This window comes from Rana temporaria, chromosome 5 (assembly GCF_905171775.1).
Source record: "Rana temporaria chromosome 5, aRanTem1.1, whole genome shotgun sequence".
Taxonomy (NCBI): domain Eukaryota; kingdom Metazoa; phylum Chordata; class Amphibia; order Anura; family Ranidae; genus Rana; species Rana temporaria.
The window spans coordinates 336,989,322-337,133,500 of NC_053493.1; the positions used below are offsets into that span (position 1 = coordinate 336,989,322).

General features: G+C 44.2%; 2 protein-coding genes across 2 annotated transcripts; one reads left to right on the plus strand and one right to left on the minus strand.

Moving 5' to 3' along the window:
- Positions 1 to 18,504: 18,504 nt before the first annotated feature.
- Positions 18,505 to 56,504, minus strand: LACTB2 (lactamase beta 2). Its single transcript, XM_040354393.1, has 7 exons — positions 56,305 to 56,504; positions 53,244 to 53,407; positions 47,272 to 47,398; positions 29,731 to 29,909; positions 28,078 to 28,226; positions 25,500 to 25,581; positions 18,505 to 18,758 (listed from the first exon to the last, which is right to left on the minus strand). Exons 1-7 carry the CDS (start codon positions 56,439 to 56,441, stop codon positions 18,715 to 18,717), a joined length of 882 nt encoding a protein of 293 aa, XP_040210327.1. The 5' UTR covers positions 56,442 to 56,504; the 3' UTR covers positions 18,505 to 18,714.
- Positions 56,505 to 64,024: 7,520 nt separating this feature from the next.
- Positions 64,025 to 85,749, plus strand: XKR9 (XK related 9). The gene is made up of 4 exons (XM_040354394.1): positions 64,025 to 64,167; positions 72,835 to 73,376; positions 80,667 to 80,869; positions 85,062 to 85,749. Exons 2-4 carry the CDS (start codon positions 73,105 to 73,107, stop codon positions 85,697 to 85,699), a joined length of 1,113 nt encoding a protein of 370 aa, XP_040210328.1. The 5' UTR covers positions 64,025 to 64,167; positions 72,835 to 73,104; the 3' UTR covers positions 85,700 to 85,749.
- Positions 85,750 to 144,179: the final 58,430 nt, after the last annotated feature.

The following is a 144,179-nucleotide window of genomic DNA, read 5'->3' on the forward strand; positions in this document are numbered from 1 at the left end:
GGCTTTTCCCGTCGTAAAGTTGAGAGTCCTATTTAGTTGGTGTAAAAATAGACAGGCCATGTTAAAGTATGGCCGTCGTTCCCGCGTCGTATTTAAATTTTTTATTTTTTTGCGTAAGACGTCCGGGAATAGCAAAGGACGTAACGCACGTCGCCGTTAAAAAAATTACATCGGTGCGACGTCATTTTGCGCAAAGCACGGCGGGAAAATTCAAAACGGAGCATGCGCAGTACGTTCGGCGCGGGAGCGCGCCTAATTTAAATGATACACGCCCCATTTGAATTAGGCGGGCTTGCGCCGGACGGCTTTACGTTACACCGCCGCAAGTTTACACGCAAGTGCTTTGTGAATCAGGCACTTGCGCTGAAAACTTGCGGCGGTGTAACGTAAAGGCGATACGTTACGCCACAATTGTATGTGAATCTAGCCCATAGTGGTCAATATACATGTCTGCTTCTGGTGGAGGATAAGACTCAAAAAAGTATGCAGCTTTTACCAAATTACCAAATTGATTATTTGTAGTTTTGTGAATTTAATTATTCAGTACGGAATTCTTCAGTAGTGTTTTAAAAAAATAAAAATAAAAGTTTAATCTGTTCTACCTTTTTTTGGGTATCCTATATTACAAGCTGAACTTGTTTTTTTATTGTATAATGGTCAATAGAAATGGTATTTACTGGAGTCTTCTAACAAACACCCTTCTATATCATAAGATGATCCTGTAATGCCTGTTTTGGCATTTAGGGATCTGGTACTTAAGGGCTTTTTTTGAGTTTACTTTAGGAGTTACAAAAATAGGATCTTTAGTCAGGAAGTGTCTCTAATTTTATAATTTTCCAGTTCTTAATGCAGCCTTTTTCAAACAGGGTGACTTCTGGGATCTTCACGCAAAATGCAAAAAAAAATTGCCTCAAATTGCGCAAAATTGTCAGCAAGCTAGCAGGGGGATCTTGCCTGCATTGTATTTTTTTTTGTTACACAAAGCCACTGGTTTTAATTTGCGCAGCATTACAACCTTGGGCACCGTGCGAGCCAGCTGCTGGGATTCTAATAAATTATGATGTCATAAATTGATAAGGAAGACATTGAGCACCTGAGGATGTCCTTGTTTTGTTTGCCTTTCTCCATCTGTACTGGGGTCACCGTAGCTGAATGAGGGAGGGAAACTGAAGGTGAGGAGAAACACTGGAATACTAGTCAGTACCAGTGTGCAAAGGTATATTAAATAAATCATCTCAAATGTTGGGTGCCCTACGCGTGTCAATGCCACTGCATTATGTAAAACTATAGCCTAGATTCACAAAGATTGCCGCAACTTTGCGGCGGCGTAGCTTAAGGCATTTAAGCTACGCCGCCGTAAGTTAGCGAGGCAAGTACATGATTCACAATGTACTTGCCTGCTATGTTACGGCGGCGTAGCCTAAAGCGGGTAGGCATAAGGGCGCCGAATTCAAATGTGTGTAAGGGGGGCGTGTTTTATGTTAATAAGGCTTGACCTTACGTTTTTGATGTTTTTTCTTACTGCGCATGCGCCGGGCGCCTACATTTCCCAGTGTGCATTGCGGCTAAGTACGCCGCACAGGCCTATTGATTTTGACGTGGACGTAAACAACGTAAATCCCGATTCACGGACGACTTACGCAAACGACGTAAAAATTCCGAATTTCGACACGGGAATGGCGGCCATACTTAACATTACTATTCCAACTAGTGCCTAGCTCTAACTTTAGGCGAACCTATCTCTAACGTAAACGGCGTAAAAGTACTGCGTCGGCCGGGTGTACGTTCATGAATCGGCGTATCTACTCATTTACATATTCTATGCCGACCGCAATGGAAGCGCCACCTAGCGGCCATCCGAAATATTGGCGCAAGCCGTCGTATCTTAGATATGTTTAAGCATATCTCTGTTTGAGCATACACTTAAACATAAGTCGGCGTAGATTCTGAGTTAGGTCGGCTTATCTACTGATAAGCCGGCCTAACTCTTACTGAATCTACCTATATGACTTTACATTTTTGAATGGGGTGCCTCGAGATTGTGCATCATTTTAAAAGGTGCCTTGACTGAAAAAAGGTTGAGAAACACTGCCTTAAAGCGGATGTGCCATGAAAAAAAATAATTAAAAGCCAGTAGCTACAAATACTGCAGCTGCTGACTTTTAATATTAGGACACTTACCTGTCCTGGAGTCCAGCTCCGTCCGCATCAGAGGACGAGCGAACGCTCGTCACTCTGCTGCCCCCCTGCCATCCTCAGTGAGGGAACCAGGAAGTGAAGCACTCCGGCTTCACTACCCGGTTCCCTGCGGCGCATGCGCGAGTTGCGTTGCGCCTGCTGATTGGCTCCCGCTGTGCTCTGGGAGCCAAGTGTTCCCAAAGCACAACGGGGGAAGGACGGGAGGTGACGGGAGTCTGCCCGAGACTGTGTGGCCGGAAGTGGGTGCAAATACCTGTCTCTAGACAGGTATCTGCACCCCCCTCCCCCCTGAAAGGTGTCAAATGTGACACCGGAGGGGGGAGGGTTCCGATCAGCGGGAGTTCCACTTTAGGGTGGAGCTCCGCTTTAATGGTCTGTACACACGATCAGAGAATCGTACTAAAATGTGGCTTTAGAAGCGATCGTATGATAGTCAGATTGTTAGTACACAACTTTTGAGAGACTTTTTAATGGCAGTTCAAATTATGCGATGGGACAAGCACAAAAAAAAGTATGATTATTATCGCACTAATCTGTATTTCAATACTGTATCTCATTCTTAATTGTTGTCATCTGACATACTGTAACTGTTGTAATCTAATACTTCAAAATAAAAACATTATACCGAAAAAAAATAAAGATCAGAGGGGAGACATATCAATAATCTATTATCTCTAATGAGTTCTCATGTTATTCAGTAGGATTCTGAGGTTGGAGTGATGAGTTCAGTAACATTTTCTATCTGCAGAGGTGTGAAACTCATTGTTACACTATACTTCCCCTCCTTTACATTACATTACAGCAGTGTTTCTCAATTCCAGTCCTCAGGCCCCCCCAACAGGTCAGGTTTTCAGGATTTCCATTATTTTGCACAGGTGATTTGATCAGTTTCACTGCCTTAGTAATCACCACAGCCTTTTCATCTGAGGGAAATCCTGAAAACCTGACCTGTTGGGGGGGGGCCTGAGGACTGGAATTGAGAAACACTGCATTACAGTGTCCCCTGTACATCAGTCTTCAGCCTACTTCACATCCTAGCCCTCTTTACACCTAAGTACCATCTTTATGTCAGTTCCCAATTCATATCACAATCCCCCTTAACATCACAGTTCCCCCTTTACATCCCAGTCCCACTCCCCTTTACATCACAGTTCCCCCTTTACATCCCAGTCCCACTCCCCTTTACATCACAGTTCCCCCTTTACATCCCAGTCCCACTCCCCTTTACATCACAGTTCCCCCTTTACATCCCAGTCCCACTCCCCTTTACATCACAGTTCCCCCTTTACATCCCAGTCCCACTCCCCTTTACATCACAGTTCCCCCTTTACATCCCAGTCCCACTCCCCTTTACATCACAGTTCCCCCTTTACATCCCAGCCCCACTCCCCTTTACATCACAGTTCCCCCTTTACATCCCAGTCCCACTCCCCTTTACATCACAGTTCCCCCTTTACATCACAGTTCCCCCTTTACATCCCAGTCCCACTCCCCTTTACATCACAGTCCCCCCTTTACATCCCAGTCCCACTCCCCTTTACATCACAGTCCCCCCTTTACATCCAAGTCCCACTCCCCTTTACATCACAGTTCCCCCCTTAAAGCAGTCCCAGTGACCTCAGTTCCCCTTCACATTACAGCCTCCTTTTACATTCCAGTGCCCATATACATTGCCGTTCCCTTTACATTGCAGTGATGTAAATGATGCTGCACTGCTAATCCAACTAAAACCTCCCAATACAGTGACAATAGATGAGCAATAAAAAAAAAAAACACCATACAGAGGCAATAACCCCCACTACTGACAAATGATTGTGTGTATAAACCAACATGCTATAAATATAGAGATAGTGATCAATCTCATGAATAACTCACCAAAAGGCCACAAAAACAAAAATAGAATGGATAAACGCCAGGTGCTAACCCCACTAAAAATAGTATGAAAAAAAGTGACACCCAATGGAACGTGGATTACAATAAATTGCCAAAAATCTAAAGATAAAGTGTAAACACCCTCCAGGGATGCAAACACATTGTCACGTGATAAACGTGACGAATCAAATGCCACAAACACTGTGCTGAATAACACGCTTTAAACAGGATCCATTTTTTTTTTTAGGTTAAAGCGGAGTTCCACCCAAAAGTGGAACTTCCGCTTAATCCACTCCTCGCCCCCTTACATGCCACATTTGGCATGTAATTTTTTGGGGGGGGGGGGGAGTGGGGGCTTCAGGAGGAGTGGGACTTCCTGTCCCACTTCCTCCGAGGGGCTGCTAAGGCGAATAGTCAGATCGCCTTTTGGCAGCCCCTCCCTGTAGGCGATCGCCTGGGACACGTGACAGGTCCCAGGCGATCGCCTGTCCAACAGGATGGCGCAGCGCCGCTCGCGCATGCGCAGTGACGCTCGCGCATACGCAGTGGGTGCCCGGCCGTGAAGCCAAAAGCTGTCACGGCTGGGTGCCCACACTTGGAATGAAGACGCCGGCCGGAGAGGGGGGGAGAGGAGCGGAGACCCCCGGCCGGCGCGTCACTGGAACGTGGAGCAGGTAAGTGTCTGTTTGTTAAAAGCCAGCAGCTACACTTTTTGTAGCTGCTGACTTTTAATAAACATAAAAAATGGCTGGAACACCCCTTTAACAAAAGTTTTAGGTATATTCAAGTGATTGACTTATCTTTGGTACATTCACTTATTTTGGATGGTGCACATTTATTTTGTGTCTGTATATATTATATTTATATGTACCACTTATTTTATGATATTTGAGATTTACTATTAGTGTTTGTTTACACTTTACATGATTCAACACAGTTATCATGTGACAGAGTGTTTGCATCCCTGAAGGGTGTTTATACTTTATGTCGATCATCTATTCTCACTTTATTGGTTTTAGCTGGATTAACATTGCAGCAGAATTGTTTCAAAATCATTAAATGGTTTGAAAAGGATTTTTTTTTTTAAAATAACAAACATGTCATACTTACCTCCACTGTGTAGTTCGTTTTGCACAGAGTTGCCCGATCCACGTCTTCTGGGGTCCCTCGGCGGCTGTCTCGGTCCTCCCCGCAATTAGTCACCACAGTCATGCGAGAGCTTGCATGGTGGTCACTAATTGCGGGCGCGCTCCCGTGATACAGTGAGCGGCTCGCTGTATCACTTGGCCCCGCCCCTCGACGCGCCGCGTCACTGGATGTGATTGACAGCAGCGCCAGCCAATGGCTGCGCTGCTCTCAATCCATCCGCGCTAGCCAATCAGCGGCCAGGCTGAGCGGCGAAGAGAATATCTGGACCGCACGGGACTTTCGAGGGGTCAGGTAAGTATAACGGGGCTCGGGGGGGGGGGGGGGGGGGGGCGGCAACATCAGATGTTTTTTCACCTTAATGCATAGATTGCATTAAGGTGAAAAAACATTTTCCTTTACAACTCCTTTAAAGATAAACAGCAGAAGGTCCTGTGTAATACCAGCCTTATAATGACAGCTCCTGCATCCTCTGCTAAGGATAACTGCTCCCCGCTAAGATCACCACTGTGTTATTTACTTTATGTCATTTACTGTGAGTCACTATTTGTACCAAGCCTTACTATGTTGCACCTTCTTTATAGAAAATAGAATAAAAATATTGAAATAAATAAATAGGATCTAATCCCAGACTGCATTTCCCATGCTTCCTATAAAACCATTGTTGCCTGGACAGTAAAGTTCACTCTAGCAGGCTGACCAAGAAAGAAACTGAAGAGCTCGGGAGGAGATCTTGTACTAAAAATCCGATGTTAGTATAGCAGGATCCCCACTGAGATAGTGTGTTCTGACAGGGGGACCCCCACTGCCAGCATGCACCGGCGAGCTCTTCCAGCCATTGACTGAGAGCGTTGATCAGCTGCCGATCTGCAAACCTTTTTCAGTCATGCCCCTTCCCTTTGTCAAACCGGCTGCCATACACATGTGCCAAACATCGGCCGGTTTCTATTGAAATACCTCCCAATACTTAGCTCTTAACCACTTCCATACCAGGCACTTACGCACCTTCCCGCCCAAGCCAATTTTCAGCTTTCAGCACTGTCGCACTTTGAATGGCAATTGCGCGGTCGTGCGACGTGGCTCCCAAACAAAATTGGCGTCCTTTTTTCCCCACAAATAGAGCTTTCTTTTGGTGGTATTTGATCACCTCTGCGATTTTTTTTTTGCGCAACAACTAAAAAAAGACTGAACATTTTAAAAAAATTACGTTTTTATTTTTTTCTGTTAATTTTTTTGTAAATAAGTTTTCTCTTTCAATTACGGGCACTGATATGGCGGCACTGATGGGCACCGATGAGATGGCCCTGATGGACATCGATGAGGTAGTACTGATGGGCACAGATGAGGTGGCACTGATTGGCGGCGCTGGTATGCGGCACTGATGGGCACACCTAGGCGGCACTGATGGGCACACCTAGGCGGCACTGATGGGCACACACGGGCCCCGTACAGCCTACCTGGCAGGGCCCCCCTCAATAATATATATATATAAAAATTCACAATAAATATACTAAAATCATTCTTTGCGGACACACAGATAACAGAAAAGCTGTGTGAATTAGCCCTTTTTTTTTAAATAGTTTTCAACATTTTTGAACAAAAACATTTTATATATATTTTTTAAATAAATGTATTTTATTTTACAATTTTTACAAATAATTTTTATACAATTTTAATATTTTTTTTTTTACAATGGATTAAAACAATACAGGGTTATTTATTTATTAATTTTTTAACAGGACAAGGAAGCCAGCAGTTGTGTCCGTGTCTCTCCCTGCAACAGCTAAAAGTCGGCGGGAGGGTTTTCAGCTGCTGCCGAGAGCCGCGCAGGGCATCCTGTAATTGCCCCTCCTTCCCTCTGGTGTTTGGGCCCCCCTGTGTGCCCAGGCCCCCTACAGGAGGACTGGTGGTCCCCCCCTATCAGCGGCCCTGACAACGGCTAACAGGGGTAAAGCTGTCCGCATAGAAACATTCTCTGCACCGCCATCAGCGTCATCCCTTCAATGCTTTAAGCCTCCCTTTTTAGATCGCACTGCAGGGTAGTCTTCCCGTCACTATTGCAGACTGACAGCGGTAAGAGCCGGGGGTTCGGAGGATGGTCTATGTGGATAGCTTTACCCCGGATGCCTGCATACTTAGATGTGCCTCTTTTAATCATCAACCATATGAGTTGCTAAATGTTGTACCTTCATTAAATGTATCCATATTACTACAATTAGAGGCGCCTCTTTTATACTCTGTAGCTCCTGCTGGATTTTGCTTCTAATCCCCTTGTGGAGGCTTCAATTTGTGGACGGACATTTTATGGTTACACAACCTGGTCCCATTGCTATAATCTTTTTATATGGAGTCTAAACTGAAGGACTTATGAATAAATGGTTGTGGAACAAATCATCTGAGTTTCCATTATTTCTTATGGGGAAATTTGCTTTGAAATACAAGTGCTTTGGATTACAAACATGTTTCCGGGACGAATTATGCTCGCAATCCAAGGTTTTACTGTATATTGCTTTTTAAACCAGACAGCTATTGGTTTTCAGAAATTTATCAAGTTTTGTAAAAGTTGCTCCACAAAAGGAAACTGCAACATGTACTGATAGGACTCGTCTCAGATGTATCTGCTACTGTGACAGTGATCCTACAGCACGGGTTGTGTCATGTGGATTTGTTACATCACAGCTGGTGACACTGATAAAGATAAAACCCTGTCACAATGTAACTGACAATTCAGCAGGGGCTGGGTGAGATTTAATCCATCTATGGGCAGGTCATTGATTGTTTTGGGTACAATCAGCCTGTCTGATTTTTTTACATATGATTATTGCCAATAGCAGTAATCATTGTGTTCTGCTGGCTGGGAAGGCTCTCTGCCAGCAGAATACAATAGTGCTGCGGGAGGGATTCCCCCATCAACATAATCAGTGATTTTCTTTCCTTCCGCCCACAGAATCATCTCTTTCATGCCTAAAACAAATGATAAGAAAATGTGAACAAAAGGAGATATAAGAGATTACCTTACAACATAGTGTTATCATATGTATCACAATGCTGATGGTACCACCAATAACACAGTAAATACACTGGGCCGGATTCAAGAAGCAATTGCGCCTGTGCAACCATAGGTTACACAGCGCAATTGCTTACTTGCCCCGGCGTAACGAGTGCTCCTGATTCAGGAACCTCGTTACGCCGACTGCAGCCTAAGATCTGCGCGGCTATTAGCAGGGGCAGCCCATGTTACGTATACGTATGCGTAAGTGAATCGTGAATGGCGCTGGACGCCATTCACGTTCACTTTGAAGCAAATGACGTCCTTGCGACGTCATTTGCCGCAATGCACGTCGGGAAAGTTTTCCCGATGGAGCATGCGCTCTACGATCGGCGCGGAAACGCGCCTAATTGAAATGATTCCCGCCCCCTACGGGATCATTTAAATTGCGTGCTGTAGCGCCGGGCATTTTGCCGGCACGCCCGCGCAATTCACGGAGCTTCTGCTCCGTGAATCAAGGGCAGCGGAGCAAATTTGCGGTGGCGCAGGGCAAAAACGTTGCCCTGCGCCTCCGTAAATAATGCGCAAATCTCTTTGAATCCGGCCCACTATCAGTGATCTCCCTGCTGAGCTACTGTGTTCTGACAGAGGGATACACCCCCCCCCCCCCGCCAGAACACACCGGTCAGCTCTTCCAGCCATTGGCTGAGAGCGTTGATCCGATACCAAACCGGCAGACCATTTTTGCCCATGACTCTTCAACAGAAGCCAGACGTTCGGACAGCTTCTGTCGGCCTGGCTACCATAAACATGGGCCGAATTTCGACACTACCCGAAATTGCTTTTGGCAGCCCATACATTAGTAAAAAATAAATTTAGTTTAACCAGAAGGGATGAAATAAAATGTTGATTTGTTGCTCTTGGAAGCCAATTCAAGCTGTCAGGTTAGGAAAGCTTTTTTGTTACAGCACCTCTAGTTTTCACAGCCTTTGCTTTGCTAGAATTATGCCCCATACATACGAGCGGAAATTCCGTCGGAAAAACCTTGGATGGTTTCCGCTCAATCTTGGCTTGCATACACACGGTCACACAAAAGTTCTCTGAACTTTCGACTGTCAAGAACGCGGTGACGTACAACACTACGACGAGGCGGGAAAATGAAGTTCAGTGCTTCCGAGCATGCGTCGTGATTTTGCGCGTCGGAATTGCTACAGACCATAGGAATCTTTTTCCGTCAATCTTTTGCTGGCGGAAATTCCGACAGCAAAAGTCAGATGGAGCATACACACGGTCGGAATTTCCGACCAAAAGCTCACATCAGACTTTTGCTGGCGGAATTTGCATTACAGTACTTCCACTGGCCAAAATTCAAGCCATGGGTGGGACCTGATGACTCTGCTTGGCTTTACAATCTTTGGTCTAAAAATTGAAGGAACCAGATGGAAAATTCTTGGCCAAACAGTAACTGTAGCCAATCAGATAGAGCCATTGTTATAATATTCTGACAGTTGTGGGAGCAGTGGCCATCCGAATACAACAGCTGGCAGGGATGACTCCTCCTTGTCTTGATAGGGAAATTGTGGGCTTAACAAAAGAAATCTGAACGTTTGTGGTTAGCCGTACACTGGCCATAGATGGTCTGAATCTTGGCTAGTTCAGCAGAGACCACCTGAGATTTGAACCATGTATGGGCAGGCTGAATTTACCCAAGTTGATTTTACATGCGATTATTGCAAGCGCCTGCTGAAGAAGAAAATGGCTCAGCAGGAGAGATTCTATGTTGATGGGGGAATCAAGCAAATTTCTTTCCTGCAACCAGGAAGGCGTAAAGGTTGCATTACACTGGCTACAGACAAAAGGTCTATAGAAGCAAGGGTCCATCTTTATCTTTTATACATCTGTGCCATGTTTACTTCTGCATGTTGTATTAAGATAAGACTCACCACTTTGTTCCACATGACACAGTTTGAAAGTTTGAAGGTGGATGCGTCGCCTTCAAGGAAAGGAGGATTTTTTTTTTTTTAATAAAATCTTAAAAAATATGTTTATTCCTTATAAGGTTGTGTGACCCCCTCCACTTCATCCCCAAATGTAAATGAGTAAAGTATGGAAAAATCACTAACATGAATAGGTAAAAATATATCTTATCACTTATCACCTGGAGCCAATGCGCATGGTCAGCTGCCACAATGTCCGCCGGCGACCCCCTATCATTCCATAGAGAGCCAGAATGGGGGATCTGTCAATGTAAACAGACAGATCCCCGTTCTGTCAGGGAAGTAGAGAGAGATCTGCTGTTCCTAGTGATCTGTGATCAGGAACAGCGATCGATCTCTATTCCCTGTCAGTCCACTCCCCCCACAGTTAGAAATACCTCATTAGGTAACACTTAACTCCTTGATCGCTCCCTAGTGTTAACCCCTTCCCTGCCAGTGACATTTATACAGTAATCAGTGGCTGGTTATACAAGACCCCTCCGCTCGCTCTATACAGCAAGGGGCAGTGGTTATACACGCCCCCTCCGCTCGATTGCCAGTGCTTTTCTCAAAGGGGCGGATGTCATATTGAGCAGTGTTTTTTGGGTCCATGGCTTTATCATTAAACTACACGTCTGTGGGCGTTTTTACACAGCTCAAGGGCGGGTTACCACTGCCCCTTGATGTATAGGGCGAGCGGAGGGGGTGTGTATAATCAGCTCCAAGCATCGGGTCGGGAGTGAGCGCAGTGTTCATTGCGCATGCTCCGTTTACAACGGACAAACAGCTGTTCAGACTCATAGATTTCCGTGGCCTCCGACTGCGCAAGCGCGTCGAGGCCGGACCCTATCCGATAGAGGAACCATATCGTCAGAACACCGGATTGAAATCATACGAGTTCAGCTAAACTTGCACGATTTCTAACCCGCAGCAATGTGAACCTAGGCTAAGTGTAATTTCTGTCTGCTGTTACACACGCCCCTCTAGTGTCTTAAAGGATAAGTTCACCTTTCATTCAGGGTGTAACATGTAACAAATGGATCGGCCCCTGTACCTCCACTCCCCCCTTTCCCTATCTGACAGCTAGCAGGGATTTTCTCCCCCTGCTAGCTGTCACAATTTAAAAAAACGTGACGGAGCGGTGCTCCGCCCGGCGGTGTCACTTATTCACAGTATCCTGTAAATGGAAAACTACAAGGTCCGGCATCCTTAGCAGCTGTCGGCTTGTAGTTTTCAGTGAACTACCACAGCTCTGTGGAGCGCCATGGTAGTTCCTGTCAGATTGTATCTGCTTGCCCGTATGGGATGTACGTACACACAGATACACTGACAGATCTGCAGGAGACCTGCATGGCACCAGCAATCTGCTGATCACTAGTGCAATGGTTTAGACTTTAGAGGCTCCAGAAACAAAAAATAATAAATATACATTTTTTTTTTTACCAGTAAAAATGATTCCTGCAAATCATCCACAGTTGCGGGTAGTGGCGGTACATACACTCTGTCCTTCACTTACCCCTAAAGGAAAAAAGTCACAAACAGTTATGTCTGTGGTGTCAGGGGCCACATTCCAGAACACTTGGTTATTATGTGCAGCGTGGCCAATCCATCTGTTTGGCAGGTGCTTGTTGAGAAATTTGCGAACAGATGAACCGCAAGTGGCATAGGGCATAATACACATGACCAAGTAATGCCGTTAACAGTTTGTCCCTCAAAGAAAACGACTTGAAATTACAGTATTTTTGTGCTCATCTATATAGGAAAGTATATTATATTTATTTTGTTTACCTTTTTTTTCCCTTTCTTTAGTTGCTTCCTGGTTTCTGGCCTAGGTCAACATGTCACCATATACAGTGCATGCGGAAAGCGTTCACAGCGCTTCATGTTTTCCACATTTTATGTTACAGCTTTATTCCAAAATGGAAAAAATGTATTATCTTCCTCAAAATTCTACAACAAATTCTATGACAATGTGAGAGAAAAAATGTGAAATAAATTAAAAACGAAAAAAATCACATGTACATACAAGTATTCACAGCCTTTGCTCAATACTTGTTGAAGCACCCTTCGCACCAATTACAGCCTCAAGTCTTTTTGCGTACGAAGCTACAAGCTTGGCACACCTATTTTTGGGCAGTTTCTTCCATTCTTCTTTGCAGGACCTCTCAAGCTCCATCAGGTTTGATGGGGAACATCGGTGCAGTCATCGGGTTCAAGTGTGGGTTCTGGCTGAGCCACTCAAGGACATTCACAGAGTTGTCTCGTAGCCACTCCTTTTTTATCTTGGCTGTGTGCTTAGAGTCATTGGGAAGAGGAACCTTCGCCACAGTCTGAGGGCCTGAGCACTATGGAGCAGGTTTTCATCAAGGATATCGCTGTACATTGCTGCATTCATTGTTCCCTAGATCCTTACTAGTTTCCCAGTTCCTGTCGTTGAAGAATTTCCCCACAGCATGATGCTGCCACCACCATGCTTCACTGTAGGGATGGTATTAGCCAGGTGATGAGTGGTGCCTAGTTTCCTCCATACATGACGCTTGCCATTCTGGCCCAAGAGTTCAGTCTTTGTGTGATCAGACCAGAGAATTTTGTTTCTCATGGTCTGTGAACCCTTCAGGTTTCTTTTGGTAAACTCCAGGCGGGCTGTCATGTGCCTTTTACTGAGGAGTGGCTTCCGTCTGGCCATTCTACCATGTATACCTGATTGGTGGAGTTCTGCAGAGATGGTTGCTCTTCTGAAAGGTTCTCCTCTCTCCACAGAGAAAAGCTGGAGCTCTATGAGTGAGTGAGAAACTTATATAGCGCAACACATGCGAACTGAATCGCCTTTATCAGAGTGACCATCGGGTTCTTCGTCACATCTCTGACTTAAACCCAGCTCCCCTGATTGTTCAGTTTGGCCGGGTAGCCCGCTCTAGGAAGAGTCCTGGTGGTTCCAATCTTCTTCCATTTATGGATGATGGAGGCCACTGTGCTCACTGGGACCTATAAGTTCAATGCAGCAGAAATCTTTCAGTACCTTTCCGCAGATCTGTTCAGTGATACAATCCTGTCTCAGAGGACTACAGACAATTCCTTTGACTTCATGGCTTGGTTTGAGCTCTGACAAACTGTTAGCTGTGAGACCTTATATAGACAGGTGTGTGCCTTTCCAAATCATGTCCAATCAACTGAATTTACCACAGGTGGACTCCAATCAAGTTATAGAAACACCTCAAGGATGATCAGTGGAAACAGGATGCACCTCAAATTGGGCCCAATTAGCCATTTTCCCTCCTGATGTCATGCGACTCGTTAGTGTTACAAGGTCTGAGGTGCAAATGGGGAGCAGGTGTGTTAAATTTGGTGTTATCGCTCTCACTCTCTCATACTGGTCACTGGAAGTTCAACATGGCACCTCATGGCAAAGAACTCTCTGAGGATCTGAAAAAAATAATCGTTACTCTACATAAAGATGGTCTAGACCATGGGTGCTCAACCTGTGGCCCTCCAGCTGTTGCTGAAATACAATTCCCATGAGGCATTGCAAGCCGCTGACAGGTACAAGCATGTCTCCCAAAGGCTGAAGCATTATGGGAATTGTAGTTTTGTAACAGCTGGAGGGCCACAGGTTGAGCACCCATGGTCTAGACCAGTGGTCTCAAAGTACCGGCCCGCGGACCAGTTATAAATGGCCCGCAGGCAGGGTGGAAGTGGGGGGAGCAAAGAGTAAAAAAAAAAAAAAAATTTTTTTTTTGTTTTTTTTTTGTGAGCTGGTGCTATCTACTGGTGAGCCGTTGGTATTACAAGTTATTACCACCAGATGTGAGCTGGCGCCATCTGGTGGTGGCCGTTGGTATTACAAGTTAAGCATTACAAGTTAAACAGCAATTCCTAATGTCATTTTACACTATTTTCACTGCCATCTTCTTCCCTCTAATTAGAACCCCCAAACATTATATATATTTTTTATCCTAACACCCTAGAGAATAAAATGGCGATTGTTGCAATACTTTCTGTTACGCCGTATTTGCGCAGCGGTCTTACAAGCACACTTTTTGGGGAAAAAATTACACTTTTTTTTAATTAAAAAATAAGACAACAGTAAAGTTATCCCCATTTTTTTTAATACTATGAAAGACAATGTTACGCCGAGTAAATTCATACCCAACATGTCACGCTTCAAAATTGCGTCCGCTTGTGGAATGCCGACAAACTTTTTTACCCTTTAAAATCTTCATAGGTGACGTTTAAAAAAATCTACAGGTTGCATGTTTTAAGTTACAGAGGAGGTCTAGTGCTAGAATTATTGCTCTCGCTCTACCAATCGCAGCGATACCTCACATGTGTGGTTTGAACACCGTTTACATATGCGGGCGCTGCTCGCGTATGTGTTCGCTTCTGCGCGCAAGCCCGTTGGGACGGGGTGCGTTTTCTGGCTCCTAACTTTTTTAGCTGGCTTCTAGATTCCAAGCAAATTTGTCAAACCCTGCCTTACACCAGTGCTGGTGGTAATAATGCGCTCGCTGACACCAGTACTGTTGTTTTTGAAGTTTGAAAGTTTGCATGCGGCCCCCCATGGCATATGAAAACTTGTCTTGTGGCCCTCAGGTAATTTGAGTTTGAGACCCCTGGTCTAGACTATAAGAAGATTGCCAAGACCATGAAACTGAACAAACATAAAAAGTGTAGCGCATAAACTTAATAGATCACCCAATAAAAGGATGAATAAACAGTGCATCAAACAAATGGTGAAAAAATTATGATGACAATATATCAACCAAAAAAGTGATGTATATGTATAGACACTGGATGGTGTATATATAAAATCTTAATAAATATATGTGGAAAAAAAAATCCAATGTGATGAAAATTAGTGATAATAGTCCCAATGCCTCGGAATGAAGTGCAATAATGAAATCCACAACCGATCATTGAAAGGAAGGCTTACCAGAGATACTGTACCTTAATGGACATATGCCCAGAGGGACAGTAAAGCAGGGTATAAACCACTTTCAGGCCTGGATCATCGGGTGCAATTCTCACGGAGACGTCTTGCATGTCAACCAGAGAGAAACCCAGGGATCGAATCAGGAAAAAAGGTCGCTTCCAGGGGTACCCAATGTGGGCCAAAATGTAAACCAATATGTAGAGATGTAGGAGAAGAAGAGAAAGGCACATAGCGTAATACTGAAAGGTACCAATGTTTAATGTAGGTAAAAACACTTACATTATAAAAGGTGATCAGCGCTTTCAAATGAACAAAGTGGGAGCAGTGGAGTCTCGACGCGTTTCGCATAAAATAGTGCATCGTCTGGGGTTAACCCTGAAACTGAGCTGCAGCACGGTGGTTAAGACCACATAGCGGTTTAACAGGACAGGTTCCACTTAAAACAGGCATTGCCATGGTCGACCAAAGAATTTGAGTGCACGTGCTCAGAGTCCTATCCAGAGGTTGTCTTTGGGAAATAGACGTATGAGTGCTGCCGGCATTGCTGCAGAGTTTGAAGGAGTGTGGGGGTCAGCCTGTCAGTGCGGAGACTATACACCACACACTACATCAAATGGGTCTGCATGGCTGTCGTCCTAATAGGAAGCCTCGTCTAAAGATGACGCACAAGAAAGCCCGCAAACAGTTTGATGAAGACAAGAAGACTAAGGACATGGATTACTGGAACCATGTCCTGTGGTCTAATGAGACCAAGATAAACTTATTAGGTTCAGATGGTGTCAAGCGTGTGTGGCAGGAACCAGGTGAGGAGTACAAAGACAAGTGTGTCTTGCCTACAGTCAAGCATGGTGGTGGGAATGTCATGGTCTGAGGCTGCCGGCACTGGGGAGCTACAGTTCATTGAGGGAACTATGAATGCAAACATATACTGTGAATTAATGAAGCAGAGAATGATCTTCTCCCTACGGAGACTGGGCTGCAGGGCAGTATTCCAACATGATAACGACCCCAAACACACCTATAAGACGACCACTGACTTGCTAAAGAAGCTGAGGGTCAAAGGGATAAATTGGTCAAGCATTTCCCCAGACCTAAACCTTATTGAGCATCTGTGGGGCATCCTCAAACAGAAAGTGGAGGAGCACAAGGTCTCTAACATCCACCAGCTCTGTGATTTCGTCATGGAGGAGTGGAAGAGAACTCCAGTGGCAACCTGTGAAGCTCTGGTGAACTCCATGCCCAAGAGAGTTAAAGCAGTGCTGTAAAATAATGGTGGCCATACAAAATATTGACACATTGGGCCAAATTTGGACATTTTCACTTAGGAGTGCAATCACTTTTGTTGCCAGCGGATTAGACATTAAAGCGGGGGTTCCGTGGGAAAACTTTTTTTTTTTTCGTTGCATCTACCGCTCTTAATACAATTAGCATTTTACTCAAGTGTCTTATTTTTCTAGCCCTAAGCATCGAGATTCGGCCGTGAAGAAGTATTTATAAAAATCTGTCCTGTAGTGATCCATCTTGCTTGTGGGCACTGTGAAGCCTACAAGCAAATACTTCCGGCATGGGCAGTGTTGACGACGAGTGTTGACTGAATGTGCCTAATGAATCGTCTCCTGGGAAGCATGACGCTGCGCTCCCAGGAGACTTTGCGATCGAGTCCCAGAAAACACTGGGGCGCTTACGAAGTTAATGACACGCCCACTCCCGCGGGAGGGATACCCGGAAGTGCCTGGTATTCCAAGCAGAATAAAGGTACTGGAATCGTTTAAAAAAAAAATGTAATAGCAGATTTTAAATGTACCAAGTGTGGCGGTCTTAATCAGATACATTTTCTATTGAGGGTGAACCTCCGCTTTAATGGCTGTGTGTTGAGTTATTTTGAGTGGACAGCAAATTTACACTGTTTCACAAGCCGTACACTCACTACTTCCATGGTGGAAGAAAAAAAAATAGTATAATCGGATTATTCTGAATTCATCAATTTGGGGATACGTTTTCAGTTGATCTTATCGAAACATCAGAGAAATTTTTTTTTCCCCATTTATTTGCTATAGCTATACATTTATTTCAGCAAGTTCAAAATGGCAACACATCAATTTCAGTATAAGAGTTGAATTTATTTAAGAAAGGCAAATTAGACAAAAATATGTTTTTCCTGGAGTAAATTAAATAACCAATGCCATTTACAAATATGTCGGTATGAATCTATGAAAATGAAAGTGAAAGCCAAACAAACACTACTTATGTGATTCAATGAATCATCAAAATGTTAAAATATGTAAATAGCAGCAACATACATAAATATACATAATGCTCATATTTAGCTGCTTAAACAAGGCGGCAAAATAAGGAATGGGATAACCCTTGCCCTGGCTCAATTTTTTCTCCCCTTTTCCTTGACATTATAGCTTTCTGGTCTTTGGGTGAGGGTATAGACCTCTTGCATATCAGGAGGCTTATGGGATAGCCCCCGAATTTTTTCGCCTCAGACTTTTTTTTTTTTTATATATGAACATGGGTCAATCTCAGTTATTGTATGATATTTGCTACATGGTGATTTCTGGAATATTGTTTGCCTAGCGTACCTTCTAGGCTTTGATTATTGAGTGCTATATGGTTAGATATTACCCCATAGACCGTAAAGGTATCAAAGCATCCTCCACCTGGTTACCTTTCGCCTTTGTTTGAAGTTACTAACTATACCATAAAAGAGGCCTACTTGTCTCTGGTATGTAGGTTATCCGCCTCAAATTACTGTCCATCACTGGCCTTGGCATCTATTCATTGCTTTGAGAGTTTGCCACTATTCAATAAAAATATTGAGAAAGAAAATTTTCCAACAGCCCCGCATGACAGGGGTCGAACATTAGATCGACTCCTCTCGAACGTGAGCAGCCACAGATAGATTTAATTTCAGCCAGACCCTGCCAAACTGGGCCAATTTCAATCCATCTATGGCCGCCCTAGGTAAAAAAAAAATATATATATTATATATATATTGCAGCCTCACTATGCCATCACATGCAGCCTCTGTGCCATCACATGCAACCTCTGTGCCATCAATTGTTGCCACTGTGCCCATCACACGCAGCCACTGTGCCCATCACACGCAGCCACACTGATTTGCAGTAAATATTCATTATTATGTTTTTGTTTTTGTGTGAAAATCATGTTTTAATCATGGTTTTGTTCTTAATGGTTTTGTTCATTTTGCGCACCCATGTATAAATATATACCTATGTTTTGAATTTGAAAAAATCATATTTTATTTTTCCAATTAAGAAGGGTTCGGTGAATGCGTATATGAAACTGGTGGGGTTCAGTACCTCCAACAAGGTTAAGAACCACTGTTATAGAGTGTAAATGGCCCTATGTGACATAAAAAAATATTTAATTCTTTCATTAGGAAGATGCTTCCATTAGTAATAAAAAGAAACCCCAATTAAAAATGAAATTTATAAAATTACACAGCTGCAAGTGTAATGATTTGGAGTTGGGTTGGATGGTTCTACTGTGAGGCATCTTAATCAGTGAGCCTTGATCCTCCCATGCAGTCTATTCCTTATTCAGATTCAACCAATTGTTTCCTTGATTCACAATCACAAGCGACTTTTCCACTGGACATTAGGAGCCCCTTCTTGTACTGCAAATAAACACATAGGACCATTATTCAGATATCTGCAATATACAGCATCATCCGAAACATTTGAATATTCAGATGACGTTTTAAAGTGTAGCCCAAATTATTATTTTTTTAAACAGTGGGGAAATCATTTATTTTTATGCTAGACTATATGAGACAAGCATCAACAAGAAGGTGGTGCTATTTGATTTAACAACCCTTTATATATATATATATATATATATATATATATATATATATATATATATATATATATATATATATATATATATATATATATATATATATATATATATATATATATATATATATATATATATATATATATATATATATATATATACATATACACACACACATACATATACATACATACATACATACACACACACACACATATTTGAGATGATTATATATATATATATATATATATATATATATATATATATATATATATCTCAATCAGAGTTCTGCCCCCACAGCAAAAAATTCAGCAAAAAATTCAGCGATGTCTGCACCCCGACCTCTCGGTTGCTGCTGCCGCCATTGCCTGTAAGAGAAACTGGCAGTAAAGCCTTGCGGCTTCACAGCAGGTTCCCTACTGCGCATACGTGAACACGCTGTGCTTTCTGAATGGCCCGGCAGCAGTGGAAGGAGGGGGGCCGAACTTCCTGGTGAGGGCAGGAGGCAGATAAGCCTTTTTTGGGTGGAACTCTGCTTTAAAGTGATACAAAACAGAGAAGTGTTAATTGCCATAACATCATATATACACACACACACACACACACACACACACACACACACATATATATTAGGGCTGCTACTGATTAAAATTTTCGTGTTCGATTAATCGATTTTTTAATTAATCGATTAATCGACTAATTTCGATTAATTATAACGCACATACAGATCCAACTACTTTTAGCTGATCTCCTTGCATTGCAACTCTGCATTAGTCAGTGGTAAATGTGGTATACACTATATACAATCACCCGACACTAGTTAGTTTTCACAATCCATGACTTACTGTAACTTCACAGTTCACACAAATATGTTTTAAATTCAAACTGTAGCACCGACGCAAGTAATTTTTTCCTATTAAACTTAAAGTTAAACTAACTTTCTACGTTTTTCTTGAATTTTAAAACTTACCTAGTATATTGACTGTCATTCACTTTATAGTAGGCAAGTAGGCATCACTTTAGCCAGTCACACAGACATATCAGAGTGTTTACATTTTCTGGAAGCAGACATGATCGCATTTTATTGACAATATATCCTGAAGAACTGAACAGTCTTTCGCATGGAACAGATGTTGCCGATACACAAAGAATTGTCTGGACAAAACTGCTTAGGACAGGAAAACGATGGTTATTTTTGCCCCCTTCCCCTGATGGAGCCTGATGCATCCTCCTGCTCCACAGATGCAAAGGTACCTCAATCCAATGGGTGCAGTTTGCTCGCATCCAGCAGGGTAAGTCTCACTGTCCAGTAATGTCAAGAATTTTGATTGATCAAAAAAATTAAAGATTAATCGAGGAATTAATCTTTAATTTCCCCAGCCCTAATATATATATATATATATATATATATATATATATATATATATATATATATATATATATATATATATATATATATATATATATATATATATATATATATATAATTTATTCAGTTGTGTTAATAAGTTTACATACGCCGGCAGAATTTATGATTTCTTGGCCATTTTTCAGAGAATATGAATGATAACACAAACATTTTTCTTTCACTCATGGTTAGGGTTTGGCTGAAGCCATTTATTAAACGGTGTTTACTCTTTTTAAAATCATAATCACAACAGAAACGACTCAAATGGCCCTGATCAAAAGTTTACATACCCTGGCGATTTTGGCCTGATAACATATGCACACAAGTTGACACAAAGGGGTTTGAATGGCTATAAAAGGTAACCATCTTCACCTGTGATCTGTTTGCTTGTAATTAGTTTGTGTGTATAAAAGGTCAATGAGTTTCTGGACTCCTGACAGACCTTTGCATCTTTCATCCAGTGCTGCACTGACGTTTCTGGATTCTGAGTCACGGGGAAAGCAAAAGAATTGTCAAAGGATCTGCGGGAAAAGGTAGTTGAACTGTATAAAAACAGGAAAGGGATATAAAAAGATATCCAAGAAATTGAGAATGCCAATCAGCAGTGTTCAAACACCAATCAAGAAGTGGAAATGAGGGGTTATTTTGAAACCAAACCACGGTCAGGTAGACCAACTAAAATTTCAGCCACAACTGCCAGGTAAAGCCTCAAACCTTCTAGCACAAAGTCATCTGGAGTGATGAGACCAAAATTTTGAGTCAACAAGGCCTATGAAATTTGGTCAAAATTGTTGGCAAGATGAATGCAGTATGTTATCAAAAAATACTGGAGGAACATTTGCATTTATCAGCCAGGAAGCTGCGCTTGGGATGTACTTGGACATTCCAACATGACAATGATCGAAAACACAAGGCCAAGTCGACCTGTCATTGGCTACAGCAGAATAAAGTGAAGGTTCTGGAGTGGCCATCCCAGTCTCCTGACCTCAAATTATTGAGCCACTCTGGGGAGATCTCAAACGTGCAGTTCATGCAAGACAGCCCAAGAATTTACAGGAACTGGAGGATTTTTTCCAAGAGGAAGATTTACTATCTGAGAAGATAAAGAGCCTCATCCACAAATACCACAAAGGACTTCCAGTTGTCATTGATGTTAAAGGGGGCAAAAAACAGTATTAGGAACTGGGGTATGTTTTCAGGGTCATTTGGGTAGTTTCTGTTGCCATTATGATTTAAAAATCAATTAATCAGCGATTGATAATAAATGACTGCAGCCAAACGCTAACCATGAGTGAAGGAAAAGTTTTTATGTTATTCATATTCTCTGAAAAATGGTCAAGAAATCATAAATTCTGCCAGGGTGTGTAAACTTACGAGCACAAATGATTATATATATATATATATATATATATATATATATATATATATATATATATATATATATATATATATATATATATATATATATATATATATATATATATATATATATATATATATATTTATTAGTGCTGTCAAGCGATTAAAATTTCTAATCGCGATTAATCGCATTAATGTCATAGTTAACTCACGATTAATCGCGCGATTAAGGAGGTTCACCCTTTAAAACATTTTTGTTTTCTTATTTTTTTTTTTTTTTTATAATATTAAATTGTGTTTTTTTATTTTTTTACATTTTGATCACTTTTATTGCTGTCACAAGGAATGTAAACATCCCTTGTGACAGCAATAGGTGGTGACAGGTACTCTTTATGGAGGGATCGGGGTCTAAAAGACCTCAGAGCCCTCCTGTGCACTTCAAAGTATTCAGATCGCCGAAAACGGCGATTCTGAATACTGTGTACTTTTTTAAATCCGGCGCCATTGGCAGCCGAGAAACCCGGAAGTGACGTCATGACGCCGCTTCCGTGGTTTCAATGCGGAGACTGAATCAAAGCCGTTTACGGCTTAGTGTCAGTCTCCGCCTGGACACAGAAGGCGGCGGATGGAGGATCGGGTCTCCCGGTGGGACGGGAGGCCCGGTCAGAGCGGCGAAAGGCGGCGGGAGGGGGGGGATGTCCCCTCCCGCTCCTCCGGCATAACAACCGAGCGGCTTTTAGCCGCATCGGTTGTTATGTTTGGATAGCCGATCGCCCACTCTAAACAACGGTACCGAGATGATGCCTGCGGCTGCAGGCATCATCCCGGTATAACCCCCGAACGCCGCCTCGTTAATCGCGCGATAAAAAAAAATTGACGGCGTTAACATGGGTTTGTGTTAACGCCGTTAATAACGCGTTAAATATATATATATATATATATGGGCTTGATCCGGTGCATGTCCGGTGCGTTGGGCAATAAGAATTGCTCGGGCCTGGTGGCAAGCGAAAAAAGACCAAAAAGTAAAAAAAAAATAAGGTGGCACTGATGAGGCTGCACTGATTAGATAGCACCGATAGGCGGCACTGATGGGCACCGACAGGCGATACAGATGAGGCTGTGCTAATGCAGCCTCATCAGTGCCCATAAGTGTCACCTAATCAGTGCAGCCCATCAATGCTTATCAGCGCAGCCTCATCAGTGTCACCCGTCAGTGCCCATTAGTGCCGCCTGTCAGTGCTGCCTATCAGTTCCACCTCAGTGACCATATCAGTGCCACCTCATCAGTGCCCATCAGCGCAGCCTGATTAGTGCAGCCTAGCAGTGCCCATAAGTGCCATTTGACAGCTCCTGCACAACTCTGTGTATAGATGTGTGAATAAAAGAACTACAAGTCCCATCTGTCACAGTCCTCAGTGGGACACAAGTGTGGCGATGACACTCCCTCCAGCTCAGGAACCAATAGACTGTCTCAGACACAGAGCCTGTGCACTGCATCCCAAGCCAATCACAGCAATACACAATAATAATACATATACATTTTTATGTAAATATAGGCACAGATATGTTTTGCAAAAGCTAAATTATACTTCTAATGTTTACTTAGTGATTGTAGGGAGACCTTCCATCAAGATCCAGGCTGGAAGGAGGACATCCCGCTGCTGGCATGTTGTATAGAGATCTATGGTGATCTAATATAACACACTGCAGTAATGAGCCCTCCGTACAAGAAGCCGTCAGTGTGTAGATACCTCTGTATGGGGAGAGGGTGGCGGCTGCACGACACACACCTAGGACGGTTCACGCTCTCCATCCTCCAGGTGTCCCTTCATCTACAACCGCCATACACTTCCGGCATCTCCACAACAAAGCCGCATAGGACGCCCAAAACCAGCTGACCACCGCAGCGGTCATGTGATCGAACTCGGCGGGGTGGGGATTAGCACTGAGGGAAGGCAGTGAGAGCAAGCCGCGCTGTGAGAGCAATCCGTGCTCAGCACAGCACTGTCCACCAGAGGGCGCTGGTTCGAAGATGGTACGTGTATCCCGCTCCAGCAGGCCGTAAAAGCAGCGGCCTCAATTAATCGGCCAGCCCGACGCTGGTCCATGCAACTGCTGCAGTGTAATCCAGGCGCCAGGATGCAATTTCCAATCGCCATTGCGACCTGGCGCTGGGTTTTGTCGAGCCTGAAGATTATATATATTATATATATATATATATATATATATATATATATATATATATATATATATATATATATATATATATATATATATATATATATATATATATATATAATCACAGCTCCTGTAAACCAATATATGAATTTGTATGACTAAGTCACCAACACATTACTGGCCATCTACAGGCATACCGGTCTCCAGCATGGAGAAATAGAAATTGCCACCAGGTAGAGATAAAGAGGAATTTCTTGTAAATTACACTTTTAGGTAACATTTCTGGTCTCATCTCTTCTGCAGGCAAAGGATGAATCCAGATATTTAGATCACAGGCCTTTATATGTCAAATGCAGCTCATAGTTCTGTGTCTGTTAAAGCAGAACTAAAGCCGTATTTTTAAACGCTGTGAGCAGGCAGGCTCTTTAGTGTAGAAGAGACATGCAATTTCTCTTTTGCATTAAATAAGACCTACTTGCCTGCTCACAGTCTTCCTTGGAATATACATAAATATTTTTATCATAAGTTTTAAAGCACATATACAGCTTTCATGTTTTATTTTATTAAAAGTAATGCTCCGCTTTATTTTATTTTAAAATGTCCTGAAATTTAAAGCAATATAGAAGTCTTGATTTTTTTGTTTAAAAATAAACATGTCATACTTACCTGCTCTGTTCAGTGGTTTTGCAAAGCAGCCCAGATCCTCCTCTTCTCGGGTCCCTCCTTGGCGCTCCTGGCCCTTCCCTGCTGTTGAGTGCCCCACAGCAAGCAGCTTGATATGGAGGTACCCGAGCCGAGCCACGGCTCTGTGTCCATTAAGACACAGAGCCGTGGTTCGGCCCTGCCCCCTTTTTCACCTCATTGGCTAACTGACTTTTATTGACAGCAGGGGGAACAATGGTGCTTGCATTAAGGTGAAGAAACACCTCGCTGTCATGGGCCCTCCCCAGCCCCCCCCCGTTTTACTTACCAGAGCCTGTTCACCTACTGTGTGCGTCCCCCGGCGTCCTCTTCTCCATGGAGTCTGCCCGTTGACTGGATAGATCAGTGGGATGGATAGCAACGCAGCCATTGGCTCCCGCTGCTGTCAATCACATTCAATGACGCGGTCGACAGGGGGCGGGACCGAGACATACACTCTGTGTCTATGGACGCCAACTGTATGACAGGGGAGAGCGCCCGCAAGCTAAGCCCCTCTGGAAAGAGGTTCCTAGAGGGGGTTAGCTTTAGCGGGGAGGAGCCGAGACGGCCGCCGTGGGACCCCAGAACAGCAGGATCGGGGCCACTCTGTGCAAAATGAACTGCACAGTGGAGGTAAGTATGACATGCATGTTATTTTATTTTTTTTATCGAACCTTTACAACCCCTTTAAGCAAGAGAGTGGGTGTGAACTGAAAGATTACTGATACGCATTAGTAAGAAATCGTTTCCTATAACTACAATATAATCAGTATTACAGCCACATCAATAGCAATGTCTGGCATACACATCCAAAAGCATCATGTTTTACAGCACACAACCAACAGCCTTCTGCTGAATTTACATTCCCCTATGTTACTGGAGTCTAAATATTAAACAATAGCTTTTCTCATATTAGGAATATATTAAACTCACCTATTTTTCCTTCTCGCTTTAGTTTCTGTAGATGATGAGTAAGGTTGAATTCTGCAGCTGCATGTAAATATTCTGGAGTATCCTGTGGGAAACATGGTAGCTTTGTCAAACATTTTCTTACAAAAAAAACAAAAAAACAGCATGCTGTCAGAAAATATATGACCAGCAAGGAATAGTTTCGTGGCAAATTGTCTTTACAAACACAAGCAGAGTGTGCCCCCTAGTGGTCTCATTGAGTTGATGCATACATCTACTGATATAACAAAACTGGCTTAGTGAAGAAAAAAAAAAGGAAATAATGGGAGGGGGATTCTAATACAGACTACTAAGAAGCAATTGGAGGTAAAGGAAACCTCTTTTGAGGAAAATATAGATGCTGCTATTGTTAAACTTTGCTTTTTGTAAATAATACTGTCATACTCCTACAATTTCTTAAAGAGGAACTTCACCTAAAAAGGGAAGTTCTGCTTTTCAGGGAGTGGTATCTAGTTTTGTCAGGTATCCACTTCCTCTCAGATCACCTCCTAGGCGATCCAAGTGGACAAAGGGTACCAGAGGCTGCGGGTCCATTGAGAAAGTGCAATGTTACTTGTGCATTCACATTGGGAAGCCGGCTGTGAAGCATGTAGAAGTCACTGCTGGCTCACTGCTGGCTTCCCACATCCATGACAGAGGTGCCGTGGACCCGAATACTGGCGAGGAATGATCCCGGGTGAGGACAGTACTGGATAGGCAAGAAGTGCATGTTTATCAAATGTCAGCAGCATAGGCACCATTTGCATTGCCGATCTCCCCCTACTGCTCGGGTTTCTTCCTATGTTGCCCCCCCCCCCAGCCCCACAGTGCTGGTGGCTCGCCCCCCCCAGCTGATGTTTCAGGATTAAGAGTGGGGAAAGGGGCTAGTAAATATGTCATTTACCGGCCCCTTCCTTTTCGAAATGAACAGTGAACACACTCACTGTGTTCATTCATAACTGAAGCATAGTAAACTGTGTTTACTATGCTTCGTTTGTGAATGAATAGGAAGCTTCCCATTCATTTACTGTCCAGTACAGCTAAGGCTGCAGAGAAAGGCATGCATGTTTGAGCTTTGGGGTGCACATCTATGGTCAGCACTAGGGTTGTCCCGATACGGATACCAGTATCGGGACCGATAGCGAGTATTTGCGGGAGTACTTGTACTCCCGCAAATACCCCCGATGCCTAAATAGAATACTTGCCACCGCCGTCACTGCCGCTGTATATCGCAAATCCGCCGCTGCCGCGTTAATCACCGTGCAGCGAACATTACAGGCACCTTCAGTTTGAATAGCTGTTTTGCCCACCGCGCCGTGTATAGACACTCCCCCTTGGACGGATCTGTCCAATCCCGAGCAAGGGGGAGTGTCCTTTACACGGCGTGGCAGGGAAAACAGCTATTCAAACGAAAGCTGCCTGTAATGTTCGCCACACGGTGATTAACGCGGCGGCGGCATCATCATAATTAGGTATGGGGGACATGGCTGCATATGTTTGGGGACATGGCTGGATATATGTGGGGGGACATGGCTGCATATATGTGGGGGACATGGCTGCATATATGTGGGGGACATGGCTGCATATGTTTGGGGGACATGGCTGCATATGGGGGGGGACATGGCTGCATATGGGGGGGGACATGGCTGCATATGGTGGGGGGAACATGGCTGCATATGGGGGGGAAATGGCTGCATTTGTGGGGGGACATGGCTGCATTTGGGGACACAAAGTATCGGTATTCGGTATCAGCGAGTACATAAGAAAAAATATCGGTACTTGTACTCGGTCCTAAAAAAGTGGTATCGGGACAACCCTAGTCAGCACAAACAGTATTTGTAGATGCTGACTTTGAATTATTTTTTTCTAGAGTGAAGCTCTCCTTTAACTACATTCTGAGTAACTGATTTGCAAAAAGGATACATATCACTCAAAACAACTGTGCATTAATCTTTGTCAGAATAAAGCATATAACACTTGACTGTAATGCTGGCCATACATGGCTTCAAGTTTGGCCAATTCCTGCTGAATAGCCTTGTCTGCACCTCCCTGCTTGTCAAACTTTGATCTAAAAATTGCAGGAGCTAGACAGAACATTCTCAGTGACTGCAGCGAATCAGATGCTGTCACTGTTCAGGTATTCCGACAGCCACAGGAGCAACACCTGTCAGAAGACAATAGCTGGCAGAAGGGAGATTCCTTCATGCATGCTGTTAAATGTGGATGGGGACATTTATTTATTTTTCTCCTTTAACCCTTGAGGTTGAAGGAGATATATCTTAATGTGTGTGGCCAGATGTACAATGATTTCACCACACCATGTGTTTTCATTATACCATTTAATACAAACATGTATCCCATGGGTGCTCAACCTGTGGCCCTCCAGCTGTTGCAGAACTACAAGTCCCATGAGGCATTGTAAGCCGCTGATAGCTAGAAGCATGACTCCAAAACACAGAGGCATGATGGGAACTGTAGTTCCGCAACAGCTGGAGGGCCACAGGTTGAGCACCCATGATGTATCCCTTACTTTTTGTAGAAGAGCTCTTCTTTGTCATCTTACCTTGTACACAATTTTAACAAGTTCCATGGCAGTCAGGGATTTCCCAGAGTTCTCTTGCAAAACCTGCAAAATTTGTTGTTCTCGAGCCTGTCTGTGAGTAATATACTCCCGAATTTTGGCTCTTGCCTCCTGAATCACAGGACCATGACCTGCAAGTGAAGAAACACGGTGTCCAGCTGGGATCCAAATATCATATAACAATGATGTTCCAAAGGACTAATTTAACAGAAGTGTTACATTACATTTATGTACTATACAATAGATTTTTTTACAAACAAGGAAATGAAAGCTAAACTCTAAGCAGATATAAAAGACACAAATAAATGCAGTATACATAGTTATATTGGTCCAGCTTGGATCAATGTAACTATGGAAGCTGCTAGTCACTGAAAGTGATTGTAAAGCCAACCACACAACTTGCACCTACAGGTAAGCCTAGATTAAAGGAGTTAAATTTGCCTAAAATTAATGTCTGCAAGGTAGACAGACAGAATAGTGTAATGATTCTGTTAAAAAACAAGTAAATACCTATTAAATTCCTTCATCTATATCACCTCCGGCGTTCTAGTTTCTGTTCTCTCATTCACTTCCTGGTTTGCATCGTTTGTTCATGTAAGAACTACATTTCCCAGTATGAATTGCGGCACGCCCAGTAATTCACACCTCCTTGAAGTCTCTAACATGTAGAGAGCGTCCTGCCACACAGATGTAGTTCCCAGGAGGGGTGAGCACGTCACTGACCACCGCAGTAAACCCTCCCGTGACGTCACGGTGGTCAGTAAAATCAGACAAGTAGGAAGTGAACAGAACAGAGAAGAAATAGAGCAACTTCTGAGCAAAAACAAACAATGAGGAAGTGAAAAGAGGAATGTCTGCAGGTAAAGAATGCTTATTATGAAAACATTTTTTTTCCTTTACAACCCCGTTAAGGCTTACCTGTAGGTGCAAGAAATATCTCCTTAACCTACACAGTTAAGGAGATATTTGCTGAAAACACTGCACCGATGTTTATGGCACATGTGCGCCATAGACAACAGCGCAGGCGCACTGAGCCTCTCCGGCATTATCAATGATATATACATTGATACCTGGGACACTATAGATGATCATATGCTGTACATACTACTAGATGTTATACCTGGGACACTATAGATGATCATATGCTGTGCATACTACTAGATGTTATACCTGGGACACTATAGATGATCATATGCTGTGCATACTACTAGATGTTATACCTGGGACACTATAGATCAGGGGTCTCAAACTGGCGGCCCTCCAGATGTTGCGAAACTACAAGTCCCATGAGGCATTGCAAGGCTGACAGTTACAAGCATGACTCCCACAGGCAGAGGCATGATGGGACTTGTAGTTTCGCAACAGCTGGAGGGCCGCCAGTTTGAGACCCCTGCTATAGATGATCATATGCTGTGCATACTACTAGATGTTATACCTGGGACACTATAGATGATCATATGCTGTGCATACTACTAGATGTTATACCTGGGACACTATAGATGATCATATGCTGTGCATACTACTAGATGTTATACCTGGGACACTATAGATGATCATATGCTGTGCATACTACTAGATGTTATACCTGGGACACTATAGATGATCATATGCTGTGCATACTACTAGATGTTATACCTGGGTAGATCTTGTCAGCCTTGACGTCTAATAGCCTTTCTAAAGACTTCATGTAATCATACAGCTCCTCAAACACAGCTGTTCCTTCTCCAAGAATACAGTCCCCACTGAAGATTGCATTTTCTTCCAATAACACCAGTGCCATGTGGTCATCTGTATGTCCAGGTGTGTACAGGACTCTATAGGAAAGGAAAAAATAAAATAAAAATCACACCCCCTTTAGCATCTGATGTGTGTGTGTGTGTGTGTGTGTGTGTGTGTGTATGTGTATGTGTATGTGTATGTGTATGTGTATGTGTATGTGTATGTGTATGTGTATGTGTATGTGTATGTGTATATATATATATATATATATATATATATATATATATATATATATATATATATATATATATATATATATACACACACACACACACACACACACACACATACATACACACACACACACGCTATTTGTATTAGAACACAAACACATTGGGCTAGATTCGGCAATGAATTACGACAGCGTATCTATAGATACGCCGCGTAAATTCAAAGCTGCGCCGGCGTATCTTTTTTCTGTATTCAGAAAGCAAGATACGCCGACATTAGCCTAAGATGCGACTGGCGTAAGTCTCTTACACCGTCGTATCTTAGGGTGCATATTTACGCTGGCCGCTAGGTGGCGCTTCCGTCGTTTTCGGTGTAGAATATGCAAATGACCTAGATACGCCGATTCACAAATTTACGTACGCCCGGCGCTATTTTTTTACGTCGTTTAGGTTAGGCTTTTTCGGCATCAGGTTACTCCTGCTATTAGGTGGCGCACGCAATGTTAAGTATGGCCGTCGTTTCCGCGTCGAAATTTGAATTTTTTACATCGTTTGCGTAAGTCGTTCGCGAATAGGGCTGGACGTAATTTACATTCACGTAAAAACCAATACGTCCTTGCGGCGTACTTTGGAGCAATGCACACTGGGATATGTACACGGACGGCGCATGCGCCATTCGTAAAAAACGTCAATCACGTCGGGTCACCAAGAATTAACGTAAAACACGCCCCCTCATCCACATTTGAATTACGCGCGCTTACGCCGGCCCCATTTACGCTACGCCACCGTAACTTAGAAGGCAAGTGCTTTGTGAATACAGCACTTGCCTCTCTAACTTATGGCGGCGTAGCGTAAATACGATACGCCGCCGTAACTATGCACGCACCTACCTGAATCTAGCCCATTGTATCCAGCTCCATTTCTATTGCATAGCGCAAGTCAGTGATGAGACCCGAGTCTGCAGCTCTCCTCTGTCTGCCCCATATTGGCAACATCCATTAAAGTATGCCACAAGCAATTGTGTATTTCGCAGAGTAGAGTAGGGACTGGCCAAAGAGAGGGTGTTCTTTGACGCAGTTAGCCAGGATTGAATATGCATTGCAATATTTACCAAAAATCCCTGTTTTCATGCAAAAGTTTGCTTGAAATATGCGTGCAGAGGATTCATTCAGAATTTAACAGGAAAACCAATTTATATCAGCATATTAAATAAAGTAGTTAAATAATGAAATTTTATTCAATAAATTGCCCTCTTCTTATCTCTTAATAGGCCTGACTGCAACAAACTGAATTTTGACTGGTCGACACTGGTAATGGCATTTTGCACATAATCGCTCTTTGCATGGCAGCACTGAGTAGGCCTCTATAAATTAATGGAATTTACAGGACACTCCAGTGAAACAATAAAGTATCTTCAGATGCAGTAACAACTTAATTCTAGTGTAGGCTCTTTTGTTTTTGCATACACACTGTTCCATGTTCTTTCAGTGGGCAATTTTTAAAGATGCTGATTGGCTGCAGACACTGTTCAGCTGACTTTTCTCCCCCTAGCACCTTCGACTGTACAATTAAATTTTTTTTTCAATCCAGGTGATGTCAGTGTGGCCACCCACAGTTTAATAGTTAACCACTTACCCCCCGGACCATATTGCTGCCCAAAGACCAGAGTACTTTTTGCGATTCGGGACTGCGTCGCTTTAACAGACAATTGCGCGGTCGTGCAACGTGGCTCCCAAACAAAATTGGCGTCCTTTTTTTCCCACAAATAGAGCTTTCTTTTGGTGGTATTTGATCACCTCTGCGTTTTTTATTTTTTGCGCTATAAACAAAAATAGAGCGACAATTTTGAAAAAAATGAATATTTTTTACTTTTTGCTGTAATAAATATCCCCCAAAAATATATAAAAAAACATTTTTTTTCCTCAGTTTAGGCCGATACGTATTCTTCTACATATTTTTCGTAAAAAAAATCGCAATAAGCGTTTATTTATTGGTTTGCGCAAAAGTTATAGCGTTTACAAAATAGGGGGTATTTTTATGGCATTTTTATTAATATTTTTTTTACTAGTAATGGCGGCGATCAGCAATTTTATTTTCGGTATTGCGACATTATGGCGGACACTTCGGACATTTTTGACACATTTTTGGGACCATTGGCATTTTTATAGCGATCAGTGCTATAAAAATGCATTAGATTACTATAAAAATGCCACTGGCAGTGAAGGGGTTAACACTAGGGGGCGGGGAAGGGGTTAAGTATGCCTGGGTGTGTTCTTACTGTGGGGGGGGGGGGTGGCCTCACTAGGGGAAACACTGATTTTCTGTTCATACATTGTATGAACAGAAAATCAGCATTTCCCCTGCTGACAGGAACGAGAGCTGTGTGTTTACACACACAGCTCCCGTTCCCCGCTCTGTACCGAGCGATCGCGTGTGCCCGGCGGCGATCGCGCCCGCCGGGCACACGCACGGGAGTCGGGGGCGAGCGGGGAGCGCGCGCGCCTCCGGCGGCGCGCACGCGCCCCCTAGTGGCGGCTATACGATAGGACGTATAGCTACGGGCTCTCGCCCAGGAGAGCCGACCTGCCGCCGTATAATGACGGTGCGCGGTCGGCTAGTGGTTAAAGGGTCACTAAAGGTCACTGAAATGACTGTTTACAGGGTATATAGACATAATAGTTAACTGATTCCTTATAAAATGATTAAAAATAGATAAAAAAACAATCATATAATGTACCTAAAGTTTAGTTTAGTTTTTGCTGTTGTTTCCTGGTTCTCTGATGTACAGAGCCAGAGAGCCAATAGAGGACAGTGATGGTTTGTAAAACAAAACAGGATTGGTGCTGAGGGGTTTTAGACACACAGTAATCACACCTCCTTGATTATCAGGAAACAGACAACCAGGAAGTATCCAGAACAGAGAGGAATTACAGCAACATCAAAGCAAAAACAAAGAATGAGGACATGAAACCAGGACTGCAGTAAGGTAAAAGAAGCTATTTAGCTAAAAAAAAAAAATTCCTTTAGTGACCCTTTAAGTTGTGCATGGCCAGCTCAAGATTCCCATAGCTAAAACGATACCTCCAAATATGTGCCTGATCTTTACTTTACACCTATGTGTGCTCCTTATCCCAAAGCAAAATGTTTGTTTGTACCCTCTTATCTCCAGCAGCATATGCTTACCCATTCTTCACACCCCTGATGCTCTATTCAGCACTGGCAGCTGAAAGAAAATATCTGGTAACTCTGGGTATGAAGGGCCAGTTAATGAATGAATGAAAGAATGAAAAACTTATATAGCGCGGCACATGCGAACTGAATCGCCTCTGGGCGCTTGATGTTTCGTGTCTCATGACATCAAAAGAGCAGAGTTTTAATCTGTCTTCTGAAAGTCAGGTGGTTTTCCTCCAACCGAACGCTGGTTGGTAAAGCGTTCCATAGTCTCGGACCTTGAAAAGCAAACCTTCTTTCTCCTTTGGACTTGTATTTGGTTTTTGGTACCCTGACCAGATTTTGGTCGGTGGATCGCAGAACGCGATTAGAATTGTAAGGTTCTATCTTGTCGCAAAGATATTGCGGAGCCTTCCCATGGATGCACTTATGTGTCAGGCAGAGTGCTTTAAATACAATTCTGTCTTTTACTGGCAACCAGTGAAGGGTTCTCAGCGAAGGTGAGATTGATTCCCATGTCCTTTTCCCAGTCACCAGTCTAGCGGGCGTATTCTGTACTACTTGCAGACGAGCGATTTGGTACTTTGGGAGCCTGAGGTAAAGGGCATTTGCATAGTCCAGTCTGGAATTCACGATTGTTCCCACCACGACTGCTACGTCTTCTTTGGGGATAAATGGAATAAGTCTACGTAGTAGGCGCAACAAATGGTGCGATCCGCTGACTACTGACCCTATTTGTGCGTCCATTGTCATGAAGGTGTCAAAAATGACTCCTAGACTTTTGACTTTGGAGCTAGGGGTGATGCTTTGGCCCAGAATGGGCGGCGGTGTCCAGGTTGTTGCCAGTTGACTCTTTCGGCTGGCGTAAAACATAAGAAGTTCTGTTTTGGAACTGTTGAGTTTAAGATAACTCTTAGTCATCCAGTTTTCTATCGAAAAGAGAGACATTTCTCTAAACTGAGATGATGATCCTTTTTGTTGCAGATGCGAAAATACAATTGCGTATCGTCTGCATAAAAAGTGATAAAGTAGTTCTTGGCTACTGATAATATCAAAGAGAGGGCGAAGATGGATGTTGAACAGTACCGGTGACAGGGGGGATCCTTGGGGGACTCCACATGGCACCGTGCATTTTTCCGACGTGAAAGATCCCAGTTTCACTGTTTGTGATCGGTTTTCAAGAAAGGAGGAAAACCATGGTAAATCACCTTCTGCGATTCTGGCTACCTCGGCCAGTCGCATCAGTAACATTTTGTGGTCTACTGTGTCAAAGGCTGCGCTTAGGTCCAGCAGAACCAGGAGACAGGATTCTCCCTCGTCTGCGGCCTCGAGGGCATCGTCCCATATTTTGAGTAAGGCCGTTTCTGTCCCGTGTCCGGGACGGAAACCTGATTGAAATGGATCGAGTAGATTGTGGGTATCCAGATGCTGTTGCAGCTGTTGTACCACTATTTTCTCCATTATCTTGGAGAGAATATTTAGGCCTGTTATGGGGCGGCGGTGAGTTGGGTCCTTGGGATCCAAGTTAGGTTTTTTCAAGATGGGCTGGATTGTGCCCTCTTTCAGCAGGGAAGGCACTATGCCTTCCTTAAATGACTGATTTATAAGCTATGTGATGGAAGGCGCCAGAATGTCGGCGCATTCCTTCAGCAGCTTGGTGGGAATGATGTCATTGGGTGCTGTGCTGTTCCGCAACGCACAAATTATATTTTTGGTGGTATCGATGGAGATGGGTTCCAGAGTGAACTTAGTTGATTGTAGAAGGTTTCTGTTGGTGTTTTGTGGTTGATTGAAGAGGGGGCTGAGGGGGGTATTATTTTGCAGAATACTTACCCGGATTCTTTTGATTTTGTCGATGAAGAAATCCGATAGTTCATTACAGAACTCTTGGGTGTCTGAATTGGGGACTTCAAGACATCCCGGATTCATGGTCTGGGTGACCATCTTGAAGAGTTCTCGGGGGCGGTTCATGGCGCTGTTAATCATCATAGAAAAATGATGTTTCTTGGCTTTGAAGATTTCTTTATGATATTGTGTTGTTATTGCCTTGTAGATGATGAGGTGATCTTCTGAAGGGCTTCTTTTCCAGGCGGCTTCCGCCCTTCTGCGCTCTTGCTTCAGTAGGGACAGCTGGTTGTTGAACCAGCCGGACTATTTTTTCCGGATGCGGACTTTGCGTTTCGGTGCTACTAAGTCGGCTGATTGTAGCAGAGCTGCATTTATGGCATCCAGTGTATCTGAGGCTGTTAACTGAGGATGAATAGTTTCGATTCGGTTTCCCAAGGTAGATTTGAAGAGTTCCGAATGGAGCTTCTTCTGAGATCTAGCCCAGTGTATTGTCACCGGCTTGGGTGCTTTTATAACTGGTGGAATTTTGGAAATTATGAAACTAATTGCATGGTGGTCTGTCCATGGCAAAGGTTCATTTCCCAAAATGTTTATTTTCAGATTTTGTCTGAAAATTAGGTCGAGTGTGTGACCTGAAGCATGCATGGGTCCGCATATAAGTTGCTGTAGTCCTAACCCTTCCAGGTGGTCGATGCAGGCATCCGCAATGGGATCCTGTGAGGAGTTGGCCCACAGATTGAAGTCCCCGAGCAGCAAAAGATGTTTGCTGTTAAGGGTATAAGTGGATATGAACTCCGTTAATGATGGTAGAAGCTGCGATTTTGGCCCGGGTGGCCTATAGCAGAGGAGAATGTGAGCAGTCTCCTGGGGGTTTGTTTGCAGTTGAAGAGTAAGGGTTTCCATAAATGGAAGAGGATTTTGAAGGACCGGCTTAGTGATTGCAATATGAAACTTATGGATCACCGCCAGGCCTCCTCCTCTTTGCCCTATTCTGTTTTCCGTTATAATTCGATAATTTTCTGGCACCAATTCTCCAAGAATGGTGTTGCAGTCGTCTGAGAGCCAGCTTTCTGTGATAAAGAGGCAGTCTAGATCGTTTTGTAGTAAGAAATCGTGGATTTCTGATCGGTGTTTTACTGCCGATCTTGTGTTGATCAAAGCACATGATATGTGCTTGAGCTGGGTTAAATGGTTGAAATTTTTGATGGTCGATCGTTGATCGAATCTCAAAAGTTGGTCTATTTTTAAGGCCTTTTTGGTGACGGCTGGTAATACTGTTGCGAATTGTCTCAGACCCCAAATCGTTTCTGCAGAGTATCGCAGTTTAACCATTGTTGCCAGTCACTGGGGGGGGGGGGGGGATTAATTGCAATAGAGGGAAGATTCGCTGAATCCTCTCGCTTGGCCTTGGTCCAGAGGAAGGCAAAAAAACCCTGGCAGTGCTAAGCCAATTTGCTGCCGCAGGGAAAAAAATTCCTTCCTGATCCCTGAAAGGCGATCGGACGAAACCCTGGATCAAGTACTGTTTGGAATGGGAGGGGGAAGGGGGGGAAGAAGGGTGTCACTGTAGCTGAGGAGTACCAAGATGGCCGCCGACCGGGCCACAGGCCTCAGGTTTGGGGGCTGTTTGGCTTGGTGGGTATGAGCTGGTTGTTAATCCAGGGGAGGATGGGATCCTCCAGGGATAGGGGGATGATCCCTGACAATTCCAGGAAAATGTCCAGGCTGTCAGTGCTCCTTTTTGCGGCGCGCCGCTAGGCCGCGGCTGAAGCCGCAGTCTTTCCTAATTGCGGCGGCCGTGAATAAGGCCTGGTCTGGCGCGGATGCGGGAAAGAGCCGCAGATCGCCAGAAAAAAGCGCTGCTATGCGCGGCGGGTGGCCGGGGTGATTATGGGTGACTGATTGGGGTGCATGTGGCTCTAAGAGAAGGTAAACAGCCGCAATTTGGATCGCTGGAGTGGCTGTCCTGAAAAGGACGGTCACTAGCGATTCCTGGGGGTGGAAAGATGGCCCTGAAAGACAGGGTCTTACCTGAAGAAAGGGGCCCACGAAGGGAAGGAAGGAGCCGGTCCTATGGGCTGCAAGTTGATTCATGCAGCAAAGATTGTAGGAGCCTGTCTGCGGTGTCTAGCTGGCTATCTGTCTGGTCCCTGGAGAGAGCAGACTCGTCGGGAAGCGTCCTACTCCCTCACTGAACTGACAATGCTGTCACAATCCACACAGAGCCTAATGCCGCGTACACACGATCGGTTTGTCTGATGAAAACGGTCTGATGGACCGTTTTCATCAGACTAACCGATCGTGTGTGGGCCCCATCGGTTATTTATCCATCGGTTAAAAAAATAGGAACTTGTTTTAAAATTATCTGATGGTTAACCACTTCCAGACCTGCGCACGACGATGTACGTCCTATTTTTAAAGACGGATATCTCGGTAACGGCAGCAGCTGCTGTCACAACCGAGGTATCCATCTTTAGTGTGCGCGGTCTGGAATCCGATAATGGCGGTCTCCGCGAGATCGCCGTTATCGGTGGCGGGAGAGGGCCCCCCCCCCCCTCCCGCCGCTCTCCGCCACTTACCGGAGCCGTCGGTAGCGGCGGAGGGGATCGGATGCTGTCGGCTGGTGAGCGGGGACGAGACTGAAGGAAAAATCTCCTTCGCCCGTCCCCATAGCTCGGCTGGGCGGAAGTGACGTCAAAACGTCAGTCCCGCCCAGCCTCTTAAAGAGACAAATTTTTTTTTTGGTCATTTGAAAAAATGACATTTTTTATTTTTTTTCTATTTTTTGCATTTAAGCCCAAATATGAGATCTGAGGTCTTTTTGACCCCAGATCTCATATTTAAGAGGACCTGTCATGCTTTTTTCTATTACAAGGGATGTTTACATTCCTTGTAATAGGAATAAAAGTGATAATTTATTTATTTATTTATTTATTTTTTTCAGTGTTAAAAATTCTAAAATAAATAAAAATAAATGCGAAAAGCAAAAAAAATTTTTTTTAAAGCGCCCCGTCCCGACGAGCTCGCGCGTAGAAGCGAACGCATACGCGAGTAGCGCCGACATATGAAAACGGTATTCAAGCCACACAAGTGAGGTATCGCCGCGATCGTTAGAGCGAGAGCAATAATTTTAGCCTTAGGCCTACTCTGTAACTCAAAAAATGCAACCTGTAGAATTTTTTAAACGTCGCCTATCAAGATTTTTAAGGGTAAAAGTTTGACGCCATGCCACGAGCGGGCGCAATTTTTAAGCGTGACATGTTGGGCATCATTTTACTCGGCGTAACATTATCTTTCAAAATATATAAAACAATTGGGCCAAATTTATTGTTGTCTTATTTTTTAATTCAAAAAAGTGAATTTTTTCCAAAAAAAGTGCGCTTGTAAGACCGCTGCGCAAATACGGTGTGACAAAAAGTATTGGAATGACCACTATTTTATTCTCTAGGGTGTTAGAAAAAAAAATATATAATGTTTGGGGGTTTTAAGTAATTTTCTAGCAGAAAAAAATGTTTTAGTCTTGCAAACACCGAATCTGAAAAACACCTAAGGTCTGGAAGTGGTTAACTAACCGATAGAAAAAAACGATTGTCTGTGGGCACGTCCATCGGTTAAAAATCCACGCATGCTCAGAATCAAGTCGACGCATGCTCGGAAGCAGTGAACTTCATTTTTTTCAGCACGTCGTCGTGTTTTACGTCACCGCATTCTGAAACGATCGTTTTTTTAACCGATGGTGTGTAGGCACGACTGGTGAAAGTCAGCTTCATCGGATATCTGATGAAAAAATCCATCAGACCCTTTTCATCGGATGAACCGATCGTGTGTACAGGGCATAACATTCACTCCCATGAACTGAGTTATTAGCGTAGGTAGCGTTTAGAAAAAAAATTATCAGGAGGAAGATGGAGTTTGAAAAATAAATTTTTTTAGTAAATTTGCATATTTTTGCATATAATTAGCATACATAGTGATTCCAGCTGTTACAGATGCAGTCACCTACATAGCACCATGATATATCTCCTGTAGTCTTGCTCCAAACTTCACAGGTACTGGGAGGGTTTGATTTTGACGTTTAATGGCGTCTTTGGTACAAACCTGGTGGCTGATCTTCAGACATGTATGTATCCTGGGATATTCCCCTGATGAAAACACATCACTTGCCATTCATGGATCCTTGTGGCTCATAAAAGAATAGCTATAAAATGGATGTTCTCAATCCCTCTCCCAGCGGGCAAGTAGATTTGTGAACAGAACAGATGTAATGGCTTTGAGAGGTATACTTATCTTTACAATGTCAATTTGACAATATATGGTCACATTTGGCATCTTGGTGATTTAATTGCTTTATTTAACAACTTCTACTTGCTCTAGAGCCCTTTCACACGAAGCTGCGGGCAGTTTTAGCGCTTTACCGCTGTTTTAGCGGCGCTATTCGGCCACTAGCAGGACGCTTTTAACCCCCGCTAGCGGCCGAAAGAGTTAAATGTGCCTGTGTAACACCGCTGCCGAAGCTCTTTGCAGGCGCTTCGGCAGCGTCACCCATTCCTTTTTAATGGGCAGTGGGTGTATACACCGCTCCTCCACTGCCCCAAAGATGCTGCTTGCAGGACTTTTTTTAACGTCCTGCCAGCGCAGTGCCCCAGTGTCAAACCACATTGGGTTGACAGAGGAGGCGTTTTTCAGGCGCTATTTTTGGCCCTTGAAAAAAACCTCAGTGTGAAAGGGTCTAATGTTTGTGATACTTGCGAGTACCTGCTGTCACATATTTTGTCAAATGTACTTCTATTTTCTTGTTAATGGTTTGCCAACTGTATTTCTTGCCCAGACATGCTCTGGTGGGTTGTTTCTATGTTAGTTTGTCTGGAAAAATGAACAAAAAAAAATGGATTGCGGAAAGAAATCTTAAAAATGGAACTAAGCCCATTGATTTAACAGTTTCAAAAATCATTACATTCTGGCAGGTGCTGGGAATGCAACTGTCACATTGGTTGTCTTCAACAAACTCTCAAACCATCCAATGGTTGGAGTCATATCTGATCACATGTGCAGCATCATGGCAGTTGAAGATCAAACAGAGGCCAAGATGGCATAAGAGGGTTTAGTTCCGCTTTAATAATAATAATAATAATAGAGACACCGATTACGTGATCCTCCTGCAGAAACCGATGAAGGCCTACATTCCTTCAACGTCTGATAAAACGTATCAAAGAACAAAGCGAGAAGTTTGGCCTCTTCTTGAACGCCAGAAAGACCAAGATTATGACCATTACAAGGAATGGATACATCAAAACAGCAATTAACAGTGAGGAGATTGAAATCACGCATACATTATTTTTCCTGGGACTGAAGATTGAGCGAAATGGTCTTCGTAGCCTTGAAATAAAGCGTTGTATTGCACCCAAGTTGCACAACGACAATGAGTGTGAACCGAACATGGAAAAAAAAAAATCGCAAAACAAATGCAACCGCCATTGTCCTCCTCATACTAACCTACATTTGTTAAAGTTAGACCATGAAAAACCAGACAAGGGGAACATTCAGGTGATTGAGCTATGATATTGGAAAAGTCCCCCCGAACATTCCATGTACAGCAGAGATGTTGTACTGGACGGCAATATAAAATTTGGGTTTACCGATTTCAAACATGCCATGAGATGAGAACTCACTGGAGAAGGCAATTATTCCTAAATTGGTTAGTGGCAAAAGAGAGCCAGGCCACCAAAGAACGCCATGGTTAGATACCATAAAAGCCAACACCAGCTAAACCATAACAACCAATAGAAGCAGTACAAGATCGGGAAAGGTGAAGAGAGAGGGCCGGCCCATAGAATTGCCGAGAGTCATAACGGAATGGATAACACACAAAGGGGCAGATCCACATAGAACGGCGCATTAATACGCCGGGCGTAGCGTATCTAAGATACACTACGCCGCCGTAACTTTTTTTTTGAATCCTCAAAGAATTTGTGCCGTAAGTTACGGCGGCGTAGTGTATCTTTGGCGGCGTAAGGGCGCGGAATTCAAATGGATGTGATGGGGGCGTGTTTTATGTAAATACGTCGTGACCAGACGTAAACAACTTTTTTTTAACGGCGTATGCGCCGTCCGTGGGGGTATCCCAGTGCGCATGCTCGAAAATAAACCGGAACAAACCAATGCTTCCGACGGTGATGTCATTCTACGCAAATCCCTATTCGCGAACGATTTACGCAAACAACGTAAACATTTCAAAATTCGACGCGGGAACGACGCCCATACTTAACATTGAGTACGCCTCATAATAGCAGGGGTAACTATTACGCAAACTACGTAAAAAAATGCGCCGGCCGGACGGACGTACGTTCGTGGATCGCCGTAACTAGCTAATTTGCATACTCAACGTGGAATTAGACGGAAACGACACCTAGCGGCCGGCGGAAAAAATAGAGTTACGTACCGGTAACGTCTTTTCCAGTAGTCTTTCAGGACAGCCCACAATTGAGAGATACTCCTCCTCTTCCTCTAGGAAACACTGCGCCAGCCCATAAATTTCTCACTCCCCCTGCCAGACCTCAGTATTTATACGAGCACCTCCGGTCAGCTGGGGAGACACAAGAACATGTTAATAACATACAATTACATATCAACATCATGTCCTGGTCTTGAAATCAGACTTCCTCTATTCGGGTGGGTACCCAGGGCTGTCCTGAAAGACTACTGGAAAAGACGTTACCGGTACGTAACTCTATTTTTCCCCTCCCGTCTTTCAGGACAGCCCACAATTGAGAGGATAACCGAGAACTTACCAACTAGGGTGGGACTATGGCTTGCAAAACCTTTCGTCCAAAGGCTTGCTCACCTGCCGAAACCAGGTCCACCCTGTAGTGTTTAACGAAGGTGGTGTAGCTGGACCATGTTGCTGCTTTGCAAATCTGTTCCGGCGTTGCTCCCGCTCTTTCTGCTTGAGAGGTTGCCAGCGCTCGAGTGGAGTGTGCTTTAATTCCTGTAGGGATATCCCTACCAGCCAAAGTGTATGCTTGCTCAATGCTTAGTCTTAGCCACCTGGCAATAGTGCGCCTGGATGCTTTGCATCCCTTCCTGGTTCCAGAAAATAAAACAAATAGTGAGTCTGACCGTCTAAACGGTTTAGTCACCTCTAAATAATGTAGGATACTTCTCCTAACATCCAACGTACTGAAACGTCGTTCCCTTTCCCCCGAAGGGTTGGAACAAAAAGAGGGTAAAACTATATCTTGACTCCTGTGAAACTTTGAAGTCACTTTAGGAAGAAAGGCTGGATCGGTCTTGAAAACGACCCGATCCGGGAAAATAACACAAAAAGGGGGTCTGATCGATAGAGCTTCTAGCTCGCTGACCCTCCTAGCAGTGGTCACTGCAACCAAAAAAGCTGTTTTTAAGGTTAAATCCCTTAGAGAACAATTATCTAAGGGCTCAAAGGGAGTACCCGTTAGGGTACGCAATACCAGAGACAGGTCCCAACTGGGGAAGGGTGGCCCTCGAGCTGGTCTCTGTCTGGATAGTGCTTTAAAGAACCTGACTATCCAGGGACTGGTGGCCAGAGGTTTTTCTAAATACACCGTAAGTGCCGAAACCTGCCCTTTAAGGGTGCTAACCGAAAGACCCTTATCTGCCCCACACTGAAGAAATTCTAAGACAGCCGTGGGGCTTTGTACAGAACAGGGGCAATTTACACACCATTCGTTGAAACGAAGCCAAACCTTCTTGTAAATTTTGCGGGTCTCCTTTTTTCTACTATTAAGGAGGGTGGCAATTAAACCTTCGGAAAATCCCTTGGATCTTAGTATGGCTTCCTCAGTAGCCACGCTGCTAGTCTCCACCTGTGGACTTGTGGACATAGGACTGGGCCCTGTGATAGAAGATCCTCCCGCTGAGGTAGAAATAAGGGTGGTTCTGCCGCTAACTGTTTGAGGACTGAGAACCATGCCCTCTTGGGCCAGTAAGGAGCTACCAGGACTAGAGAGGTGTGCTCTGATTGGAATTTTCTCAGTACTGCTGGAAGAAGTACCGGAGGTGGGAATGCATAGCATCTTCCGAACTTCCAGCTTTGGGACAGGGCATCCACTCCCCTTGCTCCTTCTCCTTTGTTCAGGGAGAAGAAACAGGGGATCTTCGCATTTTCTCTTGAGGCGAAGAGGTCCACCTCCAGAGTTCCCCATCTCTTGTTCAGGAGATGAAAGACCTCCTGGTTGAGGGTCCACTCGCCCTCCCTCAGCTGCCTCCGACTGAGGAAGTCTGCTGTTACGTTTCTTTCTCCCCTCAGAAAGACCGCCGAAAGGGAGAGGGTGTGGATCTCGGCCCAGCCCAGAATCTCTGCTGTCAGGACCGACAAACTTTCGCTTCTCGTGCCGCCCTGCTTGTTTAAATAGGCTACGGCCGATGAATTGTCCGATCTCACCTGAATGTGGTGCCCCTGGAGTTCCTCCTGAAAGAACCTGAGGGCTAGGCCCACTGCCCTCAGCTCCTTCCAATTGGAAGATCTTTTTAGATCTTGGAGACCCCAGGTACCCTGCGCTGGAAGGGATCCCAGGTGCGCTCCCCAGCCCTTGCCGCTTGCGTCTGTGGTTACCACCCGAGACACCGGGATAATCCACAGACGTCCTTGGGTTATGTTGGTGGCCTTTCTCCACCACCAGAGGGATCTTTTTACCTGAAGGGGTACTAGAATCAAGGAGTCTAGGGCTTCTAGGCTGTGATCCCAGACCCTTAGTAGGAAGGCCTGCAGTGGGCGAAAGTGAATCCCTGCCCACTGTACGGCTGGGAGGGCAGATGTCAGCAGACCTAGCGTTGACATCAGGGACCTTTGTTGATTGTTTTGGAGGGAAGCTACTGCTCTGTCCAATTTCCTGACTTTCTCTACCGGGAGGAACACTCTTGAGAGAGTAGAGTCCAGCAGGTACCCTAGGTAAGTGATCTGTTGGGATGGAATTAAACTGGACTTGTCTAGGTTCAGTAACCACCCTAGGTCTGTTAGAACCTTCTTGGTCACTTCCAGGTCCCTGGATAGCTGCTCTGGCGAGGCTGCGAAAAGTAGCAGGTCGTCCAGATAGGCTATGATGGATATTCCCTGAAGTCGCAGAAACGCTAAGGGTTCTGCCAGGATTTTGGTAAAAATCCGGGGCGAGGAGGATAGCCCGAATGGCAGAGCCTGGAACTGGAGGTGTACAATCGTTCCCTCTAGGTCCACGGCCAATCGCAGATAACTCTGAGAATTCTCCGCGATCGGGACGTGTAAGTATGCGTCTCTGAGGTCCAGAGATACCATGAAACAATTTAGGGGAAGGAGGGCTCTGACTGTATAAATTGATTCCATACGGAATTTCCTGTATGAAATGGATCTGTTCAGAGGTTTTAGGTTTAGGATTAACCTGTATTTTCCCGAGGGCTTCTTTACCACAAAGATGTGTGAATAAAATCCCCTTCCTTCCTCTGCCCTTGGAACTCTGAGGATGACACTCTGATCCTCTAGTTCCCTTAGAGCTCCCAACAAGGCTTCGGATTTCTCCTTGTCCCTGGGTAGATGGGTGACTAGGTATCTCTGGGGGGGAGGTGATGAAAATTCCAGTCGGTATCCCCCTCTTATGACCGCCAGGACAAACTGGTTTGGGGAGATTGATTCCCATTGTGGGAGAAAGGTCCCCAGTCTTCCTCCCACCCTGACTAACAAGTCATGGGTTTTTAGGGGGCTGGACAGGAGGGTGAAAAATCGCTCCACCTCTGCCTCTGCCCCTGGGGGTCCAAACCTTCTTTTGGCCTGCTGGTTTGGCCCCTTTTTGCTTATGCGGACGAAACCCCCTTCCTGCCTGTACTGTGACTCTCTTTTTAGGAGGAAAGGCTTTCTTTTTGTCCGCCGTGCGGTCTAGTACTGCTTCAAGGCCTGGGCCAAAAAGCAGGTCCCCTGTGAAGGGAATACCACATAACTTGGATTTAGAGGCGCTGTCGCCAGTCCAAGTCTTGAGCCAGAGGGCCCTTCTGGCTGAGTTAGCCAGAACCGCCGATCTGGCCGACATGCGGACTGACTCCGCTGAGGCATCCGCTATATAAGCGACTCCTTGCAGGATAGTAGGGAAGGAGGCTAAAATAGTTTCCTTATCCGTACCAGCTTCAATGTGCTCCTGAATTTTAGAGAGCCAATGCTCCAGATTGCGAGCCATTACTGTGACGGCAAGTTCTGGTTTAAGATTCCCCATAGTAGAATCCCAACATTTCTTTAATAGGGAATCCATTCTTTTGTCCATAGCATCGGACAAAACCCCCATGTCCTCGAACGCTAAATCCGTGTTCCTGGACACTTGGGAGAAGGCGGCGTCTAATTTGGGGCTTTTGTTCCAAACAGATAAAGGATCCTCTGAGAAAGGGAATCTCCTCTTTAGGGATCTAGAAAAAAAGGGTTTCCTTTCAGGATCCTGCCACTCCTTCTTAATGGTCTCAACCAGTATATCATGTACTGGGAAGACCTTTCTCTCTTGCTCCTCCAGACCCCTGTACATTCGATCATGGAGGGTAAGAGGTTTCTTGTCGGTTTGGATACCAAGGGTTGTGTAAACTGCCCCTAAGAGGTCCTCTACCTCATCCAGTGACAATTTGTACCTAGAGGGCTTCCTGGACTCCCCGTCCTGGTCCTCTCCCTCTGACCCCTCTTGAGAATCAGAGGTGGCACTATCTGGAGGAACCTGTTCCTCTTGGGAAGGGCCTGCGGAAACATCTGCCATATCTGCTGCAATGGGTATGACAGGAGCAGGACCCTGAGCCTGTGGCTGGGTTGTAACCTGGGTAGGGACAGCCAAAGGCTGTAACCTCTCAAACAGAGATTTGAATGAGGAGAACGTGGATGACAGTTCTTTAACAGAGGCTGCAAGTCCTGACTCCTGTTCTAATTCATTTTCCCTGACCAGGGATTGAATGCAATCCCTACATAGGACCTTAGTCCATGTTTCTGGGAGGACATCCCTACAGGAGGCACACTTCCTTTTTGAGCTATGCCTTCCACTTCCCGTTTTTTCAATGGCTTTCTGAAACACAGAAAGGGCAGAAAACAACAGTTATAAAAAATTTAAAAAATTTAAAAAATTTAAAAAAATTTGGTTACAACCCTGGGAGTGCACCTAGCCCCCTATAAACCCTGGGACTAAGGACTCCCCCTCCCCTGGCCACCCAGGGGGCTTGCCTCCCCATGCATTGAACCCTACATGGAGAGGCAAACCTAAGCTAGAGAGCGCCCCTCCCCAGGGTACCCTTACCTTAGGCTCGCTGGAGGTAGCGTCAGTTGTCAGGGCTGGCTCTGGAGATGCTGCCGACATGACTGCAGGTGGCTGCTTGCTGAGAGTTTTCTCCTCGCCTGTGCGAGATCCGACTCCCTCCAGCGTCCGCCCGGACCTCCTATCAGCACCGCGACCCGGAACCGGAAGTCGCGGTTCAAAGGGGAGACATCCGCTCTACGCCGGAAATGACGTCACCCGCCGTCCAGCCCGCTCGGTTCAAAAAAATTCTTTGCGGCCTGTAGTACAGGGCGAGCCTGGATGTCCCCCCCGCTGCGCCCCGCTGGACGAGATAGGGGTCCCCCGCAACCAGGAGCCGCGCTCGGCGTGGAAGGGGTGGCTAATGGTGGGCCTGCACCGCACCAGGATTCACCTGGAAGCCTCTGCTTCCTTAAGGTAAAATAGATGGCCTCAGTCCTCTGCCTGAATTGGCCTAGGTTCCCATGCACAGTGTCTCCCCACCGGAGGAAACACTAATACTGAGGTCTGGCAGGGGGAGTGAGAAATTTATGGGCTGGCGCAGTGTTTCCTAGAGGAAGAGGAGGAGTATCTCTCAATTGTGGGCTGTCCTGAAAGACGGGAGGGGAAAAATGCATCTACGATCCGACGGCGTACGAAGACGTACGCCTGTCGGATCGATCCGAGATGCAGTCGTATCTTGTTTTGTAGATACAAAACAAAGATACGACGCGGGAAATTTTAAATTACACGGCGTATCAATAGATACGCCGGCGTAATTCTTTTGTGGATCTGCCCCAAAAGGTTTAGAACTTCTCCTATTGCTGTCTCTGGCAACCTAACCTAATGGCATTCCCAGTTTCTGGTAGGGGTGTGTGTGGTATCTGGAAAAGATTCTGAAGTAGCAGTAGTAGTTTTTTTTCTGCATTGTAAACAGTTCATACATATCTTGTAAATGTCAGTGCGCTTACTTCAGTGTAGCTCCCTCAGTCGCTATCATATCTCCATCTTTCAGATATTTGTACTTTTGCTCTCCTGTGCCGATGACCTCTTCTTTGTGTGGATTCCTCGGAAGTTTACTAACGCAAACACCAGAGTCTATGACAAGAACAACTATTAACTTCTTTCTTAAAATGATTCTATGTATAAAACAACTAAAGAATGACAATGTTTTGGTTTATATTTACATAATATACACTCTATGAGCAATTACTAGTACTTTGCTATATAAAAAAAATATATATATATATATTACACCAGGAACCAGAACTCTCCCAGTACAAACACCCCAAAATTGATAGATTTTAAAGACAGGACATTCACAATTTTGTCAGCATTAGGAAACCATGAATTGGAAGCAAGGGTAATGTTAAAGTGATTGTAAACAAACATTCAGTTGTTTTTTTTTTTTTTTAAATGACAAACATGTTATACTCACCTGCTCTGTGTAATGGTTTCTCTTTATCTTGGGTTCCCCGCCTGCATTTCTGGCTCCTTCCTCCATTGAGTACCCCCATAGCAAGCCAGTGGCTACGGGGGCACTCGCCCGTGCTTGCTCCCGAGCCAGCCCTGTGTGTCTATTGATACACAGAGCCGGCTCGACTCGCCCCGCCCCCCTCTCTCCCCACTGGTTGTGCTTGACAGCAGCCAATAACTCCTGCTGCTATCTCTCTGTCCAAGGAGGAGGGAGTGCTAAGAGAGCCTCTGTCTGCTCTTGTGCACATTGCTGGATCAAGATTGGGGGGGGGGGGGGGGAAGCTGCACTCAAAGTTTTTTTTACCTTAATGCAGAGAATGCCTTATTGTAACAAAAAAAAACTTTTGCCTTTAGAGCCATTTTAAAGGATAAGTTCACTTTTAAAAATAATAACTGCACATCCTTTAGCAGGTAAAAAAAAAAAAAAAAATTTTTACTAGGAGCCTTGAAAAGCATTGCAGAATGTGGGTACAATGCAGGACTCCTGAAGACTGCCTGTGTAAGCTGTGTGCTCGTACCACGTAAAGACAGGCAGTTACACTCTGACAGGTAGCATCAATGAACTACCTAGAAAGCTCAACAGCACACAGGTAGTCCATTGAGAACAACAAGCCGACAGCTGCAAAGGCTGTTGGTACTTGTAGTTCTCCCATTCGCAGAACTTTAACTTTGACTGTCACTACAGACAGCACTGGGAACCTGTTAAGTGGCCACATTAAAAAATGGGTGGAACTCTGTACTGCCTTATTTCTCTTGTTTTACTGAAAAACTTAAAACATGTTCCCAGAGGTGAACTTATCCTCTAACATTACAATAAATAAAATAAATGTCTGGTGTAGTTGCATATGCTATATAATATTTTTTGCGGGGCGACTGTAATTTTTCTTAAACTAACACTTAGATCAGTGTTTCTTAAAGGAGTTGTAAATAAAAAAAATGTTTTGCTGAAATAACTGTTTACAGGGTATAGAGACATAGGGCCAAATCCACAAATATCGGGCGCAACTTAAATCTTCCGATTTAAGTTACACCGCCGCAAAATTTTGCCCGATCCACAAAGCACTTACCTTGAAATTTGCGGCGGTGTAACTTAAATGTGTCCGGCGCAAGGCGTGCCGAATCTAATGGGCCGACTCCCATTTAAATTAGGCGCGCTCCCGCGCCGGACGTACTGCGCATGCTCCGTCGGGTAACTTACCCGACGTGCGTTGCGCTAACTGACGTCGCTCCGACGTCATTTGCTTAGACGTTAACGTAAATGTCGTCCAGCGCCATTCACGAACGTCTTACGCAAACGACGTAGAATTTAAATTTTGACGCGGGAACGACGGCCATACTTAACATGGCTTAAGAGAACTAGGGCTCAGCCCTAGTTTTACGCGGCGTAACTCGACATAAACTACGTAGATTTAGAGCGACGGGGCCGTCGGAACGTTCGTGGATCGCCGTAAGTGTTCATTTGCATATTCTAGGCCGGCCGCAATGGCCTCGCCACCTAGCGGCCGGCTTAGAATTGCATCCTTAAGATCCGACAGATCCGACAGTGGGGTAGATTCAGGAACAATTTCCGCCGGTGTAGACTGAGATGCGCGGCGTAAATGCCAATTTGCGCCGGCGTATCTCCGCGCCGTATTCAGCAAACAATATTACGCCGTAACGTAGATTTTTTTTTTTCGTTTGGACCTTTCCACGCCGGTGCGGCGTGGGCGCCCATTTACGCTGGTCTGAACTAGCGCGGCCCTGGTTTTTCTATTTTAAATATGCAAATGAGGGAGTTGGTCCGATTCAGCAAATTACGAATTGCCGGCACAGGCTACTCCCGGTGCGTGTAACTCTGGTTTGCAGCGGAAAGTTACCCTTTATAAAGCAGGGGTAACTTTACACCAGACTTGCTCAAGTCAGCTGGAGAGTGCCCGGATGGCCCGGATGGGAACCCCCTTAAAGGTCCGGAGGCCACCAGGGCCCCAGATGGCAATGATAATAATAATTATATATATATATTTTTGTCCGAAAGGCACTGGCCGTGAACTTGTTCTGCATACAGACGGCAGAACTTTTTCAGCCAACATTCACGAAACTACGTAGTTTTTCTGCTCTTTTGTCCGATGGAGCGTACAGACGGTTTGATTATACGACAAAACACATCCATCGGAATATTCGATCCCAAAGGTGTTGAGGTCAGGACTCTGTGCAGGCCAGTCCAGTTCCTCCACCCCAAACTCACTCATTTATGTCTTTATGTCTTTATGGTCCTTGCTTTGTAAGTAGGCTTGGTTTTTCCCTGGGCATTCCCCAGGTTTTTGTTATCCTTGCTTTGTGGACTGGTCCAAATCATTTGATGAAAGGGGGGATTATGGTGGGGGGTTGTTTTTCAGGGGTTGGGTTGGCCCCTTAGTTCCATTGAAGGGAACTCTTAAGGCGTCAGCATACCAAGACATTTTGGACAATTTCATGCTCCCAACTTTGTGGGAACAGTTTGGGGATTGCCCCTCCCTGCTCCAACATGACTGCACACCAATGCACAAAGCAAGGTCCATAAAGACATGGATGAGCAAGTTTGGGGTGGAGGAACTTGACTGGCCTGCACAGAGTCCTGACCTCAACTCGATAGAACACCTTTGAAATGAATTAGAGCAGAGACTGCAAGCCAGGCCTTCTTGTCCATCAAAAAAATATAATTACAAATATATAAAAAAAAATATATATATAAAAAAAAAAAGGGGGGTTCCCATCTGGGCCCCTGGGGACCCCCGGGCCCCTTACAGGTGTACTGCCTATACCCCCCTGATGGCGGCCCTGGTCATAAGTCTCCATTGCTGTTATGAGGGCTGACATCTCCTGGGTGTTAAAGTTTTTTTTCCTCCTCTGCCTGTGGGGAACGGGAGCAGCCATCTCACAGCAAATGTACCTTCCCTGGGGGGGGAATAAAACTGGATGTACATTTGCATCGGCTGGGTGTAAGTTGGGCCGGCGTATCTCTGTAAGTTGGGCCGGCATAGTTGTGAGCATGCTCAGAAGGGAACGAACGTACTGAGCATGCTCCGTTCAAGATACGCCGGGCGTAAATCACTGCTCCACGTTCAGAACATCATTTGCATAAGGTAACACCCACTTCCACTTACGCCGAGGAAATTAAGTTAGGCCGGTGCAAAGTTAGGCACAAGTGCTTTGTGAATACCCTACCTGCCTCTCCACGCTGGTCCGGCGTAGTGTAAAAAAGATGCACTACGCCGGTCCAAAGATGCGCCATTGTACATGAATCTGGCCCAGTGTAATTCAATTACACATGTCGGATCTTCTGCCTATCTATGGTAAACTGATTCTGTGGATCAGTTCCATAGATAGAAACAGGGATACGACGGCGTAACAGTAGATACGCCGGCCTATCCCTTTTGTGGATTACCCCCCATAATAGTTAACTGATTCCTTTTTAAAAACGATTAAAAATAGATAAAAATCAATCATATAATGTACCTGTAGTTTCTAGTTTCATTTTTGCATGTTGTTTCCTGTCTCTCTGCTGTACAGAGCCACAGAGCCAATACAGGGCAATGATGGTTTGGAAAACCGATTGGTGCTGAGGGGTTTTAGACACACAGTAATCACACCTCCTTGAAGTTAGTGACCACAGATAAAAAGCTCCCAGCACTGTGGTTATCAGGAAACAGACAACCAGGAAGTGTGGAGATCAGAGAAGAATTACAGCAACTTGAGAGCAAAAACGAACAATGAGGACATGAAAACAGCACTGCATTAAGGTAAAGAAAGCTATTAAGATAAAAAAAAAATTCCTTTACAAACCCTTTAACTCCAGTCCTCAAGGCGCCCCAACAGGTCATGTTTGCAGGATTTCCCTCAGATGAAATAACTGTGGTAATTACCAAGTCTGTGAAATTGATCAAATCACCTGTGCAAAATAATGGAAAGCCTAAAAACATGACCTGTTGGGGCACCTTGAAGACTGGAGTTGAGAAACACTGACTTAGATCACTTAAAGTGTTACTAAACCCAGGACCCTGCATTCCCTATATCTAGTCTCCCACCGTACACAGAAAAATAAACTGCTAAATACCTTTTCTCATCAGCAGTTAGAGCAGTCTTATGACTTTTATCAGTGTCGAAGTAAAGCTTGTAGGAGGATTTCTCCCTTGATTGTCCTATGAAACTGCAGCCCCCTTGACCTCCTGCCTGGACAGTGCTGATTGGCCCTGTGCTAATCACATGCACTCTCCCACCACACCAAACTGAGCATGTGCAGCTTGCCCCCGAACCTCAGTTCTATCGGCAGATAGATTTGGGGACTGAAGAAGAAGGGGAGAAAAAGAGAAGACAGTATCAAACAGCCTTTTTACTCAATGCAGAGGATTAACCCCTTCCAGTGAGTATAACAAGCATACTTTGCTGCATATACAGACTGATTTTACTGTTGTGGGTTTTGTAACACTTCAAGGTTAATTTTGGATAGATTAGGGAATAATTAATTAAAATCTCTGTCAGTTTTTTTGCCACGTGTCCCATTAGTGAAATTTCTCTTCACTTCGTGTTCTGTAGAGACAATAGGAAGTAAGATAAAATCTCTCTAAAGCAGGGGTTGACAAATTTGCTTGGAATCTAGGAGCCAGCTAAAAAAGTTAGGAGCCAGAAAACGCGCCCCGTCCCGACGAGCTTGCGCGCAGAAGCGAACACATACGTGAGCAGAGACCGCATATGTAAACGGTGTTCAAAACACACATGTGAGGTATCGCCACGATTGGTAGAGCGAGAGCAATAATTCTAGCCCTAGACCTCCTCTGTAACTCAAAACATGCAACCTGTAGAGTTTTTTAAACGTCGCCTATGGTGATTTTAAAGGGTAAAAGTTTGTCGCCATTCCACAAGCGGACGTAATTTTGAAGCGTGACATGTTGGGTATCAATTTAATCGCCCTAACATTATTTTTAATAATATTAAAAAAAATGGGGATACCTTTACTGTTGTCTTATTTTTTTATTAAAAAAAGTGTAATTTTTTCCCCAAAAAAGTGCACTTGTAAGTCCGCTGCGCAAATACGGCGTGACAGAAAGTATTGCAACGATCGCCATTTTATTCTCTAGGGTGTTAGGATAAAAAATATATATATAATGTTTGGGGGTTCTAATTAGAGGGAAGAAGAAAAATTACATTAGAATTGCTGTTTAACTTGTAATGCTTAACTTGTAATACCAACGGCCACCACCAGATGGCGCCAGCATACACATCTGGTGGTAATAACTTGTAATACCAACGGCTCACCACCAGATGGCGTTAGCTCACAAAAAAAAAAAAAAAATTGATTGTGATTTGTCGAGCCCTGCTCTAAAGTCAGGGAAAGGTCCTCTCTGTCTCCTTTGGTGACCACTCACAGACAGATACATCAATAATAACCTGACAGAGGTTCTAATCCCCCACCCCTCAGAACATCTTGGGTTGGGAAAGACTTTGTACCTACCATTTATGATATCTCTGCATATATCTGTTATACCACCAGAATGGTCATGGTGCCAGTGAGTCACGATTATTTCCTGGATCGCCATGCTGGATTTATTAAGTACTTGCTTCAAATTGCTGATATATTCTGGAATAGAAGGTTCCCCCGTATCTATAAGTATTCTCCTACAAAAACAAATAGAGGTTATATTAGGGTATTATGTGTGCAATCACACCAGCCTGCATACTAGAACACATGCACACTTGTGTGTGTTGTCTAGTGTGATGCGTTGTTACAACACATTGCACTGTTTACTTTTTTTTTACTTTATTGAAGTGTCACAAAATGACAGTTCATTAAACTCAATGCACTTTAACACATAATGTAACCAGCTATCAAAAATAACTAAATTGATGTGTCAATTCATAGCCAAATGTTTCAGCTTCAATGAGAACTGTTGGCATTACATTGATCTGTTCAGCCATCGTGTATAGTAAGCTGACTGCAAGCATTTTAAATTGCTACAAGTATGGGTAACATAAGATTTATAGTTTACTTTACACGGCTCCATAAGATCTAGTTTAATGTTCATCCACGGGAAGTGCTTCATATATTGACAGCAAAGCACACTGCACCCCTCTCAACTACTCCGGCCCTGGACAATGCACCCCTCTACACTACTCCGGCCCTGGACAATGCACCCCTCTACACTACTCCGGCCCTGGACAATGCACCCCTCTACACTAATCTGGCCCTGGACAATGCACCCCTATACACTACTCCGGCTCTGGACAATGCACCCCTATACACTACTCCGGCCCTGGACAATGCACCCCTCTACACTACTCCGGCCCTGGACACTGCACCCCTCTACACTACTCCGGCCCTGGACAATGCACCCCTCTACACTACTCCGGCCCTGGACAATGCACCCCTATACACTACTCCGGCTCTGGACAATGCACCCCTATACACTACTCCGGCCCTGGACAATGCACCCCTCTACACTACTCCGGCCCTGGACACTGCACCCCTCTACACTACTCCGGCCCTGGACAATGCACCCCTCTACACTACTCCGGCCCTGGACAATGCACCCCTATACACTACTCCGGCTCTGGACAATGCACCCCTATACACTACTCCGGCCCTGGACAATGCACCCCTCTACACTACTCCGGCCCTGGACACTGCACCCCTCTACACTACTCCGGCCCTGGACAATGCACCCCTCTACACTACTCCGGCCCTGGACAATGCACCCCTCTACACTACTCCGGCCCTGGACAATGCACCCCTCTACACTACTCCGGCCCTGGACAATGCACCCCTCTACACTACTCCGGCCCTGGACAATGCACCCCTCTACACTACTCCGGCCCTGGACACTGCACCCCTCTACACTACTCCGGCCCTGGACAATGCACCCCTCTACACTACTCCGGCCCTGGACAATGCACCCCGCCACACTACTCCGGCCCTGTACAATGCACCCCTATACACTACTCCGGCCCTGGACAATGCACCCCTCTACACTACTCCGGCCCTGGACAATGCACCCCGCCACACTACTCCGGCCCTGTACACTGCACCCCTCTACACTACTCCGGCCCTGTACAATGCACCCCTCTACACTACTCCGGCCCTGTACAATGCACCCCTATACACTACTCCGGCCCTGGACAATGCACCCCTCTACACTACTCCGGCCCTGTACAATGCACCCCTATACACTACTCCGGCCCTGGACAATGCACCCCTATACACTACTCCGGCCCTGGACAATGCACCCCTCCAAACTACTCCGGCCCTGGACAATGCACCCCTATACACTACTCCGGCCCTGGACAATGCACCCCTCTTCACTACTCCGACCCTGTACAATGCACCCCTATACACTACTCCGGCCCTGTACAATGCACCCCTCTACACTACTCCGGCCCTGTACAATGCACCCCTCTACACTACTCCGGCCCTGGACATTGCACCCCTCTACACTACTCCGGCCCTGGACATTGCACCCCTCTACACTACTCCGGCCCTGTACAATGCACCCCTCTACACTACTCCGGCCCTGTACAATGCACCCCTCTACACTACTCCGGCCCTGGACAATGCACCCCTCTACACTACTCCGGCCCTGGACAATGCACCCCTCTACACTACTCCGGCCCTGGACAATGCACCCCACTACACTACTCCGGCCCTGGACAATGCACCCCTATACACTACTCCGGCCCTGGACACTGCACCCCTCTACACTACTCCGGCCCTGGACAATGCACCCCTCTACACTACTCCGGCCCTGGACAATGCACCCCTCTACACTACTCCGGCCCTGGACAATGCACCCCTCTACACTACTCCGGCCCTGGACAATGCACCCCTCTACACTACTCCGGCCCTGGACAATGCACCCCTCTACACTACTCCGGCCCTGGACAATGCACCCCTCTACACTACTTTGGCCCTGGACAATGCACCCCTTCACACTACTCCGGCCCTGGACACTGCACCCCTCTAAACTACTCCGGCCCTGGACAATGCACCCCTCTACACTACTCCGGCCCTGGACAATGCACCCCACTACACTACTCCGGCCCTGGACAATGCACCCCACTACACTACTCCGGCCCTGGACAATGCACCCCTATACACTACTCCGGCCCTGGACAATGCACCCCGCCACACTACTCCGGCCCTTTACAATGCACCCCTATACACTACTCCGGCCCTGGACAATGCACCCCTCTTCACTACTACGGCCCTGTACAATGCATACACTATACAACCATCTACATGTCCACCCCATTTACACAGGACCCTCCTGTACACTACTCCCCCCCCCCCATTTATTTGTCACCCCCTCCTCTATACAATACTGCACCCCCTGTACACGCCAGTCACACCCTCTCAGCAGTGAAGACAACATACATACATCTTCTATTGACTCGCCGCTCACACATATTTGGGTGCACAGCCCGTTCCACACACACAGGTGGTTACAGGTGTCCTAGGCTGTGTTATGTGTTACACCATGTGTCCGATAGGGGCGCTCTATTCACCACACGTCTCCGTTTACCTTCGACCGGTGCCCACCAAGTAGGTGTTGGTACCCTGCAGGGTCATGGGGCCCGGGTTACACCCCAACACCCGGATCACCCGGGAGGATAATTGCTCCACACGGGGCAGAGAGGACAGCGCCATTCTACCGATCATCAGCCCCTTGGACTCCGGAACAATGTCAGCTCACAGCGCAGAGGGGCGGGGTCTCCGGCCTACGGGGCGGGTCAGACACTTAACCCCGTCACTGCTGTACAGTGTCAGCTGTCTGGCGGCATGTGATGGTGATCACGTGGACGGGCATGTCACTGTGTACTGTGTATATCTCCGGGAGACTGATAATAATTCTTATGTGTGGGGATCAGGCTGTACTCTGCAGATCTATAGGAAGGAGTACTGTATATCCTATGAGGAATCGTTCAATCTGAGATTCTCATAGGTGTGCACACAGTCAGGGGGTGCCAGGTGTGCTTAGACCAGTGCGGCTGGTGCTCAAACATTTTTGGGGAGCTCAAACAAACTGAAAAATGTTAACCCCCCCCCCCCCCCATCAAGTGCAGCCTCACTGTATCGTCAAACACAGCCACTGTGCCCATCAATTGCCACCACTGCCCATCAAACACAGCCACTGTTCCCATCAATTGCTGCCACTGTGCCCAACAAATGCAGCCACGGTTCCCATCAAACGCAGCCACTGTGCCCAAATGCTGTGCCCATTAAATGCTGCCACTGTGCCCATCAAATGCTACTATGCCATATCAAATGCTCCCACTGTGCCCCATAAAATGCTGCCAGTGTGCCATCAAATGATCCCACTGTGCCCATCAAATGCTGCCAGTGTGCCCCACCCCACCTCTGCTATGATTGGGCACCTGATAGGCGTCCAATCACAGCGCCTGTCGTTTCAGCCTATCAGGTGACGGGTAACAGACCTGAGCACCTGAGTGGCGGAGAGGCGGTTCAGTGTTAGGAAAGCAAAAAGGGGCCGGGCGCCTAAATAGGGGGTGGCAGTGGCGGCCATAGATAGATTCATGCAGTGCATTAATCTATCTATTGGTGATAGAAGGGGTGGCTGGAGAGAGGGGGCGGCCCCCGTGCGCCCTCATGGATGCACCGCCACTGGCTTGGGCACACCCTAGCCTCCCCATGTGGCACAGATTCCTCCTGCCTCCTGGGCCCCTATGTAATTTTCTCGCTCCTTCCCTTTGTGAATGAACACAGTTGGTGATCGGTACTGATCTTTCACTGTGTTCATACATAACTGAAGCATAGTAAACTGTGTTATATATATTCACACACACAGATGTGTGTTTGAGCTTTAGGGTGCACACCCTAATACAATAGGCTGCTCACACCTCTGGTGATTTAATGTGTGCTCATGCGTGTTAGAGCTGAACTAATGCTTTGGGTACCCCTCTGTAGTACAAGAATTATCTGCTCATTCTTATCAAGGGCAGTGGTTCTCAATGGCTGAGCCTGCATAGGTTCCCCCAGGGAAAGCTGCTTACTGTGGGGGCACCTGATGAAGAGGAGAGGCCTGGAGTGCCAGCGGGGGACCCCAGAAGAGGAGGGTCAGGGCTGCTCTGTGCAAAACCATAGCAGAGAGCAGGTAAATATAGGCATGTTCATTTTTTTTTTTTTTTTTTTTTTTTTTTTAGAAAGGAAGGTTTACAACTGCTTTAATGTTTGAGGCAGGGTTCACATATGTGCGAATTGGATGAGATTTTTACCGCATTCAATTTGCATGACATGCAAGTGTGACCAGCTCTCAATGGAGCCGATTCACACATGTCTGGTGCGGCCAAGGTGCGAATTGCAAAAGGGTCCTGTGTGTTTTTGGGTCCGGTTCTGGTGCAAATTCAGGCAAAAATTCAGACCTGAATTGCACCTGAACCGGTAAACACGAACACACAAGACCCCAGGCAGGAAACCGCAGCCACACATATGTGAACTCAACTTTTTTTTTTTTTTTTTATGTAGTTTTGAATGTAGATATCTGTATTAAAAAAAACGTAAAGTTTGGGAATTAACAGAGACTGCTATTTTTAATAAAGATCTGTTCACCAAAATAATGACCCAACAATAACCCAGATAGTCTCCAATTTAAAGTGGAGGTTCACCCGAAAACTTAATTTTTAACATTAGATTGAGGCTCATTTTGTCTAGGGGAATCGGGTATATTTTTTTAAATCGAAGCCGTACTTACCGTTTTAAAGAGCGATCTTCTCTGCCGCTTCCGGGTATGGGCTGCGGGACTGGGCGTTCCTATTTGATTGACAGGCTTCCGACAGGCTTCCGACGGTCACATACATAGCGTCACGATTTTCCGAAAGTAGCCGAACGTCGGTGCGCAGGCGCCGTATAGAGCCGCACCGACGTTCGGCTTCTTTCGGCTACTCGTGACGCGATGTATGCGACTGTCGGAAGCCTGTCAATCAAATAGGAACGCCCAGTCCCGATGATCATACTCGGAAGCGGCGGAGAAGATCGCTCTCTAAAACGGTAAGTACAGCTTTGATTTTTAAAAAACTACCCGATTCCTCTTGACAAAATGAGCATCAATCTAATGTTAAAAAAAAAATTTCGGGTGAACTCCCACTTTAAAGGCACTCTGCTCTTGTGGTTCTAACTCGGTGTTTCTCAACTCCAGTCCTCAAGGCGCACCAACAGGTCATGTTTTCAGGCTCTCCATTATTTTGCACAGGTGATATGATCAGTTTCACTGCCTTAGTAATTACCACAGCCGTTTCATCGGAGGGAAATCCTGAAAACATGACCTGTTGGGGCGCCTTGAGGGCTGGAGTTGAGAAACACTGTTCTAACTAATACTACTTATGCTGAAGTCTTCTATTTGTTTCAATCCCGAACCTCATTATAGCTTGCAAAGGAAGACCAAGTCCTCAGGGTGTACATAGTTCTTATTTTTGGAGTATCCCACCACTTTGCTCAACCCCTTTCAAGTTCTCCAAAATTAAAAACCACAATAACAACATGCCTAGACTGGGCCTTGAAGAAAAAGTTAATGAGCCTGTTGTGTACCTGGCTGCAGGGCAGAAGTTTTGTGAAGACCTGGACAGTAATCCTGCAGCTCCTACAGGAGTAGCGCTATACTTATATACGTAGATAAATGCTCTAAAATTCAATTTAAAGGGGTTGTAAAGGTTTGTTTTTTATTTTCTAAATAGGTTGCTTTAAAGGGACACTAAAGGAATTTTTTTTTTTAGCTAAATAGCTTCCTTTACCTTGCTGCAGTCCTGGTTTCATGTCCTCATTGTTCGTTTTTGCTTTGATGTTGCTGTAAATCCTCTCTGTTTTGGACACTTCCTGGTTGCCTGTTTCCTGATAACCACGTACTGGGAGATTTCTCACGGTGGTCACTAATCAAGGAGGTGTGATTACTGTGTGTAAAACGAAACTGGATTGGTGCTGAGGAGTTTTAGACAAAGTATCACTGCTCTCTATTGGCTGACTGCCCTCTAGTGGCTCTCTGTACATCAGAGAACCAGCAAACAACAGCAAAAACGAAACTACACTGCAGGCACATTATATGATTGTTTTTTTTATCAATTTTTAATCATTTTTAAAAGGAATCAGTTAACTATTATGTCTCTATGCCCTGTAAACAGTCATTTCAGCTAAAAAAAAAATTTCCTTTAGTGACCCTTTAAGCTAGTGCATTGTTGGTTCACTTACCTTTTCCTTCCATTTCCCTTCTAAATGTTTTATTTCTTTGTTTTCTTTGTCTGAATTTCTCACTACCTGTTCCTCCTCAGTAAGGTGGTCAGTAAGCTGTTCTAAATGACTTTCCACCACTCAGATGATGGTGGAAAGCTTACTGAGGAGAAACAGGAAGTGAGGAATTCAAACAAAGAAAAAAAACATTTAGAAGGGAAATCGAAGGAAAAGGTAAGTGAACCAACAATGCACTAGCTTAAAGTGGAGGTTCACCCAAAAAATACATTTTTAACATTACATTCAGCCGAGTTGTCCTAATGACAATCGGCTGTTTTTTTCCCCCTGCACATACCGTATTTTCACCGCCGCTTCCGGGTATGTTTTCCGCAGGACTGGGCGTTCCTATCTGATTGACAGGCTTCTGACCGTCGCATTCTACGCGTCACGAGTTGGCGAAAGAAGCCGAACGTCGGTGCGCAGGCGGCGTATAGAGCCGCACCGACGTTCGGCAACTCGTGACGCGTAGTATGCGACGGTCGAAAGCCTGTCAATCAGATAGGAACGCCCAGTCCCGGACAAGACATACCCGGAAGCGGCGGTGAAATAAGGTACGAAAAAAAAAGGTATGAAAAAAAAAAAAAAAAACAGTCGATTGTCATTAGGACAACTCGGCTGAATGTAATGTTAAAAATTTATTTTTGGGTGAACCCCCGCTTTAAAGGAACCAATTTAGAAAATAAAAGATGAACCTTTACAACCCCTTTAACTATTGTAAGGCCCCATACACACCATAGAATCTATCCGCAGATAAATCCCATCAAATGGGTTTCTGCGGATAGATCCTATGGTGTGTACACTCCGGCGGATATTTATCCGCAGAGAAATCTCCCCTGGAATGGATTTCCAGCAGATGGATATTTGCTGACATGCTCAGCAAATCCATCTGCTGGAATCCATTCCAACGGATGGATCCGCTCGTCTGTACAGACTTACCGGATCCATCCGTCTAAAGGGATTCCCCACACGCGTCGTAATGATTTGACGCATGCGTGGAATTCCTTATATGACAGCGTCGCGCCCGTCGCCGCGTCATAATAGCGGCGACGGCGCGACACGTCATCGGCAGAGGATTTCAGCGCGGATTTCAATGCGATGGTGTGTACACGCCATCGCATAGAAATCCTCTGAAATCCTCGAGAGGATTTATCCGCGGATACGGTCCGCTGGACCGTATCTGCGGATAAATCCTCTCGTGTGTATGGGGCCTGAGTCTCATCAGCAGATACAGGAAACATTTGATGAATAATATCACCGCACAAGCAGGTTTTACCAGTTACGGGTAACCCAAGAATTCCTTTTTACTTAACTTTTGCCCTTTTTCTGAACTCTTCTGGATATTTTTAAGTTCATTAAACAAATACTCTGGGGAAAGTAGATGCTGGGTTTGTTGAGAGGAATAACACCAGACAAGGGTGAGTTATGCCTCATACACACGACCGGTTTTCCCGGAAGGAAAACTGCCATGAGAGCTTTCGGTCGGGAAACCCGGCCGTGTGTATGATCCATCGCAGTTTTCCCGACAGGAAAACTGCGGAAAAAAAAGAGAACATGTTTTCTTTTTTCCCGTCAGGATTCCCGGCAGACTTTTTCCCATCTGGAAAACCGGTCGTGTGTAAGCTTTTCCGAGAGGAAAAAAACGCGCATGCTCAGAATCAAGTATGAGACGGAAGCGCTTGTTCTAGTAAAACTAGCGTTCGTACTGGAGATAGCACATTCGTCACGCTGTAACGGACTGAAAAAAACGAAGACTGAAAAGCGCAAAACGTCTCTCACCAAACTTTTACTAACACGAGGATCCGCAAAAGCAGCCCAAAGGGTTTGAATGGAACTTCCCCTTTATAGTCCTGTCATACTTTGTGTACGTCTCTGCTTTTTGGACGGGCGGTATCTGACCTGAACGTGTGTATGCAAGGCAGGCTCGAGAGGAATTCCTGCTGAGAAAAATGGTCGTGTGTACAGGGCATAAGTCTGTAAAAGCCGAAACATGTCAGCATTGATCCTGTGTATATGATGTAGCCAAATAAAGGATTACACTAATGCCTCGTACACACGATCGGAATTTTCAATGGAAAAAGTCCGACTGACTTTTTCCATTGAAATTTTTGACCGTGTGTATGCCCATCGAAGTTTTTCCATCGGATATTCTGAGGAAATCCGTCGGAGTTTACATAGAGAACATGTTCTCTTTTTTCCGTCGGCATTCCGATGCGAGTTTGGCTGGGCAAAAGCCTGATCATGGGTACGGGGCATAAGAAGTTATTGATTTTCTGGCTAAATTTCTGCTTTGGATGTACGAACAGGAGAGTTGGGATCCCCCAGCCTGAGCACCGAATCTCAGCAGGTATTTTTTAATTGTGCGATTAAGCTTGGGTATCTTCTGTTTGTAAGGGAAAATGGAAGGAGGGATCTTTGTTCACAAGATGTCTACATACAGCTGTGGACACAGGCTTTAGGCTGCTTTCACATTGGGCAGCGAAGGTGCGGTGACGGTATAGCCGCGCTATTTTTAGCGCCGCTATACCGTCGTATTTACCGCAATATTCGGGCGCTAGCAGTGATGTTTTAACCCCCGCTAGCGGCCGAAAAAGGGTTAATACTGCCCGCATTGCGGGCGGTATTACCGCGGTTTTCCCACTGATTTCAATGGGAAGGCGCGGTAGAGGAGCGGTAAACAATTCGGGACAGGCATACTGTAGCTCGCGCTACAATGCCTGATTTTATGGTAAAAGAAATTTTTTTTTTTTTTTCGTTGATAGGGTGAACCCCCGCTTTAAGTGTAGCTTCCTTCACTTAGATGGACAGCTTAGGATCCCTCTTGATTTGTAGGCCTCAGCCAGCATAACTGGGCCTACTAGCAAAGATGCAGCTTCGGGCCAACGTGGTCCCGGGGCTGGAAAAACACATACCTCGTGCCAGGAGGGCCACGAGGCGAAGGACCCCAAAATATGGAGTCTGCCCCTTAAGAATCTCTTCCCGGCATGCACAGCGGCACACCACTCCCACTGGGCTGCATCTGGAGAAAAGACACGAAATGACCTATGGCTTGCCCGTGTTTCAACCCTGACCTGTGGGGGTATCGCCACCTACAGGCAACAGTGTGAAAATGCTATCAGGCACAGCCACTGCCAGAACAGAGGCTAATTCAGAATAAATCATACAGTCTGAGCCACATTATCGCTCAGACACCCACTAAATTTAAAATAGCGATCATTTTGAGAACAGGGTGCTACATAACTTTTGTGCAAACCAATCAATATACGCTTATTGCAATTTTCTTTTTTTTTTTGCAAAAATATGTAGAAGAATACATATTGGCCTAAACTGAGGAAAAAAATATTTTTTTGAAAATAATTTGGGGATATTTATTATAGCAAAAAGTAAAAGATAGTGTTTTTTTCAAAATTGTCGCTGTTCTTTTGTTTATAGCGCAAAAAATTAAAACTGCAGAGGTGATCGAATACCACCAAAAGAAAGCTCTATTTGTGGGGAAAAAAGGGATGCAAATTTTGTTTGGGTACAGTGTTGCAAGACCACCCAATTGTCAGTTAAAGCGACGCAGTGCCAAATTGTAAAAAGTGCTCTGGTCAGGAAGGGGGTAAATTCTTCCGGGGCTGAAGCGGTTAATTTTAGGTATTTTTTTTTGCAAAGGAATTTTGACTTTATGCTTGCGGCTTATTTGTATCCTGTAAGCGAGATTTCACCTAATCATTTAAACTTGAATAGATTTTTTTTTCTAATACAGAGTTTAGTGTCACTTTAGGTCTCCATATTATATATTTTGTTTTTGCTTTTATTGAACCATGACATGAAGTCCTTAGTAGCTATAAAAAATTCTACTTTTCCAGTTCTGGAATATTTACATATTCAGTTTTCTAAGATGTTCCAGTTACAAATGACACACTTCTCTAGCACAGCTTTGGGTGTAACCTTTCATCGTAGTGGTTACCTGAGAGACTGTTAATGCAAAATGAAAGCAAGCAAGCAGACCTGCCCATTGTCAGCGCACTTCCTTCATTGTGACATGAGTGTACACAGCATACACTCCCTTCTTGTAGGAGGAGGACGGAGAACAAGTTTCACTCTAGTCTATGGATGTGTTACCTAGGAATTCATTATTTCTGCTACAGATCAAATATTAACTTGCAAGGTAAGAACACCTTATGAGGGTTTTACACATTTATTTTATTCTACATCCTCTGTTTAATTGAATTCCTGTTACGGTATATATTCTTACTATCACTAGACTTGCCAAGGGAACCAAGTATGGCATTGAAACTACTTTCAGTTTTTACAGATTATTTGCCGGCAAGGTGTGGTGATAATTGGCTAAGACTGGCCAGTGTACTTTTTTTAATCAACCAGTAGGCTGAGTTCACATTTATATGAATTGGAAGTCAATCATTAGACCCATCTATGCCCAGCTTAAAGGGGTTGTAAAGGTTCGTTTTTTATTTTCTAAATAGGTTCCTTTAAAGGGGTTGTAAAGGAATTTTTTTTCTCATAATAAGCATCCTTTACCTGCAGACATTCCTCTTTTCACTTCCTCATTGTTCGTTTTTGCTCAGAAGTTGCTCTATTTCTTCTCTGTTCTGTTCACTTCCTGCTTGTCTGATTTTACTCACCACCGTGAAGGGAGGCTTTACTGCGGTGGTGAGTAACGTGCTCACCCCCTCCTGGGAACTACATCTGTGCGGTAGGACACTCTCTACGTGTTAGAGACTTCAAGGAGGTGTGAATTACTGGGCGTGCCGCAATTCATACTGGGAAATGTAGTTCTTACATGAACGAGCGATGCAAACCAGGAAGTGAATGGGAGAACAGAAACTAGAATGCCGGAGGTGATATAGATGAAGGAATTTAATAGGTATTTACTCGTTTTTTAACAGAATCATTACACTATTCTGTCTGTCTACCTTGCAGACATTAATTTTAGGCAAACCTTTTTTTTTCCTTTAGTGACCCTTTAAGCTAGTGCATTGTTGGTTAACTTACCTTTTCCCTTGATTTCCCTCCTAAATGTTTTTTTTCTTTGTCTGAATTTCTCACTTCCTGTTCCTCCTCAGTAAGCTTGTCCTCATCATCCGAGCCGTTCTGGCTGGGGGTTAGTCAGCATGCTCGCCCACTCCCTAGGGACTACATTCCTGTGGGGAGACGACAGAAGTTATACCTAGGGAAAAGGGAATAGCCGCTCCAGGTGGGAACCCAGATGAATATCCTCTGTTGCAGACAACTCAGGTGCAGGCAATGCACTTAGCAAAGCAGGAACAAAGATTGTCTCTGGACAGCCGCACTCAAATAAATTGTAGCCTTTTATTAAAAGCCTTTTATTAAAAGAAGGACAGCACTACAAGACACAGCAAAATAAAATAAAACCTGACTGTTGACGCGTTTCGCACTGAAACCAGTGCTGTCCTTCTTTTAATAAAAGGCTACGATTTATTCAGAGTGCGGCTGTCCAGAGAAGTTATAACCTTAAAGAAGTTATAACCTTTCCTTGCTCTATCCAAAAAATAACAAAAAAAAACATATTGTGCCTTTACTTCTACAGTACTTTAGGCTCCATTCATACCTGAGCGCAGCAATTTATTGGTGTTTTTTCGGGTGTTTTTTTAAGCGTTTTTGCAGCTTTTTACAAGCGTTTTACAGCTACAGGCATTTTTGTTTAACCACCAGGGGGAGGAGAGGGAAGGGAAATTAGGGGCCCTGTTTGGGCAGAAAACAAGTGACAAAACACTCGTAAAACTCTCAAGTCAGGCGTTTCTATTGGGGCCAAAAATGCTTGTAATCTGCCAAAAAGAAGCTCATGTGCTTTTTTGAGCGACAGGCATTTTGCTTCAGGCGACGGAATGCTCAGATGTGATGCATTTTGTGTCTTTTTATGCTTTTTTTTAAGGCAAATTTGTTGTGGGCAGATTTAAAGTGGTTGTATACCCCACTTTCATCTTTTTACCTACAGGTAAGCCTTATTAAAATAAATATCTCCTAAACCTGCACGGTTTAGGAGATATTCACCCTGCATGCATCCGCGCATGCACTCTAAAAATCGATTTGATAAAAAAAAAAAAATGAGTTTTGCGTTTTAAAAAAAGTCCATGACCCTATTCAAAAAGACAGAGGCTCAAAAATGATCTATAGGAACCCATGTTAAAAGTAATGTCCTGCGTTTCTGCAAAAAAAGCATGTAAAATGCATTGGTGTAAATGGTGTAAATCAGGGATGGCCAACCAGTGGCCCGGGGGCCACATGTGGCCCGCAAAGCCCTCTGATGTGGCCCGCGACCTCCTTCTCTGGAATGGGGGGTTGGCAAGCCCAGATCGCAGGTTGCCGACCTGCCATACCACAGCATCAGTGTTGTGAATGAAGCTGGTGGTAGAGGAAGAAAGTGGCTGCAGAGCAGAGCCCCACAAGCCGATGCTTCCTCTACAGCGCTGGCTTTTGCCACAGGTGGAGTCTATGGCAATGTTCAGCTAACCCGCAGTATAGACACAGGTGCACTACGCTGTGGGTAAACCGCAGCACATCAGTGTGAACGCAGTCTTAGGCCCTTTTCACACGATTGGCCCGACCAAATGGGACCCTAAATTTACCTCTATAGAGCGACTGATGTCCGTTTACGCCCGCCTACCTCCAATCCGAAAAACAGAAGAGAATTCATCCCCTGTCATCTGGGTGGATAGTAGGGACTATAGAGAAGCCGCGACCTGTCATCCGCCCGCTACGCTCATTGTGGCCCTCGACTGGTTACCAAGTTGTTTAAGTGGCCCTCGCTCTTCAAAAGGTTGGGCACCCCTGGTGTAAATGGAGCCTAAAGACTCATTCCTGACAGCTAAACAAATTATCCCTTGCTGTGGGCTGTACACACAGTGCAAAAATGAATTTCTCATTTTTATATTATCTTGTAAAGATATTATATTTTTATATAAGGGAACAATAAAAGAAGATTTACTTACCTGCTCCTGCACCCCTCCCCACAGCTAGATCAGTCTAGGGTCCTGACATCATCAAGACTAATACAGGGTTAATAGCCTTGCACTGGACGTGTTAATACCGAGGGACACTATAGATAAAATAACAATTAAAGCAGTAGTAAAGTGTCCATGAAAAAAAAAAAAAAAAAAAAACACTGTCACCACTGCCAGGCTTCCATCTTGACCTGGCTGGGTTTGTGGGCTCTGGCTGTATGAATGGCCGAGCTGTGATGACTTCACATGCCGTCCATTAAGAGTGCAGTGTGTATGCACCGATGACATCACTGGCTGCTATACAAGTAAATATCTCCTAAACGTTGCACGTTTAGGAGGTATTCACAGGACCTACAGCTTTATTATAGGGTTACCTGTAGTTAAAATATAAGCAAAGGAGTTTACTAACACTTTAACCCTTGCAGAGCAGGCATGTGCTCACTGCAGAGGAGAAGTTTACATTTTCCTGGATTTGAGCTTTAAGGGAATACAATAGGCAAAATATACAGTGCATCCGGAAAGTATTCACAGCGCTTCAATTTTCCACATTTTGTTATGTTACAGCCTTTTCCCAAAATTGATTAAATTCATTATTTTCCTCAAAATTCTATAACGCCCCATAATGACAATGTGAGAGAAGTTTGTTTGAAATCTTAAATTTTTAAAAAAAAATCACATAAATATTCACAGCCTTTGCCATGACTCTCAAAATGTAGCTCAGGTGCATCCTGTTTCCACTGATCATCCTTGAGATGTTTCTACAACTTGATTGAAGTCCACTTGTAGCCATGAAGTCCAAGGAATTGTCTGTAGACCTCCAAGACAGGATTGTATTGAGGATCAAATCTGGGGAAGGGTACAAAAAAAAAATTCTGCAGCATTGATGGTCTCAATGAGCACAGTGGCCTCCAACATCTGTAAATTAAAGAACAACCTTCCAGAAAAAAACCCATCTCTGCAGCACTCCACCAATCAAACCTGTATAATAGAATGGCCAGACGGAAGCCGCTCCTCAATAAAAGACACATAACAGCCCACCTGGAGTTTGCCAAAAGGCACCTGATGGACTCTTAGGCCATGAGAAACAAACTTCTCTGGTCTGATGAAACAAAGTGTAGCGTTACCCCCAAAGGAGCCGCTGATTGTTATGGGATCGGCGTATTAAGTTACCCTGCAGTGTGTCCAGGGGTGATAGCAGTGAGCCAAAACAGTGAGCAAATGTCCAGTCATCAAATGGATTTTCTGGAATGCTTTATTCCAAGGCCCAACACAGCCAACATCAACATGAGATAGGATAGGAAAGGTTGATGAAGCATAAGAAGAACGGAAGTATCAGGCCTTAGATATGAAGAGAGCAATCCTGCTCTCAGTATCAGTGAAATCAGTTCGTCGCCACTCTAGCCAGAGTGGGTGAAGTGCCCCCGGACAGACTTCTGCCACAAGCCTGGCAGCCGGAGTGTCACTTGTAGATCGCTGGGAGGAATCAGGGCCTCTGCCACAGGCTTAGAAACTTAATGAGCGACAGTTGGATTGAGTGAATCCTCCCAGTAAATTCAGTTAAAGTCACCGGTAGACAGCTGCACTGTACCTGTCAGTATCATGGTAACCAGACTCCCGATGGTTTGTTCAGAACTCCTGGACAACCTCTCTCTGGGTTCTCCCTGAGCCGATCCCCCACCGCGCAGCCTTCAGCCTAGGATCTTCCTAGTAAAGTTTAGGACCCAGCAAGTCGCTGGGGCCCCTTTCAACATCAGGATGGAGCTCCGCATGGTGCGCAACTCTGGCCAGGTGGGCCATGGTGGCGGGGTCCATGGATGCACGCACACTAAAGGTGGATGCCGCACCTGGAACTCGGACCCCGCGAAGAGAGACGAATCAATGGCGTCTGCCACAGATATACCCCTCCCCAGCATGCCCAGCGAGGGAAGAACTCCTCTAATTGGCTGCTGGGGAAAAGTGGCTCTGTCAGAATCTCTCTAGTGCCAATTGTCGCCCAGGGGTGGGATCGCACCCCTGGAACGCAGACTGACCCATAGGACAGTTCTGGAATGACAGCAGCCCAAATTTAACAAATCGTGAATGGGAGCAAAAATTAACTCTCCCATTCCCCACTAACTTTAGTGTAGTGCCCGTACTGAAAGTAAGGGGGCGCTACAAAACATTGAACTCTTTGACCTGAAACCAGCCACCACTCATCACCTGGCCAATACCATCCCATCAGTGAAGCATGGTGGTGTCAGAAGCATGCTGTGGGGATGTTCTTCAGTGGCAGGGACTGGGAGACTAGTCAGGAGCGAGGGAAAGATGAATGCAGCAATGTACAGAGACATCCTTGATGAAAACCTACTTCTGAACCTCAGACTGGGGCGAAGATTCATCTTTCAACAAGACAACGACCCTAAGCACACAACTAATATAAAAAAGGAGTGACTACTGGACAAATATCCTTGAGTGGCCCAGCCACAGCCCAGACTGGAACCCGATTGAACATCTCTGAGGCCGCGTACACACGGTCGATCCATCCGATGAGAATGGTCCGATGGACCGTTTTCATTGGTTCACCGATGAAGCGGCCTGATGGTCTGATGTGCGTACACACCATCAGTTCAAAATCCGATCGGGTCAGAACGCGGTGACGTAAAACACAACGACGTGCTGAAAAAAACGAAGTTCAATGCTTCCAAGCATGCATCGACTTGATTCTGAACATGCGCGTGTTTTGAACTGATGCTTTTGTGTACTAACCATCGGTTTGGACCTATCGGTCAGCGGGCCATCGGTTCGATTTTAAAGCAAGTTCTCTAATTTTTGTCTGAAGGACAACAGACCGATGGGCCGTACACACGGTCGGTTTGGACCGATGAAACTGGACTTCAGGCCGTTTTCATTGGTTTGGACCGACCGTGTGTACGTGGCCTTAGATCTGAAAATGGCTCCCCATCCAACCTAATGGAGCTTGAGAGGTCCGGCAAAGAAGAATGGGAGAAACTGCCCAAAAATCGGTGTACCAAGCTTGTTGCATCGTACTCAAAAAGACTTTAGGCTGTAATTGGTGCCAAAGGTGCTTCAACAAAGTATTCACAGCCTTTGCTCAATACTTATGTACATGGAATTGTTTTTTTGTTTTTTTATTTTTCATAAATTTGCAAAGATTTTAAACAAATTTATTTCACATTGTCATTATAGGTTATTATTTGTAGAATTTTGAGGAACTGAATTTAATCCATTTTGGAATAAGGCTGTAACATAACAAAATGTGGAAAAAGTAAAGTGCTGTGAATACTTCCCGGATGCACTGAACAGCAGAGTTATACTTTAAAATTGTATTCAATGAATGGCACAAAGGGCATAGTAGAAATCAATCTGCATCTTCCTACTGAAGGCAGAGTAGTACTGTACATGATTCATTCATATTGGCTACTCTGGAATATTGCTCTTTGCAGTTCCACTGTTTTATTGTAAAGTGTAAAAACAATTCTAGCCTAGCTTAAAGTAGTATTAAACCCCAAAAGTAATACTGCGTATGTCCCACAAGCAAGGCAGGGTCATGCATATCCGAGTGGCACCAGAGAGTCAAAGGAGATATCCTAAAGACAGGAACTCCACGGAGGAAATTTTCATTGTTTTGTAATACTGTAAAGACTGAACAAACCTGAGGAAGAAAACAATGGTGTCTAAGGGATGAAGGTCAATTAGGGGTTAAAACACTCAAATTGTGGGTGGACGGCGTTGCCTGTCGTCTGAAATATTTTTTTTTTTTTGTGAAGTCTAAAGCAGCTCCAAGCAAACATTGAAATCGGTCAGGTGTAGGGTTGCCACCTTTTATTCAAGTCAAACCCGAACACTTTAGCAGTGGTATAAACTGCATATATTTTGCTATTAAAAAACATTTTTAAATATGAAGTTAATAACAAGAGTCCCCCTTTACATCAGAGTCCACAGAGTTCCCCTTTTATATCTGAACTCGCAGAGTTCCCTTTCACTGCAAAAGGGGGACTCTGCAGACTCTGATGTAAGGGAGAACACTGGGGCCTCTAACATAAGGGATGCTCTGGGAACCCTGATTTAGGGGGGAACACAGAAATCTGATGTACAAAGAAGACTCTGATGTAAGGGGAAACACTGTGGCCTCTGGTGTAAAGGGGAACTCTGATGTAAGGGGTGCTCTGAGAACCCTGATTTGCCTTAGCGTACTTACTCAGAGGCAGGAGAGAGAAGGGGGAGACTTCATTCACAGACTGGGATGGATGGCAAGCTCATTTAACCCTTGGCAGTCAGCACTTCTCATCCAGATTTATCTAAGGCCCCATCTTTCCTTTTCTGAAGCACAGCGCCGGCGATTGGAGTGTGGGCAGACCAAGAGGGGGAGAGGTGTTTAGGGTGGGGGGGGGGGTGTGGTTTGTTAGTGCTGGCTTTGGGCAGGGTGGAAGAGTGTAACAGACACTCTCAGCTTAGACAACTGCAGCCAGCAACCCTGCTAGGAAGCCATAGTTCAGTCTAAATAATGTGTCTGGGTTTCAAATTGTCTGCATGATTCTAAACCCGAACTGTCCGGGTGAATCCTGGACAGATGGTAACCCTAGTCAGGTGACAACTGCTAAAGTCAGAAGATCCTCTAACTTTATCTTAAATTGAGCTCTGCATTAGCTGCTGAACCTGGATTTCCGAAAACTCCCTTATGTGCTTCTGGCTAGGACTGGAGACTCTTGTTGCATGATTCTACCTTTGCAATGTCCCTTTATCCTATAGTAAGCCTACAATGGGTGCCGTGGGGAATATTGAGCCTGCACATTCACATGGCTCAGCAACTGGTGTTCTCAGTGTATCAGATTACCATCAACAATGCAGTTTCTTAGACATCCCACCTTTACCTATGTAATTTTTTTCATTCAACCAGCCGGTTGAACTGAAAAAAATGAACTTGTTCCCCCAGTTGCTAAATATATTTACTATACTAAGATTATAGTTGTATTGTAATAGATTAATTAATTTCCTGACACAATTTCAGGATTAAACCCATTCTGCCGCTTGTCCAAATTATAAAGTGAGAGCATGCAAACCAGAGAGAGATTTCACATCCTCACCTTTCCAGCGTCCAAGTCAAAGAGGAGGGCTATGGCCCACACAGCTTCCTTTTATTAAAAGCATAGAATCACAAATACATGCATTTGATTGGTTAGCTTATACATTTCACACCCACTGACCCATTTTACCCTCCCACCTGTGACGTCCGTACTATAGCACATGGCACATTCCAAAGTCCTTGAGAGCCATCTTGTTCATTCGGTAGTGGGGGCTATCTAGGAGCAAGGAGATGGAAGTCCATGTTTGGACATGCTGCTCACATCATCCAGTGTAAGTCTTTTGTGCACTGTTCAGATACAGGCATAAAAAGTTCATTCAGCTCTGCAAGTTTCCTTCCAAGAGGTCCAAGTGAGGGGGAGGCTTTCCTGTTATAATTGAGGAATTTAGGAGGGAGGGGTGGTTTGGGAGTGGAAGAGTGAAGAGTGGGGGGGATGGAGCTGTTTTTAATAACATGTCCTTTGTATCTCCATTTCAAATGGTAACTTTTACAACATAATATCGGTTTCTTCATATTTTCAATGCTGGGTTCATAACTTTAAAACAATATCTGATATAAAATCCTCAAGGAAAATAAGCAGTATTGTGACATACCCATACATACATATGCATAATGCGTAAAAAAACGAATAAACAGTATAAGGAATATAGGAAAGAGAAACATTTCAGTGATTCTAATAATAAAAAGAATTAGCCTAATTTGAAAATAGGAATTTTACCCTAATCCATCACAGTATTAGAAAATAATATTAATTCATTTTTCATTACAGACTTGCCAGTAAATTTTTGCAGCATTTGGTCAACTAAGCATGGAAGATTCATAGATGTGTCGTAAACTGTGAAAACCCAATCTCCAACATGATCCAATATTTCTGCAAAAAGATATGCAAGTTATTTAATTTCGGTATTGAAAACTTTAGTTAAACCCGAACATAATGGAGCTGTAAAATGAGAATTGTTAATAAAATCGGTTTGATTTGGAATTATTTATGGGATTCTTAGAAAAATAGTATAACACAATCCTTCCTGGATGCTGGACCATGAGCTTTACAAAATGGAACTTTTATATGACCATCTTTGGAGCACTTTCCTTATTATTTGACATTGGAATAGATTTGTGGATTACATTCAAATACTTCCAGCAAGAGCTCCCTGTATTTGGCCTGCTGACCATATTCTTTGTTCTTGTGTCTACTCTGATAATACAAGCCTTTAGTTACACGTGGTTTAAAGATGACAATCAGGAGGACAGCTTTTGGGAACTAAAAGTGATCTTCTACCTTCACATCTTTCTGCTTGGAACATTTGTTAGGTAAGTTAGTTAACCTTCTTATCTGAGGCAGAATATTGGGGTCCATCTTCTGAACTCCCATGAGAAACTGGTACTGTTGTGGAGGGCCGAACAATTAGGCCCCTTTCACATGGGGTGGATCTGATTTTTGCTCAGCAGGGGATCAGCAGACAGATAACCTAATGAGGATAGTGCCGTATGACAGGTCTGCTCTAATGGCAGTTGGATGTAAACTGATCGGCTGTCCATTTACAACTGACTGCTTTCTGTTTTGATCCGACGAAATGGAGGGGAATGGATCCTTTTTGTTTGTTTTTGCCAGATAGGATCGGAGGTAGCCGGTTGTAAGCAGACACAAGTCTGTTAAAGTGGAGGTTCACCCAAAATCTTAATTTTTAACATTGATGCTCATTTTGTCTAGGGGAATCGGGTTTTTTTTTTTAAATCGAAGCAGGACTTACCGTTTTAGAGAGAGATCTTCTGCGCCGCTTCCGGGTATGGACTGCGGGACTGGGCGTTCCTATTTGATTGACAGTCTTCCGACAGGCTTCCGATGGTCACATACATCGCGTCACGATTTTCCGAAAGTAGCCGAACGTCGGTGCGCAGGCGCCGTATAGAGCCGCATTGACGTTCGGCTTCTTTCGGCTCATCGTGACGCGATGTATGCGACCGTCGGAAGCCTGTCAATCAAATAGGAACGCCCAGTCCCGAAGACCATACCCGGAAGCGGCGGAGAAGATCTATCTCTAAAACGGTAAGTACTGCTTCGATTTAAAAAAAAAACACCCGATTCCCCTTGACAAAATGAGCCTCGATCTAATGTTAAAAATGTTTTTTTGGGTGAACTCCCGCTTTAACATCTGACTGCCAATAGAAGAGAATAGAGGGTCCTATTGGGTCCAGCTGAAAAGCGGACAGCCGGACCGATTAGACCTCTCGTTTGAAAGGGGCCCTAGGCTGAACTTAATTCTGCTCACTATTAAATTTGGACCTGGGAAGGTCTGTATGTACATTGTTTTTTATATGTCTAACTCCTGGCACTAGGAATAATAGGTACAACTGCTCACAAATATTAGAAGCAGTAGTGAAGAAATGTCAGCAGTGAGGGAGCTGACAAGCACAAGGGTTAATTAAAGTGTTACTAAACCCAGAACCCTGCATGCACTACAGTATATCTGGTCTCACACAAAACATGGAAATGCAATAGTTTTAGTAAATATAAACTCCTAAATGCCTTTTCTCATCAGCAGTTGGAGCAATCTTGTGACTTCTATCAGTGTCTGGTTAAAGCTTGTAGCAAGAGTTTTCATTCTACTCTGACTGTCCTACTGTCCTATAAGACTGCAGGACCCCTGACTGGACAGTTCTGATGCTGGTCACATGCACTCTCCCAAGACAAATATAAACTCTCTAGCAATACACACCTAACTGAGCATGTGCAGCTTGTCCTCTATCCTCTGTTATATCAGGAGATGGATTGGGGACAGTGGAAGAAGGGGAGGATCAGAGAAGACAGGATCAAACAGCCTTTTTTACACAATGCAGAGGATTAACCCCTGTTGGTTCAACAGTGAGTATAACAAGCATGCTTTACTGCATATGCAGACTGATTTTACTGTTGTGGGTTTAGTAACACTTTAACAGATCTGCCGTTCTGTGTATTGATGTGTGACTGACACCCTTAGGCCCCTTTCACATTGAGGCGTTATTCATGCGGTACAGCGCTAAAAATAGCGCTGCTATACCGCATGAATAAATCTTGCCCTGCAGGCTTCAATGTGAAAGCCCAAAGGCTTTCACACTGAAGCGGTGCGGTAGCAGGACCGCTCCTAAAGTCCTGCTAGCCGCATCTTTAGAGCGGTATAGGAGCGGGGTGTTTACCGCTCCTATACCGCACCTTCCCATTGAAATCAATGGGAAACCGCGGTAATACCGCCCGCAATGCGGCTCTGCAGAGGCGCATTGCGGGCGGTATTAACCCTTTTTCGGACGCTAGCGGGGGTTAAAACCTCACCGCTAGCACCCGAATATCGCGGTAAATACAACGGTATAGCAGCGCTAAAAATAGCGCGGCTATACCGTCACCGCACCTCCGGTGCCCAATGTGAAAGCAGCCTTAGGGAGATAACTGGCAGAGCTGCAAGCTGGAAGGAGAGAGCCTAAGATTCTTGGTACAGTGGGGATTTCAGCAGATGCTGGAGTGAAGAAGAGGTGCACAGCTCCTGAGGTTCGCAGCTTGCAGGCTTGGTTCTGGTGCTTATGGGAAGAACAAGGTAGAAGAATGGTGGGAGAGCGCCAAGATGTTTCCTAGGGAATGCATTTGTCCAATAAACAAGCCTCCCCGCCAGGGGTCAAGTCCTGGGGAAAAAAGTGTGGGAACTCCCACCCAAGATCCACTGCCCCACCAAAAAAAAAAAAAAAAAATTATACGCTCATATGCATAATTACTAAACCGCATGTTCTTTCTAAATCCCGCGATAACTTGTGGCAGACCTCCGCAATGTCTCCTGGGAACAATGACAAAAGCTCCCAGGAGACATTGCAGCATCGAGGAAGTGACGGAATACCCGCACACTACCCGATAAATCCATATACAGGAAGCGGCCAGTAACATAAAGGATTACTAAGGTTCGCCTGCCCTTGACAGTGACTCGAGCTGGGCATCGCCGCTTAGTGAAGGATTGGTTCGGGTGGCTCGGCTGCTCTCTTCTGGTCTAGTCCTGCAAAGGGAACTGAGTTCCTGCTGTGAAAAAAGTGCAGGAACTCCGTTCCCACGCGTTTCCACAGGACTTGAGCCCTGCTCCCCGCTGTACCTATCAGCTCCTCAGGCTTTCTCCTTCCAATTCCTCCTAGTCACATGGATAGCTGTCAACCTGCCTCTGTGAGCCTGTCAGCCTCCTCAGTAGGGAGAGACATGCTAACAGTGGAGGAATTGCGGGCTGGACAGGGAAAACCAAAGGACCAGATGTGACCCAGGAGCATAAAATGCCCAGGTCTGACTTAAGGGAATAAAGATTGCCTCAGTTGCATACAAAACACTTACAGACATCCTTTTTATTAAAGTACAATATGCCTTTACACATCACAGCCAATCACAGCACATAAAGTTCTCAGAAGAGAACAAGTTTTTAACTGAGTTGAGCAGTGATTGAAATATGCGGTGGATGGCCACTATGATTGGTAAAAGCGAGAAGGGACACTGCCTATTATCGCACGAGATCATGGGCAGAATTTCTCCTCAATTAAATTATAAATTAAAAAGAAAAATAACAGTTACAAAAATAAACAAATATAAAAGACCTATCGGAGAGGGACCATCTATGAATAACTGTTTTTATTTATATCGAAACATTTCTTTGATAGTTGTAACCAAGTATATTTATGGCTATACATAAATGCTGATTTAAAATATGAATCTAAAATATGAATCTAAAGCCACAATGTGCATGAACAGATTGGCTATAATAGAGCTGTTTATTCAGAGGCATAAAAAAAACAATGCCTCCAAAAGCAGCATTGTTTTCTTCCTGTGTGCATGTACTTTTGCAGTGAAAGAGGATCCAGGGGACATATTCCTCTACTTCCTCATTACATCACGGCTGTGTCTCCCTTCTATCGCCACCTCTGAGGTGAAATAGCAGGAAGGAGATAATTTGCACAAACAGCCAGTTGAGTGCTTACATCACATCTCATTAAAACTGGTCGCTTGTATTGCAATCATTGGCTTCTTTGCACTGTGTTGTGATGAGAAGTAGACAACAGAATTCCCACTCCTCAACGCAGCTACATAAACTGCTGCATAATGGGTCTTGCACCTTGCTACTAGGTTAGGGTGACCAGACATCCCCAGTTTCAGGGAACAGTCCCCTGATTGAGGACACTGTCCCCGGACCAAGTCTGTCCCTGGTTTTGTCCCCAGATTGGATTTAATAGGGGGCAGGGGCAATTTCAAAGACAATCAGTGCAGAATTAAAATAAAAAAAATAGAATTACACCCCCCGATGCACCGTGCCTACTAGCATAGGGGGGTTGTATTTTTCCCATTATCTGTGCCCTCTTCTGATGATCATGTGCTGGTCGGAGTGGAGGGAATATTTCTTCAGTTTCGGGTGCATGCCCATTCAGCTTCGCTCGCATGTTCTTCTGCCTTGGCTCAAATCCTGGCCAGCCGCCTGCCTATCTCCTTGCCTTCCCTGGCAGTGATCTTCCTCCGCTCCCCATCCAGTAGTAGCCAGGGCCCGAAGAGTAAGACTTGAGAGGCTGTGAGGTGGGCTGCGACGGACAGAGAGTCGCTGATTGTTGCCATTACTAGTAAAGAAAAAATATGTCCCCAGATTTCATTTAAAAAATCTGGTCACCTTATACTAGGTGGCTCTGTTCCAATATAGTGTAGGGTGACCAGACATCCCCAGTTTCAGGGGACAGTCCCCTGATTGAGGACACTGTCCCCGGACCAAGTCTGTCTTTGGTTTTGTCCCCAGATTGGATTTAATAGGGGGCAGGGGCAATTTCAAAGACAGTCAGTGCACAATTAAAATGAAAAAAATTAGAATTACACCCCCCCGCACGGCCGTCCCTACTAGCATAGGAGGGATGTATTTTTCCCATTATCTGTGCCCCTTTCTGATGATCATGTGCTGGCCGGAGCGGAGGGAATATTTTTTCAGTTTTGGTCGCATGCCTATTCAGCTTCGCTCGCATGTTCTTCTGCCTTGGCTCAAATCCTGGCCAGCCACCTGCCTTCCCTGGCGGAGTGATCTTCCTCCGCTCCCCATCCAGTAGTAGCCGGGGCCCGAAGAGTAAAACATGAGAGGTTGTGAGGCGGGCAGGGGGCGGCAACGGGCAGAGAGTCGCTGATTGTTGCCATTACTAGTAAAGAAAAAATATGTCCCCGGATTTAATTTAAAAAATCTGGTCACCTTAATATAGTGTGACAAGGGGATTATGTAATTGGGAGTGAAGCCCCCTTTAGAGAAAACCTTCCTCTAGAGATGTGATAGATGTTAATGCCCATATAAGTGTCTAGGTGGAAGAAGCCTTAGGAGATGGGGTATAGGAGCCAAACACCCCAGAGCTATTCAATTGTAATCAGCTACGGCCACAGGCCCTAAACAGGGCTGCAACTCCAAGCGAGGTAGTTCAACATCCAGAAGGACCTGCTGTAGTTGCCCTGACTCTTTTATGGTCTACTGTGGGCTGTAAGTTCAGGGACACACTCCCTTTCTCACTTTCCCTCAAAAAATATGAGGGCAGCCGGGGGTAATATAGTCTCGGGGTTGATGGGGAATTTGGCGCCGGGTTATTTGTCAGGTGAATGTGCCACTTACCACCAGATGCAGTGCTGCTTGCCACCCATAGCCTTCCACCAGATGCAGTGCTGCTGTCACTCCCTCTGCATGAACCACGTGCGAAGAAGGAAAGGAAAGGCGTCACTATCTGGAAAGTAAAAATCACACCAGTCCCTGCTGCTTGCCGCTGGGTGCCAGAGAAAGAGGAGGTGCCGAGGTGGGAGGGGACAGCAGTGCTGCACTAGGCGCAGGCCTCACTCCTGGTCTCACTGTCTGAGAGTAAATTGTCACTGGCAGTGCTGGCCTTAGCAACCAGTGGCTGTGTCCTCTATTTCATTCCGGGACGTTGTGTTGTCCCAGAATGAAGGTGCCCGGGACCCAGGACAGACATGTCAATTGCGGGACAGTCCCGGGCAAACACGTGGGCACCCTAGCTGTAAGTGGGATATAAAAAGGCCGTTTAGGCCAGGCTAATGCCGCGTACAGACGGTCATTTTTTGTGATGAAAAAAAAATGAAGTTTTAAGTGATGAAAAAATTTTTTTGAAACGTAATTTTCAAAAACGATGTAGCATACACACCATCGTTTTTCAAAATGCTCTAGCAAAGCGATGTTACGTTCAGCACGTATGACGGCACTCTGTTCCATTGAAGCTCGCTTCATAACTTGCTTCTGAGCATGTGCGGGTTTAAAAACTTTGTTTTCAACGTCGTTTTGCCCACACACTATCATTTTAATTGACACAAAAAACGACATTTTGAAAAATGACGCAAAAAATTCGAGCATGTTCGAATTTTTTTTTGGTCGTTTTTCTGAAGACATAAAACGACGTTTTCCCCACACACTATCATTTTAAATGACGTTTTCAAAAACGTCATTTTTTTTCATCACAAAAAATTACCATCTGTATGCGGCATAAGAGTCCTCTGAAGTGAGTACTGTTACACCTGGGAATAAGTATGTCAACTGGGAGCTATAGAATGGGACACTGGGAGAGACTGGTATACTAATGAGCACACCTTGATTATGCTCGGTGATGGAAACTGAATCCTGTGGCCTTAGTATACATTAAAGCGGGAGTTCACCCATTTAAAAAAAAAAAAAAAATCTCCCCTTAGCTTCCTGCTCGTTCGGTCTAGGGGAATCGGCTATTTATATTAAAATAGGTGCAGTACTTACCCGTTTTCGAGCTGCATCTTCTTCCGTCGCTTCCGGGTATGGGTCTTCGGGAGCGGGCGTTCCTTCTTGAGTGACAGCCTTCCGAGAGGCTTCCGACGGTCGCATCCATCGCGTCACTCGTAGCCGAAAGAAGCCGAACGTCGGTGCGGCTCTATACTGCGCCTGCGCACCGACGTTCGGCTTCTTTCGGAAAATCGTGACGCGATGGATGCGACCGTCGGAAGCCTCTCGGAAACCTGTCAATCAAGAAGGACCGCCCATTCCCGAAGCCCATACCCGGAAGCGACGGAGAGGATGCGTCTCGTAAACGGGTAAGTACTGCACATATTTTAAAATAAATTGCCGATTCCCCTAGTAATAACGAGCAGGAAGCGAAGGGGGAAAAGTGCCCTCTAAGGGTGAACCCCCGCTTTAAGTAGTGATCCCAACACTGTGCTACTCCCAAGGAGAAAGGTGGTGCAAGGCGGAGATGGCTTACAAGTTATGTGCTGGCATTCAACACCTAAATGACAGCTACAGAAGGTCTGCTCTTGTGTATTGTGTTCCGCGACAAAGAATTCTGTTAATATGTCAATGTGATGTTAGATGTCGTGGCCATATTTGAAAAGCTACAGTAAAGTACGGAAAATATATTATATATGTAAATATTGCAAATATTGGGTTAAATCAGAATTGGGTAGGTAGTAATCTTTTTGTAGTTTTTTAATCATAAACTCACTGCTGTGTGTTACTGTCAACTTTTTGCATGCCTGAGCTAAAAACACATCCACGTACTATAAATACAGTTTACATGTAGAATATTAATATCATTATATTCACATATTTCCTATTGTACTTCTAGATATGTGCATGTTATAAAATATGGGTTCCAAGTCAGTTATGACCCTCAAAAAAAGAATTGTGCGGAGACCGAGAAGAGAGCAGTCGATGCTCTGACAGACCTCAGTATGTTGAAGTGCTTTAAAACATATCTGGAAAGCGCACCACAGATTATTCTACAGATCTACATCCTGATGGAGCATGGGCAGATCACTATATTTCAATGTATGTAGAAATACACATTTTAAAACTCATGATCATTAAAAGAAAATATTTAATAAGTAAATTAGTTCTTTAAATTGAACTTGAATGATAAAATGTGAACTATTGGTTGCTGTGATTAACTATACTTTGCACACCATCATTGCTCAGAGCATAACCATATTAAGGCTCTGTTCACACCTAGGCGTATATATACGCCTGAAGCGCGTCGCCGCAGCAGCCCCTAAGGCGCTGGAGGGATGATTTTACATTGCCCTCTATGGAGATGGGTCACATCTCCACGCCGAACGCCGTACGCCTGCCGCCTGAAAACAAGTTCCGGACCTTTTTTTCAGGCGGCTTTCGGCGTTCGGCATAGGAGATGTGGACCTGGGGGTAAGCTGCATTCACAATCGTGGCGTTTTGTCTCCGCAAATCGCGGTACAAAACGCCGCGATTAGGTACGCCAAGGTGTGAATGCAGCCTTAATAATCCCAGAGTTTATTTTACACTATAGTTACAGAACTGGTGTACTTGTGTTTCTCATTATTGTGACCAGAGTAAACTATGGTATATCTGTTTTCATTACATATTTTACGTTAAGGAGCATGGTAGTAGTACTTTGAAAATAGGCAGACATATAAGTGTTGCTTGGAGGAAGCATGTACGTCAGCGGTGCCCAACCAGCGGCCTGGGGGCCACATGTGGCACTCGGAGCCCTCTGATGTGGCCCGAGACCTCCTGCTCTGGGATGGAATAGAATACTGTTATTAAAGGTCAGTTTATTACTAAAATCGCAGTGTGTATATGGGCATATCTGTTCTGAAGTGGTTACTGGGCTGCTTTCAAACTGACCTGAAGATGCAGAGCAGCACACCTGCGGGTTAACTGCACTGAGCCATAGACATTCTAAAAATGCACCAAACATGCAGAATACAATAGAAGTCTATTGCAAAGTATAGGAAAGCCAAAGGTACAATGCGTTGGTAAATCACAGCGCATCAGTGTGAAAACAGCCTTGGGCCCCTTTTACACGGTCAGTCCGACCCAATTGGACCCTCTATTCACCTCTAAGGAGTGGCAGATGTAAACTGACTTGTGTCCTATCGCCGAACTGATCCGCTAAAAAAAGAGTATAGTGGGCTGTGTCCGTGTCCGCTCTGCAGACCTGCCATCCGCCCGCTCCATTTATTATCGCCTGCGACTGGTTAGCAAGTCGCTTAAGTGGCCCTCGCGCTTCAAAAGGTCAAGAGTATTGGGACACCTGCCTTCACATGCACATGAACTTTAATCTCCGTCTTAGTCCGTAGGGTTCAATATTGAGTTGGCCCACCCTTTGAAATTGTCCAAAATGTCTTGGTATGCCGATGCCTTAAGAGTTCCCTTCACTGGAACTAAGGGCCAAGCCCAACCCCTGACATACAACCCCACACCATAATTCCCCCTCCACCAATCAATGTGCTTGTAAAGGCAGGCACCCCAATACTTTTGACAATATAGTGTATTTGTCAGTACATACTATTGATTTGTGCTACAAATCTTTTTACGCTTTGTGAATATCCACTCTTAGTGGTTTATTATTTACATTTAGATACTTTCATAAGAACCCAGTACTAGGGAAGCTTGTGAGGGTAAAGCTTCAACACAATAGTTACCTGGATAAAAAGTGTATGTAAACTCTAAGGCCTCGTACACACGACCGAACATGTCTGCTGAAACTGGTCCGTGGACCAGTTTCTGCAGACATGTTCAGTCGTCTGTACGCCCGACCGGACCGGATTCCCGGCCTAGCGGACAGGTTTCCAGCGGACAAATGTTTCTTAGCATGCTAAGAAACATGTCCGCTGGAACCATGTCCGTCGGACATGTCCGATGGTTAGTACAACTCATCGGACATGTCCGCTCGGCCGAAATCTCTTGCATGCGTTGAAGTGATTCGACGCATGCGTGGAAGCATTGACCTTCCAGGGTCGCACACGTCGCCGCGTCATCATCGCGGCCACGTCGCGACCATGTCACTGCGTTCGCTGTCCGCGGGGATTTTGGTCTGATGGTGTGTACACACATCAGACCAAAATCCGGCAGTGGACATGTCCGATGAAAACGGTCCGGCGGACCGTTTTCATCGGACCGTCCGACCGTGTGTACAAGGCCTAACAATGAACTCATATTTGCTCCATTTTGTTCTGCTAAATATACCATTGGAAGCACTTTGATATATTTGTTTGACAAATGCAAAGAAAACCTGTTAAATTTGTCAGAAATTCAGAGCTGTCTTGTGTCTTGTGCACACTATTTGTGTAAAGTCTATTTGGCTTTCTTTGTGCTTATTTACAAAATGATTACCCTTTATATTGCAGAGATCTAAAGCCCTGTACACACAGGGCAGAATCTCGTCAGGAAAAAAACGTTGTTTTTCCTGATGAGATTCTTGGCAAGAAACTCTTGCCGCCCGAGTGTACAGACACTCCTTTCAAAAGAACCACGATTCTTTTGGAAGGCAAGAACGTGGTGACGTCATCGCGTACGACGAGCATGTGCTCATCACATTCGATGCCATTGCCGCCATCTTGCTGCACCCTACCTATGCCTAGGAAGCTACATATTCTCTATTTTTCTTGTCTAGATTCTGGGCAGTTTTCTTGTTGAGAAACCCGAAAGCCTCGTACACACGCTCGGTTTACTCGGCAAGAAAGCTCTGCCAGCAGTTTTCTTGCTGGTTCTTGAGAGTAAACCGAGCGTGTGTACGAGGCTTGAGTGGGAGTAGTTGAGTAGTTTAGCAAAACACAATGGGCCAGATTCATATAGAGATACGGCGGTGTATCTCCTGATACGCCGTCGTATCTCTGAGTTCCGTTGGACGGATGTATGCGCCTGATTCATAGAATCAGGTTCCGCATAGATCTCCCTAAGATCCGACAGGTGTAAGTGACTTACATCGTCGGATCTTAGGCTGCAATCTCACGCTGGCCGCTAGGTGGCGCTTCCGTTTGTATACGCGACGAATATGCAAATGTGGAGTTACGCCGATTCAGAAACGAACGACCGCCCGGCTCTTTTTTTTTACGTCGTTTGCGTTCGGCTTTTTCTGGCGTATAGTTACCCCTGGGTCTATGAGGCGCAGCCAATGTTAGATATGGCCGCCGTTGCCGCGCCGAGTTTTGAAATGTTTACGTCGTTTGCGTAAGTCGTTCGCGAATACGGATGGACGTAATTTACGTTCACGACGAAAGCAATGACGTCCTTGCGACGTCATTTAGAGCAATGCACACTGGGAGATTTTACGGACGACGCATGCGTGGCACAGGTAAAACGTAAAAAACGCGGGGTCAAGGGAAATTTAAATAAAACACGCCCCCTACATCCCCATTTGAATTACGCGGCCTTACGCCGCAACACATACGCTACGCCGCTCTAACTAAGGGCGCAAGTTCTTTGTGAATAAAGAACTTGCGCCTAAAGTTAGAGTGGCGTAACGTATCGGAGATACGTTACGCGGGCCGGACAGATACGCCAATGTATCTGAATCCGGCCCAATGAGTAGACCTGATAGCACTCGCTGTGTGTTGTCAGCTCATACCAGGACTTTAGAGTGCAAATCAGGAGGTATTTTTTGTACTTGCAGACTACCAAATATTTATTCATAAAAAGGATATATGAAGAAAATTGTATACAATTTTCTTCATATATCCTTTTTATGAATAAATATTTATAGATTTTTTACACTAATTACTTGTACCGCCAAAAGTCCATTCTATTAGTCCAGATTAATTCCCATTTCCTCATTATCGGGACGTTGGTACACTCAAACAGTTGCATTAACAGTAACTAGTCACCCTGTGTTTTTTGCATTTTTTGGCAAGGTCCACTTAAATAAAGACGACATTTTGAGGCGTAAGCTCAAGTTTGACTTTCTGATTTCTTTTCCATTCATCTCATTGAGTAAACTATTTCTGATTTGACCAATTCTGGTGTATTTTCTTATTGTTGCTGTTATTTAAGAAAAAAAAAATGTTTAAACCCAGGATGTCATTGGTGGCATAGGACTTACAGGGTCAGGGCAACCAGAGGGGTACTGATTTATCTTGTGGCCCTCAAGAGGGCAGTGCTACATACAGAATATGGTTTTTTTTTTGCCCTTGCATATGCTTTAAATGTGTAGAAGATCCCAGTTGATGGACAAAAAAAATAATTAATGGTCTCTCTTTGATTTCAGATGCATCCATCTTGGTATCTGTTGCCAGTATCTCATGGTCCACTGTTGATTATCAAATGTCCTTAAGAAAATCTTTGCCAGGAAAGAAGGGTATCAGTGTCGGAGCTCCTATGTTCTCCTATGTATTTTATAAATTGTTCACTTTGACCTCCTGGATTGTCAGCATTGTGTTTCTTCTGAACTGTAGTGTTAACCTCTTCACAGGTCTGGTGGTTGTACTGGGCCTTGGTGGCTTTTTCTGGGCTTGTAAGGAACAAACCAATTTCTGCAGAACTCAAAGGATGGAATTTTTGTACAGGACTATAGTAGGAATCATTTTGGTTTTTACCTTCTTCAATATAAAAGGATCAAGGACTCTAGTTCCTATAACTATTTATTATGTTGTTCGGACCCTAGCCACGACTGGAATTCTTGCCTTGTGCTTCTACCTCCGGCCCATCTTTACAAACACTTTAGTATTTGTAATACTTAGTATTGCAGTAGTTGTTGCCCTGGGGTTGGGTATTATTTCTCTGATTTTGTACTATGCATGTTTCCACCCTAGCCTCAGACTTTTGGGACAGAACATGGAGGATGCAGTGGATGGTCCTACTTGTACAGCCAGGAGCCAAAGAATAAAACTATTTATCATGCATTGAAAAATGTTAGCCATTGTATAGTTCTTTATTAAACATGCTACTGTATGCAAGTCTTATGTTTTGCCATAATATACTTAATTTAACATGTAGTATAAAGCAGCCAAAGAACAATTCCACCCAAAATGAACCTATCCCTTTTGTATGGAGAGAGATGCAAGGATGCAAGGTAGATTGTGTCTTTGCTGCTTTTTGGGACTGCCATCCTCAAAAGTCCCATATTAGGCTGAGCTCAGAATTTTAGTCACGCTACATACCGTACTTTATTAGTGTGCAAGTTTTCCTTCCTTAAATATAGTGGCTGTGGACATAATATACTTGGATTTTGCCAAAGCATTTGACACAGTTCCATACACAGGGCTAATGAGTAAGGTAAAGTCTACAGGCTTGGACAATTTAGTTTGTAAATGGATAGAAAACTGTCTAAAATACAGTATTCAGAGAGTGATGGTAATGATTCATTGTTTAAGATTATTAGTAGGGTTGTCCAGATACCGATACCAGTATCGGTATCGGGACCAATACCGAGTATTTGCGGGAGTACTCGTACTCGTGCAAATACCCCCGATACCTAAATAGAATACTTTCCCCCCCCCTTTCCCCCCCCCCCCTGCCGCCGCATCGCGCCGCCGCATCGAGGGACATGGCTAGAGGGACATTGCTGCATATGTGAGGGACATGGCTAGAGGGACATTGCTGCATATGTGAGGGACATGGCTAGAGGGACATTGCTGCATATGTGAGGGACATGGCTGCATATGTGAGGGACATGGCTAGAGGGACATGGCTGCATATGTGAGGGACATGGCTAGAGGGACATTGCTGCATATGTGAGGGACATGGCTAGAGGGACATGGCTGCATATGTGAGGGACATGGCTAGAGGGACATGGCTGCATACGTGAGGGACATGGCTGCATATGTGAGGGACATGGCTAGAGGGACATGGCTGCATATGTGAGGGACATGGCTAGAGGGACATGGCTGCATATGTGGGGGACATGGCTGCATATGGGGGGGACATGGCTGCATTTGGGGACACATTTAAAAAAAGTATCGGTATTCGGTATCGGCGACTACTTGAAAAAAAAGTATCGGTACTTGTACTCGGTCCTAAAAAAGTGGTATCGGGACAACCCTAATTATTAGTGGTGTATCCCAAGGTTCAGAGTTGGGACCCTAACTTTAATATAATGATATAGAATCTGGCATTAAAGAGGAAGTAAACCCTCTTAAAAAAATTAGCTAATGAGTTAATGAGCTAGTATGTATTGCAAACTAGCACTAGCTCATTATGTATTACTTGCCTCCGATCGAAGCCCCCGCAGCGGTCCTCGTCTTCCCCTCCGGTCACCGACATGTCGTCCCGGAGTTACTTCAGGGTATCGCGGCTCCGGCGCTGTGATTGGCATCACTTCCGCACATGCGCTCGGGAGCTGCCGGTAACGGCACGGAGACTGTAGCACTGTCACTGCTGCACAATTGTGCCACTGTGCCATCAAACGCAGCCACAGTGCATTTTAGCAGACACCCTATGGAATAAAATGGTGGTCGTTGAAACTTTTTATGTTACATGTTATTTGCGCAGCAATTTTTTAATAAAAAACAAAACAAAAAAACAACACTAACGTTAACCCTTTTTTTAAATGTATAATGTGAAAGATGTTACGCTGAGCAAATAGATACCTAACATGTCACACTTTAACCACTTACGGACCGCCCGCCGGCGACTCTGTGAAGTGGAATATCGTTATTATGGCAGCAGCTAGCTGCCATAACCCTGGTATCTACTTCTTCAGCGGGCGGTCCGCTTTCAGATAAAAGTGGTCTCAGTGGCGGATTCGGCGCAAAATCACTTTTATCGGTGGTGGGAGAGGGCCCCCCCTTCTGCTGCGCTCCGGTGCCCTCTGCCCCTTACCGGAGCGGGGGAGGCGATTGAGTCCCTTTTCCCTGCTTGGCATGGAGCTGAGTGAGGGGAAGATGGCCCCCACCCAGCTCCATACCATTGCAGGGCAGAAGCGATGTTAAAACGCTTACTACCGCCCATAGTTCTTAAAGGGACATTTTTTTTTTTCAAACAGCATTTTTTTTATTGCATCTTAGTATAAATATGAGATCTGAGCTCTTTTTGTCCCCAGATCTCATATTTAAGAGGTCCTGTCATGCTTTTTTTCTATTACAAGGGATGTTTACATTCCTTGTAATAGGAATAAAAGTGACACAATTTTTTTAAAAGATGGCTGAGAGAGGGGACCGGAGTGTTCTGGTCCTGGGGTGGGGGGCGGGGAAGATGGCTGCCCTAACATTGGATTGTTAGTACAGCAGCTCCGAATGGAGCTGTCAGTTTTTTTTGTGGTCTGCACCAGGCTTTAAGTTGCCCATTTAGGGTTAGTAGTTTGACAGTGTCCGTTCACTTTTGAATAACGGTACTACTTCAGATTGAAAATTATTTTTTAGCTCTCTAATTTATTTTTTTTGTCACTTAGAAATGATAAAATTAAACACAAACCATTTCGTTAAATCAATGGCGAACACTGAATATAATGTATCCACACATGTTCGCCATTCTTCACAAGCCAACAAAACAGAGGGAAACACTTTAATAGACCAAACACAAACAAATAGCTGGAAACAAACCTGTCTGGGACAAATGGATGGAAAATGATCCCCTTTAGTAGCCAAACCAAAATCAGTTTAATAAATGTGGAAATTTAAACCAACTGTTCCTGGAAGAACCTCAACGTATTTTTTTATTCAGGGTTTCCTCTACACACAGCAAAACCAATAAAAAACACCTTTTTATATTTAGCTACTCTATTTACAGGAAAATCAAAATGCTCCAAGGGTTCTTGTACATGGGCAGCTGAGCCCATTCATTGTAATTGCCAATGTATTTCCTCTGCCCAGGCAGCCATTGACACAATGGGCACTACGCTGCTGTACTTATGTATACAGTGATGTTATTGTAAATACCAGTGTAGTGCTACCCCCTCAGGAACCGCTGATTCATTTGGAATCGGCGTATTAAGTTACCTCTATGTGATGTCTAGGGGTGAAGGTAGTGAGTAGAGCAGTAATTGAATGTCCAGTCTGCAGATGAAGTTTTCTGAATGCTTTATTTCTTGGTCCAACACGACCAACACATCAACTCGAGGTGGACAGGAAAGGTTGATGAAATAAAGGAACTCTGCAGTATCAGGCTCTGGATAGAGAAAAGCAATCCTGCTATTCTGTAGTTGCATCAATGCGTCGCCACTCCAGCCAGAGTGGGTGAAGTGCCTCCGGACAGGCCCCTGCCACAGGCCTGGCAGCCGGAGTGCCTCTTAAGGTTGCTGGGAGGAACCAGTCTCTGCCACAGACTTGGCTCTGATTGAATGTTGAGAACTCTGCCACAGGCCTAGTGCAAGGTTTAGGTTGAACGGCAGAGCGAATCCTCCCAGTAAATTACGTTAGGGTCACCGGTTGACAGTGCAAGTGTACCTGTCAATGTTCCGGTCACCAGATCCCCGATGGTTCGTTCAAGCCCTTTTGGATCACCTGCCTCCGGGTTCTCCTCAAGCCGATCCCCCACCGAACGGCATACAGCCTGGGATCTCTTCAGTAGAAGTGGGAACCCAGTAAGTCACTGGGGCCCCTTTGCAGCATCAGCCACTCCAGGCCAGGAGGGCCCAGAGTCTGGAACTCCGCGTGTCGCGCTACCCCAGGCCAGGTGGGCTATAGTGGTGGGGCCCGCGATGTGCGCACACCCCAAAGGTGGGTGCCGCACCTGGAACCAGGAACCCGCGAAGAACCCAGAAAAACGGCCTCCGCCACGGAAATACCCCTCCCAGCATGCACAGAGAGGCCCAACTCCTCTCATTGGCTGCTGGGAAGAAGCGGCTCCGCCTGGATCCCTCTGGCGCCATCAAAAAAAAATCAAGAATGAGAGCAACATAACTCTCTCATTCTCCCACTAAATTTAACATAGCGTCCTTTCTGAAGGTAAAGGGGCTCTACACCAGTACAGCATTTGGAACGCATAGAAAAATAGAATGTTTTCTATTTCTTGCATATACCCGTGTGCTGGCCTGGTGTTTACAATAGCACCACTGTATACATGAGTACAGCAGCCATTTGTGTCAATGGTAGGCTGTAGCTGCACTTGGGCTCCCTGGGCGGGGGAAATACATGGGCTCTGTCACCAATTTACAAGAGCCCTTATTGTGACAGCAGCAAATCTGAACAGTATGTTGGTTTACAAGCTAAAAGTTACAATGTATAGTGAAGAAGATGAAATATTACAGGATGGTCTTCAAATTTACAAAATGTAGGAAGGATATTTGTGTTTTCTATAGTAACACATTAGATGTCTCTTTTCTAGCTAGAAGTGTAAAAACTACAGGGCCAAGTCACTATTGTGACTTCTGATTGTAGGTCATGCAACTGTGAACAACAATCGTCTCTTCATAAGGAGCGATATTATATAACGATACTTGTGTAGCACTACCCCCGAAGGAGCTTGTGGATATTTTCGGGCGGCATGTTACCTCTATTTCCTCGCCGTCCAGGGTGATAAGTGAGAGTAGAGAAAGTTCAATGTCCACACTTTACACTTCCTTTTTAAAGATTTATTTGCTGAACTTGGTAGAAAAATAAAATAAGTGGTTGAAAAGAGGTGGAAGGGTACCAGGTAAATAGGTTCAGGTGCAGTATTTCACTCGGGAAACACTCCTGCTTCCTGCGACACAACTTTCGTTGCCACTCTAGCCAGAGTGGGTATTGCGCACCTGGATAGGTTTCTCTCACTAACCTAGCAGCCAGAATGTCACACGGAACATGGCACAGTCTCTGCCACAGACCTTCCCATAGATGGAGATACTTTTTGGTCCGGAATCCCCGCAGCAAAGGATTCAGCACCCGGATCTCTCCAGATTAACTTCTTGTAGAACTTGAAACTGACAGGCGATCACCATCAAGCCTTTCAGTAAACGGTGCATCCTTCGATGAAGTTCAAGGCCTCTCTTCAGACACCAGCCACGTGCTTGGTCCTCTCCAAGGTAGGTCCTTCATCAAGCGGCTTTCTCCCTCATGACGGAGAGCACAGGATCACCCCCAAGAACGTAGACCCAATCTGCTTTCTGGGCCTACTTAGAAGATCACAACCCCGGACCAATGTGATCCAGAGCCAGAATTACAGGAGCATGTACTTCCCTTCGGCAGCCAATCAGTGGGGGTTGATCGGCTGCCGAAGTGAAGTACCCAAATCACCTTGACCTAGCTGCTGCCACCCTTGGCCTGGAGTAATAACTACACCCCAGGCACACAATAGTGATCACTCACAGCACAGCCACGGCTGGAACAGAGTCCAAATTTGCTCAAAATCATACACGTCTGAGTCAACTAACTCTCAGACTTTCCCCTAAATTTAAAATAGCGCCAGCCCAACAGGAGCGGGCCGCTACACTTGGATTGTGGTTCCGTGGTACAATACAGGACAAGTACAGTAAAACCTTGGTTTGAGAGTAACTTGGTTTGAGAGCGTTTTGCAAGACAAGCTAAATTTTTTAATAAATGTTGACTTGATATAGTCTAAGTGTAGCAATATGGATACATTTAGGCCCCTTTCACACTGGGCGGGAGGTACGGTGGCGGTATAGTGCCGCTATTTTTAGTGGTGCTATACCGTCGGAATTGTGGCGGTATTCGGCCACTAGCGGTGCGGTTTTAACCCCCGCCAGTGGCCGAAAAAGGGTTATTACCACCTGCAATGCGCCTCTGCAGGTATAGCCGCAGTTTCCCATTGCTTTCAATGGGCAGGAGCGGTGGAGGAGCGGTAAACACACCGCTCCTCTCACTGCTCCAAAGATGCTGCTAGCAGGACTTTTGGAGCGGTCCTGCTAGTGCACCGCTCCAGTGTAAAAGCCCTCGGGCTTTCACACTGGAGAAACAGCAGCCGCTGTTTGGGGTCGGTTTGCAGGCGCTATTTTTAGAGCAATATGAAGGTACAAATGAAGGTACAACATTTAGAAACTCACATGGTTGATGATTAAAAGAGGCACATCTAAGTATGCAGGCATCCGGGGTAAAGCTGTCTACATAGATTGTCATCCGCACCACCATTGATGTCGTCCCTATCACGATCGGTTCAAGTCTCACTTTCAGATCTCTCTAATGCAGGGTCGTCTTCCCGGTCACGATGGCAGACTGACAGTGATGAGAGCTGGCGGTAAGGAGGATGGTCTATGTGGACAGCTTTACCCCGGATCCCTGCATACTTAGATGTGCCTCTTTTAATCATCAACCATGTGAGTTGCTAAATGTTGTACCTTCATTAAATGTAACAATATTGCTACACTTAGAGCAGGGGTGGCAAACTCAAATTCATCGGGGGCCGCATCAGCAGTATGGTTACCCTCAAAGGGCCGGGTGCGCTACGTATACAGTGCATGGGTCAGGATTGCGCTATGTATACAGTGCAGGGGTCAGGATTGCGCCTAAAAATTCCTCACATCTGTACTCTCTCCTACCTGGCCCAGCTCTGGTACCTCCCTGTATAGGCGGCTCCCTCCCTTTGTATTGGGCTATAGTTCCTTTTTTGGGGGGACAGGAGGGACTTTGGATATAAGTGGGGGGACAGGAGGAGCATTGGGGGACAGGAGGGACATTGCGGATAAGTGGGGTGGCAGGAGGAACATTGGGGGACAGGAGGGACATGAGGAACATTGGGGATAATTGGGGGGACAGGAGGGACATTGGATATAAGTGGGGGGACAGGAGGAGCATTGGGGGGACAGGAGGAACATTGCGGATAAGTGGGGTGGCAGGAGGAACATTGGGGGAAAGGAGGAACATTGGGGGGACAGAAGGGACATTGGGGGGACAGGAGGAACATTGGGGATAATTAGGGGGGACATTGACAATACGTGGGGGCAGGAGGAACATTGGGGGACCGGAGGAACATTGGGGGAGATGGTGATGCTCTGTGTATGTGTGTAGTAGTGTACACTGTGTGAATGTACTGTGCATCTGTGTCACTGTCACGTACCAGAGTTCACTTGGTCAGGATGGAAGATCCCTGGAGATGTCATTTCACCACATATGCTGCCCTGTGGGGTAGAGCAGGCGCCGCTGCACCAGTCCTAGACTGGCTGCCACATCAAGGGGAAATCCTGTCCGGCGTGGAGGAGGAGAAGTTGATGGCCCCTGCCACCGCACATGATGTTTGTCCAATCATTGGGCAGCCGCTGCCAATCCCTGAGCCACAACATGGCGGCTGGAGCGCAGCGAGTGACACGGTCCATAGGACAGAGTGACACTGGCACTGGATGCTGCGCTGCTCCCCCCTAAATCTTGCGCCCAGTGCCACGGCCCCCCCACGCTATGCCAGTGGGCGGAGACAAGAGCGGCATTGTAAGCCAACATGGGTGGAGACAGAGCGGAGGCGGCAGTGGAGGCGGAGACAGGGCGGAGGCCAGAGTGGCAGCCTAACGTGAGACGGGTGGAGACACGGCGTGGAGGCAGGTGCGGATATACAAGTGCTTTTACAAGAATGCTTCCGGAACGAATTATTCTCGCAATCCAAGGTTTTACTGTAGTTGCATAATTGACAACATTAACTCATATTAAATAACATCAAAAATGTACATACAGTGCCTTGAAAAGGTATTCATACCCCTTGAAATTTTCCACATTTTGTCATGTTACAACCAAAAATGTAAATGTATTTTATTGGGAATTTATGTGATAGACCAAAACAAAGTGGCACGTAATTGTGAAGTGGAAGGATAATGATAAATGGTTTTCAATTTTTTTTCTACAAATAAATATCTGAAAAGTGTTGCACGCATTTGTATTCAGCCCCCTTTACTCTGATACCCCTAACTAAAATCTAGTGGAACAAATTGCCCTCGGAAGTCACCTAATTATTAAATTACCACCTGTTTGTAATTTAATCTAAGTACAGCTGTTCTGTGAAGCCCTCGGAGGTTTGTTAGAGAACCTTAGTGAACAAACAGCATCATGAAGGCCAAGGAAGACACCAGACAGGTCATTGATAAAGTTGTGAAAAAGTTTAAAGCAGGGTTAGGTTATAAAAAAATATCCCAAACCATAATCCGAAAATGGAAAAAGAGTATGGCACAACTGCAAACCTACCAAGACATGGCCATCCAACTAAACTGACAGGCCGGGCAAGGAGAGCATTAATCAGAGAAGCAGCCAAAAGGCCCATGGTAACTCTGGAGGAGCTGCAGAGATCCACAGCTCAGGTGGGAGAATATGTCCACAGGACAACTATTAAGCCCTGTACACACGGCCTAGAATCTCGTAGGGAAAAAAATGTTTTTCCTGACGAGATTCTTGGCAAGAATCTCTTGCTGGCCGAGTGTACAGACACTCCATTCAAAAGAACCGTCGTTCTTTTGAATGGAACGAACGCGGTGACGTCATGGACTACGACGAGCATGCGCTCGTCACATTCGATGCCGTCGCCACCATCTTGCTACACCCTACCTATGCCTAGGAAGCTACCGCACATGCGTCAGTCATTTTCAGCATGCGTGGGTTTCCACGGCGACAGGTAAGTATACACACCCTCGGGTTTCTCGGCAGGAAAACACTGCCGAGAATCACAGCGAGAAAATAGAGAGCAGGTTCTCTATTTTTCTCGTCAACATTTTAGGCAGTTTTCTTGAGGAGAAACCTGAAACCCTCGTACACACGCTCGGTTTACTTGCCAGCAGTTTTCTTGCTGGTTCTTGAAGAGAAAACTGTGCGTGTGTACGAGGCTTCAGTCATGCACTCCAAAAATCTGGCCTTTATGACCATGTGGGGGACAAAGCAAACATGTGGAAGAAGGTGCTCTGGTCAGATGAGACTAAAATGGAACTTTGTGGCCTAAAACAAAACGCTATGTGTGGTGGAAAACTAACACTGCACATCACCCTGAACACACCATCCCCACTATGAAACATGGTGGTGGCAGCATCATGTTGTGGGGATGCTTTTCTTCAGCAGGTACAGGGAAGCTGGACAGAGTTGATGGTTAGATGGATGGAGCAAAATACAGGGCAATCTTAGAAGAAAACCTATCAGTGGCGGCTGGTGCTCCAAATTTTTGGGGGGGCGCAAACGAAGAAAAATAAATCGCAGCCTCACTGTGCCCATCAAATGCAGCCACTGTTCCATCAATTCGCACCACTGTGCCATGCCATCAAACGCAGCCACTGTGCCATGCCATCAAACGCAGCCACTGTGCCATCAATTGTCACCACTGTACCATGCCATCAAACGCAGCCACTGTGCCATGCCATCAAATGCAACCACTGTGCCATGCCATCAATTGTGGTCACTGTGCCATCAATTGTCACCACTGTGCCATGCCATCAAATGCAGCCACTGTGCCATGCCATCAAATGCAGCCACTGTGCCATGTCATCAAAAGTGGTCACTGTGCCATCAATTGTCACCACTGTGCCATGCCATCAAATGCAGCCACTGTGCCATGCCATCAATTGTGGTCACTGTGCCATGCCATCAATTGTGGTCACTGTGCCATCAATTGTCACCACTGTGCCATGCCATCAAATGCAGCCACTGTACCATGCCATCAAATGCAGCCACTGTGCCATGCCATCAAATGCAGCCACTGTGCCATGCCATCAAACGCAGTCACTGTGCCATCAATTGTCACCACTGTACCATGCCATCAAATGCAGCCACTGTGCCATGCCATCAAACGCAGTCACTGTTCCATCAATTCGCACCACTGTGCCATGCCATCAAACGCAGCCACTGTGCCATGCCATCAAACGCAGTCACTGTGCCATCAATTGTCACCACTGTACCATGCCATCAAACGCAGCCACTGTGCCATGCCATCAAACGCAGCCACTGTGCCATGCCATCAAACGCAGCCACTGTGCCATCAATTGTCACCACTGTACCATGCCATCAAACGCAGCCACTGTGCCATGCCATCAATTGTCACCACTGTGCCATGCCATCAAATGCAGCCACTGTGCCATGCCATCAAATGCAGCCACTGTGCCATGTCATCAAAAGTGGTCACTGTGCCATCAATTGTCACCACTGTGCCATGCCATCAAATGCAGCCACTGTACCATGCCATCAAATGCAGCCACTGTGCCATGCCATCAAATGCAGCCACTGTACCATGCCATCAAATGCAGCCACTGTACCATGCTACCAAACACAGCCACTGTGCCAATTGTCACCACTGTGCCCTTTAATTGTCGCTGTGCCAATTGTCCCCACTGTGTCATTGTCCAGTCATCCATCCACCTCGGAGCTTTATATTATAACCTGCTGGGACTTGTAGTTCTCCATCGTCTCCTGGGGCTCAGGTGCATGCAATCCATCATCTTTGTCTAGTTTTTCTCACTGCTGGGACTTGTAGTCCCATAGATGGTGGATTGCATGCACCTGAGCCCAGGAGAAGATGGGGAACTACAAGTCCCAGCAGGTTATAATATAAGACCCATCCACCTAGGAGCCTTATATTATAACCTGCTGGGACTTGTAGTTCCCCATCTTCTCCTGGGCTCAGGCTGCTGACGGCTGGCATTTCACCCAATATGCATTGCATTGAACATTAAAAATCATTATCAGTGACGGCCGCCCGGAAACTTTCAACAAGGGGGGGGGGGGTGGGGTCCTGACGTCCGCCTATTCGTCCAGATGGTACATTAAACAAGTTTTAATAAGTGGGGGGTTTAGTGCTGGAGGGTGCCGCGATTTTGCCCGAAAATATATTTCTCACATGGGGGACTGGGAGGGAAGGCATGGCTTCAGTTAGTTCCCTACCTCTTTGCAGCAGATCCTCTCAGGCCGTGCGTGTTCTATTGAGCTGCAGCGCTGAGGTCACTTCCTGTGCTTGGAGACTGTGAAAGAAAGCACCGCCCACTGGGGAGGTGAAATAGTTCTATGCACTGTGTGCACTCACTGCACCCGCCCGGCCATAATACAGGCCATCGCGCCGGAAATAGTGGCGCGTCGGTTTGTGCCACAAAGGCATATTTTAGCTGCCAATGTAGCGCCACGTCTGCAATCTTGTGATTGCACAGACGTAGCTCTACCCAAACCGCACTATGCCCGGCGCCCGGTGCCGGGACACAGTACACATAAGGATTTTTTTTTTTTTTTTACTGGCTGGGGGAAGGGGGGCGGCGCCCGGGCGCCCCCTATGGACGGGCCGCCACTGAAACCTATTAGAGTCCGCAAAAGATTTGAGACTGAGGTGGAGGTTCATCTTCAAGTAAGACAACAACCCTAAACCTACAGTCAGAGCTACAATGGAATGGTTTAGATCAAAGCATATTAATGTGTTAGAATGGCCCAGTCAAAGTACAGACCTAAATCTAATTGAGAATCTGTGGCAAGATATGAAAATTGCTGTTCACAGACGCTCTCCATCCAATCTGACAGACCTTGAGCTATTTTGCAAAGAAGAATGGGCAAAGATTTCACTCTCTAGATGTGCAAAGCTGGGAGAGACATCCCCAAAAAGACTTGCAGCTGTAATTGCACTGAAAGTACAAAGTATTGTCTCAGGGGGGCTGAATACATATACACACCACACTTTTCAGATATTTCTTTATGCAACACTTTGTGTTGGTCTATCAAATAAAATCCCAATAAAATACATTTACAATTTTGGTTGTAACATGACAAATAAGCAGATTCAGAAAGATTTAGGCCAGTGTATCAGTAGATACGCCAGCCTAAGTCAGAATCTGCGCCAACGCGAATTTAAGCGTATTCTGGAAACCAGATACGCTTAAATTAGGCTCAGATACGAACGGCGTAAGTGTCTTACACCGTCGTATCCTAAAGTGTAATTTTTAGGCTGACCGCTAGGTGGCGCTTCCATTGCGGTCGGCCTAGAATATGTAAATGAGTAGTTACGCCGATTCCCGATCGTACGCTTGCCCGACGCAGTAAAGATACGCCGTTTGCGTAATGCATTTTCAGGCCTAAAGTTATTCCATCAAATAGCTGGAATAGTAATGTTAAGTATGGCCGTCGTTCTCGCGTCAAAATTCGAAAATTTTACGTTGTTTGCGTAAGTCGTCCGTGAATAGGGCTGGACGTAATTTACGTCCACGTCGAAACCAATAGGACCGGACGGCGTACTTGCACGCAATGCACACTGGGATATGTACACGGACGGCGCATGTGCCGTTCGTAAAATACGTCAATCACGTCAGGTCACCCCCCATTAACATAAAACACGCCCCCTCAGCCGAATTTGAATTAGGCGCGCTTACGCCAGCCCGATTTACGCTACGCCTCCGTAACTTAGCAGGCAAGTACTTTGTGAATCATGTACTTGCCTCGCTAACTTACGGCGGCGTAGTGTAAACACGATACACTACGCCGCCGCAAGGTTAAGGTGGTCTTTCTGAATCTAGCTAAAAATTTGGAAAATGTCAAGGGGTATGATTACTTTTTCAAAGCACTGTATATTCTCACGTATAAAAGACATCAAAGCTAACAAGAATGTTATCTGTCCCTCCCCATCCATAGCTCAGGGTTGTGTTTGGACAAGGTTTTTTGGACATAACTTATAGCATTCAGGAATGAGATATACAGAGGTCAGGATGCATACGACTGCACTCTATTTTATTGCAAAATCATTTTCTCATCAAATCTTAGAACCTGTGACTTGGGCCACGCCTCCTCAGCATGTCATAGTTGAACAAATCAAGAAAAAAAATGTGTTAGAGGAAAATAAAATGAATATCCGCTAATCACTATGTGAAGCCAGCAAGTGGAGCTGTTTTCTAGGATTGTCTTACTGCTTTGCTAAAAATAGCCTGTTTACAAAGCTGAATAGCTGAAGCTCAATTTATACATACACACACCTGACGCACACTGACACATTACACACAATCTCTCTTAAGAAAACCCTGAATGCTTTGCCAAATCCAGTGTCTTGTGTGAACTCTGTATAAGAGTACTTTTACATGAAGTGTGGTGATTGGTGTTTTTCCAAACTGGATCATTGCCAATCACCACAATGGCACATATACAAAAATATGTTTTTTCTGCTGCACACTGGATGGCACCAGTGTATTGCAATGCACCACACTGCTTTGCAGAGATCTGATATTTGTGACTATGTGGCATTTCAAATAACATTTTAATTTAAACTGAACCTAAACAGACAGAAAAAAATTATAATAATAACTTAAAATGTGTACTTTCTGAAAATACACCTCAGTGTTTAAAGCAAAAGTTCCTAATGGACATTTTCTTTTAACACTAAAAGAAAGGGTATGAGGCAGACATGAGGAAGTACAACAAAAGCTCAGTACTTATACCTAGCTATCACATGTTAATATCTATGTATGTGAATAACATATCTCTAAACAAAGACATTTATTAAAACAGTCACGCAATGTAGGAGAAAGCAGTCATAATTCTATGAAATTTTTTTTTTGCATTCCTTCTTCATTTAAAAATACTTTACTATCTAGAATCTATGTGATTAGATGTGACATGTTCACATCACGTTTTTTCACTAAAGACTCTAAGATATTTCTAAAATGTGGACTAGTGTGACAATGACATATTTATGTACACAAATGATTCTCTTTACAGTTGAACAGGAAGCAGATATAAAACACACCATTTAACCACTTCAGCCCCGGAAGGATTTACCCCCTTACTGACCAAGCTCTTTTTTGCGGCACTGTGTTGCTTTAACTAAAGCGTTGCTTTGATTGCGCGTTTGTGCGACGCTGTACCCAAACAAAATTGACGTCCTTTTTTCCCCACAAATAGAGCTTTCTATTTGATCACCTCTGCGTTTTTTTTTTTTTGCGCTATAAACAAAAAAAGAGCGACAATTTTGAAAAAGAAGCAATATTTTTTACTTTTTGCTATATTAAATATCCCCAAAAATATATAAGTTCTTCCTCAGTTCAGGTCAATATGTATTCTTCTACATATTTTTGGTAAAAAATTGCAATAACTGTATATTGATTGGTTTGCGCAAAAGTTATCGTGTCTACAAAATAGGGGATTCATTTATGGCATTTTTATTATGATTTTTTTTGATTAGTAATGGCGGCGATCTGCAATTTTTATTGTGACTGCAACATTACGGCGGAAAGATCGGGACACTTTTGACACATTTTTGGTACTATTGACATTTATAGAGCGATCAGTGCTATAAAAATGTACGGATTACTGTATAAATGTCACTGGCAGGGAAGGGGTAATCAAGGGGTTAACTGTGTGTTCTCTCACTGTGTTCTAACTGTGTGGGGATGGGACTAACTAGAAGAGATGACAGATCACTGTTTCTACTTTCTACTACTCTCCTCTGACATCCTTGTGCCCACGCGCATCGGGTCCCCCACCATGCAGCGAGCATTCTGTTGGCTCTTAGAGGGCTGACCTATGGGTATGTGATTTTGGTCACCTGTGCCACTTTGCCAGCGTATATCGCTATATCGCCGTGAGCCGGTCGGCAAGTGGTTAATCCAGTTATGTATTCATCAAAGCTCATTAAAGGAACACTAAAGGCAGAATTTTTTTTTTTTAAATAACAAACATGTTATACTTACCTCCACTGTGCAGCACGTTTTTCACAGAGTGGCCCCGAATCCTGTCTTCTGGGGTCCCTCGGCGGCTGTCTCAGCTCCTCCTTGCAAAAGCTTTCTACCTTCATGCGAGAGAGCTTTTGCTCCCGTGCTCCCGTGATACAGCGCCGACTGTATCACTCGGCCCGCCCCCGACATCCGCTGTGATTGACAGCAGCGCCAGCCAATCAACACTGCTATCAATCCGCCCAGCCTAGCCAATCAACGGCCAGGCTGGGAACCGAACAGGATGACAAGCACGCGCCCGGGACTTTGGAGGGGTGAGGTAAGTAAAACGGGGGCTGGGGGGGGCGGTGCTGTCAGATGTTTTTTTACCTTAATGCATAGGATGCATTAAGGTAAAAAAACTTTTACCTTTACAACCCCTTTAAATACATGAAATCATTAAATACTAGTAAGAACACCTGTCTCTGCCTTGATATGAACCTCCTGTATTCCCCTTCACAGAAGAGATACAGAAGATATGGAACGGGTCTGCCTGGAGGCACCCCACTCCTTAAACACATAGGAGCACATGGACGTCTAGCAAGAGCACAATGGCAGCTGGAGACATCTAATGTGTCCCCATAACAAATCCAGTGAATAAGCTATACCTGGCTATAATTGGATGGCAACCACCCCAATTTATAGTAAGCTTTTGCAGTAAAGTGCACATGGAAGGGCAACACACATCACAAACAAACAAACAAACATTTCCCAGCACATTTACCAGCTAGACTGAAAAAAAACCAAATTGGCCCTGTCTAACAATTCACATTAAAATAGAGGGTTTAGTTGCACACATTTTCAAATATAGGTGGAAGCTGCAGTGCCTACGCCAAGGCTCCTCTGTATACTGTGATCCTAGCTCTATATTTTTGAGAGTCTTCAAGTTAGAACATACAGTTAGGTCCATATATAATTGGACCCAGACACAATTTTCATACTTTTGGCTCTGTATGCCACCAGAATAAAAATTTTTTTTAAATCCAAATGAATTTGAAATGCAGACTTTCAGCTTTAATTCAATGGGTTGAACATAAATATCAAGTACAAATTTTAGGAACTGCAACCATTTTTGTACACTGTCCGCCCATTTTCAGGGGCTCAAATTTTATTGGACAAATGAATATAATCATAAATAAAATGTTACAGTGCAGGCTACAACAAAATGGCGGCGGCGCCAGTGACATACAGCAGGAGCACAGGCCCGAAGCACAGCAAAACAGCCGCGGCTCGCCGTCAGGCATCACCCGCCCGACCTTACCGCTCAGCGGATCATCATCTGGGACAGCCAGTCCTTCCACTAGAAGTCCGGCCAAGTCCAAGTCGAGGAGAGACTCCCCACTCAGGCCGCAGATCGAACTGGACATGGAGGTAAGCGGACCTCCCCATGCCACCACAGGCCTGCATCAAAAGGGAAGGGACCCCATAACAGACTTTCCCACTGCAGACAGACCAGTGTCAGATACCATGTTAAAGGACATGCTGCTGTCCCTGAGGTCCTCCCTGCAATCTGATCTATACAAGGGACTAAATGAATGCCAGAGAGAAGTTCACGCCCTGGGGAATAGAGTCAATCAGGTAGAAGCCAAAATGGAGGAGTATACCTCATCATACAATATAATGGTGGAGGCCCACACGGATCAGAGAAAACATATAGAGTGGATTAAGGACAAAATGGTGGACCTTGAGGATAGGTCCAGGAGGAATAACCTCAAGCTCAGAGGTATCCCTGAATCTGTCCCTCCAAACCAGCTTTTGCAATACGCCCAGACCATGTTCTCCACTCTGTTGCCGGATTGGTTACCCACCAATTTTGGTGGGTAATTAGTGCAGCGCTAATGATCAACAATATAGAAAATGCACACTGGAACTAATACAATGTGAATTGTGAAATGTAAACAAAGATGTGAGCAATATAAACTAATAATGTAGGTTCAGAGAAGCGAGTAGGCTTTAAATAACAATGTGAGAGAAGTCCATGTGAAGAAAACACAATGAAGGAATATTCTTCCCATTTAGATGGCTCAGAGTGAGAGGAAAATAAGTTGTCTGCAGTTGCTCTCAAAATCTTCAAAACATATACAGATTAGGTACTCTTACCAAATGGGGTGGACACATCTGTTATACAACAGTGGGTGATACAGGCTTGTGATCCCAGATGGTCTGGATCAGTGTTAGATGGATCCTTGCGGTCCCCAGAGGCCTGAATCAATCCTGGATAGAAATGGTGGTCCAGCAGGCTGAGGTATGGAGTTCACACTCTTCCACTGACAGATAAATACCAGGGTAATTCCATACGAACTCCAAAAATAAAAAAAGGGAATAGAACGAGATGCCCCCAATGGTACAGGTCAAACCATGTTTGGTTTATTTATAAAAATGTAATACATGAATGACAAAAAAATAGTGATCACAATAAAAAGTATAAAAAGCAATGTGGGATGCAGTAATGCTCGCCCAATGAGTTTCGATTCTAGCGGTCTTCAACTGGGGCCAGTTGAAGATGGCTAGAGTCGAAACGGGTCAGGCGAGCATTACTGTGCCTCACATTGCTTTTTATACGTTTTATTGTGATCACCATTTATTTGTCATTCATGTATGACATTTTTATAAATAAACCAAATGTGGTTTAACCTGCACCATTGGGAGCATCTCTTTCTATTCCCTTTTTTTATTTTTGGAGTTCGTATGGAATTACCCTGGTATTTATCTGTCAGTGGAAGAGTGTGAACTCCATACCTCAGTCTGCTGGACCACCATTTCTATCCAGGGTTGATTCAGGCCTCTGGGGACCGCAAGGATCCATCTAACACTGATCCAGACCATCTGGGATCACAAGCCTGTATGACCCACTGTTGTATAACAGATGTGTCCACCCCATTTGGTAAGAGTACCTAATCTGTACATGTTTTGAAGATTTTGAGAGCAACTGCAGACAACCCTTTTTCCTCTCACTCTGAGCTATCTAAATGGGAAGAAGTGGGGCGCACATAGCATAATTCCGTAAAAATCAAATATTTATTTTAAAAAGAGAGTAACTCACATTTGCAATGATAACCCAAGCTCATAAAAATAGGGTAGCAATAACAACAGCAGTCCATCCCGACATGTTTCGTTACAATAAGAACTTCATCCACCCCAGATGAAGTTCTTATTGTAACGAAACATGTCGGGATGGACTGCTGTTGTTATTGCTACCCTATTTTTATGAGCTCGGTTTATCATTGCAAATGTGAGTTACTCTCTTTTTAAAATAAATATTTGATTTTTACGGAATTATGCTATGTGCGCCCCACTTCTTCTTTTACATACTCATCGGTTGAATAATCAATATGCCCTCCTTGTGATCTGTTGAATATCGCTGTTTCCTGGGAACCACTCCTGAATTGTCTGCCTGAGTTTTTTTTTTCAATAATACCGAATTGCAAGACGTGTATGGTGTGCCCTCTTCAGTGTATCATCTTTAACAAAGCTTGATTGGCCTAGTAGGTATATTCCTTTCTGGGTCCAATCCATCCGGTAAGCCCCTTGTCATAAGTGGTGGTGGACTTTTCACTTCTCACCCTTGGATTTTGTTTGTTTATCTAGTTATTGAATGTCTCTCAACATAGTTGGATTCAATTCATTTATCCAGTCAAGGATTTATGGACTCTAATTATCACCAATACCATTAGTTAGATTGTTTTATCACAATTGATTCACTGTTAGCGCTACACTTTTCCCACATATGTTTTACTAGCAACTTTTGATCTCTTTTGCTGTGTTAGCGGCTTTATTATTAACCTTTATGAGATAGCGCAGTATTTTTTCTTTTTGTTTAAATGGGAAGAATTTTCCTTCATTGTGTTTTCTTCACATGGACTTCTCTCACATTGTTATTTAAAGCCTACTCGCTTCTCTAAACTTTCATTATTAGTTTATATTGCTCACATCTTTGTTTACATTTCACAATTCACATTGTGTTAGTTCCAGTGTGCACTTTCTATATTGTTGATCATTAGCGCTGCACTAATTTTACCCACCATTTATACCAGACTTTGTTTGAGTGCTAGCAGCTCCCTTCTTTGTTTATTTGGGTTCTAGTGCAGTTTTTTTTCCCACTTTTTCACGTCCCAATAATTTTGGCAATATAGTGTATGTGTAACTAAACCTTGTTTTTAACGTGAATTGTTTAACGGGTCAATTAGATTTTTTGCAGGCTAGCTGGTAAGTGTGCTTGAAAGTTTTTTTTTGTTTGTTTATAATATGCATCACCCTTCCATGTACACCTTACTACAAATGCCATTTATTATTTGGAGTGGTTGCCATCTTTTTGTATAGCTTGTTATCTGGATCATGGGTCTGTCTCAACACAATGACAAATACTTTGACAGGTAGATTAATTTATGCACATGTATTTCAACTGTGTATGATACTGTTTGCATAAAGTTTTACAATTTTATGACTTTGCTTTCTTTCCTACTCATTAGGTATTTACTTATTTTTGTGTAGTAGCCAGGAATTCATACAACCTATTGAGTATTATGCAGCATACACACCATCACTTTATGTGATGGAATAAAACGACATTTTTAAAAACGTCAATTTAAATGACCGTGTGTGGGGGAAAACGTTGTTTTATGTCTTGTGAAAAACGACAAAAAAAATTTAAGCATGCTTCAATTTTATGTGTTGTTTTTCAAAACGTCATTTTTTGTTTCACATAAATTGACCGTGTGTAGCAAAAAACGACGTTTAAAACGACGTTTTTAAACCCGCGCATGCCCAGAAGCTAGTTATGAAGTGAGCTTCAATGGAAAAAAGTGGTGAACGTAACTTCGCTTTGCTAGAGCATTGTAAAAAAAAACGATGGTGTGTAGGCAACGTCGTTTTTGAAAATTGAAGTTTCAAAAACGTCATTTTTTACTTCACAGAAAATGTCGTTTTTTTCCATCACATAAAGTGATGGTGTGTACGCGGCATTAGAGTACTCAGTATTAGTAATATAGTACAAGTATTAAAAATACAAAACCAGTAACATAGATGGGAATGTTGTGCAAAAATAATTTTATGGCTATCTCTTTGGGTTCATCACAGTCTTATTTCTCAGAATTGGCTGGGGACCTATGCCATTTGCCTGCTTTAAAACCATGTAAGATTGCAGTTGTCAGTTACTGGCATTACCAGAGTTACTGATTTACTTCTTGTTACAATAGAATTTAAGCGATTACATAAGGTCCCCCCCCCCCCCACATGATGGACCTTTAGAGACATTTTGATTGTGAATACCCTGGTGTCCATCCATGTAATACAACTCCAAGAGTAGGGGTGCCAGTCCTTCACAGCTTCTAGTGAAGCCAATGCATATTTACCATGGTTTACATATTTAAATAAATGTATTACAGTTTATTAAAGACTCAATCAAGGAAACTCCCTTAAAAAAGATAGCTCTGGATTGGATGGACCCTGGTAGATTCATCACCTTTTGGCTTGTCAAATCCCTCTAAAATCCCAGTAGGGAATCCCCTTACGCTAGACATTTTGGCTTGGATCACAGACCCATGTATGTCAATGATTGATTGGAGCTAGGAACACATTTGTGTGGGGATCACCTGGCTTGGGGAGAATTTTATCAAGCTGTGAAATGACTGAACTTGCCTAAGTATTCAATTTAAGATAGACTTAAACGAACATATCCTTTGTCAACAGTTTGGTGATGTAGGTCACTGTGTAGTTGTCAGTAAGTAATGACAGATACGCAAATACCTCTGCATAGTTATTGAGAATACAGAAGGATTCCAATGACAAAACCATTTAGCCTTGCTTCGATAGTGTAATGATATACTTTGGAATGACAGCTGTCAGAGTGTAGAAGGGTATCATAACTGCAAGGAAAGTAATGGGATGTAATTAGGAATTCCCCATTAAAGAGGTAGTTTCCATGTCAGACAGAGGAATTTTAGTGGGTGGGAGCCATCCCAATATAACTGAGAATGTTTGTTCCTTTCATTACCAACATGTACCTTGTAGGGGTTTCTATTCTATGATGATCAGGTAACAAATATTCTGAGGAGAAGAGATTAATTAAATTGAGAGTGTTAATTTCCCTGAAATTCTACAAATTTATATTTTACAGTTTTTTTCACAAAGAAAAAAACTGTGGATAAAAATGTAAAATAAAAAAATGAAAGTGACAATACACAATTAGTTTTCAATTTCTTTTTATTATTCATTTTCTTAAATACATTTTTTTTTACATTTATACAAGATATATCTCATAAACGTTATTCCAGAAGTTTCTCACAACTACTGAGTTGTTCCAATGCCTTTCTTTCTTTGTCCGATATATTGTCCGGTATTTGATTTCTTTTGAGACGATTAATCTCTTTAGTGGTCATGGCTATAAAGGCCTTTGAATTAGAATTTAAAGATGGAAACTTATTTGATTTATTTTTAAGTGTAGATTTTCCCATGATCCCTGCCGTAGTGGGGGTAATCTGTTCTGCTAGTAGTAGTTCGAGTTCTATACTATCTATACTATTTATAAGGTCATTTTGTATATACATGTCCAAAAATGCTGGCTTGCGGAAGAGGAGAATCGATGTAAACTGTAGCTTTTTTATGCATTTACTAACTGAGGAAATAGAGGTGGAGGTTGTGTGCTGGAAGAAACTTGCTTGGTACTCACAACACTGAAAACTCCACAAGGAAATCCCAGACTTGCAGTACTGGCCTAACTTGAAAGAGGAGTCCTGTGAAAACTGGAACAGACTGGTTGCTACTGCCGACTACAGAACTATTACAGAGTGAACACCAGTATGCTTAATAAACTGGAAATTCTTTGTTTCTTGGCTGACAGGAGAAAATTCATTGGACCCTTAGGCCCCATACACACGAGAGGATTTATCCGCGGATACGGTCCAGCGGACCGTATCCGCGGATAAATCCTCTTGAGGATTTGCGCGGATTTCCATGCGATGGAGTGTACTCACCATCGAATCGAAATCCGCGCTGAAATCCTCTGGCGATGACGTGTCGCGCCGTCGCCGCGATTATGACGCGGCGACGTGCGCGACGCTGTCATATAAGGAATTCCACGCATGCGTCGAATCATTACGACGCATGCGGGGGATCCCTTCGGACGGATGGATCCGGTGAGTCTGTACAGACCAGCGGATCCATCCGTTGGGATGGATTCCAGCGGATAGATTTGATAGCATGTCATCAAATATTTATCCGCTGGAAATCCATCCCAGGGGATAAATATCCGCGGAAACAGATCCGCTGGAGTGTACACACCATAGGATCTATCCGCTGAAACCCATTCGCTGGGATTTTTCAGCGGATGGATTCTATTGTGTGTATGGGGCCTTAGAACTGTCTCAAAGAGAGCAGGAAAAATCTGGGCTCATAGGTTGTTTGGAGAAACTATTTTAGTATCCAGCTTGAATCTACCAGTAGCTGTGGAAACATCTGTCAAACAGAAAACAAAAGAGTTGAAACAAAATAGTCTCCTTAGTCTGCTCGCCTAAGGAGACTATTAGGTAGATTCAGAAAGAGTTAGGCCGGCTTATCAGTAGATAAGCCGACCTAACTCAGAATCTACGCCGACTTATGTTTAAGTGTATTCTCAATCAGAGATACACTTAAACATATCTAAGATACGACGGCTTGCGCTGTCCTATCTTAGGTTGCAATATTTGTGCTGGCCGCTAGGTGGCGCTTCCATTGCGGTCGGCGTAGAATATGTAAATTAGTAGATACGCTGATTCACGAACGTACGCCCGGCCGACGCAGTACTTTTACGCCGTTTACGTTAGAGATAGGCCGCATAAAGTTAGAGCTAGGCCCTAGTTGGAATAGTAATGTTAAGTATGGCCGCCGTTCCCGCGTCGAAATTCAAATTTTTTACGACGTTTGCGTAAGTCGTCCGTGAATCGGGATTTACGTTGTTTACGTCCACGTCAAAATCAATAGGCCCGTGCGGCGTACTTAGCCGCAATGCACACTGGGAATTGTAGGCGCCCGGCGCATGCACAGTTAAAAAAAAACATCAAAAACTTAAGGTCAAGCCCCATTAACATAAAACACGCCCCCTTACACACATTTGAATTAGGCGCCCTTACGCCCGCCCGCTTTAGGCTACGCCGCCGTAACTTAGCAGGCAAGTACATTGTGAATCATGTACTTGCCTCGCTAACGTATGTGAATCTAGGCACTTGTGAATATGAACAAGTAAGAGGTGGTAGGTGTTATAGTCTTGAACATGTAGACTTTCATTTTTTACTGTACCCCGTGTCCATTTTCCTGTAGGATGCAATAAAGCCCTAGTAGTTGGGTGGACAGTAGAGGAATGATAATTCGGTCAAACGTGTGCGCCAAACAAAGAGGCAAAAATGGCATTGTATGTATGGGTATTTATTTATAATTGGAATTTCTATTCTAGGCACCAGAGATTAGAATTTTGTATGCCAGTTGGTGTTTGAACAACTATGCATGCACACAAAAACACATGCATGTACCATACAACACCCACTACTTACAGTTTACAGAGGATTGTTATGAATTTATGAAAGTATTTGTAAAGTCTTGTTTTAAAAAACAAAAAAAACAAATAACAAATGTTATACTTACCAACTCTGAGCCACTCCTGGCTCCTCCCTCCTGCCGGGTGCCCCCACAGCAAACAGCTTCTCTCCAGATTGGCTCAAGGCTTTACAACCACTTTAACCACCTCCCGCCCACGATATAGAGAATGACGACTACAGCGTGGGCCTTAATTTCCGTGAGGGTGTCAAAAGACATACATTTTTCATCTAAACACCAGTCTATTTCAGACTAAATGACCCAACCCAAACTGTATGTTTTTTCTTTGCAGAACTACAAATAGCTGACAGTTTTTAGCTCACCATACACTACATAAAATCAGGCTAACCCTGTATGCCTACAACTTGAGGAAGACTGCGTTAGACATAGAGGGTTAATTTCAGTATGGGAAAGGATGACCAGAAGCTCTGAGGGCGATCAACACTACTAAGATAGCTAAGCAAATTCTCCTTTACTGCACTCCTTTACTGCACTTCCCAATGGGGGAAGTCTCCTAGTGCAGCCCTCAACATTTCCACTCACCTGCTTGCATTAGGCAAGTAGAAATAAGCTGAAGGTGAGCAGGGCATAACGCAGCCATCCATAATAAAAGGCTTTGGGCCAGCTACGGAACTGGGCACTCTGCCCGATTGTGCAGCCAGTGATGTGATGGCGTTTCTTGGCACCTTTTACAAATAACTTTTTAGAACGGGGGGGGGGGGGGGGTGTGGTCGAGCACGGCATGGGAGCGAGAATCGAATCAGATCTACTTTACCGGCACTACCATTCCATTAGTCTGTCTGACTGATGTGCCATCTGGTGCAGTATCGAAGCCAAAAGGATGGCATCAAAGCAAAATCATGGTGCCGGCTCAGCATTGACAAAGGACGCACACCACCACACCGAGAAGAGGGACACAACACAGGCACAGTGAGTAAACAGAGCAAGATCTGATAAACCAGTCTTTGACCATGTCCTGTAGGATGTCTGCAGTCTCTGACCATCTCTTGTGCCATGTCCACAGTCTCTGATCGTCTCTTGTCCCATGTCTGCAGTCTCTGACCATCTCTTACGCCATGTCCGGGTCTATCTTGTGCCATGTCCACAGTCTCTGATCATCTCTTGTGCCATGTCTGCAGTCTCTGATCATCTCTTGTGCTATGTCTGCAGTCTCTGACCATCTCTTGTGCCATGCCTACAGGCTTTGATTATCTCTTGTGCCATGTCCGCAGTCTCTGATCATCTCTTGTGCCATGTCCATAGTCTCTGACCATCTCTTGTGCCATATCTGCATCTGCAGTCTCTGATCGTCTCTTGCGTCTGTCCTCAGTCTCTGATCATCGTTTGTGCCATGTCCACAGTCTCTGACCATCTCTTGTGCCATGTCTGCAGTCTCTGATCATCTCTTGTGCCATGTTCGCAGTCTCTAGTCGTCTCTTGTGCCATGTCCGCAGTCCCTGATCATCTCTTGCACCTTGCCTGCAATCTCTGATCGTCTGTTGTGCCATGGTCACAGTCTCTGACCATCTCTTGTGCCATGTCTGCAGTCTCTGATCCTCTCTTGTGCCATGTCCGCAGTCTTGATCATCTCTTGTGCCATGTCCATATAAAGCACTTATTTTCCTATTATGTTTACATTGCTTTATGTTAATATTGTTACAATTGTTGTTGTTAATATTTTTTTTTGTAACTTAATTCTATATAAAACATTTAACAGTGTCATTTTGTGACATAATTTACGAGGGCATGTTTAGGGGTGGAATTAGGGGTGGGGCAGGGGTTGGGCAACTAATGGGGAGAAACTCTAATGCCGCGTACACACGATCATTTTTCGGCATTAAAAAAAATGATATTATTCAACATGTAGAAAAAACAAAGTTTTTCCAACTTCATCATTAAAACGACGTTGCCCACACACCATCGTTTTTTTTTAAATGCTCTAGCAAAGCGCGGTGACGTACAAGACGTACGACGGCACTCTAAAGGGGAAGTTCCATGCGGATGACGCCACCCTTGGGGCTGCTTTAGCTGATTCTGTGTTAGTGAAAGACGATTCGCGCTTTTCTGTCTGTTACAGCGTGATGAATGTGCTTACTCCATTACGAATGGTTTTACCAGAACGAGCGCTCCCATCTCATAACTTGCTTCTGAGCATGCGCAGGTTTTTAACGTCGTTTTAGCCCACACATGATCATTTTTTACAACCCAAAAAACGACATAGTTTAAAATGTTGTTAAAAAATGCAGCATGTTCGAATTTTTTTTTTGCCGTTTTTCAGAACCCGAAAAATTATGTGAAGCCCACACATGATCATTTTAAATGACATTTTTAAAAAACAATGTTTTTCTCATGCCGAAAAATGATCGTGTGTACGCGGCATTAAGGCCTGGCTAGTAGCTCAAGATTTGAAATTTTGAGCCCTGTCCTAGTGTAATTCTGAGGTCTGCTCTTGATTGAAAATTCATAAGGGGGATAGGGTCAAAGGTCAAAAGCAGCCTTAATAATACAATGATGGATATGTGTTACCTTTACATGCACACAGATTGGGACCTCCTTCTACCTCCAAGCCCAATGACAGCCATACGGGCTGCTATGACTATTGTTAGCCCGGTCACAGTACGGTTCTTTTACATCATATCCTTTTAAATTTTCATAAACTTTATTCCAGTTACAAGACAGCAGTGGAGAATATTCACAAACACACTTTTGCACCAAATCATATTAACAAATGTATCAAAAGCAGTCTTACATACATATGCTATGGATTGTTCTTCAAGGCAGTCACATAGGAAAATGTAATCATTTTACAATAGATTATATGTCTAAGAGTAGATCCCTGGCGGTGTGTTGATGTGAAATTAGTTTATCAAATGTAGCTCTGTCTCTTACACTTACAAGGTTGGCCCGTGATGAAGACACCAACAATCAAATTTAAAAAGACCTGAGTTACTCACGACTTTGACAAGTGGGAGAAATATCTATGATGAAGATTGTAATGGAAACATTTTAGGATGTTTCTTTAAAGACAGATGTATCTGATTTATTACTGACAGGAAATAAACAATAAAAATGGGAATACAGAATAAAATATATACTGGATTGGAACCAGGGTTGGACTGGGACAGAAATTTGGCCCTGGACTTCATCCAGACTGGCCCACTTTGACAGGTCTCTCCCATGGCGGCCGGACAACTCCCGCACCCCCTCCGGCCACCCAAGCCCCCTCTCCCCCTTTACTAACCACTAGCCGTTCTACTTTATTAGAGTAGAACGGCTGGTACTGGTACTCTTATAGGCAGTACCAGTGGGGAAGCTAGACATTATTTCACCCGGGGCAAAGAATCAGTTCCGTGCCCCCCCCCCCCTCCCATGGGACAAGATTAGGCAGAAGTGAGAAACTCCCAGGCAATAGCTGTTGAGTCAGCTGTCTGTCCCCTCCCCCCATGCTCCTCTGTCGTCCCCCCTGCTCCTCTGGTCCTCCCCCTGCTTCTTTGTTCCCCCCCAGGTGAGCGCTGCGGGGAGGGAGGGGGGCGGCAGTCCGCTGTCACTGAAGCCGGCTGTTGAGCCATCGGCCCACCGGGAAACTCCCTGTAGTCCCAATGGCCAGTCCATCCCTGATTTTAGTGAAAAAAAAACAAGAACAGATACAAGTATGATGAAAGCTGATCAAAGGCAACACATTTATCTATGTTGTCCAGCTTTAAAAGAAACCTGTGCTAAGAGTAATACAGAGGCTGCTATTCCTGTCTGTTCCTTCTAAAACATTGTAACTGCCTGGCTGTCATGCTGATCCTCTGGTTTAAATACCTCCACAATCACTGACACTGATCAACGAGTATGTAAATGAGGAGCTCTGACCTGAAACCAAACTCCAGCTCACATTGTATAATCAATTACAGCAAACAGTTTTTTCCTTTTGGGATAAAGGTTTTAACTACTTCCCGAAAAACGACATTCCCGTACGTTGAAGCCAAAAAGCTAGCTGCCATAACCCCAGTATTTTCGGGAACGTTGTGCGTTTTTTTTAAAGGTAAACGTGGTCTCTGCGGCGGATTTGCTGCAAGATCACTTTTATCGGTGGCGGGGGAGGTGCCCACCCCCTCCTGCCGCGCTCCTGTCTTCTCCGCCGGTTGCACCGAAGACAATCGCATCCTCTCCCGTGGATGCCTGACTGCGGACTGAGGAGAAGACGGCCCCCGCTCGGTTCCATAGCATGCGAGGTCTGAAGCGATGTCAAACATCACTTCTGCCCATAGCTCTTAAAGGATATTCTTTATTGCATTGTAGTGAAAATATGAGATTAAAGATCTCTTTGACCCCAGATCTCATATTTAAGAGGTCCTGTCATGCTTTTTTTCTATTACAAAAGGAATTTTAAAGGGTAAAAGTTTGTCGCCATTCCACGAGCAGGCGCAATTTTGAAGCGTGACATGTTGGGTATCAATTTACTCACAAAAGCATTATCTGGAGAGCTTGTGCTTTTGAAAGACAACAGACTTACTGGCTAGATCACCACGTGAAAATAGAAGAAAGAAAGCCTGAAAATTTAATTGAATACAGCCAGTGGCAGCTGGTGTTTTTTTTTTGGGGGGGCGGCAAACACCCACCTCCCTGGTCGGCCCGTGATACAGCGAGCGACCATAGCCGCTCACTGTATCACTTGGCCCCGCCCCTCGGCGCGCTGCATCACTGGATGTGATTGACAGCAGCGCATAGATTGCATTAAGGTGACATTTTTTTTTTCATTTACAACTCCTTTAACCTTTGGAGAACACGAGAAGACATCAGCCAGCAGAGGGCAGCGTGTCCACATAGATACATAATGGAACAAAGGCTGCATAAAAAGTAAAGTTAGACCTTGCTGAATTCACATGACATTTTGCTGAAAACTGATAAGGTTAGCAAGTGAAGAGCCTTCTTAAAGCAGTTGTAAAGGATATTTTTTTAAATAAAATAATAAACATGTTCAGTGGTATTGCGCACAGCGGCATTGAACCTCCTCTTCCAGGGTCTCCCGACAGCGCTCTTCCTCTTCTATGTGTGACCACATAGCAAGCCACTTGCTATGGAGGCACACCTGTGGGCTTGCTCTTGAGTTGGACTGTGTGCACCAATGGACAAACTCATTGTGGCTTGGTCCCACCTGCCACTCCCAGGTTTTGACTGACAGCAACAAGGAGTCAATGGCTCCTACTGCTGCCTTTCAATGGTTTTTATTGCTTTTGAAAAAGCACAAAGAAATACAAACATGCAATGAAGACATGGTTCTGAATAAGGCACCATACAATATATAAAAAGTTGTGTGCATAAAAATATTACGTGGTATCAGGTTATGTAAATGTGAACTAAATGTGAACAGTACAAAATAGTTCTGGAGCACCCCATCGGTGCTTACAATGGGTTAATTTAAATGGGCATGAACCAGATTCCTATCAACAGCACAGCAAAAAAGTTCAGAAATAATTTATTACCACTCATATAGATAAGACATGCTGTCAGGGGAGGCAAGTAAGGGAGAGCCTCACCTGCCATGAATATATATATATACTGTATATATATATATATATATATATATAAAAAAATTGAGCTTCAATGGTTGTAGCTCGGCGACCTGGGGTCACAGAGACCACAAATTTGGGGGGGGGGGGGGCTATCTGAAGTCCTACCCCACCAATGAGGCTCCTATCATCTATGGTTTCAGAGATACAGGGCACATTGCACAGCCTCTGTCAGGAGCTACATACAGAGCGGGCAGTTTAAATACAAGCTGCCACACTGTTTGTGGCGGCTAAGAGGTTGAACTCACAGTGCCTCTCACTTCTTGTCAGAGGCACTGAGCTCAACCGACAGCTTGAAGCTTTGGACCAATGGTAAAGTACCATTGGTCCAAGCTGTCCAATAAAAATTCTGCAGGAGAGGCACTCCTCTCACTGCAGTGTCATAGAAGGGGGGGGGGGGTGGAGTGTCTAAAAGACAAATGCTCCCTTCCAGCCCAGCCCTCTTAACTAGAAGGAAAAAACATGTGTTTATGAGTATAAGATTTACCCATAATCTCATGTTTTTCTCACACAGTTAAGAGAGAGAATGAGAATCTTCTGATGCTGTTGAAAAAGTACTGTTTTAGTCAAGCTAAATCATATATTATTATGCTATATATTATAACATAATAATGTATTATTTATCTATTTACTGTGAAATTACTGGTTTGAAATTATAACTTCAAGCTGCAGTAATTTGTCCGTTAAGCCACCTGCTTCAGTACAGTTTTTGAAAATATAGTAAATTACCTTAAAAACAATATATAATAATTATTTGTATGTTACTTGCTTAACCATCACCCAGGCCAATTCTGACACTTCTCTCCTACATGTAAAAATCATATTTTTTTTGCTAGGTTTTTGCTAATTACTCAGAACCCCCAAACATTACATATATTGTTTTAGCAGACATCCTACGGTAGCCCTCAGAAAATTAAACTCGCCTGCTCGCATTTTGCGAGTGGAATTTAGTGCAGAGCGAGTGAGGTGCAGGGACGGACCAGGCTGACCATTTCCTGACTGAAGCTGCAGCAGTCTCCTCCTCTTGTGTATCACACTCACACACAGTGGGCATCTCCCACTGTGTGTTACGGAGCTGGGTCTGTGTTCGGCAGCTTGGTGTAACAAGGTCCCGCCCCCTTAGACCAGCTTGTGTTATAGTAGATTGATTCAGTGTTCCACCTATCACACGAACTGGTCTAGGGGGGTGGGCATTATTTAGTTGCCCACAGCATGGGATTGTGGCGGTCAAAAGAAAAAAAAAAAAAATAATTTTATGGTACTATCACTTTAAATTGCTTACCCGACAGGCATGTGTATCCCAGATCCCAGGCGGGAAAAACAACACACGGATTCTAGAACTATACACGTGTTTGGGGGCTATATATGACCCCCGCATCTAGGCCCAGGTCACAGTTGACCCCATAAGGGCTTGGCGCGCTCCATGGGCTATAATATAGAGCTATAATACAGGAGCTTGTCTGCTGTGTAAGGTCATGAAGACTCTTGTACGAAGGGTCCTCGAGAAGGCAGCATCGGAGGGAGAAGAAGAGTGACTGAAGAGATGCCTGGTGGAATTAGAAGCAAAACGGCGCTGGATGCATCGATGGATAATTTGTAGGCACATCCATCGGCCCCTGACGTGGATAGCGAGCTGGTCCCACCGCTGCCTGTACCTACTCAGCACTCTCAAGCCCGCAGGCTCCAGCGAAGCCACCCGCCAGAGCATCCTTCGCGTGAGGAAGAGGAGTCCCGTCCACGTGATAATGAGGCCGATGACGTCACGACGCAGCAGCGCAGAGGCCAACGTATACGAAAAAGGAGGAGGGCATTCTCCCCGTCCCCCCTTCGTGTCAGAGATGGGCGGGGAAGAGCTCGTCAATCTCCGCCTCCAGGTAGAGATGTTCTTTTTCCTTTTCAGGTACAATCGTTATCTGTTGACATCCCGAAGGCGTCACATGTGTCCAGGCTATCACAGCTGGATACTGTGATGGTGTCAGGAAAGGTTCCTTCCGCTGGTGACACTGCCTGATATTTGGTGTGCAGTACTGTGATCCACCAGCAGGTGTCTCCTGGCAGTCTGGAACAACCAGGGGAGCTCTCCCCTGGTGGTGGTATTATGTGATCTTTGGGCTGCAGTACTGCCGTCCACCAGTGGGGGGTTCCTGACAGTGTGGGGCCGACATCTCCTGCAATTAGGCGTCACCTGAGACTGATTGCAGGAGATGTGTATAAATACCCGGCAAGTGCACACACACACACTTATCAGTCTGGTTGCTGTGTTCTGGACAACTTGTAGACGAGAAATCTTGTATTTGGGTAGTCCTAGGTAGAGGGAGTTTGCGTAGTCGAGTCGGGAATTGATGATTGTTCCAACTACTACTGCTGCGTCCTGTTCCAGGATGAAGGGGATGAGTCTACGCAGCAAGCAGAGAAGATATTGAGATCTGCTGACTACTGATCCTATTTGTGCATCCATAGTCATGTCTGAGTCAAAGATGACTCCGAGGCTTTTGACTTTGGTGCTTGGGGTGATGGTTTGTCCAAGGATGGTGAGTGGTGTCCATGTCATCCTAGAGTTTGTCTTTCGGTTTGCGTGGAGAAAGAGAAGTTCTGTTTTGGATCCATTGAGTTTGAGGGAGCTCTCGTCATCCAAATATCTATCAATGTCAGGCATTTTTCTAATCTGTGATATTGGTCTTTTTTGTTGGTGATACGAAAATAAAGTTAATTGTCATCAGCGTAGGAGTGATAGAGCAGGTCCTGTTTGCTGATGATTTTGAGGAGTGGGTGGAGGTAGATGTTGAAGAACACAGGCGACAGGGGTGATCCTTGAGGGACTCCGCAGGTGATGGTGCGCGCTTCCAAAGTGAAGGCTCCTAGTTTCACTGTCTGGGATCGATTTTCTAGGAATGATGCGAACCAGGGTAGATCTGAGTCTGCGACTCCAGCTACTTCTGTGAGATGAGTGGGCAGAATTTTGTGGTCTACTGTGTCAAAAGCTGCACTGAGGTCCAGCAGCACCAGACTCGAATCTCCGTCGTCTGGTGCTTCGAGGGCATAATCCCATATTTTGAGAAGTGCCGTTTCTGTCCCGTGGCCTCGGCAGAAACCCGATTGTAGTGGGTCCAGGAGTTTGTGGGTGTGCAAATGGAGTTGTAGCTGTTGTACTACTGCTTTCTCAATGATCATAGAGATGGTGCTAAGGCTTGTTACTGGTCTGCGGTAGTTTGGGTCTTTGGGGTCGAGGTTGGGTTTCTTTAGGAGGGGTTTGATTATGCCTTGCTTGAGGGAAGTCGGAACAATACCTTCTTTGAACGATTGATTTATGAGATGTGTTATGGTGGGTGCCACGATTTCAGTACATTCTTTCAGGAGTTTTGTAGAAATAATGTCATTTGGTGATGTACTGTCTCAGAGACTTCTGATGATGCTCTTGGTGGTGTCAGTGGTGATTGGGACCAGAGTAAATTTAGTTGATTGTAGAATATTTATATTTAGCACGGAAGTAGTTATTGGGAATCAGATAAACCGTCTATTCTTGAGCAGCATTAGTGGAGGCAAAGTCAAGCCATAGTTTCCACACTTTGTCAGTGATATGTGGCTTTATATAATGTTATTGTAGAATTGACCAGGGCTTTTTAACATCAACTCTAATGCCGCGTACACACGGTCGTTTTTTGTGATGAAAAAAAAACGTAATTTTTTCTCATGAAAAAAAAACGACGTTTTTCAAACTTCATTTTAAAAAACGACGTTGCCTACACACCATTGTTTTTTCAAAATGCTCTAGCAAAGCCGGTTACGTTCAGCACGTACGTCGGCACTCTGTTCCAAACGTCGTTTTAGCTACACACAGTGATTTTTTTATGACACCAAAAATGACGTTTGGAAAGCATGCTCTAATTTTTTTTGGTCGTTTTTCAGAAGACATAAAACAACGTTTTCCCCACACACGGTCATTTTAAATGACGTTTTTAAAAATGTCGTATTTTTCATTACAAAAAACGATCGTGTTTACGCGGCATAAGGCCGCGTACACACGATCAGTCCATCCGATGAGAACGGACCAAAGGACCGTTGTCTTCAGTTAATCGATGAAGCTGACTGATGGTCTGATGTGCCTACACACCATCGGTTAATGAACCGATCGTGTCAGAACGCGGTGACGTAAAACACAACTACGTGCTGAAGTTCAATGCTTCCAAGCATGCGTCGGCTTGATTCTGAACATACGCAGGTTTTTAACCAATGCTTTTGCATACTAACGATCGGTTTTGACCTATCGGTTAGGCGTCCATCGGTTACATTTTAAAGCAAGTTCTAATTTTTTAAAAAGACGAATAACTGATCGATGGCGCCCACACACGATCGGTTTGGACCCATGAAAACGGACCTTCAGTCCGTTTTCATCGGATGGACTGATCGTGTGTACGCGGCCTTAGGACCCATTCAATTTGTCATTTAACTTTGGACACTAAAGTCGCATGACAAGTCACACCCAAGGGCGGACTGACCATTTGGGCACTCGGGCACTGCCTGAGGACCTGGGGTCAGGGGGGCCCGTTGAGCAGCTCAGTCTGCCCCTGGATGTGACCACAGCTTATCATGCAGGATAGAGGAAGTTTATGCCCTGAGAAGTCAGTGAGCTATATCATCCCTGCCGACAGTTGATGCGGCTATATGAGAGGATTTGGGTGCAGGTCGGGATTAGAGCGCGATCATGGAGCCATAAGGATGATAACAGGGACAGGCGCTCTGGCCACCTCTCCCCCTGGGGAATTCAGCGGAGGCTGCCACCGTGTGATGGCGGTTTTAGGGAATTTCTTTATTTTTAATACTATTTTAAAATTTGGGAACACGATTCAGGGCCCATTTACTTCTTTGGTGTGTGTTAATAACATTCAACATGTGTTATGTGTTGCATTGTGCCAAGACATGGACCTTCTCTATTAAAAAATGTGGTTGCACTATGCTATAAATCTTCACTCACAGAACTCAACCTTCAGAGAACAAGAAAAGACATCAGCCAGCAGAGGGCAGTGTGTCCACACAGATCCATGATGGAACAAAGGCTGCATAGAAAGTAAAGTCAGACCTTGCTAAATTCACATGGCATTTTACTGAAACCTGATAATGTTAGCTTGTGAGGAGCCTACTTAATATCTCCCAGCTATTATGTCATCTCTATATCTTATCTGACAGTTTTCAGAAATCAGCATTTTATGTACAAGTAGCACAGTGTCTTAAAGGTCAGACGCTGCTCCAAGGATGCACCATGCTGCTATGGCTCGGACATTTCAGCCAAAAGTATCCATTAGGCTGCAGTTAGGAGTGCTGTGTATTTATGATGAACTTGAATATCCGAACGACCTTGCACCCTTTTGTGTGATTACTTTTATATTCCTTCATGGCTGAGCACGGAATTTAAAGAGAACCATTTTAAATGTTTAAAAAAAAGTTCTGCTTCGTAGTGGATGATGCCACTATAGGCCTGCTTTACATTACTCTTCTGTACACCTTTCTGAATCTAGTTTCACTTTTTTACTAATGGAGTGACAACTTTTGGTGTATGGAAAAGGCTTGGTGTAGACGTGTGGCATAATTGTTGCGCCTCTGAAAAGTGATCTGTCTTCAGAGTGATTTTTAGAGGTATTTAACAGGCTGCGAGGAGGCAATTTATTTACCGTATTTACATTTTAACCCCGTAAATGGCGCACCATTGTGCACACTACCTTGTTCAATGCATGCTGTTGTGGAGCAGTTGCGGCCTGTGCCCATCTGTCCCCATTTGCAGTACCCTGCGAAACGCGACATTTCGAATAATTTTTGGCATGGCTTGTAAACACTACTACATTAGGTGCAATAGTGTAAAAAAAATTGAAAGTATAGAACAAAAAAAAAATAAAAAATATGAAAGAAAATTGTAATATCCATTTTAAGTATGTATAATATAAAAATAACAAGCAAGTGAGGGAGCAAGAAGACAACACTACACTGCAGGTCAGACAGAAGATAACAGATGTTGGATAGCAGACTGGATTTTCTTCTCCTGTGGAATCTCACATCAAAACGGTTGCCATGTATATCGACAATGCAACTGGAGAATCAGAGACGCCAAGAGAATTTGACCGAGCAGCATGGGTCCGAGCACTTTATGGCATGATATTGTTTACAGGCTGATTTGACTCAATTGCTGTGGTAAGAGTCCATTCCCTATAGTGATGACAGTCCACATGGAGATCACAGATTTCTTCTCAAGTAGACATCTTCTATTAAATAGTGGTGTTGCAATTTCGGATTGGGACTGTCATTTTTGTTATACACTCTCCAAGTGGACTTTACAATTTTGTTTCAGATTTTATTTTACTTTTTAATTCTATGCTTTCTCTTTTTTTTTTTTTTTACTATTGCACCTAATTGGTTCATTATTCTTAGCACTGCAAATAATTTTTTAATATTTGATTGCACAATGTGTCTGACTGTTTTTTTTTTGCCAGCAGCTTTGTTCTTACCTGCCAGCACGTTTTCTGCTACAAATGTGTATTGTAAACACCACTGCCTTTGCAGCTCAACTGCATGTCCTGTCACTACAGCTTCCATCCCTGCCCCTCTTCCAGACATTCTCTCTGGAAGCAGGGGAGGCGCCCAAGAACTGAAGCACAGGTGGTCAAACCCACTGCTACACTAACCACTCCCTGCCCCCAGATCAAAACAAGTAGGCCTAGCCTGAAGCATAGGCCTGCTTAAATTTACCTGCCTGGAAAGCTACCAACAAAAGTCATCACCTCTCTAGCACCTACCTATGGTAGAAATACACTGATCTGGGGGGTGTATGCCCCTAATGGGCTGTGTGCGTGAGCCCTAAAATTGACAGCAGGAAGGAACAGATCAAATTATTGTCATATCTAGAAAATAATTTTTAATTTTAAAATGCATAATGCCATTAATCAGTAACCAGTGAAAATTAGCATTTGCTTATGTAGCACTACCCCCGAAGGAGCTTCTGGTTTAATTTTGGGCCTGCACTCTGCCTGTCAACCCCCCAGAATTTGGCTTGATTCCCCCTGGGCACAAATGGACAATAATGTGATTGTGGGCCCCGAATGGCTATAGGAGTCCACAATGATACCACACAGCAATGAATGTAGTCAAATATTGTTACCTTGGTGTTGTTCACCTGCCACACAGCTGCTACAGACAGAATCCTTAACAAGATATGGCTTAATCAGTGATAAGGTGTTTACTTGGCAAAAGAATAAAACAATGGTTATGCAAAGAACATTAATTACATACAGCTCTCTGTAAAAAATCTATGGAATACAGCTGGTTCAGAATATCCCTGCAATCAGACCCAAATAACTTGATTTGAGTGAGATTATGGTGGAGGAATCTCTCAATGCAATGACACCAGCATATGGGACACCTCTCCACCAGGTCTCACAATGTGATGCAAGCAGTTATAACAAACACATAGACTGCCAACTGTATGGCTCCCCCTAGTGGACAGTTCAACTGGTGCGTGTCCTGTAGTAACAACTTGTGGGAATAGAGAAAACAGGTGGCTGTTCCTTTAAGAGTCAGTTAATCTTCTGCTAGCTCTGTTGGTGCACTTATTTATTTTTCTTCCAATAAAACAGGGTGGAAGAAAATGCAAACACTTGATGCACACAATGTAGTGGTAAAACTGAACGCTAATTCCCCTGAGGCATTGTATCGCTCTCAGGAGGCAGTGTGTCCCTGCTTGCCGCGCTGCAGATGTCAGCAAGCACAAGTGAAATCTATGAAAGTCACACTCCTGCGAGTCAGTTAACTATGTTGATACAAAATGAAAAAAAGTGTACTGAAGGCCTACAGAACACCTCCCAGCGCCAAAACCGGATATATGCTGATTGCAATAAGCTGATAACTGAAAGAGCGTAGATGACAGAAAATCTGTGTACTACGATAATGGGAGCAGCCGTTTAAAACAAAAAAGACATGGTAAAAAAATGATCACAATTAAAAGAGCATAAATGCACAATTAAAACAATCACAAACAGCGCTAAAAGTGATAGTTCCAGTGTAAATGCACAAGGCACCACTAATACACTATAAAACAATATTGTGTGAAGGAAATCAGTCAGTAGAAGTAAAGTCCCATATGGAGATGTGGTTCACTTTAAGAAAGGACAGACAGCGTAGCACCTTCCACCCGAACTCCTTTAAAAGACACCGCGTGGGACAAAAACGAGCCCCCTCTGGGGTACACACTTACCAAAAAGTAAGTTAAAACTGGCGTTGTATATATAGCTCCAGACTGGTATATATCCTTCAAACAGGGTAATCAAATGAATCTGTATGGAGGCTCCCAATTAATCCAAGAAAAGACAAAAACAGTGCCATAGCATAATTCCGTTTTTAATGGGTTAAAAGTATAGATAGCCCACAGATAAGATGAACCCTTCAATCATTACACGTACAATATAAAAGATAAACAAGCGCATAATCACCAACTCCTGTAAGCAAGGCAGAGCGTCGCGCTGGTCCTATTACAGTCTCAAAGAGCCTAGCAAACGTTGGTTCCAGCCGAGGCCCTGGTGGAGCGCAAGCGTCACTTCCTGAGCGTCGTGAGTAGCCACGCCCTGACGCGTTTCGTCATAGGACTTCGACAGAGGGCGTGGCCTCACGACGCAATCCATCAAGTTAAATACATATTGCTCTCATAGACGCACCTATCGCCGTAGAGCCGAGGGCGGGCAAAGGTGCTGAACCCGCCCTCTAACTCATAAACACACGGCGTACGGAGGCGAGTGTGAGATATCCCAAAAAGACTTCAACATCCGTCATGCACTGCTACACACAGGAGCCATAATGAATAGTGGCACCGGAAATATGAGTGATAGACAGCCGCGGAGATGAACATGTGATTTCTACATAATAGTGACCTCATAAAGCTATTATGAACACTGAAATGTCATAAAATCATATATAATCAACAACATGAAAACGGATATTACATAAGAACATCACTGAATAAATAGTCAGTTGAAGTTCATTATATTTTAACCATAAAAATATATATATATATTACATATTAAAAATGTTCATAAATACCATTAAAAATACATTAATAACTGTAAACATTTAATAGATATATATAAAACTTAGAAATATCTCATTATAAGAGAATCTCAATAATAAAAAGTGATCCCATTTTATATAATATAGAACACATTGTGCAGTGACAGATAGACCACAAAGAGTAGCACCATCTTGTGGTGAGCAGATATATGGCCAAAATATCAAAAACACAGAAAAAAGTGTGATCATCATTAGCTATTTAACCTGTTTCAAAAAGTTCGGTAATCTTTCAAGAAAAACACAAGAAAAACAAGAAAGTGAGAACCGAACTAAAGAGGAGAAGGCAAATGATAAAGCAAAAATGACACTTAGCCACTTAATAATAAAATAGGTCATCAGCCTCAACTAAAATTGCCCAATTAAGACATACTATCAAAAATCACTAATAAAACAATTGATGTCTAGCTCAACATTCAGGCCCCTAGGGGCAAGAGTGTCGGCCGAAAAGATCCATTGAGTTTCTCTTTTTGATAAATCCCTGACCAGGTTGCTTCCTCTCCATGTCGGTTTCAAATGGTCCACACCCCAGAACCTTAGACCACTCGGATCCTGATTATGGAACAACTTAAAATGAAGCGAAACATTGTGGTCTTTAAAACCCAATAGAATATTGGCGATATGCTCTCCAATGCGCACCTTGAGTTGGCGTTTGGTCCGCCCTATATAGAGGAGCCCACAGGGGCATTGGAGGGCATAAACCACATGTGTAGTGTTACATGTGATAAATTCGCCTATAGTGAATTCTTTGTTATTGGCACTTGAGGTGAATTTCTTTACTGCTTCCTTAGGCCGATTGGCCTCCCGACAGGCTCTACATTTGCGACATGCAAAGAAACCATCGCAATCCCAAAAACTTGATGGCCTGATGGGGGGATCTAGTACCTTACGAACCAATTTGTCAGCAAAACTCTGGGCTTTTCTATAAATGAAGCCAGGTTTCTCTGGTAGGACAGCCATTAACACCTTATCCATGAGCAATACATGCCAATGATCAGAGAAGATTGCCTCGACCTCTCTATATTGGGCATGATACCCCGATATGAAATTCCATTCATGATTATTCAGTGACCTGTTCAGAGTTCTATCTGCGAGGAACACCTCTCTCGGTTGTGCGGCTAGTTCACATATGATAGTATCAAGCCCATTTTTCTTATACCCCTTCTCTAGGAACTTTCCCTTTATAATTTCTGCCTGATCTAAAAAATCTGTGGTGTCTGTGCAGTTCCTCCTTATTCGGGTTAATTGTCCTTTTGGAATATTTTTTAACCACATCGGGTGGTGTCCACTGCACATGGGGAGGTAGCTATTTGAATCTGTAGCTTTAAAATAGGCTTTTGTGGATAATCCTGAGCTGGTCCTAATGATTTCCAAATCCAAAAAATTCACTCTATCCTTACTAATAGTGCTAGTGAGCACAATATTATTAGTGTTAGAGTTAAGCTCATCCAAGAAAGCTTGCAGCGTAATGAGAGGGCCATCCCAGATAAGCAGAAGATCGTCTATATATCTCCTGTAAAATAGGAGAGAAGGACGTACAACTGAAAAGATGACTTTATCCTCCCATTCGCTCATGAACATATTAGCTATGCTCGGGGCAAAACGAGCCCCCATAGCTACTCCCCGGCATTGGGAATAAAACTTTCCTCCAAACCAAAAAAAGTTATGTCCTAAACAAAAGTCCAGTGCATTTCTCAAAAACACCTTTTTATTATGGGAGATGTCTTCACGTTGGCTCAAGCTCCAATTAAGTGCCAGGAGGGCATCATCGTGCTGAATCACGGTGTAAAGTGATGTAACATCTGATGTGACAAGGTATACTTCCTCCCTGTTAGTCAAATTAATTTCCTGGAGTAATTGTAAAAGACTTTTGGTGTCCTTCAGATAAGCTCTCGTATGTATAACACTTGTCTGCAGATAGAGGTCCAGGTATTGCCCTAACCGAGATGTTAGCGAACCTATCCCATTGACGATAGGTCGACCTGGGGGGCATTCAGTACTTTTATGAATCTTTGGGAGAGTATAGATCGTGGGAATTCTGTTCGAACTTGGTAGCAGATATTTTTTCTCACGATTGTTCAACACACCAGATTTAAAACCCATATTAATGAGTTTATTCAAATCAATCTCATATTGAGATGATGGGTCTTTATCAAGTAAAACATAGGTACCCGTGTCGCTCAGCATTTCAGCCAGCTGGTTATCATAAAATGCTTTATCTAAGATGACAACTCCACCTCCTTTGTCTGCAGGACGTATTATCAAATCCTTTTTTTCTTCTAATGATTTAATACCATCTAGAATGTACTGAGGATTGACATTTTTTTGGGGGGCCAGTTGACGCAAGTCCCTCAAAACCAATCCTTTAAAAACTTCTATCTGTTGGTTACCTTTATTCAAAGGGTTAAAGAGGGACTTGTTCCGTAAGCCACTATCAAGTGCTATTGAGGAAGACCCGGATAAAGAATTAGAGTTTTTATTAATAAAATACTTTTTCATATTTATTCTGCGTATGTATTTATGCAAATCAATAAATACATCAAATTTATTGATAGGTCTTTTAAGTCCGCACTTCAGGCCTAAATGCAAGATATTTGTCTCTTTGGAGGTTAATTCGGTATTACTTAGGTTAAAGATACCACCTCTACTTAGACCCTCCTTCTTTTTTTGGACTTTCTGTCCCGATCTACACCCTCTTGTTCTTCTGATCTTGTGTTGGGGTAATACACATAATCCTGTTCCCGATGCGGAGGCGGTTCCCTCCATTGCTGTTCTGCATAGCCCATTACTTGTTGCTGATATGCCGGGGGTCGTCCCCTCCAATGTGGGGCACCCCGGCCTCGTCCATGTCCTCCCCTCCCTCTCCCTAAAAAAGGTTTCGGGGATTGAGGACGACTTCTTTCATCCCATAAGGGTTCAAATCGATTCTGAACTGGGATATGATATTGTCTATCACTAGATGTGCTTGGGTATACCGAGTTCTGTGATACCCTTGTAGTGTTATTTTTTGCAAATCAATCAGGCAAAAAATAACACTACAAGGGTATCACAGAACTCGGTATACCCAAGCACATCTAGTGATAGACAATATCATATCCCAGTTCAGAATCGATTTGAACCCTTATGGGATGAAAGAAGTCGTCCTCAATCCCCGAAACCTTTTTTAGGGAGAGGGAGGGGAGGACATGGACGAGGCCGGGGTGCCCCACATTGGAGGGGACGACCCCCGGCATATCAGCAACAAGTAATGGGCTATGCAGAACAGCAATGGAGGGAACCGCCTCCGCATCGGGAACAGGATTATGTGTATTACCCCAACACAAGATCAGAAGAACAAGAGGGTGTAGATCGGGACAGAAAGTCCAAAAAAAGAAGGAGGGTCTAAGTAGAGGTGGTATCTTTAACCTAAGTAATACCGAATTAACCTCCAAAGAGACAAATATCTTGCATTTAGGCCTGAAGTGCGGACTTAAAAGACCTATCAATAAATTTGATGTATTTATTGATTTGCATAAATACATACGCAGAATAAATATGAAAAAGTATTTTATTAATAAAAACTCTAATTCTTTATCCGGGTCTTCCTCAATAGCACTTGATAGTGGCTTACGGAACAAGTCCCTCTTTAACCCTTTGAATAAAGGTAACCAACAGATAGAAGTTTTTAAAGGATTGGTTTTGAGGGACTTGCGTCAACTGGCCCCCCAAAAAAATGTCAATCCTCAGTACATTCTAGATGGTATTAAATCATTAGAAGAAAAAAAGGATTTGATAATACGTCCTGCAGACAAAGGAGGTGGAGTTGTCATCTTAGATAAAGCATTTTATGATAACCAGCTGGCTGAAATGCTGAGCGACACGGGTACCTATGTTTTACTTGATAAAGACCCATCATCTCAATATGAGATTGATTTGAATAAACTCATTAATATGGGTTTTAAATCTGGTGTGTTGAACAATCGTGAGAAAAAATATCTGCTACCAAGTTCGAACAGAATTCCCACGATCTATACTCTCCCAAAGATTCATAAAAGTACTGAATGCCCCCCAGGTCGACCTATCGTCAATGGGATAGGTTCGCTAACATCTCGGTTAGGGCAATACCTGGACCTCTATCTGCAGACAAGTGTTATACATACGAGAGCTTATCTGAAGGACACCAAAAGTCTTTTACAATTACTCCAGGAAATTAATTTGACTAACAGGGAGGAAGTATACCTTGTCACATCAGATGTTACATCACTTTACACCGTGATTCAGCACGATGATGCCCTCCTGGCACTTAATTGGAGCTTGAGCCAACGTGAAGACATCTCCCATAATAAAAAGGTGTTTTTGAGAAATGCACTGGACTTTTGTTTAGGACATAACTTTTTTTGGTTTGGAGGAAAGTTTTATTCCCAATGCCGGGGAGTAGCTATGGGGGCTCGTTTTGCCCCGAGCATAGCTAATATGTTCATGAGCGAATGGGAGGATAAAGTCATCTTTTCAGTTGTACGTCCTTCTCTCCTATTTTACAGGAGATATATAGACGATCTTCTGCTTATCTGGGATGGCCCTCTCATTACGCTGCAAGCTTTCTTGGATGAGCTTAACTCTAACACTAATAATATTGTGCTCACTAGCACTATTAGTAAGGATAGAGTGAATTTTTTGGATTTGGAAATCATTAGGACCAGCTCAGGATTATCCACAAAAGCCTATTTTAAAGCTACAGATTCAAATAGCTACCTCCCCATGTGCAGTGGACACCACCCGATGTGGTTAAAAAATATTCCAAAAGGACAATTAACCCGAATAAGGAGGAACTGCACAGACACCACAGATTTTTTAGATCAGGCAGAAATTATAAAGGGAAAGTTCCTAGAGAAGGGGTATAAGAAAAATGGGCTTGATACTATCATATGTGAACTAGCCGCACAACCGAGAGAGGTGTTCCTCGCAGATAGAACTCTGAACAGGTCACTGAATAATCATGAATGGAATTTCATATCGGGGTATCATGCCCAATATAGAGAGGTCGAGGCAATCTTCTCTGATCATTGGCATGTATTGCTCATGGATAAGGTGTTAATGGCTGTCCTACCAGAGAAACCTGGCTTCATTTATAGAAAAGCCCAGAGTTTTGCTGACAAATTGGTTCGTAAGGTACTAGATCCCCCCATCAGGCCATCAAGTTTTTGGGATTGCGATGGTTTCTTTGCATGTCGCAAATGTAGAGCCTGTCGGGAGGCCAATCGGCCTAAGGAAGCAGTAAAGAAATTCACCTCAAGTGCCAATAACAAAGAATTCACTATAGGCGAATTTATCACATGTAACACTACACATGTGGTTTATGCCCTCCAATGCCCCTGTGGGCTCCTCTATATAGGGCGGACCAAACGCCAACTCAAGGTGCGCATTGGAGAGCATATCGCCAATATTCTATTGGGTTTTAAAGACCACAATGTTTCGCTTCATTTTAAGTTGTTCCATAATCAGGATCCGAGTGGTCTAAGGTTCTGGGGTGTGGACCATTTGAAACCGACATGGAGAGGAAGCAACCTGGTCAGGGATTTATCAAAAAGAGAAACTCAATGGATCTTTTCGGCCGACACTCTTGCCCCTAGGGGCCTGAATGTTGAGCTAGACATCAATTGTTTTATTAGTGATTTTTGATAGTATGTCTTAATTGGGCAATTTTAGTTGAGGCTGATGACCTATTTTATTATTAAGTGGCTAAGTGTCATTTTTGCTTTATCATTTGCCTTCTCCTCTTTAGTTCGGTTCTCACTTTCTTGTTTTTCTTGTGTTTTTCTTGAAAGATTACCGAACTTTTTGAAACAGGTTAAATAGCTAATGATGATCACACTTTTTTCTGTGTTTTTGATATTTTGGCCATATATCTGCTCACCACAAGATGGTGCTACTCTTTGTGGTCTATCTGTCACTGCACAATGTGTTCTATATTATATAAAATGGGATCACTTTTTATTATTGAGATTCTCTTATAATGAGATATTTCTAAGTTTTATATATATCTATTAAATGTTTACAGTTATTAATGTATTTTTAATGGTATTTATGAACATTTTTAATATGTAATATATATATATATTTTTATGGTTAAAATATAATGAACTTCAACTGACTATTTATTCAGTGATGTTCTTATGTAATATCCGTTTTCATGTTGTTGATTATATATGATTTTATGACATTTCAGTGTTCATAATAGCTTTATGAGGTCACTATTATGTAGAAATCACATGTTCATCTCCGCGGCTGTCTATCACTCATATTTCCGGTGCCACTATTCATTATGGCTCCTGTGTGTAGCAGTGCATGACGGATGTTGAAGTCTTTTTGGGATATCTCACACTCGCCTCCGTACGCCGTGTGTTTATGAGTTAGAGGGCGGGTTCAGCACCTTTGCCCGCCCTCGGCTCTACGGCGATAGGTGCGTCTATGAGAGCAATATGTATTTAACTTGATGGATTGCGTCGTGAGGCCACGCCCTCTGTCGAAGTCCTATGACGAAACGCGTCAGGGCGTGGCTACTCACGACGCTCAGGAAGTGACGCTTGCGCTCCACCAGGGCCTCGGCTGGAACCAACGTTTGCTAGGCTCTTTGAGACTGTAATAGGACCAGCGCGACGCTCTGCCTTGCTTACAGGAGTTGGTGATTATGCGCTTGTTTATCTTTTATATTGTACGTGTAATGATTGAAGGGTTCATCTTATCTGTGGGCTATCTATACTTTTAACCCATTAAAAACGGAATTATGCTATGGCACTGTTTTTGTCTTTTCTTGGATTAATTGGGAGCCTCCATACAGATTCATTTGATTACCCTGTTTGAAGGATATATACCAGTCTGGAGCTATATATACAACGCCAGTTTTAACTTACTTTTTGGTAAGTGTGTACCCCAGAGGGGGCTCGTTTTTGTCCCACGCGGTGTCTTTTAAAGGAGTTCGGGTGGAAGGTGCTACGCTGTCTGTCCTTTCTTAAAGTGAACCACATCTCCATATGGGACTTTACTTCTACTGACTGATTTCCTTCACACAATATTGTTTTATAGTGTATTAGTGGTGCCTTGTGCATTTACACTGGAACTATCACTTTTAGCGCTGTTTGTGATTGTTTTAATTGTGCATTTATGCTCTTTTAATTGTGATCATTTTTTTACCTTAACTATGTTGATAGGCAAGTGCCCGCTCACCCAACAAGGCCTCGCTTCGCTGGTTTTCCTCAGTCCGGAACTTTCCTTCAGTGATCAGTCTCTCTGTAACGTGGGCCCCTGGTCCTCCGCACGGCCGCTCCCTGGGTACCAGTGGAAAAGGCGACTCCGGATGCTGTAAGTTTCAGACTGTCCCTCTTCGGTTCTGTCAGCGAAATTGTTCACAAGGATCCCTCTCTGGCTAGGTGATCCGCTCTCTTTAACTGTAGGCCCAGGCTTCTCAGGCCTAGGCGCACTTACAGCAGGCCTCAATGCGGGCCTCCTGCTGGCTGGGTTTCCGAGAGAGCGGGCTGAGTCCGCACTTGTCTTAAATAAGTCCTCCCATCAGGCTGTGCACTTTGGTAGTACAGTGGCCTTGCGGGTAATGTAGTCTCAATTCTGCCCACATCAATATGGTCTCTGTCTCTGATACCACAATGCACATAATGCCTTATCCATGAATAACTGAACCAAACAAGCTTTAATAGTCTAGCAAAAAACAGACACCAGAGGGAGACAAATTTCTATTTAACACAAATTGCAGTCTATTAAGATGCATGCAATGGTAACACCTTGCTACACTTAATTAAAGAAAGAATTCTAAACAAACAGCTAAAAGTTTGAATACACTATCTACAGTTTCAGCCATTATGATGATTTACACATCATTGTCACTACAGAATAGCCAGGTGGGTGACATCACTATATACAGTACTGTACTGCACTTTTGGAGTTTTGTGTGTCACTGATGGGCTTTTTATATGCCCTAACACCTACCCACCCACCCTCATGGCCTTAATATTTGTTAATTTTTCTCCTCCATTTCTTCTCTTTAAAACATAAAGCTGGTCTGATGTGAACTGGCATATGTTAACCACCCACCATCAGCACTGGTGCCTAAAGTCAACTGTATTTTGTTGGATTCCTATTTGATCACCCTCATTGGTATATGCAATACCTTAGTCTGTGCAGAGGATTTGTGAGAAAATATTGTAATGGATATGTTGTCTACTCCATAGACTGCTGCATGCCCAGGTGCTCTTTTCTTGGAGACATTTCAAAAAAATAAAAATAAATACTGTATGTGTGTGTGTGTGTGTATATATATATATATATATATATATATACACACACACTATATTACCAAAAGTATTGGGACGTCTGCCTTTACATGCACATGAACTTTAATGGCATCCCAATCTTAGCCTGTAGGATTTAATATTGATTTGAGTTAAGGTAGGAATATCACTGCCTTTGGGGCCCTTTCACACTAGGTGCAGTTACCTGTGTTTTTTCCCATTGCAAAATGCAGATAACTGCAATGACACACATAAAGCAATAGTTTTCTGTGTGTTGTGTTCAGACCAGGGACGCAGTGTTTCTGTGTTTCAGAGTGGTGCGATATTATACAACTTGTTTGCATAATATTGCAACACTCTGCATGATCCTGCATGTCACTTTGCAGCAAACGCAGTGCACTGTGCTGCTGTGCAGTGACATGAATGAAGTGTCTGTTTATACAGTTCATATAAAGTTGACATACAAAAAGGAGCCGTATGATGGGATAAAACACATGGCTCTGCAGCCCAAAACGCTATGTGGGCAACAGCAGGTTGGGTGTTTAAAAGAGAAGTATGGGTTTATTTTTTATTTCAGATTCATACTTACCTAGGTGAATGCACCATCGGTCCGATGCTGCATCTGTCCCCCGGGGCCTCTGCACTGAAAACCCAGCGATCTAACATTGCCTATCGCTCATTTTTCAGAGCTCCATGAGCAAAGAGCTGTAGATTGTCAGTCACATCTCTCTGCTCATCTCCCTCCGTGCTCATTGAGTCGCTGAGCTGTGGAGGGGTGGAGCGGCTGTCTCAGGCTCTCAGCTGTCTCAGGCTCTCTGGCAGATCCAGACTTCCATTGTCAGGATGACTCTGTGTCTGGACTGATATCCTGGACTTCAGCAGAGAGTCGACTTCAGCCCGCTCTCTGCTGAAAACGGGTCACAGGAGTGCAAAACGAACTGCACTCCCGTGATCCATAGGAGAAGCCCAGCCAAACGAGCTTTGGCTGGACTTCTCCTTTAATATTGAAATAGATTAATTGTGGTTTTCAGTGTGGCTGAACAGTCTGGGTACAGTATTTTAAACAGAAAACATATAAAGAGAACTTGTTTCATAATTCAGTTATTGATTTGTGTGCATTGTCTTATAGTAACATAAATCACAACCGGCAAACATTATAAGTGATTATTATTCTGCAAATATGTGTTCACACAGTAAGCTCCAAGTTCTGATTATATTTGATTAGGTTAAAGCAGAGTTCCATCGGCTCGGGTGCAGGCATCACCATTGCAACTAAGGCTGCCTACTGCACATGCGCGAGTCACGCTGCACTTTGTGAATGACCCCATTGTCTTCTGGGACACACACAGGTCCCAGAAGGCAGCGGGGGGATAGGAGGAGGGGGCAGATCCAGATGTGGAAATTACATACCTCGTCAAGGCGGCGTTAGGATGGAAGTTGCTTAAGACCTACCTGTAGCATTTTTGGCTGGAACTCCGCTTTAACCACTTGCCAACCGCTGCAAGCCGATATACATAGGCAGAATGGCAGTGGTGGGCAAATGGGCATACCTGTATGCTCCCTTTAATTTGCCGTCAAGTGGGCGCGCGCCCACTTCTTACTGCACGACCGTGCCCACGGGTCCCGCGATCTACTGCTCCCTGTCACCGGTAGCAGTAATCTCTGGCATTTTGTTGTGAGATCATGGCAGACACACTTAACCCCTTGATCGCCCCCTAGTGTTTAACCCCTTCCCTGGCAGTGTAATTTACATAGTAATCAGTGCATATTTATAGCACTGATCACTGTATAAATTACAATGGTCCCTAAATAGTGTCAAATGTGTCCAATCTGTCCGCCATAATGTCACAGTCCCAATAAAAATTTCAGATCACTGCCATTACTAATAAAAAAAATGAATAATAAAAATGCCATAAATCTATCCCCTATTTTGTAGACGCTATAGCTTTTGCGCAAACGAATCAATATACGCTTATTGCGATTTTTTTTTTATACCAAAAATATGTAGAAGAATACATATCGGCCTAAACTGAGGAAAACATTTTTTTTATATTTTGTTGGAGATATTTATTATAACAAAATGTAAAAAATATTGCTTTTTTTTCCAGAATTGTCGCACTTTTTTGTTTATAGAGCAAACAATAAAAACCGCAGAAGTGATCAAATACCACCAAAAGAAATCTCCATTTATACGAAAAAAAGGATGTAAATTTTGTATGGGTGCAACGTGGCATAACCGCACAATTGTCAGTTAAAGCGACGCAGTGCCGTATCGTAAAAAGTGCTCTGGTCAGGAAGGGGGTAAATCCTTCTGGGGCTAAAGTGGTTAAATATAATTGGCTCATTTTGGTGGCTTTTAGGTGATTCAAAGCAAAGGGGCTTTTACATTTTTTTTTTACCTTTAATATGATTACTACTTCTGTTGAAAAGTATTAAGCTGTTTGTAAGCTCTACTGAGCAGCAGCCTCAATGTACAGAGGGAGCTGTTCCATTGGGGCTTGGAGCCTAAAGTATGGTGTTCTTAGTGACAGTTGCCCAGTAGGGCTTACAAACAGCTAAACAGTTAGGAAGACACTTACAATTTTTAATGTAATATTAGTGGAAATATGGGATATATAAATATAGAAAATATTAAAGGTAAAAATAAAAATGTGCCTGCACTTGGGCTTTAAGTATATTTGAAAAAAAAATCACCAATGAAGAGAATTTAAACTTGAGTTCCAGCCTGTAAAATACCTTCATCACCAGAACATTTTTCTGTTTTCAGTGCTGTAACGCTTTGACAATTTCTCGATTCTGCAATACTGTACCCAAGTTCATTTTATATATAATTTGTTTGAGACATATAGAGTTTTCTTGTAGAGGTATTTAATATCCACTGGAATTTATTTCACTAATTAAAGGAAAACAGACCAAAGATATAAAAAACAAACACACACAAAAAACAAAAAACAAAAAAAAAACTGTTTCCCTTACTCTCTGTTATAAAGCAGGACAATATAAAATCCCTAAAAATTACCTTTATAAAGTAGAAACCCAAGGTGATCTCATCTTTGCACAATTCTTTGGAAATAAAGAAACTTGTTAGTATGGAGGTTTTTGATAATTATATAATAGTGAGAATATTTGCTATCACAATTTCTTTTTTTTTAAACGTTATTTATTGTAGAAAGCTGCAGATGGCTCTCTAGCTCTGTGCCCCACCTTATGCTATAAACACACATATAATTGTGGTAAGAGGTACAAAAGCCCCAATCCACCCAACAGTCCATAAATCCTAATCCACCCAACAGTCCATAAGTCCAAGGGTGACAATGCTGCTCCTGCACAGACTCTATCAGCATTGTCACCCTAATGACAGATCAACAGGGGAAAACTAAGGGCTCTTTCACACGTCCGTTCAGTTTTTCAGATCAGTTTTTTGTTCATCAGTTGATCCGTTTTTCCATCAGTTTTTCGTCAGTTTTTCGTCAGTTTTTCATCAGTTTTTGCATCAGTTTTTGCATCAGTTTTTGCATCAGTTTTTCCATCCGTTTTTTCATCCGTTTTTTTTTTTTTCTTTTGGGGCTTTTTACATAGAAAAACGGATGTTAGCGGAACGGATGATAAACGGATCATCCGTTAACGTCCGTTTTTCGTCCGTTCCGTGTTTTAGACGGAAGAAAAATAGGGTTTTCTTCCGTCCAAAAAAACGGAACTGAACGCAGACGGATGCTAACGGACGTTAGCGGATGCTCATCCGCTAACGGACGCTAGCCCATAGGGAAGCATTGCGGTCCGTTAACGGACGTCCAAAAAACGGACGAACGGAACGGACGTGTGAAAGAGCCCTAAGAAACTAAAAACCTGGAGACATTATACAACCTCCTTAATGTAGCCAATGTAAGGTAAGTTATTATGATTTTTTTGATTTACATACACTTCAAATTAGTCTAACATCAATTTTCCAATGAAAAATAAAAATTGTAAATGAAAGAAAGAATCTGATTGCTTTGGGTGGTAATCTCTTATGCCTTGTATACACGGAAAAACTGTCATGTTTTCTTTTGGTCGAGAAAACTGTCCGTGTCTATGCTCCCCAGTAGTTTTCCTGACAGAAAAACTGTAGAGAAAAAAATTTGAACTTGTTCTCTTTTTTTTTTGTAGTGAATCGCAGTTTTCCAATGGCGAAACACCGCTCTGGAGCATACACAGGGCCGGTTTTCCCGACCAAAGCTCTCAAGCTCTCAGGCAGTTTTCCTGTCGGGAAAACCGACCGCATGTACACGGGGGAAAACTGACCAAGCCGGTTCTCGGTTTTTCCGTCGGGTTTCCCGGCAGTCTTTTGACCGGCGAGAAACCCAATCGTGTGTACGAGGCATAAGAGGAAAACTACCAAATATCTATTGCCACCTTTTGCTTAATATGACAGCTGACACAGAGCTACAGACAGTAAAGCCAAATTCTATATGTGTCATCAGTTTTTGTACAGGTGTGTGTGTTTTGCATACTCTATAGATAGAATTATCATAGTTCGTTAATATATTATTACTTTTTGTTTTGGATCAGTGGCCTTTTAAAATTGCATACATCTAAAATAATAAAAAATATTGTATCCTATAGTGCATTTGAAATAAAAATTGCTCTTATTGTGTATTCTTTCAGATCCCTTTACTATGTATACTTGGGATCAAATATACTAGTAATAAACTTTTTTTTTTAAATAAATTATGCAATGCAGGTATAAAACTGAAGTAGTGATTGACATAAATAAATTACATACAAAATATCATAAACCACAACTACACACCAAATAGAACACAAGAACAACAATTTTCTCAGATTAACTGCATCTAAAATAGCTTTGGGAATAAACTTGTTTTCCAGTCTTGCTTTCAGCCCATGTGCCGAGGTCATTTTCTCAGTCACATTTGTGTTTTATTAGGTTTTAATCACACGCATTTTCCACTGTTTAAATCAGGTTTTATGTCACAAACCTGGAAAGTACCTTCCAACTAGCTATGAATGCAACTGTATCAGTTTTAATGGCGAACTGAAATTTCCCACCCACAAAGTGATGTGTCTGAGCTTGCATGAGTTCAACATTAATGCCACTTGGAACCGGAGCAACTTTTAAAGTGGACTTGTCATAATAAATTAACATTTTCTAATGCAACATAAGAATGGGAAATCACAAGTTACTGGTCTAAGAAATGTTTGCCTTTTCCTAGCTAATTAAATGTGAACTTCAAGTAAACAGCTAAATACATACTCAAAATACACATATATGTACTTTTTTTTTTACCTACTTAAGGATGTGTAATTATGTGCAGCCAGTCTAAATATCCAACACTGGACAGCACTGTTGAGTCTTGGACCCTGTGTGTTTGTACATCACAGTTAAGCAGCAAAGCCTGGTTTAAAATGTCTTATGCTATGGGAGTTCTGTTAAAACATTAACATCCCCAACCAGCAACAAAAAAACAGAAACAGAATTGATGTCGTTTTGGAGTACTCTAGTAAACAAACCGTTATTCTTTATTAAAAACCTATGGGCCAGATCCACAAAAACCTGACGTAACTTAAAAAATCCAATTTAAGTTACACTGCCTTAAAGTTTCTACCTAAGTGCCTGATCCACAAAGCACTTATCTAGAAATTTCAGGCTGTGTAACTAAAATTCCGCCGGCGCAAGGCGTTCCTATTCAAATGGGGCGAGTCCCATTTAAATGAGGCGCGCTCCCGCGCCGGCCGTACTGCGCATGCGTGCCGGCCGTACTGCGCATGCGCGAAGTTACGTTACGCCGAGTTTTGAGGATCGCGACGGCTTAAAGTTGCGTCGGGGATAAAAAAAATGACAGCGGCATGCATTCCTGAGGGAGAACTCCATGCCCATTTTCAAAGAAAAAAACGGCATGGGTTCCCCCCCCAGGAGCATACCAGGCCCTTAGGTCTGGCATGGGTTGTAAGGAGACCCCCCCACGCCGAAAAATTGACGTAGGGGGTCCCCCTACAATCCATACCAGACCCGTATCCAAAGCACGCTACCCGGCCGGCCAGGAAGGGAGTGGGGATGAGCGAGCGCCCCCCCCCCCCTCCTGAGCCGTGCCAGGCCGCGTGCCCTCAACATGGGGGGGTTGGGTGCTCTGGGGCAGTGGGGCGCACTGCGGGCCCCCCCACCCCAGAGCACCCTGTCCCCATGTTGATGAGGACAGGACCTCTTCCCGACAACCCTTGCCATTGGTTGTCGGGGTATGCGGGCGGGGGCTTATCGGAATCTGGGAGTCCCCTTTAATAAGGGGGCCCCCAGATACCGGCCCCCCACCCTAAGTGAATGGATATGGGGTACATCGTACCCCTATCCATTCACCTGGAGGCAAAAAGTAAAAGTTAATAAACACACAACACAAGGCTTTTTAAAATATTTTATTATTCTGCTCCGGACGCCCCCCCTGTCTTCGTTATTAGCTCAATTACCAGGGGGGGCTTCTTCTTCCGCTCTCCGGGGGTCTTCTCCGCTCTCCGGGGGTCTTCCGCTCTCCGGGGGGGCTTCTCCGGACTCCGGGGGGGCTTCTCCGGACTCCGGGGGGCTTCTTCCATCTTCTCCCCTCTTCCGCTCTTGACTCGGCGAACCCCGGTTCTTCTGCAGCTCTCCGGTGCCTTCTTCTTCAGCGCTGGCTGCCTGCTATGTTTGTGTGTTAGCTCGATTTCAAACAGGCAGCCGGCGCGGTCTTCTGTGGCGTCAGGGTCTTCTGGTCTTCTGTTCTTCCGATGTTGCCTCGTCGCCTGTTGTCGCTGTAATGATGGAAGCGCGCCTTGCATCCCATTTATATAGGCATCACCGTCCCATCATGCTCCGGTAGGTACCCACGTGGTGGGTGCACGTGGGTAGGCACCCACCACGTGGGTACCTACCGGAGCATGATGGGACGGTGATGCCTATATAAATGGGATGCAAGGCGCGCTTCCATCATTACAGCGACAACAGGCGACGAGGCAACATCGGAAGAACAGAAGACCAGAAGACCCTGACGCCACAGAAGACCGCGCCGGCTGCCTGTTTGAAATCGAGCTAACACACAAACATAGCAGGCAGCCAGCGCTGAAGAAGAAGGCACCGGAGAGCTGCAGAAGAACCGGGGTTCGCCGAGTCAAGAGCGGAAGAGGGGAGAAGATGGAAGAAGCCCCCCGGAGTCCGGAGAAGCCCCCCCGGAGTCCGGAGAAGCCCCCCCGGAGAGCGGAAGACCCCCGGAGAGCGGAGAAGACCCCCGGAGAGCGGAAGAAGAAGCCCCCCCTGGTAATTGAGCTAATAACGAAGACAGGGGGGCGTCCGGAGCAGAATAATAAAATATTTTAAAAAGCCTTGTGTTGTGTGTTTATTAACTTTTACTTTTTGCCTCCAGGTGAATGGATAGGGGTACGATGTACCCCATATCCATTCACTTAGGGTGGGGGGCCGGTATCTGGGGGCCCCCTTATTAAAGGGGACTCCCAGATTCCGATAAGCCCCCGCCCGCATACCCCGACAACCAATGGCAAGGGTTGTCGGGAAGAGGTCCTGTCCTCATCAACATGGGGACAGGGTGCTCTGGGGTGGGGGGGCCCGCAGTGCGCCCCCCTGCCCCAGAGCACCCAACCCCCCCATGTTGAGGGCACGCGGCCTGGCACGGCTCAGGAGGGGGGGGGGCGCTCGCTCGTCCCCACTCCCTTCCTGGCTGGCCGGGTAGCGTGCTTTGGATACGGGTCTGGTATGGATTGTAGGGGACCCCCTACGTAAATTTTTCGGCGTAGGGGGGGTCCCCTTACAACCCATACCAGACCTAAGGGCCTGGTATGCTCCTGGGGGGGAACCCATGCCGGTTTTGTTTTTTACAAATTGACGTGGAGTTCTCCCTCGGGAAAGCATACCAAATGCCGTCGCTGCAATGGGCCTTTACAAGGTGTGACTAACTTTACACTTTGTAAAACGAGCCCTAATTTTACACTTGCAAAATAACACTTACGGCGCAAAAAGGAAGCTAGAAAGCTTTGTGGATCGCCTTAAGTGCTAATTTGCATACTAGCAACGGCATTTCGACTCGAAATGCCCCCAGCGGCGGATGCGGTACTGCATCCTAAAATTAGGCAGTGTAATTCAATTACACATGCCGGATCTTCTGTGTAACTTTGGAAAAAGCCTTTTGAGGATCGTTTCCAAAGTTACACACAGACTGAACAGCAGTTAAGTCGGAGTATCTCTTTTGAGGATCTGGCCCTATATATATATATATTTATATATATATATATATATATATATATATATATATACATACATATATTACACTTTATGCTGCTAATACTTGGGAACACAAAGCTTAGTTGGTGGTGGATAATTTTATGTAGAAAAAATAGTCTGTTTCTGAAGGGGTGATTTCAAGTGTGTAATTCTAAAAAGGTGTTAGAGCTTAAAAAACTGATTGAATAGGATTTAACAGAGAATGTCATAAAATTGATTTAGCAGTCGTTAACATTTTTGCCGAAGTGAAAATTTCTCAATTTCGATGATTGAGTTGCTTAGGCGAAACCGACTTACTTACTTTTTTTTTGGAAAGTTATTTTTTTTTTCAGGGTATTTTAGTTTATTTAATTTACTTTACAGTTACCATACAAACAATTTATTCTGCATAAACCACAACAACATAGGTAATATCTAACTTATTACTCATAATAACAGATCGACTCATTATAATGTGAACAATATCAGACCAGGTATTGAAAAAAACAATCTATCAGATTTTTTATCACAAAAACCTAAAAATTATTAATTCCTGGATAAGAATAAGAAAAATCTCATGTAATGTTAAAACTGAACTCCAGGAAAATGTAACAAACTAAGCTTACAGTGGGGCTTCCGTGCACCATAGGGTTAAATGCTGTTTTTTGCCTAGGATATCAATAAAAAACATGTTTATTTACCTTATTCCTCACTCCCACAGCAGCCAACGCTCTTTCCTCTGACACTCCAGGTTGTGGGTGGGCCCTTGGTGTCCTCAGTTACATTGTTGAACTGTTGGCCCTGCATTGCACATGAAGACATGAGAGTGTGACTGGCAGTTGACGAGCTAAAAAAAAGGGGCCTCAAGGGACCAGTTGCATGGAAGGGGCCTACCTGGATGAGATAAGTAAAAGTGATACCTAGGCAAAATGTATCATTTAATCCTTGCAGTGTGGGGGGAGCTCCAGTGCAAAGTAGTTTGTTCATTTTACTGGAGATGAACTTTAAGACACCTTTCACACTGTTTTCAGGCATTTTAGTGCTAAAAATAGCACCTGAAAAGTGCCTCTCATGCCTCCCCAGTGTGAAAACCAGAGTGCTTTCACACTGGGTCATTGCGCTTGCAGGACAGGAAAAAAAGTCTTGCAAGCAGCATCTTTGGGGTGGTGTCTTTGAAATCAATGGGCAGCATTGTTGAAGCGCCTGCAAAGTGCTTTGGCAGCGGTGCTTTTTGGGCACTTTTAACCCTTTCCTTGGCCGCTAACGGAGGTTAAACGCACCCTGCTAGCGGTCACAAAAAGCGGCGCTATAGCAGCGGTAAATCAAAATGCTAAAACTGGCCGTGCTTTACTGCTAACGCACTCCCACCCCAGTGTGAAAGTAGCCTTAAGGTTGTGTCAGGATGACGTGAAAGAAAGGTTCTGTTACCAGACAGTGTTATCCTCTTTCAGTGGCCCAGATAGTGTGTTAGCAATTATCCCTGGGTTAACGCCAGTGGTGGCTGGTGTTTTTTTTTGGGAGACACTTGCAGTTGTGCTAGTGGAGAGACACTAGCAAAACTGCCACCTACCCCCCCGCAGCGCGGCACTAACACACTCCCCACCACCACCCGCTGACCTTACCCTGGATGCGGACGGTGAGAGGTTGGATGTGGCCATCTTCCAGTGTGGCGGACTTGGGGAAAGCTACTCCTGTGGCCACTTCTGGAGCAGCTTCCGTGGTGTCTCCTCTCTGCTCCTCCCGGCGCTAGGCGTCCAATAGGATCGCCTGGCGATTTGGCCAATCGGGAAACAGGTTTCATACCTGCTTCCCAATTGGCAGGGAGGAGGATCAGTGTTGCAACAGTGAATTTTCATTGTGTGTTGCAACACACCTAAGTGGGCACCAGACGCCTATGGCTCTAATCAAGTTCTTAAAAAAAAACCTGACTGCTGTAATTCATATGCCCGGTGACCCGAAAGGTGTCAGACACATGAATAGGGGGCAGCCGCGACAACCATGGATAGATTCATGCTATGTGTGAATCTATTAACTGCATATAGGGGGCAGGGGGCTGGAAAGCGGGGCGGCACCAGGGTGCCCCTAATGGACAGGCCGCCACTGATTCAAGCAGAAGACAGATTAGCCTCTGTAGAGGCTTTACAGCTCCACAGAGAGCTGACATTTCTACTCTGACAAAGAGAGAATACAAGTGAATAGCAGCACACACCTATCTCTGTGAGGTAGACTGCATATTAGAACAACATAAGGGCCTTATTCCTGTGCTCCCTCTCTAGCGAATTAAGTTTTGCAGCATTCAAGTCCACTGGGCGAGGTATGATATTATGAAAAGTAGTTCCCTTGTCTCTGTGACTTATAAACACAGTAGGCATCATGACTGGAGACAGTTCCTTCGGGCGTCAAAAAGGGTTAAGGAATGGCAAAGGGGTGGGTTGGTGTGGTGATATAAATTATTAAAGTTAAAAGGAGGAGACTTCTGCATCATGTCAAGTCACGTGACTTACTGGTCCCTCAGTCTGTGCAATTTTCATCCCTCCCGCCCTTTGTTGCTGTACTTTGCTGCTGTACTTTGTTGTTATAATTTGAAAAAGACAAAAAAATAGAAAAATAAATAAAATAAATAATAACAACAATAAAAAAAATTTACTTGGGCTTTGTGTTGTGTCTGTTGTGTTATTTTGTATGCTGTTGTAGTTAAATCCTGGCTGCAATGTGTACTATTGGTTTACGTAATTTATGTTTGCTGCAAATCAATTTATTGTCACAGCTGGCGGTTATCCCTTTTGCGGGCTGAGGTGCCAGGTGGCTGATGAAGTCGGTAAAATGGGGAGCAGGAAGCCCTTAGTAAGCCCCTGAGCCTAACCTGGATGGCTGGGGCCTGAATTGGCTCATAATAAGTAAGGAAAGTTGAGGTACGCCACTCAGCACTGCTAAAGGGATCTGGTGTTGGCTATATATGTTTACTGGTTTGATTGTTCATTAACAGTTGTCAAACTGTGGCCAATACCTAAGTAATAAAAGTATTAACCCAGTCGAAAAAAAAATAAAAAATTGTCTGTGTGATTATTTAGTAATATTGAGGAGAAGTAAACAGTGGACCAGTTATGCTACTTGCAATGTTTCACTAGCAAGAGAATCACTCATCTGAAAATGTAAATACTGTATTTGGAAATGCCCACTCCTTATTGGTTCTCACTCTCTGCAATTATCAGTATGTATATCTACAGTATATGCACTGTTGAAAAGGACACTGAACTCAATGAGCAGATAGCAACTGTATTATTGGTCTTGTTGGATAACATTGGTGTTTCTTTGTGGTTGGTCACTTAGTTCATTATAACAGAATCCAGAGACCAATGTAATCATATCAGAGCTACAGCTATGTCATGCTTCCAGAGTACCACAATATTAGTGTTATCTTAAAATTACAGTAACACCTTGTTGCACAAGTGACAACCCAGATGTCAGAAGAATGGTGTAGTTGCTGCAAGAGAGAAAAATACTTTAGCCATCACTCATCAATGTGATGCACATGGAGCAATTTCAAAGCTAAAAGAACAGCACATAAAAAGTGAAAAGCAGCAGCCATAGGTCTGTTTGCAGGGGACGACTGGATTGAGGGTAGGGGGGCATTTACCCCTTGGGATGCTCTGTTGGGCTAGTGGCCCTAGGTAGAGATTATTCACCATTCAATCATCAATTATAGGGTAACCTGCAGTCAGTAACACAGGGCGAGCAATAGCTACCTGCCCTCATGTTAGATTTGTAGTCATAGTGTGGGGGAAAATCTTTCAGCACTGACTTTGTAGTTTTGAGATGTCATGTGACAGAATGCCAAGAGCAGCAAAGAAGGCTGATTCTGGAATATGGTGAAAGGTGTGCCAAAATGAACCATGGGCCAGATTCAGGTACATTTACGTTGCTCCCCCGCGGTGTAACGTATCTGATTTACGTTACACCGCCGCAGGTTTACAGCGTAAGTGCCTGATTCACAAAGCTCTTACCAGTAAACTTGCGGCGGTGTAACGTAAATCCGCTCGGAGCAAGCCCGCCTAATTCAAATGGGGCGGGCACCATTTAAATTAGGCGCGTTCCCGCGCAAACGTTCTGCGCATGCTCCGTGTTAAAATTTCCCGATGTGCTTTGCGCGAAATTA

What these genes read in the sequence shown, in the direction of transcription:
- LACTB2 (XM_040354393.1), bottom strand. Translation starts at nt 56,441, where the DNA reads ATGATCGGTAGAATGGCGCTGTCCTCTCTGCCCCGTGTGGAGCAATTA. An exon ending in TTGGTGGGCACCGGTCGAAG is followed by an intron (nt 53,408 to 56,304) that starts GTAAACGGAGAC and finishes TTGTTTTTGTAG; the next exon opens with GAGAATACTTATAGATACGG. An exon ending in TTGTTAAAATTGTGTACAAG is followed by an intron (nt 25,582 to 28,077) that starts GTAAGATGACAA and finishes TGTTTCCCACAG; the next exon opens with GATACTCCAGAATATTTACA.
- XKR9 (XM_040354394.1), top strand. Translation starts at nt 73,105, where the DNA reads ATGAGCTTTACAAAATGGAACTTTTATATGACCATCTTTGGAGCACTT. An exon ending in CTGCTTGGAACATTTGTTAG is followed by an intron (nt 73,377 to 80,666) that starts GTAAGTTAGTTA and finishes TTGTACTTCTAG; the next exon opens with ATATGTGCATGTTATAAAAT. An exon ending in GCAGATCACTATATTTCAAT is followed by an intron (nt 80,870 to 85,061) that starts GTATGTAGAAAT and finishes CTTTGATTTCAG; the next exon opens with ATGCATCCATCTTGGTATCT.